This window comes from Lygodium microphyllum, chromosome 1 (assembly GCF_053477565.2).
Source record: "Lygodium microphyllum isolate KBCC chromosome 1, Lygodium_microphyllum_v1.1.10, whole genome shotgun sequence".
Lineage (NCBI taxonomy): Eukaryota > Viridiplantae > Streptophyta > Polypodiopsida > Schizaeales > Lygodiaceae > Lygodium > Lygodium microphyllum.
In genome coordinates this window covers 121,708,508-121,852,686 of record NC_141135.1, presented here as the reverse complement: position 1 = coordinate 121,852,686, position 144,179 = coordinate 121,708,508, and positions in this window count along the sequence as shown.

Genomic DNA, 144,179 nt, shown 5'->3' with positions numbered 1-144,179 from the left:
AGTGTGGTGGACAATGGGTTCATCTATTGGATTCAAGGAATAGGGGATGGAGTGGGTATTACCGAAAGTTGTGATAAGTCATGTGTTCCACCTAGCATGGTATTAAAAGGACAGCCTATCAAAACCTTGATTGATAGTATCTACAGTGACGTGTCCAATGTGGGTCACTACACATCATATTTTAGTGAGCGAGCTATACTTACCTCGTGGAATACAGAAGTGGCTACTTTGAATGATCATGCATTGCAACTGATGCTAGGGGAGGTCAGGCAGTATTATAGTACAAATTTGATTGCAGAGACTGACGACTCATTTTTGTACTCTGTTGAGTATTTAAATACATTGGACTTGGAGGTGGATTTCCTCCTCATTCATTGTTGTTGAAGATAAATGCACCTATTATTCTTCTTAGAAACCTAAACCTAAGAAGGGGTATGTGTAATGGTACGAGGTTGATATGTAGAGCTTTCAAATTTAGGAAAGTGATAGATGCTCAAATAATAACAGGGGTAAATATGGGCGAACGGGTTTTTATTCCTCGGATTACTTTTATTTTGAATGCTACACAACTGCCATTTACTATGAAAGAAAGATAGTTTCCCATCCGGTTAGCATTCGCTATGACAATCAACAAGTCACAGGGGCAGACTTTGTCCATTGTTGGGCTTTATCTAAAGGTACTAGTATTTACACATGGTCAGATGTATGTTGCATTTTCAAGGGTAAAATCTTCGCATGGTGTGAAAGTCCTATTGGGTGAAAAGGATGGGGATATGACCACAAACATTGTATACAAGGATGTTCTTCGAAAGGTGTAGTAATGTGCATTGCTTTCTTTGTGGAGATGTAGTTACTGATGACCATGTAGGGACACTAGTTTTGCATATATGTGAATTGCTCTTTGTGCCCTGTTTGGTTAGCATATACTCTCTTGGAAGTAAATTATTTTTCATATTTCACTATTTATTTAACTTTTGTAGATGCCTACCCTAGAGTGGCACTATTACCCAGATTTTGACTATCAAAAGGAGCTACAGTGCACATTGCGCACAGTAGAGCTCCTGATGATATCATAAGAAGGACACTGGCAAGGGTCATTGAGCGTTTATATGATGATGTTAATATTGACATCAAGCTCCCAGTTTTTATTGAAGTTGTACATTGTGGATACACATAATATTTTCGGGTGCATATGTACGAGGTTGACCATAAGAAGATATTTCAATGCTCTCATACTAATAAGATACCGATGCATTGGTTCAAGGATTTGGGTTGTTTTGTGACACTGCATCAACGTTTGTCAATACCTACGGAATGGTTCACAAATGTTTGACCAGGTATTATTATTGTTGGGATGAAATGATCTTTGTTAGTTGTTCCACATATTTATATTGCGATTTTTGTTCCAATGCAAGTGGTAAAGAGAGAGGTAGGACTATTGCATCACCCATGTGATTACCAATGGAAACGGTGGGATCGTTCCCTACTTCGCCTTCGCATGTTTTGCTCAAGGAGGAAGATTTTGTTTATGATTCCTCAAAGAAGAGGAAGCTTTCTTTCTATTAGGCATCTTGGAGACATTGTCTTTTTTTGTTGGCATCGACCATTTGCCTATGGTACTTGGCATCGACCATTTGCATATGGTACTTGGAAACACTCGAGTGCCTTATACTTGGCTTTTGTGGCTTCATTTTAACTAGGTCTCTTATAGAAATTCTTTTTGTGGTGCTTGGTCTTTGTCTCAATTATGACCCGTTTCAGTGTAACGTTGTTGTTCCACGTACTTATATTGTGATTTTTGTTCCAATGTAGGTGGTAAAGAGAGAGATAGGACTATTGCATCGCCCATGCGATTACCAATGGAAACTATGGGATCATTCTCTGCTTCGCCTTCGCATGTTTTTCTCAAGGAGGAATATTTTGTTAATGATTACTCAAAGAAGAGGAAGCTTTCCTTCTATTAGGCATCTTGGAGACATTGTCTTTTTTTGTTGGCATTGGCCATTTGCCTATGGTGTTTGGAAACACTCGCGTGCCTTATACTTGGCCTTTGTGGCTTCATTCTGACCAGGTCTCTTATAAAAATTCTTTTTGTGGTACTTGGTCTTTGTCTTGATTATGACCCGTTTTAGTATAACATTGTTGTTTCTAAGTATTGCACAAAGCAAGCATGTGATTGCTTACATTGATGTCAAGAGGAAAGTTTGTAAGTATGGTGCATGGAAGAGATTATTTCTATGTCTGGCATTTTGTGTTACAAATTTTATAACCTACTTTTAGTTTTAAGTTTGGTGTGTGTGTGTGTGAGAGACAGAGAGAGAGGGTACTTAAAGAGAATTGGAGAGAGAGAGAGAGATAAAACATCTTGGATATGGAGAGGGAAAATAGGAGAAATGGATTATTGAGCGAAGTTGTCGTGTGATAGCACGACAACTTCACATGCCACTTTGCGGCAGCTTCACGAGCGTGAAGCTGTCGCGAAGTAGCCTAACGTTCCGCGCACATGGAACTCTAGTACTACATTATTATTTTTACTATTTGCTTGAAGATCTTTTGAACCTCCATTTTATTCTCAAGTCTATCTCTCTTATCTATATTATATTATTATTTTCAGTATTGGTTCGAAGATCTCCCAAACCTCCATTTTATTCATGGGGCCATTTTAATTGACATGCTTGAGGCTTGATGATACTTTAATGTATGAGTCTCTCCCTCTATGTGTATATGTGTGTGTGTGTGTGCGCGCGCTAGCCATGAGACCAGGCATTGTGGACCTGCACTTGCATCTGTAGGCTTTTTAGAATCTTTGCCCCTCCTACCATGAGTAGGCTCTCTTGACTTAAGGTGATGACTCATCTCTCTATCCCCTAGAGAAAGGCGCTCATGATAAGATAGATGTCATTTACAATCAAACGTGCCATTGCCTGACCTATCCTCCAGCCTTCTACCATTGTTAGATGCATCGTTTGCAAATGTGTGATTTTCCCTATAGCGATGATCCTCCCTTGCACTTCTCTATCAACAATCCCATCTTTCATCTTCTCACCATTTCACAAGGCTGCGATTCCTCCCAAAGCAAGAGCCAAAAGTTAGCACAAATAAGAATAGCTTGTCCCATTCTTTCTCATCCTTTTTATATAGGTCTTTAGAGTTAGGGTTTCCTCACCCCCCTTGGGCATTCCAGCCCTCTTTTTGGCCAAGTGACCAAGTGACTCATCGCTTTTCCTTGCATGCAACTAGAGCTATTGATTTATATGCCTTTAGCTCAAGTACTACACATTTGTTAATATAATTTACATGCTCTACAAGGGAATGGGATGATAGAAATGGCGATTTGCTATGCAAAATAGTGGAAGGCTAAAAGTATCACTATCAGCGTTCCAAATTTGCATTTGTGACGCTAATAGCGATGTCACTCAAAGAAAAAAAGTGCCAAAAACCCAAGCATGGCATTTATCGAAAACATTTTCGATAGAGAGTGAAAGAGAGAGTGAGAGAGGTTGTTGCTTTGAGAGAGAGAGAGAGAGAGAGAGAGAGAGAGAGAGAGAGAGAGAGAGAGAGAGAGAGAGAGAGAGAGAGAGAGAGAGAGAGAGAGAGAGAGAGAGAGAGAGAGAGAGAGAGAGAGAAATAGGGGAACAATGAGAGAACGAGAGAGAAGGATGATAGAAAAATAAAGGGAGAGGGGGAATAGAGAGATAAAGAGAGGTAGGGAGAGAGGGTCTTTCAATATCCTTTTTTGTAAGTTTTTTATTTTTTATTTTTTATTTTGATTGTAACGAGATGCGTTGAGCGAGTGGGGAAAGAAGAGAGAAATAGAGAGAAGAATGAGAGAAATGAAGAAAGAGATGGAGAGAAATAAAAAATGGGAGATAAAGGGGGTAAACACACACACACACACACACACACACACATAGAGAGAGAGAGAGAGAGAGAGAGAGAGAGAGAGAGAGAGAGAGAGAGAGAGAGAGAGAGAGAGAGAGAGAGAGAGAGAGAGAGAGAGAGAGAGAGAGAGAGAGAGAGAGAGGTGGGGAGAGAAATAAATAGGGAGATAGATAAAGATAATGAGAGAGGGAAAGAAAAGGAATAGAGAGAAGTACAGAGATTGGGAGAGAGAGAGAAACAATGAGTGAGAGAGAGGAGGGAGAGAGAAACAAAGAAATATTAAGGGAGGTAAACAAAGAAAGAGAAAGAGAGAGAGAAAGAGGGGTGGGGGGAGAAATAATAAGGGGGATAGATAAAGATAGAGAGAGGGGTAGAGAAAAGGAATGAACAAAGAGAGATGGAGGAAGGCAAACAAAGAAAGGGAAAGAGGGAGAGAAAGAGGGGTAGGTAGAGAAATAGTGAGGGGGATAGATAAAAATCGATAAAGGTAAAGAGAAGGGGAGAGAAAAGGAATGAAGAGAAGTAGAGAGACGAGGAAGAGAGGAAAACAATATGAGAGAGAGGGGGGGGGGGGGGGAGAGAAACAAAGAGAGACGAAGGGAGGTAAACAAAGAAAGGGAAAGGGAGAAAGAAAGAAGGGTAGGGAGAAAAATAAAGAGGGGAAAGAAAAGGAATGGAGGAAAATATAAGAACAGAGAGCGAGAAAGATAAATAGAGACTAAAATGGAGGAAGATCATCAATGAGAGAAACAAAAACATATTGTTTGCTGTAACATAGACCAAATGGACAATGATGATGGTTGTGACATCCAAGATCACGAGGTGTATCTTAATCAACGTGTCCCATGTCCTTGCACTTAGTGTGAGTTGTCAATTAGATGAAAGTGTCAGTTATCTATAGACCACGTGTGACACTTTTGCAAGTTTCCATCAGAGATCATTGACCAGAAAATCTTAGATTTTGAGCAAATGGTAAGAAAAGTGTGTATCAATCATGCTTTACATTTTCAAAGTAATTGAATATCATATATAATAATATTATATGTACCTTGGAAATGTCTATAGAGAGGTGATGCTCCATCCTAATGAATGCACCTATTAAAGTCCGTCAGAAGAGTTCGTGGATGTGCAATGGATGGAGTGCTTGAATCGATACACCCATTGGAGGGCATACCGTAGACTACGCCCTTGATACCAAAGGAGACAGTGGACCATTTGGACCTTTCTTCAATCTTGGAGCGTGAGATGGAGGCAATGATCAATGCATTACTGCCCATGGATGTCACCACAAGGATCTCACTTAAAGACATTGCTTGCACTCCTAAATGTGTAGGCAAAGTATGGGTGGAGCGATGAGAGTATGCCCAAGTTGTTCAGGTACATTCTACGCTCTATTGATTTTTGAATTTATTATAAATTTTTTTTTGTGCTCTTCAAAGATGCTTCCTTTTTTTAATTGCTAAAATATCACATATTATCACCTGGAATCACGATGCCTAAGTTTCGTGATGATGCACGATTAGTATTATAAAAGCTTGGCATGGACTATAACATCATCCGTGCATGTGTTAATGATTGTGCTGTTTCGAGGAGACTACAGGACTATTGAGACATGTTCAAAGTGTGGTGCTTACAAGTATCGACAAGACTTGAAAGGAAAAATTGTCTCTCAGAAGGTTCTCAAACACTTTTCACTTATATTGTGTATACATCATATGTTTCGTATGTTAGGTGTAGCATGGCAAGCTTGACAACATGGCATGCGTAAAATAGATCCATAGATGGAGTCTGATGAATATTAGCAAACTCATGTGCATAGAGCCACATTGACTCCACCTTTCCAAGCATTGAACAAGAACCAAGGAGTCTTTGGCTTGGTCTCACTATGGATGGCGTGAATTCATTCGGTCTCTGCTCAACTTCTTAGAGTGTGTGGCTTGTAGTCCTTGTAAACTACAATATCTTGCCATGACTTTCTATGAAGAAAGAACACTTGATCCTTAGCTTGCTCATTCTTGGGCACTAAAAAGTCAAGAACATAGACATCTACCTCCGTCCATTAGTTGATGAGCTCAAGACTTTGTGGGAGGAGGGGATTGTTTGTGGAAGACATAAGCAAGCATTGTGGTCGATGGTCCTCTAATATATGAGACATTCTCATGTGGACCATGCATGACTTTTTGGGATTCGGGGAGTGCTTAGGTAAGTGGGTTTCCATTCTCATTGTTGATATCTAATATAGCTTGTTCAAGTTTGTGTTGACTAGATAGGGATATTGTGATAAGTCTGGTTACCTCAGGTTATCATGCATATCCATTGTGTGGGCCATAGTTAGACTCCTGAAGGTCACAGATCATGAAGAAGATGGTATATCAGGGACACTCTGCTTTCTTGCCGAAGGGTCATGAACTGAGGGAAGGTTTCCTTGGATGACCTCTAGCACGAATGAATATCCAAAGCTGGTATGAGTTGAAAATGGTCTACAAGGAGTCACATCCAAGCAGAATGTGATAGTTCTCAATTTTCTATGAGTTGCCATATTGGACTCACTTATAGATTAACATTTGTTGGATCCCATGTATATTTTTAAGAATGTGGGCAACTTAATATGGAACCAGATCACATGAAAGTGTGACATTGTAGGGGTAAGAATGTATTTGAAGGAGGTAGGCAAGATGGAGGCGTTATTGAGCTCTAATGGTCGCTTCTTGCAACTACCTCACGCTCCTTGAGTCCTGTCCAAACTAAAGGAGAGCGCATGGTAAAGCAAATTATCAAGTCTATCCGCACCCTGACAAGTATGATGCATTCCATCAAGTCTACTTTTTCTAAAGATAACCAACTATTAGGGCCGAAATCCCATGATTGTCACAAGATATGCCATGTTTATCATGACCTTGATAGCAAGTAACCTCAATATTTCACTATTTTGTGTCTATTTGATGTTCCTAATGCTTCAAATTTTTGACAATTCGTACTATTAATCGTGATTGTGGGGTGCCTTACTCCAAAAATGCACTCAGTAATTTATAAGTTATCAAATTTAATGCAATGGATCTCATAGAAGGAGATCAATACATCCTCTATTGAATTTGCAAGGCGGGGAGCAATGGAGACAATCTATCTCTTTGAGAAGTACCTGCCCACAAGCATGTTCATGATACAAACTCACCTCTTGGTACATCTTGTGGATGAAGTGGAGATTGTGGAAAAACCGTCCATATGCTATGGATGTTCTTCTTAGAGTGCTTCATGAAAACCCTGAAAGGCTTTATGAGACAACCAGCTCGGTTAGAAGGTAGCATGGCCAAAGGTTTGGCTAGTGTCAAAGTCATTAGTGCATATTTCAAAGCGACTACTGACAATAGATTCAGATAACAATATGTAGTGGACATTGAAGAATGATGATAGACTGACTAGAGATGTGGTGATCGGAAAGGGGATAGAAAAAAGAATGGATGGTGCCATGGAGGAGAAAGTGAATTGTTTTTGTATGTTGCATCATGCATCCATGGAGAAGTGGCTTGCTAGGTACGAGTTGGACAAAAGAGAGTGGGAGGGAGTGTAATTAGAATTTCAACATAGTATACTCCATTGAATAGTTTAATATCTCGAGGCATAGAGGAGATGTCATGGTTTATGTCTATGCAGTGGTTGCATGAAGCTTTGATCATCATCGTAGCTTCGCAGGAAGGCGTAGAGATTTCTATTGTGAGGAGTAGGAACTCTTGAGGGGATGTAGTCCGAAGGTGACTTCATGCTTTCTTTACTATCATATCTAGATTTTATGCACAACAACTAATCTAACCATTTTAGTGTACAATAAAAATCTACATCATAGCGTAGTCACACATGGGGCATTTAGATTTGAGCGCATTGATAAAATGCGCTTCACAAAATGGATTGTGGTGTCATGGCAAAGTTCAAGCAAGAGAGCTTATGGTGGGTCACTAATTTGAATACTATTGTAGATGAGATGAATTATTTTGGCAACTTGTAAAGTATTATCTCAATGGATTATCACAGCTTTCTCCACGATCATATTCAATATATAGTGTCTTAAAGTGGTATTGGAAGGAGCTGCAGCAACTGTTCCGAGATCTATCTGGATTTCTAGAGATAGATTTCAAGAAAACATGGACGGATCTACATGATATGTTTGTCTTGTTAGGTCATTTGTGAACAGGTGCATGACCTTTTTATTAAAATTTTCACAACACGAAATAGTCACAAATGTTGATTCACTCTTATATGCGATATTGAACATGTAATCTCCTATCCAAATCCATGATAACCTCGATATAGTGGTATATTGTGTCGATATAGTGGTATATTATATGCCATAGATTTGGTTGTATTTGCGTTCGCTTGCTCAATTCATTGATAATTCACTTTTAAGAGTGCTTTAGTATATGCATTTTGATTAGCATCATTTTTTGCAAAGTTATGTTGTTGTGCTTTATCTAAATCCTTATATTGATTATGCTAATATCATTTTTTGTCAATGTAGATTACCTTTGATGATATCCAAAGAGAAAGATGAGTTGAGGGATGATCAATGAGGAGCTGCAAGAGATCTTCACATGTACATCTTTAGATCAAATGGCTTACTTTAGAGATATGACAGACCAGGAGTTGTCGCAAATATCCTTAGGTTGTTTTAATGCTTTAATCTTTAGCACGGTCCAATGCTTTAATCTCCAGGTGGGGTCGATGCTCTAGACTGGCTCCGAATGGAGGGAGTGATTCTAAGTGGTGTTGTAGAGATATAGATGTTGTGAGCCCATGATCGATTCCAAAGAAGGTTGCTACTCCTTGCTCTCATAGGATTTTTAGAGAGGATGGCTCTTTAGGTGGGTGTTGTGGAGGCACCAATGCAATGTCTTCATCTTGCTGTGGTCTGGTGGACACTTGTCATCTCTAGGATTTATTACACATGTAGGGATATCTACTCCCGTGACTTCAAGTTTCACTCAATTGTCTACAGAGGTGGCACCCCTATGGGTGCTACTTTGAGAGATATTACCCCTATAGGTACGCTAGATGTATAGGAAACTTCTGGTTATACCCAAGAGCATGGTTGTAGGTGGTAGAGGCCACACCTTAGATATAGCCCAGTAGGATATAGATACCTCATAGATAACAAAATATGTACTATGATCATGATTTATGAGGGGAGGAGGGTGATATCTCGCATGAGAGAGTTGTGTCAATAAGTATGTAGGCCCAATGTTATGGACCATTCGAATAATATACTAGAGGGGAGCAAGGAGTATGTAGTAGCATCTTTGTATGAGAAGTTTCTGGTACCTACGACGATAGAGAGGTTTTCCACTAGGTGGATGATGGAGTGTATGCATGCACATATATCATATAGACGATTAGACACATGCAAGGCAATCAAAAGTGGCATCTCAAAGCCCAAGTGGTTGGACATAAAGGATTGGCAGAGACTCGGAGAGGAAGCCATAAACTCTCCAAGATTATGGCAGCAGTAAAAGCAGGAGGCAACAAGGGCACGATTGGAGGCAGGGGTCGTACATCATCTAGGGAGTAGTAGCCACATGACTTATTTGGAGGACTTTGTAAGTTTTCTTTTGGTTCTTCTTGCTTTCTTATTTGGAATATCACTTGTACTAACAATCTTATTTCTAACAATGCTATTATGTTTTCTTTGTAGCACTCAATCACACAAACAACAATCCTACAGGTTTTGAGACTCAATATGTAGAGAGACACGATCTCACTATAATTATTGATAGATTGTATATACACGTGGTGAGTCATTAGTTTTTTTTGTGATGCATTATATATGGCATACTAATGTTTGGTTATTTATTTTTTGCAGAGTCTGTTCGTGCTTGGATTTATGGAGTGCATATCTTTTCCTTTTTTCATATTACGATTCATGCAAACCCATTTCATGTAGCATTCCTCGGATATATTTATCATCCTTTGTATTGATCCGGGTTTTTTACAAATCGGATTTCTACCACAAAATTTGGCCAAAGCCCCTATCAAGAGTCTTACCATATTACTTTTGGTTTACTCTTCAAGCACTAGGTTTGCTATATTGCTTCTCGATTATGATAACTCTAGCAAATGAGTGGAGCAAGTTCTTAGGAGGGATGTCAATGTAAAGGGTAAAAGAGATGGTTATCTTAGTGAAGATGGAAATGGATTACACCTAGGAGTTGAGTGAGTACATAGATTTTTCCAAGGACTAGCCTCCAACTACACATGGGTTTCGCTTGCATTACTAAGATTTGGAATCTATTACCATCATTAGAGGACACCTCACCCTAGTACACAAGTCAATATCTACATCATGGTGTCATTTGGATCTTACACAAAAGCTTACAAGCATGGACCCCTTCTGTCACATGCTTATATATATATAAGAAATTAAAGTCAAAGTGGCTTTTGAAATCTGCTTTTTATAATCTCAATAACTCCCAAGGAAAAGCAAATTTCAAGAAAATTTATATGTCACTCAATTGGTTTTGACCTAGTCTACAAAGTTGCAGAAGAAACTTTTTTCAGATTCTTCACCGATTTGAAGTTACAAAGGTACAGACTGCTGGCTACATGCAATTTTCTTCTCTCTTTCATCACATTAACTTTCCATTTTATTATTTTTATAAATATATTATAATAATGTACTTTGGGCATCCACCTCTTGTAATCTAGCTCTCTTTCTCTATTTTTTTCTACCATCGCCCTTGGCTTCTTGCATGATGACCAAGGTGGAGACTTGTCCCATCCACTATTCTCCATATTTTCAAAGATGCCATACATCATCTAGGATTATGTTAATCAAGAAGATTAGCTTAATCTAATCCCTCATGGAGGCTATATAAGGAGCCCATAGAGATGTAAAGAGAAAAATGACAAGCACATGAGAGCACTCTAGAATACACTCATCCTAGTCCATCTCTTTGAGGTAAGCTATGAGTGAGTCTCTTTTATTATGTAGTATAATGGCAAGCTTCCTTTACCTCTTCTCCTCTTCTCTCTCTCTCTCTCTCTCTCTCTCTCTCTCTTATATCCTAATATGGTGTCTAGTCCATATGTTCTTTCTCGTGAAGTTGTGGCTTGGCTCTTTTCATTCTCTTTGAGAAAAGGGATGTTCTAGCCCATCCCTTTGGCTAGGTGGTGCCCCTCTTTAGTTCTCTTAGTGAGGATTGGAGGCTGGGTGGATAAGAGGTAACCCATTCATCTTTTCAGCCCTCAGTATAAAACCGCACTTTGTGATATTTACATATAGATTTCCATGTTTATTTTGGATTCTCCTCTCCATGGTTCTATGTAATTTTATGAGTTGTCATCACTAGTCTTGTACTTATTTTATGAGTTATCAATCTTGTGATTTTAAGTAGTTTTTGCACTTTGTCTTGATGATGATTGCGTATTCTTGCTTTGTAGAATATTATTCAGTACATGGTGCTATGGGTGGTAGGGCAGCTTGTTGTCCTACCACCAATTTTTTTTCTCTGTAAAACTCTCCCTATTTGCATTGCTAATTTACTACATGAATTGCTATCCCAGTCGGTATATGTGTCGCCATTTGCATCGCTCTCTACATTGCCATTAATGTCGCTTTTGCGATGCAAATAGTGATGAATTTGTAGAGACACTTAAACTGGCACTTTTAGTGACGACATTGGTAAATTTTTAATGAATATTTGCATTGCTTTAAATATCGGCATGTGACTTGTATCTTGTATTGATGGGAGGCAACTCAAATCTCTTTACATTGTTCAAGATAATGATAAAACTGAGAGATTCAAAAGAAGGTTGTGGTCCTTTCAAGCTTCTTCTTTCTTCATGTCTTCACATGAGAGAGAGAGAGAGAGAGAGAGAGAGAGAGAGAGAGAGAGAGAGAGAGAGAGAGAGAGAGAGAGAGAGAGAGAGAGAGAGAGAGAGAGAGAGAGAGAGAGAGAGAGAGAGAGAGAGAGAGAGAGAGAGAGAGAGAGAGAGAGAGAGAGAGAGAGAGAGAGAGAGAGAGAGAGAGAGAGAGAGAGAGAGAGAGAGAGAGAGAGAGAGAGAGAGAGAGAGAGAGAGAGAGAGAGAGCAGTCATATATTGAAATCTATTGTAGCCATGATCTTTGTTAAAGGCGACAACAATTAGTGGCATTCAAAGTCAGAGTTGCCAAAAAACAATGTATTAAGGAGCCGATGGTGGGTGCAGATATGATAAAGGCTACCTAGCACAATACATGTGCAAAGAGAATATCCTACTGTAGGCAATAGCCTATATAAAGGAAGGGAGCGAATCGTTGTTGTTTGAGCTTACGCATAGCCATAGAGGTTAATAAACAAGGGGCCCTCTTACTCCATGCCATATCCTTCCTAAGTCTTTCTACTAAGTCTTATTTGACTAGCATCTTCGTCATGACACTCTCTAATAGTAGGGCTTATATTGTATTGTCCCCCATTCCTTCTTATAGTCATTTAGTTCCCTTTTGGTTTCCAAATAATTGTGTTGAGACCATTTGGTCCTTGATTGATGTATTGATTCCAACTTCAACAATATAAATATTGGATTGAGTCTTGAGTACATTTGTTGTTTGATATCTGTGCTATGAATATGTATCACTCTGCAACCCAAGCGCATAATGTTGAAGTGATGTCAATGTCTACTTGTCTTGGCTCTAAGTATGTCTGTTGTCATTCTTGTGGTAGATGTGCTTGGACACTGATTACACATGGCGACCATGATTTTATTTTTATTTTTATTTTTTATATATTTTTTGAATTACAAAGGGAGCACATTAAGTGGCATCCTATTCATGAGCAGGAGTCAACAAGTTGCATGGAGGCTTAAGAGATTTGCTTAGGAAGGCCCTACTTTGCATTTACCCCTTCAAGTTAACTTGTACATTGAGGGGAGTAGATGAAAAAAATAGGTGGTTACACCTAGTGAATCTACTCACTCATGTCTTCTAATTGACTCATACAAAATGATGGCAAGAGAGTGACTTTCATCATGAGATGGACCATTGCACAACTATCTATTCCTGTAATAATATAAAAAAAGAGGGGCATCAACAATTTCTCTTCCTCTTAGACAATAGGATTTTGTTTTAGTAGTATTCGCAAAAGATGGAGATAGTTACAAGTGGTTGTAGAGGGAGCTCATGCTCAATCGCCAAGACCCACAGATCGCTTATTGTTTCAAGTATTTCAAGCGAGCTCTAATGGCTATCTCTCACCTAGCCAATGCGCCGTCGATCCTACGAGTGTAGTGAGCTTACCTTGATGCCGAAATGAGTTGCCTCCTCTCTTGCACATGTAGGTAGCTCCACAATCCTAGATGCTAGCTCAAGTATCCTCAAGCCTCCTCCGTTTCCAAGCTCCATCCACCATAGCCATGCGCACGAGAAAAGAGAAGAGAAGAGAAGAGAAGAAGAGAAGAGGAGATGGTGAAGAGCTTCACCCTCTTGATCCCTCACTCCCACACACTCACTCCCTCACACTCTCACACTCCCTCTATCAAGAGCACAAACAAGCAAGGAGAAGAGAAGAAGAGAAGAAGAAGAGAACTCTTGTTAGCCACACACCAAAGAACGAGTTCTCATTCACTTTTTGAACTTTATATACAAAACCCTAAATTCCCATGGATACCCATCCCTTTTTACATAACTGGCCATTGTGGAAAGGCCCCTTTTTCTAATTCCCTCTTCTTACTTCATGCCCTTAACCTATACCTGTCTATTCTTTTACAAATGGCACAGGAGGGAGCCTGGCGCTTTTTTACAAGAGTTTTTAGATTTTGTTGAGATGCCTTTTATTTAAAATTGCGCTTTTTGCCTTAGGTTAGCTTTAGGGGCCGCCTCTAGGCCTTTGCTCTTTTTCCATCTTTTTTTCACTTTTTTCTTCATTTTTCCGCCATCTCGCATTGGGGTTAACATTACCCCCCTCCGAGATGGGTGCCAGTCCTATGGCACTTCTGGCTGTTGTTGGGGGATGGTAGGTAGTTGGCAAATTGTTCGGGTCTTTTCGAGCTGAAATGCAACTACCGACTCTTTTTCTGCCACCAACTCAGCCACAACTATCTTCCTTTCCTCCTTAGCCTTCTCCAATTGAGAGAGCAGCTCGGTGATGTACTCGTCATAATTAGCTGGTGGCGTCATTGTTGTGTGGATGGGAGTGGTCGAGGCCTCCACTTTCTAGCACTTCGGATCCTGCCTTGACTCGGCATTCATGGCTGGCCTTTTCTGCCCTATGGCTGTGGTCTTGGTGCTTTTCCCTTGGGCCAATTCTTTGTTAATAAAGTATTGCATCCACGCCATGAAGTTTGAGACATCTGTGCTGGTGGGGATGCTCGGGGTGAGGGTTGTTGCTTCAGTGGGAGGCACCAGGAGGGTCGGAATAGGGTGGATGGGAGCCTTGCCTTTGCCCTCAGTGACAGCTGGCGGTACGATTTCTGGCACTTACGTGCTGGAACTGGACCCCTCCTCTCTGGGCGGGCTCATAGCCCCTAGCTGCCTTGCTTTACTGTTTGATTGACCGATGTGTAGCTTGGGCCAAGTCTTCCTCCTCCTTCCTCCTTAGCTTTTCCTCTTCTTTCAACAGCTCTTCTCTCCCTCTCTTTCTCTATTTTCCTAGACTCTTCTTCCAATCTATCTCCTTCCTATTTTTTCTTCTTCTCCCTCTCTTCGGCCTCCTTGAGGGATTCCCTCTTTGGCCTCTCTAAATCCTCTTTCTCTTTTTTTCGGCCTTCATTCTGCTTCTTCTTTTGTGTCATCTTTTTAACAGGTTTCTTTGCTGTCTTATTGCTCATCTGTTTCTTTTGTTCTTCCCCTTCTTCTTCACTCTCTGTTTTGTCACTGGATACCTCTTTGTCCTGGTGAGGGGGTGATCTCTCGGGTGTTTCTCCTTCTCCTTCCTCTACATCCTGAGCCTTTTTTACCGCCTCCTGAGTGAGGGCAGTCAAAAAGCTTATGTAGCCAATGACTGAGGCTTTGAATGTGGCCTTCTTTCTTTTTGTGGTCTTGGATGCTGGGGAATCCTCACCTGCTGGTTCACTACCCAAAGATAGTGCTTTTGTCGCTTGGTGAATGGTCTTACGTACATAGCCATTCTAGTTGACTTCATCCAAGGTGCAACTGCCACATTCTCCAGCATAGGCACGCTGATTCGATGCATCAAGGAGTTGTAGTGCTGTGGTTGGAGAAGAGCACATGCACTAGCTTTGCTTGTAGATGGGCTTCCACATCAGGAATGTCCTGGATGCTGATGCTGTCATTGGTCACCACTTCTTCCCTCTTCATCTTAAGCATGGCATAAACATCTTTCTTATGCTTTTTCTCTACCTTTGGCTCCAACCCCAACGCTTTCTCCACCAAGGCTGGGTTTGAGTGTACCTGCACATGCTTGGCCTTTTCTCCCCTTCCCACCATCACAATGTTGCACTCCTGGTCTGGGTTGTACATCCTGAGGAACTCCGCACACTTTGTGTGATCAGGCTCTTGTGCAAAGTTCTCAAGGTACTTTGTGAGGTTGCACTGTTCGACAACTCTCTTGGTTGTTTCCTCCTTGGCCACCACACCTTTTATGTTATGGATGGTTTGAAATTTGAGCTAGTTGTAGACACAATTTTCTAGGGTGATGTGATATTGCATCCTTTCCTCCTCCGTGAACGGGAGTTGGTAGGCACGGTCTTGCTGCGACATCTTTCATTCCTGTCATGAACCCAAGTTTTCATTAGTGCTTTCAAAATAATAATTTGCTGGAAAAGAAAGACTCTATGTGTTTATTGAATGAAAGCATTAAAATCCAATGTAGATTCTTTCCTTCATATCTGACTTTTTTTTTTCCCTTTATTTCAAAGTTCTCGTGCCATTTTCCCTACCTCACTTTTTTTTTGACGTGTTTATGCATTTGCTTGATTTTCCTTGGTTTTGGTTTGATTCACCTTACCCCCCTCCCCTTCCAGCTTGAGAATAATCCTTCTAGGATTGAAAGTTAGGAGGTCAAGGGCATTCTGCAATGTGGTCTACGATTTACCTGCATAGGAGCCAAGTGTAGAAATTGGGATTGTACTCTAATTGAGCTTCGTGGTCTATATCAAAGGGTCGACTGCCTACGTGTGTGATGTATGTGAGAATATTTGTTAGGAAGTCACCGGAATTGACACGGCTAGCAATATGCAACTCTTCCTCAATCACTAGGCGATCGAGATAGGGGTCTCCTTTGATGTGCTCTAACATGGGTTGGCCATGAAGAGTGGTTAACACTCTATACAAGGTTGGCGTGACATAAGTGGGGTTGTCTCTACTGTTTTGATTGTGCTTGTGCGGCACTGCTCAGCGTTGGTCATTATTTGGAATCTTTCAACTTCCCATTGCAATGGAAGAGTGTACCAGTGCCTTAAGAACGGGGATTCAGTATCGACAAGTTTTGATAATTCTACAGAAGTGGTTCGTTTATCATAGGACATGATGAGGCGATGTTTGATGGCCCGCTCTTTGGATATCTCGCTGGTGAGCAATTCAGTAGCGGAGTTAGAGGCTTTTGCGAATGGAAATTCAAACGTCTCCCAAGAAGAAGGCATCATTCGAACTTCATTTGCAAAGGGTTCTTGCAGTACGCCTAAATCCAAGTGATCATAGCTCAGAGTTAATGACATGAAAGTGGCATCGAGTCGTCTAATGCAATCAACCATATCCTCCTCTGTGTCCTCAGCCAGATTGGTGACTAGTGTTAAGAATGATTTTGGCTCATAAGGGGGTCGAAGGTCTATTGGCAGTTGGGGTTTGATAGAACTAGAGCCTTTGACAACAATTAGCTGCGGTTGCAGGTATTTTTGAGATTACGGTTGGACCTCTTGAATTAGGGCTGGGGTAGTAACAGTGACGTTTGACGGACTATTGCCTTTGGTATGGATCAGGGAAATCTGAGCGGCTCTATCGGGTGTTGATTCATGTGACAGTGTTTGTCATTTGGGCCAATAGGCTTGTTCAACTTTCTTGGGCATATGTGCGGATGAGCTTGATGGATATGGGTCTTGAAAGCGATATGGCTTCTGGCTTTGAGGTTTTATGGGGCTTGGTGTGATCAAACTTGAGGGTGGTGTGTGAGTAGTGCCTCCGACCGTGCGGGCCTTAGGGATCCATATCCAGGCATTTTCCTCATAGTAGCCTTGCGTATGCAAGAGGGCTTTAGGGACCCATCTTGGCTTGATCATGCATTGATTTCTATAACTGTGCCTTGGCCTCCTAGGTTTAGAGTTTTGGTGTTATGAGGACCTGAGCGTTGACTCCTAGGCAGGGGTTGCGGTTACTTGGGCCTCCATTGAAGCCTAGGCTGTTGGACCTTGGCCTTTGCTGCAATGAGCGGCGATTCTAGAGATTCAGTGGTGGGTGGTGTCTGAGCACTACCCCCCTCCTTAGAATTGGCTGTTAACATTTCTACTAGTGGTCTTGTGGACTTTGACGAGGTTGCATAGCCCTTGCTAAAGGCTGTAACAATGCAAACGTTGCCTATGGCAAGGTGGATACACTGCGATTCATAATCAACATCGTAGTGAGTTTGCTTCATTTCAAGTGCGACATTTGCGGGAAGTTTGGCCATTTAGCAGGCACCTGTTGGAGCAAGATCAGTTTTCTCCAGCAAGGCAGTCGGCAACCATGGCCTGTTAATCATCGTGTGGGCAAGGAAACAATTTTCAGTAGGATGATGGGCCGAAACAAATACTCCAAAGGGGTAAGGCTATTGTTGAAGAACTACCAGGAGGCAATGGGGTGAGCCTCATTGAGGCTATGTAGGTTAATGGCACTGAAGCTTCTAGCCTACGTGCTATAACAAGAGGCCAAAAAAATAGAGAAGGCGACAAAGATAATGTAAAACCTGTCGATGAAAACCCTAGGTAAGATGATAAAGGAATGCAAGTTCTAAATCCTGATGAGGAAGGGGGACCTCTGAAGCCCGTAGAGAGTAAGATTGATGCCAAGAGAGATAAAGAGGTGTCGAGAAAGAAGGTGAGAGCTAAAAAAGAGGCAATAAAGCCGGTGCATCGTCCTAAAGAGCGGATTGTTTGGCATGAGAAGCAAGCTTTAGCAAATTATCACGAATTTGATTTAGCTAGCTCCCTTTGCAATGTTAAACCAGACGTGAATCTCTAATCAAGCTATCACCAGGGGTATGCAAATAATTTAAAAGATCTTGCATACGGGTTATATCATAGAATCCTTGGGAATAGCGCGGGTAGGGGATGATTGGTTTGAACATGCCAAAAAGTACTACCCAAGGGTTGCAGCCTATGTTGATGGGATTTTAGTGGATAATGCTATCGTCGACACAAGATACTCGGTTAATATTATGAGTTCTAAATTGATGGAGAGGTTGGGTCTTGCAATTCAGAAAGTTGTCTCCACAATCCTTAGAATGGTTGACGATAATCTGAGACAGCCGGAGGGCTGCATTACTAAAGTCCACGTGACAATTGCCAACGTAGAATGCATGTTTGACTTTAGGGTAATTCGATTTGTAGGGCTCCGAGTTACCAAGTATTGCTTGGTCAACCTTGGATTTTGCAAGCAGACTGTCAAGTAGATATACCCGCTGGTGGATTGATATTTGGCAGAGGTGCTAGACGTGTGGTAGTCGATACATATCCTAAATCACCTCAAAGTGAGTGAGCTCCCATGCCTTCTACAGAGTTAGAGACAATGGAAGATGTGTCTGCAAGTGAGATGTTGTCAACTGACGAATCCAAAGAGGGATCGATCACAGAAGATGTCTATCAAGTAACGCTGAACAAGCCATTAAAAGCTCAAGATAGAATAAGGAACACAGATGTTATCAAGCTAGACCTTGGTATGCTAGATGATGAGCAGCTAATAAAGCTAGGGTCCATGCTTAGTGCGGAGGAACAAGAGGATTATGTCACTATGATCCAAGAGTTCCGTGATATTTGTGCTTGGAGTTACGATGAACTTAGGGGCTTTCCTCCCAGCCTCATTGTCCATACAATTCAATTGAAGGAAAGAAGTCGTCATGTGCGACAGAAAGTTAGGCGTATGCCGTTTGAGTTGTGGGATGGGCTGTTTGAGGAGTTATAGAAATTACGAAAAGTGGGTTTGATCTTCTCTGTGCAGCACACTGAATGGTGTTCACTAGTTGGAAGAAGAAAAATAATCAAATTCGGCTATGTGTGGACTTTCGAGAGTTGAATAAGCAAACAGCTAAGTATTACTACCCACTACCCTTTATTATCGACCAGATTCTAGACCAATTGGCAGGTACGGAGAATTATTCATTCATGGACTATTTTGCAGGCTATAATCAGATGGCGATTGTAGAAGAGGATAAGCTCAAAATGACGTTCATAACAGTCTTCGGGACCTTTGCGTATCATGTGATGGCATTTGGTCTATGCAATGCACCTGATTCTTGGCAACAAATTGTCGATAAGACCTTTGGTGACATTTCCCCTGAGGAGCTGAATGTATTTATTGACAATTTAGGGGCAGCCACCATGAGAGGAAGACAATTGATTATTTAAAAAAAATATTTTGAGCGATGCAGACAATTTTGCATAGCTCTCAATACGAGAAAGTGTGTTTTTGGCACCGCCCTAGCAACGATTTCGTGCGTGCATCTTCAGCGTTTGGGAACACATAGAAGATCATTGGTACATTGTCAGACTCGATAGAAACGGCAACCCTGCACTTGCTGAGAAGTGCATATGAGCGGCCCCCATATGGGCTTAATTTGGCATTGGTGGGCTGTAGTGGTGGTTTGCCCAGTTGGGTCCAATGATCGTGAGTTAAGATATTGAAGTCTACTCCCTCATTGATCAAGGCATTGAAAGCGCATGTTCGCTTGGCAGTGATCGTGATGTGTAGGTATGCAGGTTCTACGACTTTCTCATTCTCATCTTCCATTTCAGTGATTGTGGCTACTCATACTTTGACTGGGGGTTCTAACATTGGTGACTCATATAGAGGATGCATGGGAGGGTAGTACTTCTTCACACGACTGCCATTGAAGAAGCCTATGCCCTCGCCGTCTAGAGTTTCGAGCTCAACGTTGCTAGTTTGGCTGATTGCACAAACTTTGAAAGGTCCAAGACCTCTGAACTTCATTTTTTGCTTATGCTCCTTAACTGAGTACAAGTCTCCCTGTTCAAAATCGTGCTGCTTGACGTACTTGTCAAACCAGCTCTTGCGTCATGTGAGTATGTGAGTGGCTAGAAGACGAGTTTTTGAGAGGTATTCGAGCTCAACCAGGCATTGCATCCATGCTTCCTTTCCTTCCCATCGTTCCTGAAGTGCTATTCTTAGGCTAGGAACAAAGAACTCTACAGGGAGAATTGCTTCAGTTCCGTAGGTCAACCTAAAGGGAGTCTGGTTGACATCCATTTTATAATCTATACGGTAAGCCCATAAGGCTGCCATCAACTTGTTATCCCAGTCGTTGCATGAAGGAGAGACTACTTTGGTCAGGAAATTTACAAGAATCTTATTCGTGGACTCCACCTGGCCATTTGCTTGAGGGTAGTATGGAGAGGATTTTTGATGGATAATTAGAAAGGTGGATAGAAGATGCGATATCACTTCATTGATGAAGTGTGTACCTTGGCCACTGACTAGTTGGATGGGGCAGCAAAATCATAAAATCACCTACTCCCACAAGAACTTGGCAGTCGTTCTAGCATTGTTCTTTCGTGTCGCTCTTGCTTCTGCCCATTTCGTTAGGTAGTTTGTGGCCACAATGATGTATTTGGCTTGTGAATACTGTGCAGCTGGGCTGATGGGTCCTATGAAGTCAATTTTTCATTTTTCAAAGGGTTGTCATGCAATGGTTGAGGTCAACTCCATTTGATCCTTGCGAATTGGGACCTTTGTCCATTGACACTTGCCATAATGCTTAACGAATCGTGCTGCATCACAAAACAACATTGGCCACCATAGTTGAGACTGCAGCACCTTGCGGGCTGTCGCGTCTCCACCAAAGTGGCCACCATAGTTGAGATTGCAGCACCTTGCCGGTTGTCGCGTCTCCGCTAAAGTGCCCACCAGCGATTCCACCGTGCGCCTCTGAGAGCACATCGTGCATCTCATCCTCACACATGCATCTATGCATCAGTCCATCTTGCCCTAGTCGATATAGCTAGCCTGCTTTCAATTGGTAGGGTCGGATCTTGAGAATGAGTCGCATAAGTCTTGCCTTTTCTATAGGTCACTAAGGCAATCTGTGCTCAAGCACTTGGACTATGCCATCCGCCCAATATGGCGTTAGATCAACCTTAAATAAATCTCTCTCACTAGAAAGGTTAAAGAGATGGGCGTCTGGCAATTCATCGACAATCCCTTCTCCAGTGGTCTCTCCCATGGGGATGCGTGACATATGGTCCGCCATGTAATGCTGTTTTCCTTTCCATACGACCATGGAGAAGTCGAACTCCAAAAGCAGAAGGAGCCACTGAGCTATGCGTCCTGTAGCACAAGGTTTATTCACTAGATATAGCAAGGCTTGATGGTCCATAAAGAAGGTAAAGGGTGTAGCCAATAGATAATGCTGGAATTTCTTCATAGCAAACACCATGGCCAAGCCCTCTCTCTCTATCATCAAGTAATTCATTTCTATCTCAGTGAGTAGTCTACTAGCAAAGCTCACTGGGTAGTCCAGGTTGTGTTTGCCACGTTGGCACAACATTTCCCCCACAGCAAATTTTGAGGCATCGATATGCACGTGGAAGGTAATGGTCCAATCTGGGGCTTGTAGAATCAGTGTTGTGGTTAGAGCCTTATTCAAATCTTCACATGCTCGTTGGCATGCTTCAATCCATTCAAAGACAATCAACAACTTGTATAAAGGTTTGGCAATCAATGTGTAATTCAACACAAACCACCGATAGTATCTCATATGGCCTAAGAAGCATTGAACTCCCTTATAGTTGATTGTGGACGGACGATCAACAATAACCGTGACTTTTGAGAAGTTAGTGGCAATGCCATTCTTTGACACCACGTGCCCTAGGATGCATCCATGTTTCACCCAAAACTGGCACTTAAGGGGTTCAAGGAGAGACGATATAGGCGACACCGCTCAAAGACTGCTCAGAGTTTGTCTAAGTGTTCTCTCTAGGTTGAGTGAACACACAAGTCATCTACAAATACTTCCAAATCTTTGCAAAGCATATCTTTAAAGATGATGCACATGAGGTGTTGGAAGGTGGCGGGGGCATTAGTCAACCCGAAGGGCATGACTATGTAAGCAAAGACACCCCACTCAGTGGCGAAGGCAGTCTTATGCCTGTCAACAAGATGCACTTGCACCTGATTGTATCCTGAGAAGCCGTCCAAAAAACTATCGGCTTCCTTACCAGTCACTCTTTCAAGTATGTGCTCGGTGTACAGAATGGATAGGGTATGGTCGCAGCTTGATTGACGTAGCATCTGGCGTCATGGGTATGTTATGAGTCACTACACTCGGATCTACCCCCTTAAGCTCTTTTAAGGATCAAGCGAATACATCTATGTACTCTCTCAAGAGAGTGACAAGACCCATTTCCTCTTCCTCAATCAAGTCATCGGCAATGAAGACTGGTCGGGGTGTCTCCCCTTCTTGGGCTAGGTTCACGTCCTTGACCTTGGCTAGTCCCTCGATCAGTTCACTTGTTTGCCCTTGACATTTGGCACCCAACATGATCACTACCCCATCCCCTTTTTTGAATTTCGTAAATCTTTTAGGAAGATACTGTAGTTTTCTCTGTTCGTCCATTCGTGTGTCCCTGGGTTGTTTTATCCTTTCCTCTTTCAATCCTCTGCGCCGCAAGTGAACAGGTAGGTCTCCCTTGGTGCTTAGAGTTGAATTCCCCGTCTTTGCTAGAAGAGGTGGTCTCCTCTGATGGTCACAACTTAGATGGTGACTCTGTCTTAAGCACTGGCGTCCTACCAGATTGGGCTAGGCCTATTTGATCAAAATCTATGGCTCCTACGTGTTCCAGCCATGCACAATCACAATCGATGCACATGACCCCTTGCTCTATCCTGAAGGCACTCTTTTTCTGCGGCTTGGAGTCTGTCCATATTTGTTCTATTTCCCGTTCCTCAGTGTCGTATTCTACGGTATCCATCTCACCCTCACTTTTTTCCACTGAAAGATTGGCAGTCTTTGTATTCGTCATTGGAGTCCTCGTTGTTAGTAGACTGCTCATCGTCTCCTAGGTCTTGGTATGTCTCTTGTCTTTGATCAGGGATTAGGGCCCAGTTGTACATGAGGTTCAAGTCATGCACCCTAGTCCATTGCCACTTGGATCCATCTAAGAGATCCTAGAGTGGTTTGAAGTTTTCTGCTGGATTATTTGGAGTCCTCGTTGTTAGTAGACTGCTCATCGTCTCCTAGGTCTTGGTATGTCTCTTGTCTTTGATCAGGGATTAGGGCCCAGTTGTACATGAGGTTCAAGTCATGCACCCTAGTCCATTGCCACTTGGATCCATCTAAGAGATCCTAGAGTGGTTTGAAGTTTTCTGCTGGATTATCGGCTAGCTTGCCCGTTAAATATTCTAGAATCTCCTGGAGTTCCCTCTTGTTATTTGGCACTTGGAAGGTGACATATTTAGGTCTCCCCTGAAGGGTTCTTGCCATCATGCAAATTGGTACGGAGGGTGCACCTTTAGACTTACCAATTGTCTTGATGGCTTGCTCATATGCCTCATGATTTGAGAATGGCAGGTTGATTGTAGCAAGGACATGCATCCAATCTCGCTCGTCCCCTCTGGGCATGGAATATACTTTGTCAAGGGTCCATAGGACTTCTTGACTTGAGCGTTCCCTTCAAGCATTGCGGAGATGGCATCCAAGTCGATTGGTGAGGTCTTCCAGGTGTCCATCTCTACCCTCACGGTGTCCATTCTATTGCCAAGGAAGATTAAGCCATTACCCCAATCTTCGATGACTCTGGCATTCTGCATCCAGGGTCGGCCTAATAGGATATCGTAGTCCACACCCTTCATGACTATAAAGTCAACTGAGAACTGGACACCTGCGATTTTCACTGGCTAGTTTTTTAGCACCCCGAATGGTTTCACTCTCATACCATTTGCTAGTGTGACATTGAACTTAGCAGTCTCAACAGGTGGGTTTCCCCAAGTCTGAAGCACTGCGTGGCTAAGAACACTAGCCCCATCTCCCGTGTCTATGATCCCCTTTCTCATTGTGTCACCTAGGGCTAGGACTGATAAGACTGCATGCATCTTGATGCCCTCCCAGAAGGCATTAACATGCAAGGACTTTGGCACAGAGTGCAGCGTCAGAGTCGGTATTTGTGTCTTTGCATCATAGTCGTGCACATCAGCATCTTGCTCTCATGATCCTTCAACCCACTGTTTCAAGTCTTGCCCCAGACTTAGCATTATACAGGTGGTCACCAGTGTGGTAATAAGGAGGTCGTTGGCTGCTCGTCTCTCTCCTAATCCACATTGTCTTGGCCAATGGCCATGATTGATTTGTGGGCCTGCAGCATCAAGACTTGGCCTAAGTGATACTGCTTGTGGTACGGTCACATCCCCTGACTTTGGTCGAGGGGGTAAGACTGGCGTGCTTATGCTAGAGAGATCATCGATCTTGTCCTCTAGGATGGGCTCAACGTTCTTTAGGTGCTCTTGGGCCTCTTGTGGTACGGTCACATCCCCTGACTTTGGTCGAGGGGGTAAGACTGGCGTGCTTATGCTAGAGAGATCATCGACCTTGTCCTCTAGGATGGGCTCAACGTTCTTTAGGTGCTCTTGGGCCTCTTTCACCCATTCCTTCACTTTCTCTATGGCCTTTAGTTTGTGCCTCGGATGCGGGTATTCCCCTACCTTAGCACTTCTCTTTTCGGCCTTCTTAGGGTCTGAAGTTTCTGCCTCTGCATCAGTGACCTTCTTTCCAGCATGCAAAGTAGTAGCACTCTCAGTTTTCAGTGCAACCTTAGCTTCAGGCCTCTTCTTTCTCCACCTACAGATCTTCTTCCCTATCGTTATTCCATTGAGGTTGCTAGGCTGTGGCAGTGATATGCCGGCCTGCTTCGTCTGGGCACGAGTCATGACCCACAATGGGATAGGTATGGCCTCCCCATTGAGGTTCTCGACACCAAAAAGATCCAATTGGATAGATGGCACGTTGGCTGAACTCGAAGATGGTTTTCGCTTTGGGCAGTCGGTGAAAAGATGAGTGATCCCACACTAAACTCACCTTAGGTCAGCTTTATCTCTATTCTGTTGCTCCCTCTTAGGGCAGCGTGATGAGACATGCCCTAGGTGACCACAAGTCCAACAGATGATTGGATTCTGCGTCATATGCCCTCCTAGGCCTCTTCCTAATGCCATCACCGATATTGGTCGATAGTCCATAAGGACTGCGTTTCCCTCGTCGTCGTGCAAGACGTAAGGGTATACGTAAGTCTCTTCCTCATTCGGCTCTTCCACATAGTGGACTAGAGCATCACTCGATGGATGGGTCACGTAGGGACCAAGTAGTGTAGGTATGCCTATAGGGTTTATGTCCATCCTAAGAACAACTGGCTTAATGTCCCTTTAAAAGAATGGCTGCGACCTATTCGCTAGGTAGGGTTGGCCATATGGTTGTGAGTACAGAAGTCTTCTTGGTAATCTACAATGCACGGCGTCGTGACCGAACCTACCACAGTTAGCGCAAGGTCTTGACCTAGGGTCTTGATACTCGGCTGGCAAGTGGTTTCTGCCATAGTACACGCATTGGACATGTGGGTGTGTTGGTCATCTCAACATGTCTTGCAGCTTGGCTATCTCCATGTTTACATTAGCCAAGTCTTGGTTTGTCTCGGTGGCTTTCCCCTTATCTTGGGTGGTTGGGCCTGATCATTTGCTAGAGGTTGAAGCTCTCTTTGAGTTCCGCGAGTTGGTTTCTTCTGAGTTTAAGCTCCTGGAGCTTCTCTCTTTCACTGGTCATCAACTCTGATGGCTTTCTCAAAAACCCTAGCTAGCGCGTCTCTCTGCAAGCTTGAGTTAATGCCAGTCTTATACAATTCCTCATTTCGAATTCTGCTGATGAATACAATTGACACTACTCTTTTAGTTGGTCATTCGCCCATAGGGATGGTCTTGAAGAGACCCCTCACGTGGGTCACGTAATCACGAATGTTCTCCTTCTCCTTTTGCTTGACATTCATTAGTTGCACCAGCAGATTGTCGGAGTATCCAGGCTCGGCAAATCTCTTGATGAAGAGATTCTTGAGGCCGTTGAAGTTGGTTCACTCTGCGGCATCTAAACTCGTATACCAAGTCCTACCCTTATCACCTAGGTAGAGCCCGAACGCATGAGAGCACTGAGTCAGATCGGTGAGGCCGTTGGCTTCGCATACTTGGTCGAATTTCTCTAGAAAATTGTATGGATAGTCTTGGGGCTAGTACTTGTCGAGTTGCTTTGTAATGATTGGGATTTTGGATTGGCTCTTGGAGCCTTGGTTTACTCCTAATCATGCTAGCAGTGATGTTGCTAGTGTTGTGGCACTTTGCTTTGCTGCCGTGTTGTCTAACAGTCGCTTCATGAGAAGCTCGCTCTCAGTGTTAAGTCTCCTTCCAGGGCTCTCTCGTGATCAGTTTGGTTTCTACTGGCTAGGTTCATCAGCACCCGCTGCACCTCATGCAATTCTGTACTTTGCCTTTGGCTCCTAGCCTGCTGGTCTCTGTTGTACTCTACTATGCTTTGCAGTGCCTTGTGGGCTAGCTTCCTCTCCTCTTCTAAGTCTGTGATGATGGCATCTGCTGTCCTGCTGCGGTGCTCACACCGGACGTGCGCATCGTAGCTACTAACCAGTTGTGCTGAATCGCCTTTGGGAAGACTCCTAAGTCGAGTTCCTTGTTTGGCCTGCGGTTTAGGTTTTCTTCTGCCATCGTCGTGTTCTCCTGCTCCACCAAGCTATCAATAAGGTTGAGTAAGTTTGTCAAATCCACCTCTTTGGCGCCGCTTGCTTGGTCCTACTCCGTGTGTCAATAGTCTGTCTATGTCTTTGGGTCTTCTCCTATTGGAAGGTTCCTTGAGTTGTTTATCTGAGTGAGTTCCTTGACTTATTAAATACAATAGCTCCTCGACTTATTAAATACAATCCTCAATTTATCTCCTCTCAATGTGTGTGTTCCTTTCTATGCACTTGTGCTCAATCAGACTTTCAGTTTTTCCTCAAGTGTACCTCAAGTGTGGAAATTCAAGGTGAGTGCGGCAAACAATATCTAAGCGTCTTACGCACTCTCGCTTCGTTTTGGGCCTGATAGGCTTGTCGATCAATTCTCTGGCCATCTTGACATGGTTTTGGGTTTTCCTGCTACGTTGCCTTGCTCGTTCTTGGTCTAGTCAGGGTTTATGGCTCAGCGGGTTGTCTCTAGGGCTCTAGGTCTCGCGATAGCCTATGCAAGCTGCTAAGCGGCTGAGCCTTACGATTTTGCCTATTCCTTGTGCCAGAATTGAGTTCTCAGCGCCAGGAGGACTCGTGATAGGTTGTGCGATTGAGCTCTAGCTGGGTCTGGTCAAAATTTTGGAAAATTTGGAAAAGTCCACACTCGGCCCAACTTGTCTGAATTGCAGGGGCCAAGTGGGTGACTCGAATGGGCCGAGGCGCATAGGCCGAATGGATGACTTGGATAGGGTGGACTCGGACGCCGGGCCAAAAAGGTCCACTCGGATGGGGTCACTTGGACGGGATGAGGGAGTCTACTCGGACGGGCTGAGGCACATGGGCCGAGGGCCGAATCAGGTTTGTTTGAGGGCCCAGTTTTGCATGGAATTGGGTCGATTTGACAGGCCGAGGGCCGAGTGGGATGGTTGACTGAGGCCGAGTTTGTAAGTGGGGCTGAGTGATGTCACTCGGACGGGCCGAGCAGGGTTTTGGGTTGAGTCGGCCGAAAGACAAAGGGTGAAGGGCCGATTCTCGGACTCGGCCTAGAAATCGGCCACTCAGATGGGCGAGTTGCGCGCGACGAGGCAACGCCGAGGCGATTTTGATCGAAACTGACTATTTAGCTAATCATTTCACACACAACCTTCCAGATCACAACTAGGGTGCAAGGGGAAGTGATTGATATACTTAAAGTGATCGGTAGGCTCTCTGACGACAAGATTGAATCGATTCTTCACGGGCTCTCTCTCTCTCTCACTCTCTCACTTACTCACTGCAAGGGTTGCAAATGAGCTCTCCCTTGGCCTCTTGGCTCTTAAACCCCTTCATGGGTAAGGTTTGGACACTCCCAATCACTGACTTGTCGACATTAAGCATCCCAAGCAATCTTTTTGCCATTTTTTGCATGATTTGTGCCCTGTTTTGCCCTATTTTGCAACGGTAAACCCTACCCTTTTTTGATTCGATTCCCTAATCCTAACCTATGCTAAATGCAACAAGGATCAAAGGCAAAAAAATGAAATGATTTCTCCATGTTTTCCAATCATCAAACAAAAAAAATAACCCAAAATACTTACTTTCTTTGAAGATAAAAAAACCCAACTTTCTACCTATCTCAAGCTCCGGTTCGAGGATGAATCCCTTAATTCGATGCTCGACATGAGGCGTGCAAGTGCTCAAGCTTGAATCCGTTGGTCTCGGCAACAACGGAACCAAAATGTAGAGGGAGCTCATGCTCAATCACCCCAATATGCATAGACCGCTTATTGTTTCAAGTGTTTCAAGTGAGATCTAATGGCTATCTCTCACCTAGCCAACTTGCCATCGATCCTAGGAGTGTAGTGAGCTTACCTTGATGCCGAAATGAGTTGCCTCCTCTCTCACACACGCCAGTAGCTCCACGATTGTAGATGCTTCCTCAAGCCTCCTCCATTTCCAAGCTCCATCCACCATAGCCGCATGCACGAGAAAAGAGAAGAGAAGAGAAGAGAAGCAGAGAAGATGAAATGGTGAAGAGCTTCACTCTCTTGATCCCTCACTCCCACACACTCACTCCCTCACTCCCTCACACTCTCACACTCCCTCTCTCAAGAGCACACACAAGCAAGGAGAAGAGAAGAAGAGAAGAAGAAGAGAACTCTTGTTAGCCACACACCAAAGAATGAGCCCTCATTCACTTTTTGAACTTTATATACAAAACCCTAAATTTCCATGGGCACCCATATCTTTTTACATAACCGGCCCCATTTTCTAATTCCCTCTTCTTGCTTCATGCCCTTAACCTATACCTGTCTATTCCTTTACAAATGGCACAGGAGGGAGCCTGGTGCTCTTTTACAAGAGTTTTTAGAGGCGCCTTTCATTTAAAATTGCACTTTTTGCCCTAGGTTAGCTTTAGGGGCTGCCTCTACGCCTTTGCTCTTTTTCCATCTTTTTTTTGCTTTTTCCTTCATTTTTCTGCCATCTCGCATTTGGGTTAACAGTGGTAATAAAAGTGAGATTTGGACATGAGAAGAAGTCTTTGACGAAAACTACTATTGATGGTGGATGAAGATCCCTTTCAATGAAAGTCAGGCATTCTTTAGGGGTCGAGGCATTCACATTGTATATCAAAGGGAAGTCATACCCACCATGCATCTCCCAGTTGAAGTCAACTCCAATCCTCCTTAGGTAGGATGTGTAGGTAAGATCATCCCTCTTGTATAGTAAGGTGCTATAGAAATCCATCTAGGTCTCTAAGTTAGAGTCCCAAATGTTTCTGCACCACTTAGGTTGAGCCTCATATCCTTCCAATCTATCTGGGGTACCTCCACTATCTTATCTTCCCAATAATTTGTAGACTCCTGCTGCCACCTCATGGGATGTCTCATTCTTTCCTCTAGCCATCTGCTTCCCAACCTTGCTAAGAGCTTTATTATGTCCTTCACCACCCTCAGAGATAATACCCTATCCATCGTTCGAAGAAAGATGAAGGCGAATTCAAATGGGTGACCACAGTTTTTCCACTGCTCCCACACTACAAGATCGTGGCCCCAGTTTATAGGGTCGTACTTCTCTCCTTGAGGGATGGCCACATGTGAAACTTGTAGTGGCTTGGCTTGGAGATTCTTATGGGCTAGTTCCACCTGCTCTCTTTGTTTTTGCCTCATATTTACCATCCTTTTGAGTGGTATGACTTTCTCCCCTTGCTCTTCTGGTTGTTCTTGTGGTTGCAGAGGGGAGACTTAGTTCATGCAGTTGTTCTTCCTCTTCCTGGTCACACTCAAAATCTGACTCTTCTTCATGGATCAGCTCTTGTGGAAGCGGCTGCATTCGCTGCTTTAGCTCCCCAAACCCTAGTAAATCGAGTTCTTACATGGTTAATCTAGCTAAGATAAGATGGGTTCAATGCTCCTCCACTCCTAAGCTAGTGTTAGGTTTGGGTGCTTGGCATGGAGTCCATGTTGCAATGATCTGCTTGCTAACTCTAATTTTCTTTTTACTTCCTTGAGGTCTCTTCTTCTCTTGACTATGTTACATTCAATAGTGTGCTTAAAAAGCTCTTTATTGCTCCAGCGTCCCTGTCTCTATAGCCACGGTTTTGGTCTCTGCCACATGAGGTATTCACTCTCTAAATAGGCCAGTTGATAAGCTAAGTCTTTGACTCTATCCTCATTCTTGGCTACCCATTTTGCTGCTTTCTCTTTCATTTACTCTAGCTCTTGATTCTAGAACCACGACAATACATGTATTTGTTCTTTTTCATGGTTTTAGTGCTTTACTTGCTTCCTTACTATTGCTTGTTCATGGAGAGCTACTTGAAGCTAGTTATGAAGCTCTACCAGCTTGTTTGTGGCCTCTTCATCTTTTTGTGTTTTTTTCGCATGCAGTTCATTCCTTGCCTCCTCTCTTTGCCTCTTCAACTCCTCATTTTCTAGCTCTAGGAATTTGTTTTCCTTAGAGTTATGCACATTTCTTCTAGGGCTATACGGTTGTCTTTTTCTTCATCATATAAATATTTTAAGCGTTCTTCTCCTTGACTTGCCTTTAAGGCCTCTTTTAATGCAATCATCTCCCTGTTTATGATGGTCATCACCCTCATTTTTTCTACCTTGTATATGTTGCAAATGCATTCTTTTATTTTTCTAGCTTTGCAAGCACGAACTTTTTCTCCTCAATCATCTTGTCAAGTTGGCTCTAAATTTCTTTTACCAACCCATCATATTCTTCAGTGTTGCACGTGACTAAAGGACTAAAGTAGTCGACACTTCCAAATGGGATAACTTTAGCGTGTGATTCGGAATTGGTTGCTCTACTACTAGTCTTTTCATCCTACAAGAAGGGGGGCTCCTTTGTTAGGTGCAGACACAATTTCTTGCACTTTGCTCACTAAATGCTGCATCCAAGCCATGATACTACTTTCATTGATTGCCTTTCCCTTGCCTTCCACCCCATTGATCTTTATATTACCTCTTTTGCCATAGCACTTGTGCTTGACACATCTTCCTGAGTGGGGCTCATCATTGCTAATTCTTGAGATTGGGAGGGTTACTCCAGTGATTTCCTAAAGGTCAATGCTATTGAGAATTGTAAAGATGAGTGGGTTGCCTCTTATCCACCCAATCTCCAATCCTCACTAAGAGAGCTAAAGAGGGGCACCATCTAGCCAAAGGGAGGATGGGCTAGGACATCCCTTTCCTCAAAGAGAATGGAAAGAACTAAAAACACAACTTGATGAGAGAGAATTTGTAGCCCATCTTAATGGAAATGAAGATGATGGAAGGTCAAGAGAGGTGATGGCTCCTTAATTCTCCCATAAAGATATATATAACATGAGAAAATAAGGATTTCCCACCAATAGAGCATATGGCAAGTCTTATTTAATAAGTTCAAGTATGAATGTAGAGGGAGAATTAGAAGAGAGTACATATGATTTAGACACCATATTAGAATATGAGAGAGAGAGAGAGAGAGAGAGAGAGAGAGAGAGAGAGAGAGAGAGAGAGAGAGAGAGAGAGAAGAGGAGAAGAGGTAGAGGAAGCTTGCCATTATGCTACATAATAAAAGAGACTCACTCATAGCTTATCTTAAAGAGATGGACTAGCATGAGGGTATTCTAGAGTGCTCTCATGTGCTTTTCATTGTGTTTGTTTACATCTCCATGGGATCCTTATATAGCCTCAATGAGGGATTAGATTAAGCTACTCTTTCAGATTAACATAATCCTAGATAATGTATGGTATCTTTGAAAATATAGAGAATAGAGGATGGGACAAGTCCCCACCTTGGTCATCATGCAAGAAGCCAAGGGTGGTGGTAGAAAAAATAGAGCAAAAGAGCTAGATTACAAGAGGTGGATGCCCAAAGCACATTATTGTAATATATTTACGAGAAGGATAAAATGGGAAGCTGATGTGGTGAAAGAGAGAAGAAAATTGCATGTAGCCAGCAGTCTGTGCCTTCGTAACTTCAAATCGGTGAAGAATCTGAAAAAAGTTTCTTATACAACTTTGTAGAGCAGGTTGAAATCAATCAGGCTACGTGGAAATTTTCTTAATTTTTTTTTTCATTTGGGATTTATTGAAATGATAAAAAACGGCTTCCAAAAGTTACTTTGACTTTAGTTCCTCTCTCACACACACACACACACACACACACACATATAAGCATGTGGCAGAGGGAGTCTATGCTTGTAAGATTTTGTGTAAGATCCAAATGACACCATGATGTGGATATTGACTTGTGTACCAGGGTGAGGTGTCCTCTAATGATGGTGATAGATTCCAAATCTTGGTGATGTAGGTGGAACCCACATGTAGTTGGAGGCTAGTCCTTTGAAAAAATCTATGAACTCACTCAACCCTTAGGTGTAATCCATTTCCATCTTCACTAAGATAACCCATCTCTTTTACCCTTTACATTGACATCCCTGCTAAGAACTTGTTCCCCCACTTGCTAGAGTTATCATAATTGAGAAGCAATAGTGTAGCATACCTAGTGCTTGAAGAGTAAACCCAAAGTGATATGGTAAGGCTCTTGATAGGGGTTTTGGCCAAATTTTGTGGTAGAAATCCGGTTTATAAAAAACCTGGATCACTATCTGTTCCTCCTCTTATTACCTCAATCACTCCTCCTCCTCCTTATTTCTTTATGCACTCCTCTTTAAGCCCCTTAGATTCCTCTTCCACCCTCTGCAATTCTCTATTTTCTTCAAAGGTGAACCGGGTTCTCTTGATGGGGATTTTCAATGTGATCTTCCTTCTCCCACCTTGGCTTGACAGCTCTGAGCCTTGCTTCTCCTCTCGCTGACTATCCTTTTACTCAAGTTTCCTTGCTAACTATTGAGTGGGTTGGTTAGCCTCCTTCTCATTAGCAACTCATTCTATTTTGTCCTACTGATCCCTATTGAATTCATCCTCCCCTCGCTTTTCTGTTGAGAATGAAATTATGGCCCTCTTGGATTGGTGATGGTTCTGAGGTTTTCTCCACTACTTCTCTTTTTACTTCCCCCAGGGCTTCCTGGATTATGGCCATTAATACCTCTACAAAACTTATGGTTGATGCCTTGGAAGCTTGTTTTTCCTTTTTGACTCTGCTGTGGTAGCCAGAGACTCCCCCTATGCTGCCCTTGGCCCTATTGCTAGCACCTTTGCTGATACCTAGATTATTTTCTAGTCATAAGCATTCTAGTTTAGCTCATCCAATGCATTTGCTGTAAGGCTCTGTAGCAATGACACTTCTATTCTATTCATGAGGTCATTGTATCTTTGGCTTGAGAAGAGGGTATGGATCATTTTTGCTTGTAGTTGGATGGTGGAATTAGGAATGTTAGCCAAGCTAATTCCATCATTTGTGTAGAATTTCTTTTTGTCCATCCCCAGCATCCCATAGACGTCCCTCTTCAACCTCTTCTCCGGCTTGTCCACACTAGTCCTAGAGCCTTCTCTACAATTTCTAGACTAAGTGCAACTTCCACCGTTCTGGTGGTATCTCCTTGACTGATTGTTACTGTGGTGCTATTCCTCTGGGCATCAAAGGTCCTTAGGAACTCAATGCATTTGTTGTGGTCGATGTCATGCCCCACCTTCTCCACATACTTGGGCAAGATATTTGTGGATTCTATCTAAGTATGGATGTAGCATGATATTTGTGGGAGCTTGTAGTTGGATGGTGGAATTAGGAATGTTAGCCAAGCTAATTCCATCATTTGTGTAGACTTTCTTTTTGTCCATCCCCAGCATCCCATAGACGTCCCTCTTCAACCTCTTCTCCGGCTTGTCCACCACTAGTCCTAGAGCCTTCTCCACAATTTCTAGACTAAGTGCAACTTCCACCGTTTTGGTGGTATCCCCCTTACTGATTGTTACTGTGGTGCTATTCCTCTAGGTATCAAAGGTCCTTAGAAACTCAATGCATTTGTTGTGGTCGATGTCATGCCCCACCTTCTCCACATACTTGGGCAAGATATTTGTGGATTCTATCTAAGTATGGATGTAGCATGATATTTGTGGGAGCTTGAAAGGGAAGTAGAACCCAGGAGGAAGAAGCTTGGCGGTGAGAGCTATGGCAGATGGAGAGCAAGAGCAAGAGAGAGAGAGAAGCTCAAAGTGGAAACTCTAACAACCACAATGTGTGGTCGGGCCTTCCTTTATTCAAACTGTCACTAAAAGAATAAAGAATAAGTGACTGTGATGGGCGCCCGCCACCTGCAATGTGCAGTGGCGGGTACTATCAGTGTAGTAATACACGGGCGGCTAGGCGGAGGCGCCTTTACTCCCAACAACCTCCCACTTAAAGGTGAATCTACCCTAGTGAGAGAGAAAAGAAAAGAAAAGACAATACAACATGTACACATGTACAACAAGATGAGGAAAAATACGCCATCTCATCAAACGCCCATCAATCTCCTGAGGAAGGCAAAGCGCTTTGTAGGGAGGCTCTTCGTGAGCAAGTCTACAGGATTATGCTCAATCAAAATCTTGACAAGGTCAACAAGCCTATCCTCAATGACCTCGCAAATGAAGTGATACCTCACCTCAATATATTTCGTATTCGCATGGAAAACCGGGATTCTTGGCCAACTGAATGGCACTCATAGAATCCAAATGCAGTGTAGGCATAGGATCTGTCATACCAAGGTTTGCAATCAAATGGCCTAATTAGATAGCCTCCTTGCAAGCCTCTGTGACTGCAATTTACTCGGTCTTTGTAGTAGAAAGAGACGTACACTTCTGTGCCTTGGACATCCAAGAGATAGCCCCTCCAACATAAGTGAAAACATAGCCAGAAGTGGAATTCCTACTATCTGCATGTCTTGCATAATCAAAGTTAGTGTACCCCACGACTCCTGTATCTTGGCTGCCCTAGCAAATACACATATCTACTGTGCCCTTCTGGTACCTCATGATACCCTTCACGGCATCCAATGTTTCTTGCCAGGTGTAGCCATATAGCATACCATAACCCCAACTATAAAAGAAATATCTAGACAGGTGGCTATCATGGCATACATAAAATTGTCCACGGCTGATGCATAGGGAATCTTGGCCATCTCGGCCCTTTGCTCATCTGTCTATGGACAATCGACCTGTGAAGCCTTCACATGAGAAGGTAATGGATAGGAAATAGGCTTAACATTCTACTTACAAAAGCATTCAAGGACTTTATGAATGCACTCCCTCTGTGATAGATAGAGTAGACTATGAGATATGTCACCCGTAATGCATATACCAAGTATATGAGAGGCCCATTCCAAATCTTTCATCTCAAAGCTCTTCTTGAAATGAGCCTTAAGAGCATCTAGCTCCTCATGAGCTCCCCCTACTAAAAGCATGTCATCCACATAGAGTACAAGCACGGATCCATAGCACTATAGCTATAGGCCTGTGACTGTATGAATGCATCAAACTTATGGTACCATTCCCTAGGTGCTTGCTTCAAGCCATATTGACTCCTCTTTAGCTTGCACATTAGGTGTTCTCTACCAGGGTCTGCAAAGCCCTTAGGTTGCTCCATGTAAATCTCATCATGCAAGTCCCCATGTAAAAAAGTCGTCTTAACATCCATCTGGTACAAGTCCAGGTCAAGCTGTGCAACCAAAGCCAAGACTAAGCGTAGGGTGGTCATCTTGACCATAGGAGAAAAGACTTCATCAAAGTCAACATCATGCTCCTACTTAAAGCCCTTAGCAACCAATCGAGCCTTGTATGCTGGTTTGGGGTGTCTAGGGGTACTTTTCAGCTTGTACATCCACTTTCATGGCAAAGCCTTCTTACCCTGAGGCAAGGAAACCAAATCCCAAGTCCGATTCTTATGCAATGAGTCAAGCTTGGACTGCATAGCTCTCTTCCAAGAGTGACAATCACCCCTGTGCATAGCCTCATCATAAGTGAGAGGCTCTCCTGCATCTGTAACCAGTACATAATCCATAGAGGGCGCAAAATGGTCAGGAGGTTGTCTATCTCTAATAAAACACCTCAGCCCAAGCTCTGCTACCTGACCAACACCTGTGTAACATCAGCATGTCTAACATCTGGGCCATAAGCTTCAGGTGATACTGCACGTTGTCTAGCTAGCCATGGAGCGAGCTGTACGAGAGTAGGTGGCTCCTCTTGAAAGATAACTTTGCATACCTCAACCACTTTCTTAGGTTGCATGTGCATTTTATCGTTATGAAAGATGACATCATGGATGTGGATCACTTTTCGCATCTGCAGATCCCATAGATGGTAATCCATCTCTCCTGCATCTCCATAGCCAGTGAAAATTCATTTGACACCTTTAGGATCCAGCTTATTGTGTTTATCCTTGGGCACATGACATAATGCCTCACATCCAAAGACACGCAAATGATCATAAGAGGGGGGCTTGCTTGCCCATACCTCCTCTGCAACCTGAAAGTCAATGCCACTGCTAGGTGACCTGTTAATGAGATGCACTATAGTAGTAACTGCCTCACCCCAAAAGTGCTGCGGTAAGCCAGCTTGGCTTGTGAAATACATGGGATCTAGAGCATGGTAGATGCGGAAGCTATGGAGGTTGAAAGAGGAAAAAGAAACTCATGAAGACATTGAACCTGACTAGGACATATTATTACACAAGTGAATTAGGTTCCAAGATTGAGACTTGGACTCATAAACACAATCTTGGTATTGACAGTGACATGACACTTTGCTGGAAAGAAAAGAGTACTATCATTGCATTAGAAAAAGAGTGCAAGTACAATGCTTTATAGGAATTGAGTGGTGGTACTTTCTCCTACTATGCATATGGGATTCTAGTCCTAAGCCCTCACTGCTTCTCATAAAGGGACTAAAGTAGGTGTGATTGCAAATATCTCAACACCCCTCCTCAATCACAACCAAAAATACAAAGTGTGTAGAGGCTTTAGTGAAAGCAACACCTGCAAAGTGTAGGCACACCATAAACATGGCAAAAACACCAAAGGCTGTCGCAAAAAAGGCTAAGTGTGGGTACCGCAAACATGATGGACATCCAAAGGCTGTAGCAGGGACCTCACAAAGTGTACAGAGGATGTAGTACAAGGATAACTGAGGAGTTTACAAGTTTATGTTTGAGGCATTAGGGCTAGGAAATACAAAACTAAAAAAGTCTATCTGAATAGAAGGACTGATGTGGTTTGTCCTTCTCCTGGTGGTCTTCTTCTTCTTCTTCTTTTTCTTCCTTTGCTCCATTTTCTTCTTCTTCTTTGATTGCAACTACTAGATAGGCCTTTTGGGACCTCTTTCTGGCGTGGCAGAACTTCTCGGTGTGTTCGGTCCTTTTGCAGAAGTCACAGAAGAGCTAATCCTTCTTGCCTTTGTACCTGTTGCCAACATATAATGCATGCTCATCTCTAGAGGTACTTGGTTCTTCCTTAGTTTTTAGCTTCTTTTCCTCTTCTAACAATGATGCTTGGATATCAACAAGTTTAGGATTTGGCATGTTGATTAAAGTTGTTGATACATTATTATATTAATGAGGCAAACTCTTAAGTAGAACACCGATGCAAACATCTTCTTCCATTTTAATGTTGATTCCTGCAAGTTGGGTTAGAAGTCCTTCCATGTAATTTAGATGTGTGGCAAGTGATGTGCTGGACTTCATTTCAAGCCTGAAAAACTCAATTAGGAGACGATACTTTGATGATTTAGACTGTGCACCGAACAAGGTGTCAAGTCTCTTCCATGTATCCTATGAGGTCTCATAGTTATCCACATGGTGGATATAGCTGTCATCTAGCTCCAGTCTGATAATGGCGTGAGCCTTATCATCGTTCTTTTGCCAAGTGATAGCAAGATCCGCATCAGGAGGCTTCTTTTCTTTTCCATTGGTAATGGCCCAGAGGCCCTTCTTCATCAGGATCAATTTGATGTGGGACCCGACTCCTTTGAAATGGGCAGTTGGAGAATCTTTGCCCATGTTTGACTTGAGAGACTAGTAGCAAATTAGCTTCAAATGACTGAGAATAACCAGGAATGAGTTGATTTTTGTATGTGTCAAAAGACACAAGCAATGGCAGTGAAGTATCAAAAGATACTAGTTTGAAATTTGATGTTTGTTGCTTGAGTTTGACTTGATGATCTTCAAAAACTCTTCACATTTTTCCCTTCTTGCTGATTTGATGGTTGAATACTTGCTGAAAATTTTAGATTAGAGTGCCCTTGGCTTGGTTTAAGTGGCAAGAGAGAGAAAATGAAGGAAAAATGAGCTTAAAGGTAACTGGCTATGACTGTCCTATCAAAACAGGGACCAGCAATTGGTAAATGAGCTCCCACACGCTCCACAGGTTGAATTTGCTCAAACCCTTTAGATGGAGAACCCTCACTAATGGGTCTAACTCCCCCTAAGAGGGTTTGTACTCATTATGCTCGAGTTGAGAGATCTAAGCCTTCAAAGTGGTCGCTGTCAAAACTGTACCCAGATTTGGGAAAATGTAAATGCTGGGCATGGTCTGCATCAATCTCCTTGTTTTTTGTGCCAAGAAGTTGTGCCTTGACTTGAAGAACAACTCTCGAGAAGAAATCTTGAAGAGATATGGCTGCTCCAACAGAGGTAGGTAAGTGCTGTCCACAGACACAGTTATGGCAGCAACTCTGAAAAGAGGCAATGTTGAAGCTATAGTTGCCCAATCTCAATGATTGAGGTACCAAGAAGGAGCTTTGGAAGTAGAGAAACACTTCTCCAAAAGGAAGTTCAAAGAGATTTGGCTTGTGGAGAGAGATATAAAAGCTTCAGGGTGCTGCTGTCTATGGCTGCCATGGAAGCTTCATTGAAGGTAGGAATGCAAATGAAGTTGGAGATAGGGTCTAGTACTCAAACTGAGCTAAGAAGAGATGGAAAGGAGATGAGAGGAGTGAAAGGAGAGTTGGGCTATGCTCAATTGAGCTCTGATACCATGTGAAATATGCAGGATCTAGAGCATGGCAGATGCGGAAGCTATGGAGGTTGAAAGAGGAAAAAGAAACTCATGAAGACATTGACCCTGACTAGGACAAATTATTACACAAGTGAATTAGGTTCCAAGATTGAGACTTGGACTCATAAACACAATCTTGTGTATTGACAGTGACATGACACTTTACTGGAAAGAAAAGAGTACGATCATTGCATTAGAAAAAGAGTGCAAGTACAATGCTTTATAGGAATTGAGTGGTGGTACTTTCTCCTACTGTGCATATGGGATTCTAGTCCTAAGCCCTCACTGCTTCTCACAAAGGGACTAAAGTAGGTGTGATTGCAAATATCTCAACATGGCTAAGCATGCTACATACCCTTTCCTGAATGGTCCTATTCATGCGTTCATGCTTAACACCCCACTCATCACAAAACTGCTCAAAAGCATGTGATACATGCTCACCCCCATTATCTGACCTTAGGCATTTTGGCCTATTCCTAGACTGGTTCTCTGTTAATGCAAGGCAACACTGAAATGTGTCTAAGACATCAGATTTTCTCTTTATGGGATAAGCCCAAACCTTACATGAGTAATCATCTATGAAAGTAACAAAATACTTTGCCCCACCTAGTGACTGACAGGGCATGGGCCCACATACATTTGAGTGCACAAGAGCCAAGGGCTCACCCATGCATTTCTTACCAAACTTTTTATGCATATTCCTAGTCTACCTGCCATACAAACAATGATCACAAGAATCAAAATGCAAAGAGTCAAAAGGTGGAAGATACTACAAAGCATTGAGCATTTTCATTCCTTTAAGGGATATATGCCCCAAACGAGCATGCCAGACTTGGCACCTCTTGCAAGCACAAGCTTGCCACCACGAGTAATCTTCTATATAGATTCTCCAAAAGACACAGAATACCCTACATTATCAAGTTGTCTAGCTGACATAAGGCTGTGAGTCAATGTAGGTACATGGTATACATCATGCAAAACAAAAGAACTGCTAGAAGGAAACTATAGCCTGACATCTCCAATGCCCACAATGTCAAGAGACTTGTCATCACCAAGACACACGGAACTAGAGATGGTATGATAGGTATGAAACCAATCTTTACAGGTGTCACATGAAATGACGCACCCGAATCCAAAAGCCAGCACTGTGCATATATAGAATGTGTCTTAGAAGCCTATAAGGCATCGGATGAAGAAGTTGCAAGTATGTAATCCTCATTTGAATCAGTGGCCTACATGACATTAACCTCTTCTATCTTCACACTGGACTTTGCAGGTACAATACTGTGCTCAGAAGACTTTTTCTACACTTTCTCTTTTCCCTTTTCCTTGCGCTTATCATCGTGCATCTTATTGCACTACAGCCTAATATGTCATGCTTTCCCACAATAATGATAGGTAAGATCAAACTTCCATCCACAAGACTTACTGCGACCACATGGCTTTGACGTGGACTTCTGAGAGTCCTTGCCCTTATGATCATTATCATGCATGCTATGTCTGCCACCTCTAATGGTCAATGCATGTGAAGAGCGGGAAGCATCATTGTTTTTCCTATTGATTTCCTTAGTCAATAAAGCACTCTCAACATCGTTGATTTTCAGCCCATCAAGCTTGTTCATGCATATGGCAGTACGGAAGAGATCCCATGATTCAGGCAAGGTGCTAAGTAGAAACAACGGGTGCAAGTTGTCTTTGAACTCAATACCCTGTGATAATAGATTATTCATGATAGCATGAAACTGGCTGAAATGAGATGATAGGGATGTCCCCTCCTTCATGCAAATGTCCATTAACTGCTTCAGCCAATACATCTGTGACACAAGACTCTACTGCACGTAAAGCTCCTGAATCTTCTCCCATAAGTCCCATGCACTCTGATTCTCATCTTCAACAACATTATGATGGACCTCTTTTGAGAGTGACAAGATAATGGTAGACTTGCATAGCTCATCAACTTCCATCCAAATATTAGCATCCATATCCTCAGGTTTAGCACCCTTGAAATGCAATGGTTTAATCTGCAACTTCTGCACCAAAACCTGCCATATCTGGGACTTCCAATACCCATAGTTGATACCATCCAACTTGGCAATGTTAAAGAGAGCTGTTCTTTCAGATGACCAGCCATACTGTCCCAAATCAAAGCAAAAAATGCAAAATTGCAGGTTGCTGTAATTAGCAAAAAATGCACTAAAACCATTGCTAAAATTGACTGAAAGAGTGCATATCACCAAGAGAACCACCTATCCACCAAATATGACCAAGATAACATCAAAAGTAAGCATTACCCTCATAAAAGTGCTCAAAATTTGTAGAATTTAGCTTGCTGGAATAAATTACAGCTGTATGTAAAATTGTCCCAAAGTGAAGCAATCATTGATACATATGTCAGTGCAACTTCCAGGTAGCAAGATATATCCAACAGTGAGTGTCAAGGGGTAAGAAGGTACCAAGAACTATCAAACCAATAACCTGTCAGGCAAGATACATCTCAAAGGTCTAGAAGTCATGCATGTAATGGGTCTCAAGTAAGAGAAGAGACTAAGCACAAGCACAACTAATAGAGCAAGATGCTCAATGCATAACCATCCAAGATGCATACAAAACTAACAAACCTGTGACAAAGATAGGTGCCTGCCCCAATAGGCGTATCAAATTAGCACACTATAGACTAATTGCAGACATAAAGCTCTCAAGAGAGCAAATGCATGTAACTGTCCCACAAGCTCAAGCTCAAGTGTAAGTAAAACTCTATGTACATTTGAATATGCCAAGAGGCTCCCATTGGAAGTAAAGTCAGATGCAAAGAGACCAAGCAACACTCAAATACATCGAGTTTATAGCATTAGACATTCCAAATCCCAGTAGGGTACATCCGGAACATAAATCCCAAGCTATCTCATACCTGTAAAGCATAAGTTTGAAAGCATTCAAATAACATGTAATTGACAACCAAATGTAATTCCCAGTAGGTCCAAAATGCTAAAATATATCCAAAGGTGAAGCTACAAGTGGCTGTCATGCATGAGCAAACCAAGTGGCAGCCATATCTGACTGAAGTATAAATGCAAGAGGCCTAAATGTCAATCAGTGAGACAATAGGCATAAACAGGTCCAAAGCATGCCAACTCAATCCAAATGCCAGTGAATGACAACCAAGATGGAGCCTAATCCAAGCTCAAAAGCATTCCGAAACAAAAAAAAAGCATTTGACAATCTCCAAATATATCGGTATGATCATTCAAATCGTCGGTAAGCACCCCATATCCAAGAACCAATGCATACACCAAGTAAATGAGCTTCAGCCCACTGTATTATAGCAACATATTCACTGTCAAATGAAACTCAATCGGTGCCCAAACCTGCTCCAAATCAGTCCCAAAGCATATACATAGCATCCCATAACATCCGAGCATCATTGGGCATCCATAGGCATCAAACAGGCAATGCCAAGAAGCATCAAACATCAAATGTCAAGTGCTACCCTATTTTTGATAGTCTTGGGACTATGTATATAGCAATGGGCTGAAGGTGGAAGCACTCGTATTGATTGTTGGGAGCCAAGAACAAATGCCGAGGAGCTCGAAGATGATCGGGAAGCTTGTAAACAATGCTGGGAAGCCAGGGAAGGAGCTGGAAATGCCAGAAGTGGATTAGCTTAGTCCCCTAAAAATGGGCTACATTTTGCACTGGTTGCTTCTGGGGGCTGGGGAGTCATCAACAGTCCTATTGAGCACTTGGCAATGATCAGGGGGCTCCAATACAGCCATGTAAGGTGCCAAATGAAGGCCGAGAAGATCGAAGAGGAGGCAGGAGATCAAAACACACCTGCAAATGAAGGTGGCATGGCTGCCATTGAAGCTCTAGTTGAAGCTCTTCAAATCCAAGCTGAAGAGAATTCTGGGCAAGCTCCAATGCCTTTGCTCTGATACCAATTGAAAGCGAAGTAGAACCCAGGAGGAAGAAGCTTGGTGGTGAGAGCTATGGTGGATGGAGAGCAAGAGCAAGAGAGAGAGAGAAGCTCAAAGTGGGAACTCCAACAACCACAATGTGTGACCGGGCCTTCCTTTATTCAAACTGTCACTAAAAGAATAAAGAATAAGTGACTGTGATGGGCACCTGCCACTTGCAGTGTGCAGTGGCGGGTACTATCACCAGTGTAGTAAAGTGTAGTAATATACAGGCAGCTAGGTGGAGGTGCCTTTACCCCCAACAGAGCTCTCGCTCAATCGCTAAGATTCACAGACCACTTATTGCTTCAAGTGTTTCAATCCAAGTGCAATGGCTACCTTTCACATAATTGTGTGCTCTCTCCACCACTAGAAGAAAGAGGGGGTGTTAGAGACGCAATAAAAAATGATGCATCGCTTATGCGAAGCCCATTTTTTAAAATTTTAATTTTTGATGTGTGTCGCTTAAGCGATGTTCGAAGTGTTGTATAAGCGACGTGATGTTACATCACAAATGAAGTTTCTCGATCAATGTGTAATTGTGACACATTAATTGACATTTGTAATATGGATGCCCTTGATTAAGCGATGGCATCGCTTAAACAACGCTCTAAATTTTAATTTTAATTTTAAGCAATGTGTAATTCCTAGCCCGAGAGAGAGAGAGAGAGAGAGAGAGAGAGAGAGAGAGAGAGAGAGAGAGAGAGAGAGAGAGAGAGAGAGAGAGAGAGAGAGAGAGAGAGAGAGAGAGAGAGAGAGAGAGAGAGAGAGAGAGAGAGAGAGAGAGAGAGAGAGAGAGAGAGAGAGAGAGAGAGAGAGAGAGAGAGAGAGAGAGAGAGAGAGAGAGAGAGAGAGAGAGAGAGAGAGAGAGATCTTCTTGCTCTGACCATGCCCCATGTCGCATCGGCACCTTAGAGACATTCTAGGTAAGCGTCTTCTCACAAGGACATTGCAACATACTATGGTCGAACACCCTAGGACCCATCACCTGATACCAATTAGAGAGAGAGAGAGAGAGAGAGAGAGAGAGAGAGAGAGAGAGAGAGAGAGAGAGAGAGAGAGAGAGAGAGAGAGAGAGAGAGAGAGAGAGAGAGAGAGAGAGAGAGAGAGAGAGAGAGAGAGAGAGAGAGAGTGTGTGTGTGTGTGTGTGATAAGATAAGATCTATTAACGTCTCTAAAAGGCCAAAATGGGCTATGAGACCATGACCAATACAATTGGTATCATCATCTCTCATCAAAGAAGAAGAGTTAGAGATAAAAGTGTAAGTCTACATGGTGGATTGGGACGAGAGGTGTGAGAAATATGGAGAATTGAAAAAGCTAAAAAAAGGTTGAAAAAACTAAGATTGCAAAAATTAAAAGAGTGTAAAGTATCTTCTCCTTGGTCTATGGAATCCCCCAAGACTTTGCAAACTACCTCTGACTACATCAGCGCACCAATCTGCATCTGTGATGAGCAATTGTGATGCGAATGTGACGCATATGGGCATGCTTATGTCATTGAGTAGGTACTCTAGGGCATCATGCTCTACGTAATTTTGTAGCTCTGTCAACTGTGATGCCACCTGATGATGTCCCTCGATGATGCCTATCAGTAGAGGAGATGTAGTGTTTGGGGTGGCAGGGCAGCTGGGGGGTCAGCTACACTAAAAAAGTCTGTAACTGCTCTTTGGAGGGGTGGATGAGGCTGGGGTCACCTCCTATACCATAACAATACTACTCTATGCCCATGGAGCTCTAATAAGAAAAGACCCAAACATCTTTGGTCCTCATAGTCCATCACCCATCTTAGTGGTCCAAAGCCCTCCTAAAAGAGGCAATGATAGCGGCCTCGGATATCATAGTATACAGTACATCTGCAGATGTAGTGCTCCCCCATTTCTAGCTCCCATCCACAAAGTTGGCACATCCTCTCATTGGCTGCAATATGGCTCCATTGACCTATCTCAATCAGCCAACTGATGTGATGAGGTGCGAATCTGACCAATAGCTGATGTGATGAGGTGCAAGTCCATGGGAGAGTTGAGTGTCCATGTATCTCGGCCTCACTATGAAACCATCATGAGAGAGTTGTAAGAAGTGGCATTGGTATTGTGCCTTTTTTCGTGCCTAATGGAAAGGGGGACTTGGACCAAGTCCTTTCTATCTCCACTTTAGTGATATTTGCTCTGATCACGCTATTCAGCTTTGCATGACTGAGACTCAAAGTAGGGCAATCAAGGCTGTAATCGAATGGTGGCAATCTATATGTACTCATGCCATGTAAGTTCAGCCATGTGCTCATATGTGCATACCAACACTATCCATCTCCCTCTGTTGCAAGCTGTCTTGAAGACTCTAGAGGGTATCAATCTTTAGGGGGTTGCCATATCCTCTAGAGGAAAGTAATTGCTTGGAATAACGCCTCAACTTACCATGGGTGCAATACCCAATTTTGCATAGTCCAAACAGTAGAGGAGAGAGGGGACAACCTTGCTTTACATCAACCATGCTAGACACTTAGTTTGTTGTTCCTCTAGGCACTCATACTCTCCCTATTACAGTTTCATACAATGCATAAATACACCCCTGCATATCCTTTGGGACCCCAATGGCTCGCAACCTTTGCATGAGTCTTGCATGTGGTATAGTATTAAAAGGCCTACGAAAATCCACAAAGCAACAATTGATTTTGTCTCCATGATCATCTCTCCTCAATCAAGGCACTCACTATGAATATTGTCAAGAATCGCGTGGTGGGGGGACTTGCTCAAGATGCTGTGCCGAACACACACAGAATGCACAAGGAGAAGCTCACTAAAGAGACAAGAAGAGAGATGGAGGCCAAAACGTTTTCTTGCTGGTTTCTTCTTCTCCTTCCACACACTTTACAATGTACACAAAGTATAGATAAGATACAACATAAAGGAAAGTGGCCTACTAAGTCAAACAATGCATAACCGACTACACTAGTCGACTGGCGCTATAACTATGCCAGCTATAAATAGGTGTAACAACCTTAATATAATAAGTAATGAGTCAGTGGCCATGTGAGAGTCATAATGACCACCAACATGCTAAGTGTAGACATGTGGACCCATCTAACCAGGCGGTCCATCATCAATGTCCGCATGTGTTGAGCTTGTCATCTCAACACTCCCCCTCAAGCTCAACTGCATCTCTGCAACTCCAAGTAAGCTTCGAAACTTTTGAAGCTTCTCTATACCCAATGCCTTCGTGAAGATGCCAGCTATCTGATCTTGTGTGCTGACATACACCAAGTCAATCTCACTTGCTAGTACCTTCTCTCTCACAAAGTGGTAGTGTACCTCAATATGTTTTGTCCTGGCATGGAACACAGGGTTCCTAGCCAACTGTATACTGCTCATGTTGTCACAATAAATGACAACTAGACCTTCCACCTAGACATCTAAATCAGCCAATAACTTTTGCAGCCATACTACCTCACATGTTGCTACAACAACACCTCTATACTCAGCCTCTGTACTTGATAAAGCAACTATAGGTTGCTTTTTGCTGCTCCAAGTAACTGCTGCACTACCAAGAGAGAACATGTATCCACTAGTAGATCTTCTATCAGACATACTACCAGCCCAATCTACATCTGTGTATCCAGACACCTGTACATCTATACCTGCCTCATAGAAAAGTCCATAATGTAATGTGGACTTCACATATCTCAATATGTGTCTGACTACATCCAAATGTGGCTTTCTAGGTACTTGTATAAACTGACTCACAAGACGCTCAATTTTGGCCTTGTAATGGTCATGTAGATCAACTCCCCACTATCCTCTTGAACATAGTAGAGTCTTCTATCTCATCCCCAACATCAGCACTCAACTTTACATTCTGCTCCAACGGGACTAAAAGTGATTTGCATGCTGTCATACCATACTTGGACAACATATCCAAGCCATACTGTCTTTGGGACAGCCATATACCATCATCACATCTGATCACCTCAATGCCAAGGAAGTACCTTAGCTCACCTAAATCTTTCATCTCAAACTTCTTCTTCAAAAAATCCTTGACTTCAGCAATCCCATTATTACTATCACTTGTAATAATCAAGTCATCCACATAGATGACTATGATGACCAAACCTGCATCTCCCTTTCTCACATAAAGTGAGTGATCAGCATCAGAAACATAAAAGCCAATATTGACAAGATACTCTTTGATCTTGTCAGACCATGCTCTAGAAGCTTGCTTGAGCCCATAGAGCACCTTCTTCAACCTGCACACATATGTGGGATGCTCTAAATCTTCATAACTTGCTGGTTGATCCATATACACTTCTTCCTGCAAATCACCATGCAAGAAGGCATTCTTCACATCCATTATGCTGCCAAAGCAATCACACATCTGACAATTGCTATCCTAGCAATTGGACTGAAGATTTCTTCATAATCTATGCCATATGTCTGTGCATAGCCTTTTGCAACCAGCCTAGCTTTGTACCTACTAATAGAACCATATGCATTGTGCTAATCTTATAAATCCACTTACATCCAATAGCTTTCTTGCCCTTTGGTAATGATACTAAATCCCAAGTCTTATTGGCCTCTAATGCAGCCATCTCCTCATCCATTGCTGCATCCCAATAAGTATGACCAACAACATCCCCAAAACAAGTGGGCTCAACATCCTCAACTAGTTTCACCATATAAGCATAATGATGAGCTGCATAACCTTCAAAACCAAATCTTTTAACAGGGTATCTGACCCTGCTAGATCTGCATACCACCGGATCACTCAATGGAGCCTTTACATTATTATGAGCTCTCTGTACACTTGGTGTCCTGACAAAAGGAATACCAAGCTCATCATCTAAGCTCTCTGAGACACTAGAGTCTCCATCAAGAACTGCATCAATGCTATTTGACACTTTATTCTTTCCTTTATCTTTACCTGTAGTGCTACTAGATGCACCCGAAGATGTAGAGCTACTCCATAGTCTTCCAGACCAAGGACTACCAGATGATGTCTCTGGTCCACTAAGAGTCCGTGATTCTTGCTTTTCAGCCTGCACATGAGTGTCATGATCATCATCATCATCCAGTGTATTACCACTAGATGTATATCAACTGCTCATTTCATCAAAGATGACATCCCTGATCACTCTGAACTTACATGTGACAGGGTTATAACAGTGATACCCTTTGTGCTCTAAAGAGTATCCAATAAAGACACACCTTTCAGCCTTTGGATCCAGTTTCTTCCGTATCTCATCTGGCACATGAACATATGCAACATAGCCAAATACCTTCAAGTGCGATACATCAGGCTTCTTGCCAGTAAAGCATTCTTCAGGGGTCATACCATGAACTGCAGCTGTGGGAGTTCTGTTCATAATATAAACAGCAGTATGAACAGCCTCAGACAAAAAATGCTTAGGCATATTCTTTTCAGCCATCAAGGCACGTGCAACTTCTGCAATATGCATGTTTTTCCTTTTTGCAATCCCATTTTGTTGTGGGATATACCTACATGTGAACTGTCTCTTTATCCCATGAGACCTCAGAAAATCACTGAACTCATTCGAGAGGTACTCTTCCCCTCCATCTGACCTCAAGCACTTTACTTTCAAGCCTGTTTCTCTTTCAACTGCAACCTTGAAAGTTCTAAAGTGCTCAAATGCTTCACTCTTTTCATTCATAAAATATACCCACAGCTTTCTAGAACAATCATCAATGAATGTGACAAAGTATGAACTGCCTCCAAGAGATATATTTTGTGTAGGCCCCCAAATGTCTGTATGCACAATATCAATGATATTTCTGCTTACATTTCTGTCATGTGAAAAGGGTTGTCTATCCTGCTTACCAAATTGACATGCTTCACATACCTTATGAAATTTTGCAACTCTAAATGTAGGCAACCCTTTGGACTGCATTAATTCAGCCTTTGTACATTTGCATGTCCAATGTGTTTGTGCCAAATTTCAATATATGCAACAACACCTTTTCCTTTAGTATACATAGTAGCATTCATAGTAGGAATTCCAGTATCGAGAGTAATAAACATACGTCCAACTCTACTTCCCTTTGCTACTAACCTGCACTTGTCATTGAAGTCTTCTACAAAGCAACCCTTTGCATTAAATCTGACTTTAGCCCTTGCTCTACCATTTGATAGACTGACACCAAGTTCTTTGTAATAGATGGCACATGTAATACATCTGAAAGACTCTTTGTCTTACCATCATGCAAGGACAAGGGAAATTTTCCAATGGGTGAAATTGGGTGGCATGAATCATCACTCGTCTACACATAATCTACATTTTGCAAATCCTGCATCTCTCCAAACCAATCTGCATGGCTGGTCATATGATTGAATGCACCTGAATCAACATACCAAACATCATCATGTGTTTCCTTTCCTATAACAGCATTCAACATATGCTGCATAACAAATAGACGTTCATTTTTGTCTTCATTCTGTCGTGAAGACGATGCATAGTTTCCTTGCTGTAACTTACTACTGCGAATATAATCTTTCTTAGCATAACATTGGGCTGCAATATGACCTGTTTTGCCACAGTAGTGACACACAATACCGGAGTTGTTAGAACCTCTGTTCTGCCATCCACCTCTTCCTCTAAAGCTCCCCCTGCCTCTAAAGTTACCACGACCTCCTAAAACCTACATATCGCCAAATTGCTGATTCAATCTGTTTTGCTGGTTGTCACTACCACATCCTGTACCACGGCCTCTTGAAGACATCCCCTTCCTGAACTAGAGTAGAAAGCTTGGACCTATTCACCACTTCTTTCAGATGTCTCACTCTGCATGTTGATCTCTTCACTGATCATAAGGGAGACCAACTCATCGAAATCTGGAAATGGCTTTCTGACATATACGGAAGTTACAAAAGACTTCCAAGCCTTTCATTATTAAGTCCACCTAAGGTAGACGACACCAAATCATCATCATCGGGCATTGTATCAATCACTGCCAATGCATCTGCAATGCTCCTTACCTTTAGTGCATACTCATTGATAGACATCTTTCCTTTCTTCAATGTATTCAACTCTTGCTTGAGTTGAATCTTTCGTGCCTTTGTATTTACGGAAAACATACTTTCAAGTATGGTCCAAGCTGCATATGAATTCTCTGCATTTCTAATATGTCCCAGCATATTATTGTCAATTACTGCAGACAGCCAATACATGACCTTCTTGTCTTTTGCACTCCATTCCTTCTGTGCCTTTGTCTCTTCTGCAGTTGGAGGATCACTCACCTCCGGCTCCTTTTCTTCACCTGAAACAAACTCGTAAAGGCCTTTTCCAATAAGAAAGTTCGTGACACGGAACTTCCGTGAAGGGTAGTTGTTCTTGTCAAGCTTCTCAATGATGGGGCTTCCACTGTTCTCTGCCATTATCACAAAACTAATACCCAACAGCAAGCAAATCTTCTACAACCCTCGACCTATAGTGCACAGCAATACACGAGACAGCCTTTTTCACTGTCTGCTCAACAATACATGCAATCTGCAACCTGTTTGCAGATAAACCTTATGTTTGCTTCTTGCAAACACCTCAAGAATTATAGATTCGCAATCTGTAACCTGCGCATCCACTTTCGGTCAAAACAGCCGAAATCACAGTGTACCCTGAAACTGCTGTCGGCAACCTTGCGGCTCTAAAACGGGGCCTGAAACGGCCTCAGATGCCCAAAATAACTGCGGGAAAAGCCCTAAAGGGCTCAACTGCAGAATACACAGCACTCTTTGCGGACACCAAATCTCATTGCAATCTGAGATTTTTGCTCTGCCCTACTTTTGGTGCCTCCATAGGCACTATCCAAGAGAAAGAGTGGAAGGATGGGAGAGCTTCTTACCCGTGGCTTGCTTGCTCGAACCTTGCTTCTTCTCTTTCACTGTTTTTTGCTTCTTCTCCTTCACTGTGCATTTTCGTTCACTGTTTGTTGCTGAACATTTTCTACTTTCTTTTGAGATCCCTCTACCACATTCATCCATGTGTACATGTCTTTTTTTAAACTTTCCACCTCTTTCTTTAATTCTAATGCATCTAGCATTGTTGTTTGTGCATCCATCATTGACTTGCATGTCCCTATTTCATTATTACATGACTCTAACTGCCTTTTGAGTTTAGCAATCTCCATGTCCTTGGCTTCTATGCATGCATTTTTATCAGCTTTCAATGCATCCATATCTGCTTTCCAAGCATCCCTTTCCATGTTCAAGTTATCTATCATATCCATTTGCAAGTGAGCCTTGATTTCTTTAGATTTTTCATTGTCCCAACTATTAGAGCACGATTTTCCATTTGTTTCTACAACAACACTTAGTTCTTTCCTAAATGTCTATGCAATTTCTTCATACATATCTTTTTGCTTTGTATCCATGTCATTCATGGCTTTTTGTTGCATGTTGCCACACACCCTCATGCACACTTTCAGGTTTGCATCCATTTTAGCATTCAATTCCTTTCCCCATGTTTCACGCATTGCATTCATGTCACTTGATACCTTGTCAATCATTGGCATACATATTGCTACAATCTTAGCTCTTATGAGGGCTTTCATGTCATCCAAACCATTTGTTACAATCAACCTTTGCATCTTTGTCCATGGCTTGGTGCTTGTGGGAGTGGCATTTTCATGGGCTCCTTCAGTTTTGTCTGTAGTAGAACTTTTGGTCCTTAGTGGGTGTCTTGTACTGCCCTTTTGATGTAGTGCCTCTTGTGGTTAGCCCAATTGGTTGTGTGTCAAGTTCGGTCTCATGTCCATTGGTTCTTGCATTTGTACCTTACACAGCCCCACATTGACCCTGCAGACTCCTAAATGACTGCCAATACATCTCCTTGTGGAGGGACCCGACCTTGCAGGACAGCGGCTATCCCCCTATGCAAAAATATACATACATACATATATGTGTGTGTGTGTGTGTGTGTGCATATATATATCTACACACACACACACACACACACACACACACACACACACACACACACACACACACACACACACACACACACACACACACACACACACACACACACACACACACACACACACACACACACACACACACACACACACACACACACACACACACACACACACACACACACACACACACACACACACACACACACACACACACACACACACACACACACACACACACACATTCATATCCACCTAAAAGTGAGTTGATAAATTATTGTCATATCCGCCTGAAAGTGAACACGAATACCTGGAATAGGATCGTGTCCTCATTGCCACATGACGTGTTACTTTTTTTTTGCTTATATTGATGTGTTAATTTTTTTTTTGTTTTTGAAAATAGGTTGTCTACATATATGGGTTCTTCCAGGAATGGTTTGTTGATCGCTTTGAGGACTATCTTGCAGGCGAGTAGCATCCCCAGAGAGTAGATAGTAGAGGATTGGCTAGATTATGCGCGCCTCCCTGACGCGGAGCTGGAGGCAATGATGGTTTGCCTCTAACAGATTTTGAGGCCAATTCCCCCTGATGAGGGCTCTTCTTGAGAGCCACATGTAGGACGAGGTGCAGGAGGAGCATACACATGTCGATCACCTCTTACGTAGGGAATAAAGTGTTTTTTTAATATAATAAGTTTAGGGGCCAAATTCTATAATGTCTCTGCTTGCAAAATTAAGCGCCCCTCCCTTTTGATTGAAATAATCGAAAATTTTTTTCCCCTCCCCTTGATGTCTCGCTGACAAAGTGGCGAGGGAGGGAGGAAAAGGACGATGAGGGGAAGGAGGAGTTGACGATGAATACAAAGGAGAGAATCAACGATGACGAAGGCCATGGGTCTACTCCTGCCGCCATGCAGGATAGGTGGAGGAGATCCCACCACCACTCCCACATCCTCTACACATTTTCTTCCTCTCCCCCTAACTCTTTCTTCCCCCCCCCACCCATAATAACCCCCTCCCCCCCATTATATAAACCCCCCAAATCGTAATGGAAAGACATATGAAGCCTTAGAGGAGGGGCCAGGACGATGCAGGGAAGAAGAGGGAGAGAGAGAGGAGAAGCAGAGAGAGGGAGAGAGAGAGAAGAAGCATAGAGAGGGGGAGAGAGAGGAGAAGAAGAAGAATAAGAAGAGGGAGAGAGAGAGAGGAGGAGGAGGAGAAGAAGATGAAGAAGAAGAAGAAGAAGAAGAAGAGGGAGAGAGAGAGAGAGGAGAAGAAGAGGAGGAGAAGAATAAGAAAAGGAAGAGAGGGGAAGAGAGAGAGGAGAGAAGAAGAGGAGGAAGAAGAAGAGGGAGAGAGGGAGGATAAGGAGAGAGAGAGAGAGAGAGAGAGAGAGAGAGAGAGAGAGAGAGAGAGAGAGAGAGAGAGAGAGAGAGAGAGAGAGAGAGAGAGAGAGAGAGAGAGAGAGAGAGAGAGAGAGAGAGAGAGAGAGAGAGAGAGAGAGAGAGAGAGAGAGAGAGAGAGAGAGAGAGAGAGAGAGAGAGAGAGAGAGAGAGAGAGAGAGAGAGTCTTAGGGTTCTCCTTCCTTTCCCCTCCTTAGAGGGTGATCACATGTGTTTACCTCCCCCCCCCACCCCCTTATCGGCAAGCCTAACCCCTCTTGTTGCGGTAGAAGGAAGTCACCCTGCACGCCATCTCTCCAATGAGAGAAGGGGAGAAAGAGATTTACAAGCCAAAGTATGGCCCCAAAATGGAGGATGACACACACCAATGGAAATCCCGCGTCACACGGACTGATGGCAGTGGTGCCATCAGTCCGGGTGATACGGTCAATTCAAATGCAATGTTGGGTATGGTTAAGCCATCATTGAATACCTAAGTACGAATTGCCATCTTCCCTATTCATGAGTCATAGGCCATATCACTTCGGTATGCGCATGAATTCATGTAAAGGAGTAGCTTTAACTTATTCCTATTATTATAAATTGGCATTCCAATTGTTCCTTTTAACCCAACTTGATTGCATACGGCATATTTGCTCTGATAGCGCAATTACAAGGAGGAACTAGACAAGGGTTATGAACGGTATAGTCGCTAAAAGAATGACATTAGAAGATTGTCCATACAAGTGCTAGGTTAAAGCATAGTCAAGGGCTACAACTATCATAATTGCCAAATGAATATGAAATTACGAATTAGGAATAGAAGGTTCTAGTTTAAAGTTTGTATACCTCAAAAGTACTTAGCCTAAGAGACCAAACATTAAGAAAAACTAGATTCTAGCTCAATGCAAGGCTTGTCGGAGTCTAGTTATCTGAAATCATCTCACAATTATCTTATCAAGTATTTACACATTAGGTCTATAACATGTTGATATATGGGAATAATTTCTTGTTACTTCATGGCTTGACTAAGGCTCTTAGTACAAGAAATTAATCATAAGGATTGAAACTGAGATGTCTTAAGACCCGTCTGTTAACTACAACTTTTGTCAATCCAATTCAGGGTTGGATTATCGATCAATGTAAGTGACCTATAGAACTTATGTCGCTAACAATGTTTTGAACCCTTAACCTATGCCTTACCCGAGGGAAGGAAGTGTTAAGAAACATTTTACATAGTATCGCCCTTTGATCCCAAGGGGGGAGAGAAAATGTGTTAAGGAAATGTTATCACATCTATTCTTGCAATGTTTGGAAAGGAATACCATTGGTCTATTGGTTAATCAAATAGGACGCTAAATGCTTTTGTATTAAATTGATTGTTGGGATGTGATTTGGGATGAGTATTCCAAGTGTTTGTGTTTGATGGTAAATGCATGGCAGGGGTCAAAAATGACAAGTTGCCATGGGGAATAAAGAAATGTTCTCTTGGAAGATGACATTAAACTGATTGCTTTGATTGTGCTTGACTCTTAATTGGATTAATTGAGGAAGGATATTTTGCGCGGGTGGATCATCTCCAAGGTCACGCCAGGTTTCAACCAGAGAGGACACTGCTTGATTCACAGGCCGAAGGTTGAGTGGTGAAAAGGCCATGCACAGAAACTATCTCACTCCTAGATCACTTGGGGTTAGTGGAGCTCTGGACACCCCTTATGGTGTTCGGATTTTGGGACGCGGAGTTGGAGACTGTAGTGAGCCCAACATCTAGGGCGTTGGAAGATCCTATTCTAGATAAAGGATGGAAATTATGGTGCCATGTGATTTGGACCGGGTACTTTTGTTGGATAGAAGGGGATATATAATTCTCATATATGGGCAGGAGACAAAGATTAACTTGAGATAAGGAACTTGTTTGGACTTGTTTGTCAAAATATTGCTAACTTTGTATTCGCGTTTGTGTCATAAATTATGGAAACGGACCATGTTCCCTAAAAGGCTTAATTAAGGAAGCTGGTTTTCAATGTTGAACATAAATGTGGTAGGACCTAATTAGAAAACTAAAGCTATCAAGGAAAGCAGGTGGGCAGAACCCTGATGGGTTTGTCCTACGGCAGGGTGGTCCCAAAGAACTTGGCAGCTTCTCACAAGGTTTTACAATCGTTCCGACTTCTAGGTAATAATAAGTTAGAACCCGATTCATGCCGTTTTAGGGGACCCGAATGGGATTATGCCTTACGGGCAGAGAGGTTGAGCAGTGCATCCCTCTCGTTTCCCATTGTCTTTGAACCAAGTGCAGTATGGATTTGCTTCAGATTGGGTATCTCTATGTAAAGTAGGATGTCCAAAACCCGATGCTAGAATGTTGTCAGGAGACCTTGACCCCTAGGAACCCAGATTTTAGGTCGATCCTAGTGGGTTCGGCTGCGAACGTTTCGTTGCGAGGTGGACTTGGGAAACCCTATGTGGCAAACCTTGGAACATTCCATGGGAGTGCTAGGCAACGACGCTTAGATTTGTTTCTTGATGGACCGCTAAAACATGCCTGGACATGGGCTTGCTACAGTAATTCTAACTTATTGATGCTACTAGGACTCTACTTCCAAACACTACCTAGCCCCATTGGGTGATGGCATTGTGACTCAGCAAGAGATTGAGACATGGTTAGTATTTACCGCAGCACAGAGGAGCGGGAAAATGGAGCAGAGGAGCGAAAAAATGGAAAAAGGAGATAACTGAAAGGGCATAGGACAAAGGAAGAAAAAGGTGCCCCGGATGGAAGTCAGACCCTGAAAAATTTGAATGATGACCTCTCCAGAAGGCCTCAATGTCGCCTTGAGAAAAGAAAAGAGTAAAAGCGCACCATTAATTGTGAAAGCGCTCCCGAATCCTTGTAAAAGAGTGCCAAACTCACTGCTGTGCAAATTGTATGCACTAGTTGGGAATGGGATAAGTTAGAATGATGGGAAATAGGAAAAGAGGGCCTAGTAGCTAATGGCTGGCCATGTAAAAAAGTGGGGATGACTGCCCAAAAAGTAGGGCATGTATATAAAGTTCAAAAGTGAATGAGAAGATCATTCTTGTGTGTGGCCAAAGCTTCTTCTTCTTCTTCTCTTATTTCTTGCCTTCTTGCTTGTGCTTGAGTGAGGGATTGAGGGAGTGTGAGGGAGTGAGTGTGTGAGAGTGAGGGATCGTGGAGAAGAAGCTCCCCATCTTCTCTCTTCATCTTCTCATCTTCTCTTCTCTTCTCTTTTCTCGCGCGGCCATGGAGGATGGAGCTTGATGGAGAGGTCTTGAGGTTGCTTGAGCTTGCCGCAAGGATCATGGAGCTACCGGAGTGCAAGAGAGAGGAGGGAACTCGATCAAGAATCAAGGTAAGCTCACTACACCTGTAAGGTAGGCATTGCGGGTCGGCTATGTGAGAGGTAGCCATGGCCGCTCGGCTTGAAATGCTTGATCAATAAGTGGTCGGTAGGTCTCGGGGTAGAGCTTCGTAGCTCCCCTTAATTTTGGTTCCGTCATTGGGACCGATGGAATCGAGCCTCGAGCGCCATGCGCATCGAATCGAGCATAGAAGTAGGGTTTGCAGGCCCAACCGGTGCTCGAGATAGTTAGGAGATTTAGGAGGTCTTAATCCTTGGAGCAAGTACGTATTTTGATTTGTTATTGAATATTAGAGTAGGACCATCCATCTCCATCTTTGTTTTTGATTTTTGTTGCATTAGGTTAAGATTAGGATAGGAAAAAGAAGGAAAACAGAAAGGGGTTCTGCTGCTGCTGGAAACAAGGAAATAGGGGCACAAATTCAAATTTTTGGTTGGAAGAGTGTGAGGGATTAGCTTTTGAGGTTACATCAGGCTGGGATGGGGCAATAAGAGGCCTAGGGAACCAGGAAATACCACATTTGACATTCTGCTTTGTGAGAGAGAGTGAGCTTGAGAACCAGGGAGAGAGAGAGAGAGCTGCAGGGAGATCCTTGGAGTGCCGTTCAATGTGAGCACCACAGTGATTCCAAGTATGTTTGGCATTTCTTTGTAGTGTTTTGCACCTATCTGGAAGGCACTGGATGATTCCATGGAGTAGGCGCTGAGCTTGAGTCATTGCACGCAACCCGCGGCCTGTCGTCTCTGCGCAGTCGGACCAAGTTGTCTGGGTTCGATTCCTAGAATTGGACCACCCGATTTCTAGAGTCGGACCGTCCGACTGTGAGAATTAGTCCGTCCGACTGTAAGAATCGGACCACCCCGTCCGATCCGATTCCAGCAGTTGGACCCAGTGCCAAAATTGGACCACGTGTCCTAGTCTCAAAATCGGACCAACTGCAAGGATTGGACCACTTTTCCTAGTGTGAGAATCGGACCATTGGTCCTAGCGCCACAATCGGACCACTTGTCCTATTGCAGGAGTCGGACCCCCTTGTCCGACTAGGAAAATCAGACCAAATTAGAAATCAGACTGTCCAATTTTCATAGTCGGACCACCCTGTCTGAGTCTCAAAATCAGACTAGCCCGTTCGATTCTAAGAATCGGAGCACTTCACCAGAACTTAAAATAGAGGGTTTTTGAACCTGCCTGACAGTCCTGGCCACCCTGTTCACATCTCTGACCCCCCTGGAAACCCAATTTAGCCCTTAGAAGCCAAAGACCAGATAGGATAACCGAGGATTCACCCCAAACAACTAGACACCGAGCAGACCGAATTTAGAACTTGACTTGACTTTCGGTAACCAACCAGCCAACCCTGAAGCAGAATAGAGAACGCATCATGGACTTTTAGTAAGACCTTAGATAAGCCAAAACCTGCGCTTAGAGCCATATCAGGCTACGAACGTGAGGGGAAGAGTGGAGTTTGCATTGAGTATTTCCTGCATCTGCACCTGACTTTTGATTTTATTACCAAAGGTGCACTACAAGAAAAGAAAAAGCCTGTTTTTGCACTAAGCACTAGAAAGCACGAAGCACAAGTTGTGAATAAGATTGACAACTGCTTTCAATAACAAGGAACTCATCAGGAGATATAATAACATCAAGGAACCCACTATTGGGAGAAGATCCCAAAACATAGTTGGGTGCGTGAGAGCCCCATTAGTAGGACCTTAAGAGGACACGAAGATCCAAAAGGTGGCAACATAGAGGATCAGACACTACCGGAGCTACTCAAATTGATCGACGACCTTGTGGAGCTGGAAGTGGGAGCAATGTCAGGATCACGAGGTGGACAAGGAGAGGACCGACTGGACTTGGGAGAATTCCTAGTCTTAGTGTAGGAGCTGGAAGTGGGAGCAATGTCAGGATCACGAGGTGGACCGACTGGACTTGGGAGAATTCCTAGTCTTAGTGTAGGAGTTAGTCAATGAGTAGGACTTGTTGAATAGGATGGTAGTTCAAGGTAGACCAGAAGAGAAAGTGGTAGAAAGCCTAGAAGAGGAAAGAAAGGCGATTAGAAAGGTGCTAGAGGGCATAATTTCCTATAACCACGAGCAAAAGGTTAGGAAACTCCAACAAGATGTAGACATGTACGAGGCTTGGCATGTGCTAGCCTTGGCCGGTGCAGCCAAAGTAGGGCCAAATGCAGAGAGAGAATGAGCAGCAAAGGTTGACTTATCGTTGAGTGAACTTGTAGCCAAGCGGCTCATGGACAATACGTTCATTGAGCAGACCGCAACAGCCTTAGCCACTGCATTACTCTCGGGATTAGGGGTCATGCAAGGGGCAAAGGGGCAATCTAGAATCCCTATTGTAGCAAAGCAGCTAGACAAGTATGAACCTAGCAATGACCCATATAGCTTTGTGGAGCAATTTGAACAAGTTTGTGAAGCAAACGGTCTCACGGACGTTGCACAACGCTCTCAAGCTTTCGATCTGTGCTTAGGTGATAAGAGGAGAATTTGGTACACTAGTCTAGATGCAGCTGAGCGCATGAACTTTGCCCATCTTAAGGACCTATTTATCAAGAGATTCTCTGAGGCAAGGTACTCTGACAATCTCATTGTCTGGTTGATGAATGTTAGTTACAGGGCAAAGGAAGATGTAAGGGACTATGTCACTCATGTGCGTAGCCTCTTCAAGAGGATCATTGCAAATGAGCGACCTAACGAGAAGGCTGTGTCTACCGTATTTATAAATGGAATTTGAAGCGAGGAGCTCTACAAGGCTTTGGCTAGTAACCCCACTCTACACCGAGACGTGTTAGCTAGAGTCTTTGAAGAGGCAATAAGGGTGGACGATTAGCTTAGGGAGCAAAGCATGAGGAATGCCAGTCGGGACAATACAAGTCAGAGAGCTCCAGAGCGGTCAACAATTTCAGGAGAGAGAGAGAACTCTAGCATACAGGATAAGGGAAAGAGTGTTGACCAAGACCGAAAGCTGGTTGAGGTGAGAATGGAGCTTGCATGATTGCAAGAACAAATGAGGAAACCTGTGCAGTCGCATGTGCAGTGTATACACTGTGGCGGTAACCACCTCCCAGCTGAGTGCCAAGATCCTAGATCTAGGCCGTGCTCGAACTGCGGTAGGTTAGGTCATGACGCATTACATTGCAGACTGCCAAGGAGATTCCCATATGCGCAGCAATACAACCCTCCATACTTAGGCAACAGGCCACCTAACCTCTTTGGCAGGGGAGCCCAGTTGGCGCTTCCAGCACCAAATGACGCAAGACCGGCCATTCTTAGGCTAGAGATGAACCCAACAGGCATACCCAGACCACCAGGGCCCTATGTAACCCATCCACTGAGTGACGCTCCTGTTCACTATGTGGAAGAACGTAGTGAAGAGGAGACCTACGTGAACCCATATATATCCTATGGTGAGGAAGGCAATCGACCAATACCGGTGATGGCGCTAGGTAGAGGCTTTGGAGGACCAAGCCAAGATCCAATCTCATGCTGTACTTGTGGTCATCCAAGCCATATTTCATCACGCTTCCCGAAAAGGGAACATGCAAACAAGGACAAAGCTGACCTTTGATGCACCGAATGTGGAATCACACACCTATTTCATGACTGTCCTAGATGGAAGCCATCAATTAGTTCTGCCAACATGCCCTCTGTACCCTTGGGGCTGTTTGGTGTGGAGACCTTTGACAGTGAGGGTACGCCCATCCCACTACATGTCATGACACGAGCACATACAAAACATGCATGCATCTCATTGCCTAGGCCAAGTAACTTGGATGCAGCCTCGTTGGGAAAGAAAAGCCGGAGGTGAAGGAGAAAGAGAATAGACGCAAAGATTATCCTGAAGATTGAGGAAGCTACAATGCTAGTGACAGGAAAGAGGGTCACTGATGCAGAGGTAGAGACCTCAGCTCTTAAGACAACAGAACTAGGGAGTGCCAAGGTAGGGGAATACCCCCATCCCAAATGGCAACTCGAGGCTATAGATAAAGTCAAGGAGTGGGTCAAGGCTACCCAAGAACACCTTAAGGACGTAGAGCCCATATTGGAAGACCAAATTAAAGATCTCTCTAGTGTGAGTACACCTGTTTCACCGTCGCGACCTCAATCGGGGAACGAACCCACACCACATGAGATGCCACAGAGGCAAGACTAGGAAGAAGTATGTCACCAAGCTAACCAAGACATATGGCCAAAGAGTGCTGACCAAGGAGGAAGGCAACCACCCAGCAACCTCCTCACCACTTTAGTAACCACGCCAATAACCTTGAGCCTAGGAGATCTGCTTCGGAAGCACCCATGAGATGCCACAGAGGCAAGACTAGGAAGAAGTATGTCACCAAGCTAACCAAGACATATGGCCAAAGAGTGCTGACCAAGGAGGAAGGCAACCACCCAGCAACCTCCTCACCACTTTAGTAACCACGCCAATAACCTTGAGCCTAGGAGATCTGCTTCGGAAGCACCCTTCCTTATGGCAAGGATTAAAGCACTAGGTGGAGGGAAAAGAGGAGCACACTGCCGTTGACTTGCAAGAGCAGGACGTAGTCATACAAATTCCAAGCCTAACACTACACTTAGTTCCAAGGTCACTGCACGTTAATGCTTTCTAGGAAGGCACTGAGATGCATGCAGTCTTACCTATCTTAGCCTTGGGGGATGTAACATGAAAAGGAATCGTAGACACAGGCGCTGGTGCGAGTGTCTTGAGCCATGCAATTCTATAGGCCTAAGGAAACCCACCCGTGGAAACGGCTAGGTTCAATGTCACATTGGCCAATGGAATGAAGGTCCGACCATTCGGGGTCCTAAAGAGCTGGCCAATAAAGGTCACAGGGGTGCAATTTTCCATGAACTTCATTGTCATGAAGGGAGTGGACTATGACATACTGCTAGGCCAACCTTGGATGAGGGACGCTTGAGTTATTGAAGATTGGGGTAACAATCTCATCTTCTTGGGGAATAGGATAGAAGCGGTAAGGGTTGAGATGGATACCTGGAAGACTACCCCAGCTAACCTTGATGCTATCTCAACCATGCTAAAAGGTGATGCACATGCAAGTTGTTGAGATGACAATCTCAACACATGCGGACATTGATGATGGACCGCTTGGTTAGATGGGTCCACACGTCTACACTTAGCATGTCGGTGGTCATTATGACTCTCACATGGCCACACTGACTCATTACTTATTATATTCAGGTTGTTACACCTATTTACAGCTGGCATAGTTATAGCGCTAGTCGACTAGTCGGTTATGCATTGTTTGACTTAGTAGGCTACTTTTCTTTATATTGTATCTTATCTATACTTTGTGTACATTGTAAAAGAGTGGAAGAAGAAGAAGAAGAAACCAGCAAGAAAACGTTTTGGCCTCCATCTCTCTTCTTGTCTCTTGAGTGAGCTTCTCCTTGTGCATTCTGTGTGTGTTCGACGCAGCATCTTGAGCAAGTCCCCCCACCACGTGATTCTTGACATGGTATCAGAGCCGCGCCACTGAGAGAGGCCGATTTCAAAGGCTGAAGTGAAGGAGAAGAAGCAAGGTTTGAGCAAGCAAGCCACGAGTAAGAAGCAGTTATTTTGGGCATCTGAGGCCGTTTCACGCCTCGTTTTAGAGCCGCAAGATTGCGGACAACAATTTCAGGATACATTGTGATTTTGTTTGTTTTGACCGAAAGTGGGTGCACAGGTTACAGATTGCGAATCTATAATTCTTGAGGTGTTTGCAAGAAGCAAACATAAGGTTTATCTGCAAACAGGTTGCAGATTGCATGTATTGTTGAGCAGACAGTGAAAAAGGCTGTCTCGTGTATTGCTGTGCACTATAGGTCGAGGGTTGTAGAAGATTTGCTTGCTGTTGGGTATTAGTTTTGTGATAATGGCAGAGAACAGTGGAAGCCCCATCATTGAGAAGCTTGACAAGAACAACTACCCTTCACGGAAGTTCCGTGTCACGAACTTTCTTATTGGAAAAGGCCTTTACGAGTTTGTTTCAGGTGAAGAAAAGGAGCCAGAGGTGAGTGATCCTCCAACTGCAGAAGAGACAAAGGCACAGAAGGAATGGAGTGCAAAAGACAAGAAGGTCATGTATTGGCTGTCTGCAGTAATTGACAATAATATGCTGGGACATATTAGAAATGCAGAGAATTCATATGCAGCTTGGACCATACTTGAAAGTATGTTTTCCGTAAATACAAAGGCACGAAAGATTCAACTCAAGCAAGAGTTGAATACTTTGAAGAAAGAGAAGATGTCTATCAATGAGTATGCACTGAAGGTAAGGATCATTGCAGATGTATTGGCAGTGATTGATGCAATGCCCGATGATGATGATTTGGTGTCGTCTACCTTGGGTGGACTTCACAATGAAAAGGCTTGGAAGTCTTTTGTAACTTCCGTATATGTCAGAAAGCCATTTCCAGATTTCGATGAGTTGGTCTCCCTTATGATCATTGAAGAGATCAACATGCAGAGTGAGACATCTAAAAGAAGTGGTGAACAGGTCCAAGCTTTCTACTCCATTTCAGGAAGGGGATGTCTTCAAGAGGCCGTGGTACAGGATGTGGTAGTGACAACTAGCAAAACAGATTGAATCAGCAATTTGGCGATATGCAGGTTTCAGGAGGTCTTTGGTAGCTTTAGAGGCAGGGGGAGCTTTAGAGGAAGAGGTGGATGGCAGAACAAAGTTTCTAACAACTCCGGTATTGTGTGTTACTACTGTGGCAAAACAGGTCATATTGCAGCCCAATGTTATGCTAAGAAAGATGATATTTGCAGTGGTAAGTTGTAGCAAGGAAACTATGCATCGTCTTCATGACAGAATGAAGACAAAAATGAACGTCTGTTTGTTATGCAGCATATGGTGAATGCTGTTACAGGAAAGGGAACACATGATGATGTTTGGTATGTTGATTCAGGTGCATCCAATCATATGACTAGCCATGCAGAATGGTTTTGAGAGATGCAGGATTTGCAAAATGTAGGTTATGTGCAGACGGGTGATGATTCATGCCAATCAATTTCACACATTGGAAAAGTTCCCTTGTCCTTGCATGATGGTAAGACAAAGAGTCTTTTAGATGTATTATATGTGCCATCTATTATAAAGAACTTGGTGTCAGTTGGTCAAATGGTAGAGCAAGGGCTGCAAGTCAGATTTAATGCAAAGGGCTGCTTTGTAGAAGACTTCAATGACAAGTGCAGGTTGGTAGCAAAGGGAAGTAGAGTTGGACGTATGTTTACTCTGGATATTGGAATTCCTACTATGAATGCTGCTATGTATGCTAAAGAAAAAGGTGTTGTTGCAGATATTGAAATTTGACACAAATGCATTGGACATGCAAATGTACAAAGGCTGAAATTAATGCAGTCCAAAGGGTTGGTTACAGGTTTGTCTACATTTAGAGTTGCATAATTTCATAAGGTATGCGAAGCATGTCAGTTTGGTAAGCATGCAAAACAACCTTTCCACATGACAGAGATGTAAGGAGAAATATCCTTGATGTTGTGCATACAAATATTTGGGGGCCTACACAAAATGTATCTCTTGGAGGCAGTTCATACTTTGTCACATTCATTGATGATTGTTCTAGAAAGCTGTGGGTATATTTTATGAAGGAAAAGAGTGAAGCGTTTGAGCACTTTAGAACTTTCAAGGCTGCAGTTGAAAGAGAAGAAGGCTTGAAAGTAAAGTGCTTGAGGTCAGATGGAGGGGGAGAGTACCTCTCGAATGAGTTTAGTGGTTTTCTGAGGTCTCATGGGATAAAGAGATAGTTCACATGCAGATATACCCCACAGCAAAATGGGGTTACAGAAAGGAAAAACAGGCATATTGTAGAAGTTGCACGCGCCTTGATGGCTGAAAAGAATATGCCTAAGCATTTTTGGTCTGAGGCTGTTTATACTGCTATTTATATTATGAATAGAACTTCCATGGCTGCAGTTCATGGGATGACTCCTGAAGAATGCTTTACTGGCAATAAGCTTGATGTATCACACTTGAAGGTGTTTGGTTGTGTTGCATACGTTCATGTGCCAGATGAGATACAGAAGAAGCTTGATCCAAAGGCAGAAAAATGTGTTTTTATTGGATACTCTTTAGAGCAGAAAGGGTATCGCTGTTATAACCCTGTCACATGTAAGTTCAGAGTGAGCAGGGATGTTATCTTTGATGAAATGAGTAGTTGGTATGCATCTAGTGGTGATGCATTGGATGATGATGATGATCATGACACTCATGTGTAGGCTGAAAAGCAAGAATCACAGACTCTTAGTGGACCAGAGACATCATCTGGTAGTCCTTGGTCTGGGAGACTAAGGAGTACCTCTACATCTTTAGGTGCATCTAGTAGCACTACAGGTAAAGACAAAGGAAAGATGGCATTGATGCAGTTCTTGATGGAGACTCCAGTGGTTCAGAGAGCTTGGATGATGAGCTTGGTATTCCTTCTGTCAGGACACTAGGTGTACAGAGAGCTCATAGTAATGTAAAGGCTCCATTGAGTGATCCGATGGTATGCAGATCTAGCAAGGTCAGATACCTTGTTAAAAGATTTGGTTTTGAAGGTTATGCAGCTCACCATTATGCTTATATGGTGAAACTAGTTGAGGATGTTGAGCCCACATGTTTTGAGGAGGCTGTTGGTCATGCTCATTGGGATGTAGCAATGGATGAGGAGATGGCTGCATTAGAGGCCAATAAGACTTGGGATCTAGTATCATTGCCGAAGGGCAAGAAAGCTATTGGATGTAAGTGGGTTTATAAGATTAAGCACAATGCAGATGGTTCTATTAGTAGGTACAAAGCTAGGTTGGTTGCAAAAGGCTATGCCCAGACATATGGCATAGATTATGATGAAACCTTCAGTCCAGTTGCTAGGATGGCAATTGTTAGATGTGTGATTGCTTTGGCAGCAGCCAAAGGTTGGAGGTTGCAGCAAATGGATGTGAAGAATGCCTTCTTGCATGGTGATTTGCAGGAAGAAGTGTATATGGATCAGCCAGCAGGTTATGAAGATTTAGAGCATCCCATGTATGTGTGCAGGTTGAAGAAGGCGCTCTATGGGCTCAAGCAAGCACCTAGAGCATGGTCTGACAAGATCAGAGAGCATCTTGTCAATATTGGCTTTTATGTTTTTGATGCTGATCACTCACTTTATGTGAGAAAGGGAGATGCACGTTTGGTCATCATAGTCATCTATGTGGATGACTTGATTATTACAGATGATAGTGATAGTGGGATTGCTGAAGTCAAGGATTTTTTGAAGAAGAAGTTTGAGATGAAGGATTTAGGTGAGCTAAGGTACTTCCTTGGCATTGAGGTGATCAGATGTGATGATGGTATATGGCTATCCCAAAGACAATATGGCTTGGATATGTTGTCCAAGTATGGTATGACAGCATGTAAACCACTTTCAGTCCTGTTGGAGCAGAATGTAAAGTTGAGTGCTGATGTTGGGGATGAGATAGAAGACCCTACTATGTTCAGGAGAATATTGGGGAGTTTGATCTACATGACCATTACAAGGCTAGACTTGAGCGTCTTGTGAGTCAGTTTGTGCAAGTACCTAGAAAGCCACATTTGGATGCAGTCATACACATATTGAGATATGTGAAGTCCACACTACATTATGGACTTTTCTATGAGGCAGGTACAGATGTACAGGTGTACAGGTGTTTGGATACATAGATGCAGATTAGGCTAGTAGTATGTCTGATAGAAGATCTACCAACGGATACATGTTCTCTCTTGGTAGTGCAGCAGTTGCTTGGAGCAGCAAAAAGCAATCTACAGTTGCTTTGTCGAGTATAGAGGCTGAGTATAGAGGTGCTGCTGTTGTAGCATGTGAGATAGTATGGCTACAAAAGTTAATGGCCGATTTGGATGTGCAGGTGGAAGGTCTAGTTGTTGTTTATTGTGACAACATGAGTAGTATACAGTTGGCTAGGAACCCTGTGTTCCATGCTAGGACAAAACATATTGAGGTACACTACCACTTTGTGAGAGAGAAGGTACTAGCAGGTCAGATTGACTTGGTGTATGTTAGCCACACAGGATCAGATAGCTGACATCCTCATGAAGGCATTAGATATAGAGAAGCTTCAAAAGTTTCAAAGCTTACTTGGAGTTGCAGAGATGCAGTTGAGCTTGAGGGGGAGTGTTGAGATGACAAGCTCAACACATACGGACATTGATGATGGACCGCCTGGTTAGATGGGTCCACACATCTACACTTAGCACGTCGGTGGTCATTATGACTCTCACATGGCCACTGACTCATTACTTATTATATTCAAGTTGTTACACCTATTTACAGCTGGCATAGTTATAGTGCCAGTTGACTAATGTAGTCGGTTATGCATTGTTTGACTTAGTAGGCAACTTTCCTTTATGTTGTATCTTATCTATACTTTGTGTACATTGTAAAAGAGTGGAAGAAGAAGAAGAAACCAGCAAGAAAACGTTTTGGCCTCCATCTCTCTTCTTGTATCTTGAGTGAGCTTCTCCTTGTGCATTCTGTGTGTGTTCGGCGCAGCATCTTGAGCAAGTCCCCCCACCACGCGATTCTTGACACAAGCAAACCCTATGAGTCATTGACCAAGTATATCCCTTGCCCTGAGGATGAGCGGGATTGGATGCACGTCTTGGCAACCATTGACCTACCGTTCTCAGATGAGTAAGAGCTATATAGGCAATCTACTAAATCCCCAAGCATGCCAGCAGCAAGGGAGCCCATCATGCCACTCTGCATGATGGCAAGAAGCTCAGATGAGGAAGAGCTATATAGGCAAGTTACTAAATCCCCAAGCATGCTAGCAAGGGAGCCCATTGTGCTGCTCTGCATGATGGCAGGAAGCTCTCATAACCCAGGGAAACCGGTCTCTTTCCATATCCCCACCAACCAGCTTGAGGTTCAGGAAATCGTAGAGTACCTGACCGATAACCTAAAGAGCAACATGGCTGCCAATTCTAAAACCCCTAAGTGATCTTTTGGCTAAGCTTGAGTGGCAATGGACCAAAATTCACGATCTGAACCTATTATACAATTGGGCTTTAGTCACTGACGAAAATGAGATTGGAGAGGAAAGCTTGGGGGATGACGAGCAGTCAGAGGGGCAAGACTCTGATGATGAGGGGCAAGACTCTCATGATGAGGAGTACGAGGACTGCCCCTCTACTAGAGACGAGAGTGAAGAAGAGTTAGACACGATAGAATATGACACTAAAGGGAGAACGATCGAATAGATCAAGGTAGACTCTAGGCCTAGAAGGGAAAGGGCAGGCTGGAATGAAAGAGGAGTCATGCGGATGGAGTGCGATAGATCCTGGTTGGAGCACATAGGAGCCATGGATTATGAGCAGGCAGGAGTGGTGCAACCGTTGGTAGTTCCAATGCTTAAGATGGATACACCTACTGACCCAGCTGGCCGCCAACCCTATCAAGGGGTTCTAAATAACCATGATGGGAATGTGGACCGAACTCGCCATGAGAGGTCTCCCTGTGGATTAGTTTGTGATCATAGGAGGATTCTTGGGTGCCAAAGGGGGATTTGGCTGTAAATCCCTAGCCTCCGGGTCCCACTCAAACGATCTACGTGACACTCGAGAGATGGATTCTCGAGGCCCCTATTACTAGTGCAAGGGCGAAATCTTCCAAGAAAAATGAAACAACATCCTTAAAGATTGCGGATCGTATAGTGGACAAAAACTTGTACTTCAGATGGATTCTCAATATAATAATTGCTTTTCCTTGAAAAAACTTGTCTGATACTATTTTCATGTAAGTGCATAAGATTACGTGAAGGAACGTGTACCTAACAGGACTAATCAAATGAAGTTGTTTGTATATGTCTTCATTAATGTGCTCTTAGGTAATTTAAAAAAATAAAAATGTTCATATCGCCAAGGAAAGCGGGTGGGTGCAAAATCCCTTACGGATATACCCAATTGTTGGGTGGTCTCGGTGAGTCAGGAGGCTTCTCAAAAAGTCAATAAAGACATTGACCTTTGGAGGGGAGCTACGGAGCTCTACCCCGAGACCTACGGACCACTTATTGATCAAGCATTTCAAGCCGAGCAACCATGGCTACCTCTCACATAGCCGACGTGCAATGCCTACCTTACAAGTGTAGTGAGCATACCTTGATTCTCCATCGAGTTCCCTCCTCTCTCTTGCACTCCGGTAGCTCCACGATCCTTGTGGCAAGCTCAAGCAACCTCAAGACCTCTCCGTCAAGCTCCATCCTCCATAGCCGTGCTAGAAAAGAGAAGAGAAGAGAAGAAGAGAAGATGAAGAGAGAAGATGGGGAACTTCTTCTCCACAATTCCTCACTCTCACACACTCACTCCCTCACACTCCCTCAATCCTCACTCAAGCACAAGCAAGAAGACAAGAAACAAGAGAAAAAGAAGAAGAAGCTTTGGCCACATACAAGAATGAGCTTCTCATTCACTTTTCAACTTTATATACAAAACCCTAAATCCCTTTTGGGCGGTCATCCCCTTATCCCCTTTTTTACATGGTCGGCCATGGCCTAGGCCCTTTTTCCCATTGTCCTTCTATCTTCTTAGCTTCCTTTCCACCGCTCGTCTACATTTACAAATTGCACGGGTGAGAGCCCGGTGCTCTTTTTACAAGGATTTAGGAGTGCCCTCATATTTAATGGCAGGCTTTTACTCTTTTCTTTTCTCGAGGCAACATTGAAGCCTTTTAGAGAGGTCGTCATTCAAATTTTCAGGGTCTGACCTCCATCCGGGGCGCCTTTTCCTTCCTTTGTCCTGTGCCTTCTCGGTTATCTCCTTCTTCCATTTTTCCCACATTTCTGCTCCATTTTTCGATCCTCTGTGCTGTGGTAAACATTACCCCGCTCCTAATTGAGTGCTAGTCCCATGGCACTGGGGTGGGGAGCAGTAGGGTAGTTGGGGTTGCTGCTAAGTGGAATTGGTGGGTAGATGACCACAATAAAAAAGGTGTTGTTGTGAATGAGAGATGATGGAGTTTTGATTCCTAACGATTGGGAGAGATTCCGGCATGCTTTGATATTCATGAAGATGCTTGGTATTTATCACACAGTTGTAACTTCCCTTCTACGATGACTGTCAAAACCGGGGCTCTGTAATCATTTGGAGAACATGTGGTTCCAAGATCTATGCCAATGGTGGGTCCATTACTGAGTTACGATCATAGCCTGCAAGAGAAAGTTGTGCACTCCCTAAGGGGTGTGTCTGTCTTACGGTGTGGTGTAAGTGCATGTGCAGTGGAACTGGGACATGGGTCTAACCTTGGGTAGGCCCTCGGTAATGTCCCACACTTAAGGACCCAGTTCATGTGTTGTTGGAGGTGCAGTGTAGAACTTAGGGTGACAGGTCTGGAAGTCTCACCCTTGATGTGCCCTAAGCGTGAAGTGGGGGGAGGGGCTAGGGGTGAACCCTAGGTGTAGTGAGCAGAGTGAGCCCTCGTGCTACTTTTTTTTTTTTGGAGAATTGCATACAAAGAAGGCGTTCTGGCTAATGCCTATCACCTTTAGCCGAAGCACGGGGTGGTCACAAGCATTGGGATAGAAATGTGCGGTTCTGTAGGTATTCTTTAATAGCAGCCCGGGCCTTCAGAAGTGTGGATGAAAAGAAGGGACGATTACACCTCATGAAGCGGGTATCATTCATATTCTCTAAGATTTCTAGGCAAAAGGAGGGAAGCAGGATTGCCCTTATCATTAATCTAGTCATAGCCCTACTATCTATCCCTAGGTTGATGTCAAAAAAGAGGGGGCGGGGGGGGAGGTGGGATTCCTTGGCTGTAGGTCTCTACATTAATAGGAATTTGATAAGCCTAAGATAATTACAGGTGGTTAGGAAGGCTAGATCCGGGCAAGAAGAAAAATCCGTGAGGAAGCGGTTGATGGATGGGAGGAGATCCTCTACTCTAAAAACTAGGCATTCTTCGGAACTCCGGACATTTATGTTATATATTCTAGGAAAGTCAAAATCCACATGAATAGTGCGGTCATAATCAACTCCATGCCTACGGGGGTAGGGCATGTAGATGGGGTCGTTGCATTCTTCAGGAAATGAGCTGCAAAATGTGGTATATGCGTCAAAATTGGCATCCCAAATCCTCCTCCACCACTTCGGTTGTGCCTCGTAGCCTTGGACGGTTTTGGGAACCCTGTTTACCTTGTTCTGCCAATAATCTGCAGGCTCTTGCCTTCACCTGGTTATTATAAGGCTCCTCTCTTCTATCTATTTGTTTGCCAGATCGTTGGCCAGGTCCTTGATCTGGGCTAGAATGCCTAGAGGCAACGCACGGTCCAGTGAGCGTGGATTATCAAATGAAAGCTCAAATGGTCTCATCTGGAACTCCCGATCATGCTATATGATCAGTTCCTGAGGCCAATCGATAGGGTTGGGATCCCCTCGTAGTGGCACCGGCTCTTCGGGGAATTGTCTGGGCAGTGACCATGCTCTGCGTTGTGCTTCCTCTGCTAGTTCCTACCTTCTTCTTTTGGCTTCCACAATCCGCTCAGGCATGTGGGCATCTTCAGGCTCTTTAGGCGGGAGGTCTGGTAGAGGCGGACTGGGCGTTCTTCATTGTTCTTCTTCAGCATCTTGCTCCAAGTCCGGACCCTCTTCGGCATTCTGCTCGGCCACTACTAGGGCCAATTATGGTGGTGGTGATTGTTGCTCATGTTCTTTGAACCCTAGTTCCTTAAGCTCAACAGTGGAGAGGCCGGGACGATGTAGGTAGTGAAATTGTTGCTCTTTTGTGAGTCTTGTGCTGGTGGGAAGCTCCCGTTCTTGAAGGCCATATCTTAGCACTCGGGTAGTCAGCTCCAGCTTCCTTCTTACCTTCTCCACTGAATCATTGCCCTCTACTTGGGTGACATGTAGTAATGTGAGAAAGGCTTGCCTTTGTGCATTGGCGCATACATTGGCTGCTTCTGCCCTAGATTCGGCAAGCACTCTCTCGCACTTAGCCACCGCCAAGCGTTCTGTTAATTGCCTAACCCTTTCAAAGTTGTTCTTTTCCCACTCGTTGGCTCTCTCTTCCATCTTCCTTCTTCCCTCTTCTAGCTCACTTGCCAATGTGGTTACCACCTGCTGCTATTCATTTGTTAAGACCCAGAGTTGGTGCCACTCCCTAGATTTTCAAGCCAGCTGTTCTTTAGCTATTTCTTTCACTTGATTTGCAATGCTGAATCTTTGTTCTACCTCAACAATTAGTGTTGACTTTTCTTGTGCTAGCTGCTCATGGCTCTAGATCTCCGCAAGGTGCAATCTTCGTTGTGTGAAAGCCATGGCCATGAGGGCGTGAAGAGATGTGTAAATGCAATCTTTACACGAAAGGTTAAATTGAATCCAAAAACAACCCCAAACGCAGAATCAGAATCATGTTCCTGGCAAGGGGACAAGAGAAGAAGTTTCTTCTCAAACAAATCAAACCACCAGAATTTGATGGGAAAGGGAGGACTGTTGAAGCCAATGCTAAAATATGGATTGAATCCATGGAGGATTACTTCAGTGCAGAAGGAACAACACCTCCAAACCAGGCTATGATTGCCAAGCTCAAACTCACCAGTGAAGCTAGACTCTGGTGGAAGGAGTGGTGTAAAAATCAAGCAGTCCACGGAAAGCATGGAAACTTGGGATAAGCTGAAAGAAGTAGTGCAAGGAAGGTACATGCCACCTACATACAGAACTCAGAAGATGAATGAGTTCTTTAAGTTGAAATAGTTGGGTCTATCTTTGGAGGCATACTACTCAAAATTTGTCTCCTTATTAAAATACGCCCTGACAATGAGTATTTCCTAGCAAGTCTATAAGTTCTATGATAGGCTAAATCCACCAATGAATACTTGATTGGAATCAATGCGTCCTTCGAATTTACAAGATGCATTGATAAGAGCGGGACCCATTTCCCAAGAAGTCCATCCAAAATCTAGGAATAATAGACCTTGGTCTCACAAAGACCAAAATCTAGGGATGTCGAAAGCTCAATTTAAAAGGGCACAAGGAGAGAGTCAAGGCCAATGGAAAAAGCCAAAGGCAAATGCAGTTAGTGACTTTGTCTCCACACAAAGAAACGACTAGAATTTGCGATGTTTTTACTGTAAGGAACCTAGGCACATCAAAAGAGAGTGTCCCGAACTTGGCGAAGATCGTTGTCAAGGAAAATTCAGTGGGCACCAAGGCTACCCATGACTGTGGTTGTGCAACAATGGGAAATGCAAAAACTTCCAATGTCACCATTAAGGAAATCAATGATGAAGAAGACCCATCCATGGAAGTTGTGATTGAGAGGGAATTAGTTCATGCTACTCTCCATAAAAAGGGGCTAAATCGCCAATTTTCGATGATCCAAACTCCATCACATTACCAATGTAGGAAATTAAAAACCCTGATTGACTGTAGCAGCACTCATTCTTTCATTTCACCAACTTGTGCAAGAAGATTAGGAATAGCCACTATAGTTACACCTCCTTTACTTGTCAAATTAGCAAATGGGCAAGAAATTACTTGCACTAGACAAACTGCTAAGGTGGAGTCCCTACTCGAAAAAGAGCCCACATCTGTTAAGTTTAGGGTAATGAATCTAGGGGTCCATGAGTGCCTACTCAGGATGGATTGTGGCTAGTCCCCAATGATGCTCACATCCATTGTGGAAAGGGCAAAGTTTCCTATTGGAATCCTAAAGGTGAGGTAGTTACAGTTCAAGGAGAAGCCGGTAAAGCAAAGATCCAGCTAACCAAGGCAACATGAATAGCTCAAGGGATAAGGAAATGATTACTCGTCTATCTAATCAAGGTAAACAAGCTAGAACAGGTAGAGGACTCCAATGAAGAACCGTCATGGTTAAAAGAGTACATGGATGTATGTTGAGAGTGAAAAAAGACTAAATTTTTGATTAATTTTTGTTGTTTTTGAGGTCTAAATGGTTGATTTTTTATGGATTTTGAGTGATGTTTGGTTGTTTCGAAAGTGTTTGAGAATGTTTTGGATGATATTGATTATGTTTTGGAAGCTCATGATAATTCTTAGTGGAAATATGAAGCTCCGTGATGTTCTGATAGGTTCTGGTTGAGGTTTTGATTTGTTCTGATACCTTCTGTATAGCTTCTATTTTGTTCTGATTTTCTTCTATATGAAGCATGGATTAATGATTGATAAAGGTTAAGATGTTTTTAAAGATTATTGAGTAGTTTTTGATAGTATAGAATGGTTTTAGTATGAGTTATAAGGATCTACTGTTCTCTGATGACCTTCTGTAACCCTCTGTAGACCTTCTGTAGAGGCTCTATCTTTGCTATGTTCCTGTTTTGTTCTGTTCTGTAGATCTTCTGTAAGTGTTCTATAGAATGTATGTGTGACTTTGGAAAAGTTTTCTAAATTTTGGAAAGGATGAATCTAAGTTCAAAAGAGCTAAAACAAATGGAAGAAGCAGTTGCTAAAGACTGAAGAGAAGACTAAAGTGAAGTGATAGTAGTGAGCTATGAAGAGACATTGTAGTGGCTTTGGTGCCCTTTCATACCTCCCATACCTCTTGGTGCATCCATGACCTAAGAAGGATTATTAAGTGCCATTCTTGAGTATTTTAGTGAGGAGATGATGTACTATTGATAGAGAGAGAGAGAGAGAGAGAGAGAGAGAGAGAGAGAGAGAGAGAGAGAGAGAGATAGCCAATTCTATCAAAACAATGTATTTACTATGAGAGATTGAGAGAAGAGAACTATGAAGACATTGAAGATGAATACTATGTGATTGATTTCCATTAAAAAGTGGTGTATTCCTTTGTTTTTCTGTTTGTTATGATGGATTCTGTGAAGATGTTGAAGATTATGGTTGATTCTATCAAATTCGTGGGAGATATTTACTATGATGCTGCGTGAAGATTTGTTGTTTTCCTTATTTTGGTCATCAAAGTAATGAAATGAAAGCTTGTTGATATTACAAGATAGATTTTCTTGCAGTAGAAACCCCTTTTCCTTGGTGTTCCCTTTAGGAGCTCCATGTTTTTGGTGCGCAGCCAGGGAAACTTGCCATCAATAAGCATCAGAAGAGGCTGAAAATGAAGGAAATGGCATTGCCAAGAAGATGAGAAGCCAATGGATGTTTGCAAAGTTCACTCTTCCACTGAAGAGTTGGAGATTCTTATTGCCAGAGCCACTTTCCACAAGAAGTTCATCACACAATGGCAGAAACATATTACCATCATGATGCAAGCTCTATCTGGTGGACTATTTCCTCTTCTAGTTGAAGCAGTAGAAACTTGCATCTTGGTGGCAAATTGTTTGGGAACAAACTGAAGGGTAGAAACAAAGAGAATGATCATCCATGGAAGATTTGGCATTCATTGAGAAGTTTCCAAACATCATCAAGTGGGAGATCGTGAAGAAGCTTCAGAAGTCATGGTCAATGGAAGTTCACGAAAATAAGAAGGAAAAGAGTTGGAATTTGTTCGTGGATACTCAACAGCAAGATACGTGGGATGCTTGGTGTTCTGAAAACCTTATGTTTGTCCAATTAGCAACCCACTGGAAGCTGGTAGATAGAGTGTTTTTCATAATATATACTGTTGAAACCCTCAGAATCTGGCATTATTATAATGATGGCACAACAACGATCCTAATAAGAAGAATGAGTTTTCATACTTTCAGAATGGAATATCTCCCCCTCTCTAGTGGTTTGAAGGCCGAATTCAGAGATGTTGAAAAGAAGGAAGTAGAAGAGATGTTGGCCAGAGAATCCAGAGACTGAAGCCCCTCATTGATTCTATTCTGTTGAGTACATACCAACTGGTTGGAGCCAACCCCTTAACGAATGACGCAATCAAGAGGCAAGCATTAAAACGAGTCCAAAGGTACGTGAGAAGAGAGAAGGCAAGAATAAAGGCTGATGATGGGACCTAAAATGGGCCGGCACTGGCTCATGCACTAGCCGGACCTCTATCATGTGCTCAACAATCCCACGGCCTCGCGGCCAGGAGCGTTGATGACACACACATCATACATTGCCTTTCTAAACATCTTGCGTTCATATCACGTCTTGTAGTCCAACTCTAACCCAATTAACACTCATCAGAGGGAGTCCCAACACATTGCCAAATAGCACGAAGTACAAACATAGGAGGTCCTCCCATGGCTGACTGCCGCTACCTCACTGCAGCTCTCCTACATCTTGGGGATTGACCCCTCGATGCGTCGCTCAACATATATAACACATACGAACACAAACTTCTCTCTTTTATGATTCGTGTATTTCCAGGAGATATACCATGCTTCCTCACTTTACTTTTCCCTTAGACCCAACGCCTACCTACAGCTTGGGATATCCTGTCTCTCACTCAACGTTGGTCATGTTCCTCTAGAAAGCAATTGCCATGCATCCAGGAGGTATTGTATGATACCTTTAAGTTTCTTTATGATTTATGCAAGTTGTGAATGTCCACGTGCCAAAACAATTAAGAAAATCAGCATTTGTGCACATGTGGAAAACATTTCTTTCAATGATTTTGACTATCGCTCGTATGCGGCGTTGCATGAACCTAGCACCTAGAAACCCTCGTGCTACTAGGTTCTTAATTTTTAATTATCGACCAATCTAAATGGTATGCATAGAAGCCATCAAGATTTTCATTATTTCATTCAGCATTCAAACACCTCTTATACACTCTACCCCCTCACTCGTTTAGGTTGTGCATTATTGATCGGTTTAGGGTTCATTTCCATGTTTTTTGTTGTATGAAAAGCAATAAAAACTCACTGAAACATAAAGGTAGGGCTGAACTGAGGCTAAACCTCATACTTCAGACCTCCCATACATCCATAAACATGAATCTTATTTTTCCTTAATTTTCGGCACTCAAAATCCATTTTCCCTCATTTTTTCCCCATTTTTCCTATTTTTCTTGTATTTTTTTTGCAATATTAAATGACTAAAAGTAAAAAATGAGTTGCGGGCTGTGGCCCTTAGGTTCATCTGCAGTAAAAACAAAAATTTAGTTGGTGTGTCATATTTTCCATTTATATATCAAAAACACCCAAATTTCCCATATTTCGCGTGTTTTACGGGTTTTACACCATTAATTTCAATCACAACACTTATGATTTTCTGAGCATAAACTAATCAAACTCATAGCAAACAACATTATAATGCATAATCATCCCATAGGAACAAATACCCATGAAGCAAATTGCATAAAACATCAATTTCCTTTGTAAAAATGAGATTATCGTTCTTTGCGGGTTGCAGGTTTTTATTTGCCATGTCTCGGGACTGATTTCCAGCAGCCATTAATGCTCATGACAGTCCACAATCAGCAATCTTCATTCCTCTTGAACCACGGAGCAATCTGGTCTTCATTGGACAAGCATCCATCATCCATTCTTCTTCTTCTTCTTCACCACATGAATCTGCCCTTAGAAGAGAGAGAGGGAGGAGAGAGAAAGACTAGATTTCAATCTCTGCATTCAGGCCACCATTGGAGGAGTGAAGACAGGCGATATGATCAGCAGAGAGAGGGAAGATTGGGGGTATGATCGGTTAGTGTGATTGTTTGTAGCCTCCATGTTGGATCTCCCATGATGATGGCACAAATTTCGGCGCCTGTCAGCGTGTTCTCTCTCCATAATTTGGTCATCCTCATTTTCATCTTCCTTTCATGTGACATTTAAAGTTGGGCTCTCAAAGGTCGTGCCCACTTTGGCCAAAAATAAGTCCACCCCTTCGCATCTTGACCGGTTCTTGGCTCCTTCCCCGTCCGGACTTCGAATTGAGCTCTGAAAAATCTTGGGCATCCGGCTTGGCATCCCACATTGGCGAGTAACTCTTGTCAGCCCGCACGATAGTCTGAAAAATTATGAAAAATCAACAAGTGTTGCTCGGGCGCCTTTAAAGCACTTTGGCGCTTAAAATCATCCTAGATCGTGCCGCCGCCTTTGACGTTGAATATTTTTCCCTTGATATTCGTAATTTTTGGCTATTTTTAAGCACTTCTCAGCACCAAAATTCCACTCTCATTGGCGACCACGGGATAGGGCAACTCAGCCCGTTGAATCCCACAATAGATCTGCACAAAACAACCAAAGAAAGCATCAAGCTGATACAAAATAGATACATACTAAACACAACACAACGCTCTCCCTACCCCCTGATAGAACCAAGGCATGACATCCACAAGGAGTAGGCCCATCATAATCTAATAGAGGATCCGAAGCTAATCACTGGCCCACTGCTCCAACATGGCCAAACTAAAAAGGACTATCAAAGAGGATGCCCTAAGTGGTGGTTTGAACTACCCACCTAACTAAGGACAACACAACTAGGAACTCCTACTAGGGGAGGATTCCTATAACCTGATCAAGAAGTATTTTCTTATAACACATTTTTTCTTTTAGGGTTTTATTCTATTGACATATGCGGGTATGTAAAAAGGAGGGAGCTGAGCGTAGTGACCCAAGGAGAACAGGGCATCAGCCTCAGGTCCTGTCTCGGTACCCAAGAACCTACCAAGCCCTCGCTAGGCGACACTTAATCCTTTTTTGACACTCACTTTTATTTTCGCTCCAACCTTCCTTACTTTTTTTTTTCAGCAAGATGCCATCCCTAGGAAAACAAGGCATTGGCCCCGTGGGTCTGACTCATCCCTAGGAACCTACCAGGCCTTCGCTAGGCAATGATCAACTGCTTATAAGATTTTTTTCATTTTCTATTATAGGGGTTAGAACCCCTTTTTACACACCTTTGTATAGATATATATATTTGTCTTTAGGATATTCAAGGTTTCTTTTCCTTTAGCATCTTTATTTTGTCTTCAGCAGGCTTCTCTAACGGCATCGCAACTAACAAGAACTCCTAGAATGGCTGCCTAGCAGGCTAGCAGAATAGGGTCACTAGGACTCCCTACTAAAACAGGTCTTTCAATGCTCAACAATGTCTTTACAGGAGGCAACAACTACTCAGACCTCCCTCAAACATACTGAACCTAAACATGGGACTTCATGCCTTGGACGCCGGTTCCCAACGAAAAACCCCTTAACAAGTACACAAACACATATAGTATGAAAACCACAGTACTCATAAAGGAAAGATATCACCTGGATAGGGCCACAAGAAGCTTCCACGCAACAAAAGGCTCCTTCCAAGCTCTTCTTCCGAATGCGTCGAGCACAAAACTAAACCAAGAAACCATTAACCGCACCTGTACTAAACAGACAACTGGCCCTATTGGCCTAATGAAATAAAGCACTTCACTACAAAACTTAATCGACCCTCGTGGCCTAATGAAATAGAACACTAAAACCTCGCAAACTGGCCCGCTTGGCCTAACGAGATCAAACAAAGTAGCACCTATACATCCTTCCCTGGAAGAGCATAGATATACAATAACAGGTGCCCTCCACGGAGGAAAAACAGGCTCATAACCCTAAACTAAATGCATAAGGTTATGACCCATCCCTTCTGCATATATAGCAAGAGGCATGCGCATAATATGTTGTCTAATCAACCTATGGGTCCCAGATAATAACGGTAGATTGGTCTCGGCTACTCTTTGCATTACCCATATCAACCATTGTTTGCCATATATCGCATGCTCTGATAACATCCCCCACAAGCGACTGGGTCCTGTTTCATCATTGATAACAATATCTAGACTAGGACCACAATTAAAGAAGAGGTCTTCTTCATAAGCAAGATTTGCCAATGAATCCGCAAACTGATTTCAGTAACGTGGAATTAGCTGAAAATACACTCTCTCAAACTCCTCAAGTAGGGGGTCATAGCAGTCCGATGATACATACAAAGAATGGGATTATGCACTGTGTATGTCCCATCTAGTTGATTCAGGATCAACTGGGAATCCTTTTTTACTAACAACTGATGAATACCACCTTGTTTGGCAATATACAATCCCATAATCAAGGCTTTATACTCTGCCATATTGTTAGTGAATCCTACCCCGAGATAAGCAGCTAACTTCATCGCAACTCTACGTTGGTGATCTCGAATTACTACTCCAACACTCCCTTTTTTATTAGGGCCCCTGGACACTCTGTCAAAATATAATGTGTACGTCCATAATGGGTTTACACAACCGGCCATCACGAACTCCTCTATTTGTAATTATGGTAATCAAAGTTTAACATATTGAGAGGATGAACTGACGGCTCCATCCCACCTTCTTCATTGAACTCAACAGGGATACTTGTCAATAGTAGCAAACAGTGATGGCAGAAGATTTTAATCTCCCACACAAAGGTTCCGTCTTCTTGCTCAATCACTTTATATCCTTTGCTCCACCAGATGAGTTTCCCCTGATGGTATCTCTACTCCAGATATGGGTGCTCCAAATAAGGGATTAACCGACCCATCAACTGACTTTAAGCTCTTTTCCGCAAGTCTCAAATCATCCCCAGCACGGACCTGCAATGCATTTCTTTTGTATTAGCATACTTAGAAATAATAAGGTTTAATCTTATTAAGATTAATCTTATTGTTAAACTCTACTCCCTGTAGATCAGATAATAGGGCTGTAGACCTATTCTTCCCTAACTTGACAATCTTGTAGGGCCCATCCCATTTAGGTTCCAATTTCCCTGGGAATAGCTCCCTACGCGCATTGTAATACAAAACCAGTTGTCCTTTCTTAAAGATATACTTCTTCGCTTTTAGGTCATGCAACTGTTTCATGCGACGTTTAGCCACCTCTTGATGTAATAGGCTTTGCAACTTAATTTCATCTAGATGTGCTAAAGTCGTGAATTGCTCTAATAGGGCGTCCTCATTACCCAAAGAATGGTTTATTGTGAATCTAATGGTTGGCAACTCAATTTCTAAGGGTAAAACACACTCTTCACCATAAACTAGTTTGAACGGCGTGTGGCCAGTGGCTCGCTTGAACGTGGTATTATATGCCCATACTGCCACATACAGCTTCTTGTCCCAATCTCGTTTCTTTTCAGAGACTATCTTAGACAAGATACCCACAAGCTGTTTATTAGTACTTTCAACTTGTCCATTTGCTTGCGGATTATAAGGAGTCATTTTATTGTGCTTGATTTGCCAAGCCTGAGTCAAGCTTTTGATCACCTTATTCAGGAAATGGTTCCACGGTTCGACACTAATTCTTTCGGGGGACCAAAATGGCATATTATCTGCTCTAAACAGAAACTAGCAGTTTCTTTAGCATCATCTTTCCTTGTTGCACGTGCTTCTGACCACTTTGTGAAGTAGTCAGTTGCTACAATAATATACCTCTTTTGTGCAGTCTACGACGGAGTAATAGGACCCACAAAGTCTATTCCCCACTTCTCAAATGGAAGTATCGCCATAATAGGGGTGAGTGGTCTTTTTCAATTCTCTCGACTATCATGTTGTTGACAAATATCTCATCTCTGAACATACGCGAACGCATCCTGGAAGATGGCAGGCCACCAATAACCTGCTCGTAAAGCCTTTTGTGCTGTAAGACGTCTAGCAAAATGGCCTCCGCAAGCGGAATCATGGCACTCTTCCAAAATGAATGGCACCTCGTCAGGCATCACACATCGGCGATAGATGTCATCAACCCCTTGCCGATATAGTGTACCTGTGATCAAGGCAAACTTTAATGCTTGCTGCTTAATTTTTCTTCTCTAAGCTTTAGATAGTTTGGATCCAGCCTCTCCTGTCGATAAATAATGTGTTATTGCAGCATACCAGGAGGGAATAGACGTCGTATCTATCTTAAATAACGACTCCAGTCACTACCTTCAGCCACCCCACAGATTCTTTCGGCTCCCCAAATTCCACGAGACATTCCACAATACCATGTAACCTTGGTGGCTTACTCCTGATCTCATAATCAAACTCCTGCAAAGTGATTAACCACTTCGCTAGACTATCAGGCGGCTGTAGCTTATTCATCAATAATCGAAGCCCCTCCGCCTTCGTATAAAGCACAACTTTCTCATAGAGGATATAATACCTGAATTTCTTGGTCCCAAAGACCATCGCAAGCTACAACTTCTCCATATAGATATAATTGATCTCTAAAATGCCCAATTTTCGACTAGCAAACGCTATCGGATGATACCACTTTTCCTCCCAAATTTGGGCTAAACAGCAGCTGATACTATGCATGGTGGCGCTGAAAATATATAGAACACCTCACCTCTTTTAGGTGCTTTTAAAACGGGAGCTTTTACTAGCTCCTGCTTCACATCCTCGAAAGCTACCTTACAAGGGTCACCCCATACAAACAAACAACTAAAGGACGATAGATTTGTAATCGGCAACGTTCTTTCTACCAAGGCGTTTATGAATCTACGGTAATAACCAACCGAAGACAGAAAGCTATGAACTTCTTTCAGAGTGCGTGGTGGACCCATGGCAACTATGACTTTGACCTTCTCGAGATCTGTCACAATTCCTACCGAACTGACCACATGGCCCAGCAAGAGCCCATAAGCTACGCCAAAAACACACTTCCGTGGGTTAAGAGCGATACAAAATTGTCTCAGCGCTCAAAGCACTTTCTTAAAATGATCAACTGCCTTTCTCTCACAGTGGCGGCCCCTAAGTCATCAATAAACACCTTCAACTCTTCAGGGGATATGTCACCGAATGTCTTATCTGCTGTTCGTTGCCACGAACCAGGCGCATTGCATAAACCAAAGGCCATCACATGGTACGCAAAAGTACCAAAGACAGTAATAAAAGTTGTTTTCAACTTGTCCTCTTCTGCAATTGCCATCTGGTTATATCCTGCAAAGCAATCCATAAATGAATATATCTCCCTACGTGCTAATTGATCCAAAATCTGGTCAATAAATGGCAACGGGTAGTAATCCTTAACTGTCTGCTTATTCAGCTCTCTAAAATCCACACATAATCGGATTTGATTATTTTTCTTCTTTCTGATCACAACTGGCGAACACCATTCCATGTGTTGCATAGGAAAAATCAAACTTTTGTAACTCTTCAAACAGCATGTCCCTCAGTTCGAAAGCCATACGCCTTACTTTCTGTCATACAAGGTGGCTTCCTTCCTTCAACGGAATTATATGAACGGCGAAACTAGGAGGAATGCCTCTAAGTTCATCATAACTCCAGGAAAAAATATCGCGGAACTCTTGGATCAGAGAGACGTACTCCTCGCATTCTTGGACACTGTGCATGGACCCTAATTTGATTGGTCACGACTCATCAAGCGTACCAAGGTCTAGCTCAATAACATCTGCATCTCTTATACGATCTTGGGCCTCTATCGGCTCGTTCAGAGTGATCTGATAGTTGTCTTCCGTGGTGGATCCCTCTTTGGACTCATCACTCGATGATGTCTCACTGGCGGATAAATCCCCTAATGTCTCCAATTCTATAGAAGATAGAGGAGCTCTCTCACTCTGCGGCGGGGACTCAGGATATGCATCAATCACCATGCGCTGAGCACCTCTGCCAAATATTAGCCGATCGGTGGGTATATCCACTTGGCAGTCCGCTTGCAAGATCCAAGGTCGTCCAAGCAATACTTGGTAACTTGGACGCCCTGCAAAACGAATCACCCTAAAGTCCAATAGGCATTCTACATTGGCAACAGTGACATGGACCTTAGTAATGCAGCCTTCCGGCTGTCTCAAACTATCATCCGCCATTCTGAGAATTGTGGAGGTATCTTTCTGGATCGCAAGACCCAACCTTTCCATCAGTTCAGAGCTCATAATGTTAACAGATGATCCTGTGTCAACAATGGCATAATCTACTAATATCCCATCGACATAGGCTACAACCCTTGGGCAATGCTTCTCAGCATGCTCGAACCAGTCATCACCAACTTGTGCAATACCCAAAGGTTCTACGATATACCCGGTACGCAGGATCTTTCTAAATTCCTTGCGTACTCCTAGGGAAAGCTTAATAAGCTGTAGAAGGTTCACATCCGGCTTGATTTCGCAAAGAGAGCTCGCCAAATCAAATTCATGATAGTTCAGTAGAGTTCGCTTTTCACGCCAAACCATCCGCTCTTTAGGTCGTTGAACTGGCTTTATTCCCTCTTTTTTAACTTTCACCTTCTTCCTCGGTGGTTCCTTATCCTTCTTAACATCAGCTTTACTCTCCACGGGCTTCAGAGGTCCCCCTTCCATGGCAGGATCTAGAACTTGCGTTCCTTTGTCGCCCTGTTTAGGGTTTCCGTCGCGATCCTTGTCGGCCTCTCTACCCTTTTGACCTCTTGTAAGGACAGCTCACAGATTAGAGGTTTTAGCATCATTAACATGCATAGCCTCAATCAAACTAACCCCACTACCACTAGGCAACTCCTCCACTGTAGTCTTTGGTCGTTGGAGTATTTGTTTAGGCTCGTTGTCTCGCTGGGAATCATTTCCTTGCACAAATGATTAACAGGTCCTGGTTGCCGACTACCTCGCTGGAGGGAACTAATGTTACTCCAGCAAGTGGCTGCTAAATGGCCGGATTTTCCACAAATATCGCACTTGACATTTGGGCAATTTTGTGGATAATGTTGCCCACCACACCATTTGCAGCTAAACCTCGAAGGTGCACCCTCATCTGGGTATCTACTTCCTATCAAATTTTGTTGTTTTTTAAGAAAGTTGACATCAACGGCTATTTGTCGATACTACTCCGTAATCATGTCGGTATAATGCTTCATCATGTCCTTAGCCTCGCCAAGAACATTGGAAGCGCTCAACTCGTAGCCTTGATCATTACCCTGTCATTCCATTGGCCTAACAATTTGATTAGGCACTGGTTGTTGAACCACATGCATGGTATTAGGATTAACTGCCTGGCCTCCACCATTTGGAGCCATTTGACTACCCGTAGGCATCGACATGCTAGGGGGAGCTGGTAATAAAGGCACATTCTGCATCATGTTCCCTCTCCCATTAGGATTAGCTATCGCTATGCCTTGGCTACCACTGCTATTGGCCATCGCCATATTATTTCCCAATGTTAGACCTATATTCGGATTGGCACGAGAGGCATAGGTTGCTTGTAGTCAGGATTCCACTTCTTGTGCTCGTGTAATGGCAGTATCTATATCCCCCAAAGGGACACTACTCAACTGCAACTGGATATTAAAGTCCAAACCATAGAGAAAATATTGCAATTGGGCAGCTGGGGGGATAGGAATAGAGGTGTCCAACTTACGGAAAACCTCTTTTAATTTCTTTGCATAAGCACAAATATCCTCGTGTGGTTCTTGGCGGGTCACGTTGAGTACATGCAACCAATATTGCCCACCCCTTTAAGGGGCAAACTACCTTCGAAAAGCTCCATAAAATGAATCAATATTCAATATGGTTCCGGCTTCTAAACCATGATACCATATGGCAGCTCTTCCTTTAAGAGTCATGTTGAAGAACATCATAAAATGCCCTTCTTCTTGGATGCGACAGTTAAACATCGGCTTTTGAAACTCCCTGATATGGAGTTCCGCATCTTCCTCAACTAACCCATTAAAAATGGGTAGCGGCTAACCTAGAGCCAGCAAATCCGTCGTTCCTGCAGGAATTGCAATGGGCTGCACCATGACAGAAATTGGATTTGCACTAGGAATAGGGGACGGTGGGGTTACCCCTCCTACACTTGATGTAGACTGCCTTATGGAAGGAAGGGGAGTACTAGAGCTTCCACCTTCTTCTAACTTACTGCTTATGGCACCAAGACCACTAGATCCACTCCCTCGTGAGGGTTTAGCACCGCTACGCTTAGGGGAATACCTCCTAAGAATTTCAGCACGCCACCTAGCTCTTTCGTCTCTCTCTTGCTTTTGGATTTTGGCTAGACAATGCTTATCGATGAATAACGGGTCAATCTCAGTATCCTTTGGCATAAACTGCTAACTGGTCCCTAGACAACCAGGATTCGATGACCACCACTTCTAAGCGGCTCCCGGCAAATGCACCATTGATGGGACCTAAAATGGGCCGACACTGGCTCATGCACTAGCCAGACCTCTATCATGCGCTCAACAACCCCACGGCCTCGCGGCCAGGAGTGTTGATGACACACACATCATACATTGCCTTCCTAAACATCTTGCATTCGTATCACATCTCGTAGTCCAAATATAACCCAATTAACACTCCTCAGAGGGAGTCCCAACACATTGCCAAATAGCACGAAGTACAAACATAGGAGGTCCTCCCACGGCTGACTGCCGCTACCTCACTGCGACTCTCCTACATCTTAGGGATTGGCCCCTCAATGCGTCGCTCAACATATATAACACATACGAACACAAACTTCTCTCTTTTATGATTTGCATATTTCTATGAGATATACCATGCTTCCTCACTTTACTTTTTCCTTAGTCCCAACGCCTACCTACAGCTTGGGATATCCTGTCTCTCACTCAACGTTGGTCATGTTCCTCTAGAAAGCAATTGCCATGCATCCAGGAGATATTATATGATACCTTTAAGTTTCTTTATGATTTATGCAAGTTGTGAGTGTCCACGTGTCAAAACAATTAAGAAAATCAGCATTTGTGCACATGTGAAAAACATTTCTTTCAATGATTTTGACTATCGCTCGTATGCGGCGTTGCATGAACCTAGCACCGAGAAACCCTCGTGCTACTAGGTTCTTAATTTTTAATTATCGACCAACCTAAATGGTATGCATAGAAGCCAGCAAGCTTTTCATAATTTCATTCAGCATTTAAATACCTCTTATACACTCTACCCCCTCACCCATTTAGGTTGTGCATTATTGATCGGTTTAGGATTCATTTCCATGTTTTTTGTTGTATGAAAAGCAATAAAAACTCACTGAAACATAAAGGTAGGGCTGAACTGAGGCTAAACCTCATACTTCAGACCCCCCATACATCCACAAACATGAATCTTATTTTTCCTTAATTTCCGGTACTCAAAATCCATTTTTTCCTCATTTTTTCATATTTTCCCTATTTTTCTTGTATTTTTTCGCAATATTAAATGATTGAAAGTACAAAATGAGTTGCGGGCTGTGGCCCTTAGGTTCATTTGCAGCAAAAACACAAATTTAGTTGGTGTGTCTTATTATATTTTCCATTTATATATCAAAAACATCCAATTTTCCCATATTTCGCATGTTTTACGGGTTTTACACCATTAATTTCAATCACAACACTTATGATTTTTTGATTTTCTGAGCATAAACTAATTAAACTCATAGCAAACAACATTTTAATGCATAATCGTCCCATAAGAACAAATACTCATGAAGCAAATTGCATAAAACATCAATTTCCTTTGTAAAAATGAGATTACCGTACTTTGCGGGTTTTGGGTTTTTATTTGCCATGTCTGGAGACTGATTTCCAGCAGCCATTAATGCTCATGACAGTCCACAATCAGCAATCTTCATTCCTCTTGAACCACGAAGCAATCCGGTCTTCATTGGACAAGCATCCGTCATCCATTCTTCTTCTTCTTCTTCACCACATGAATCTGCCCTTAGAAGAGAGAGATGGAGGAGAGAGAAAGACTAGATTTCAATCTCTGCATTCAGGCCACCATTGGAGGAGCGAAGACAAGCAATATGATTAGCAGAGAGAGGGAAGATTGGGGGTATGATCGGTTAGTATGATTGTTTGCAGCCTCCATGTTGGATCTCCCATGATGATGGCGCAAATTTTGGCGCCTATCAGCGTGTTCTCTCTCCACGATTTGGTCATCCTCATTTTCATCTTCCTTTCATGTGACATTTAAAGTTGGGCTCCCAAAGGTCGTGTCCACTTTGGCAAAAAATAAGTCCACCCCTTCGCATCTTGACCGGTTCTTGGCTCCTTCCCCGTCCGGACTCCGAATTGAGCTCTAAAAAATCCTGGGCGTCCGGCTTGGCATCCCGCATTAGCCAGTAACTCTTGTCAACCCACACGACAGTCTGAAAATTTATGAAAAATCAACAAGTGTCATTCGGGCGCCTTTAAAGCACTTTGGCGCTTAAAATCGTCCTAGATCGAGCCATCGGCTTCGATGTTGAATATTTTTCCCTTGATATTCGTAATTTTTGGCTATTTTTAAGCACTTCTCAGCACCAAAATTCCTCTCTCAGCTGAGAACGAGCTTGCAGCAAAAGCTTCCTTTGACACCTCAAAAGCACTCTTTACAGAAGTCCCCATGGGGACTCAAGGTCCCCTTCCTAGTCAGATTCGTCGTAGAAATATTAATGATAGGCCAGCAAATGTAGTCTCATTGCCAATTTTCAAGGGAGAGTACAATGAAGACCCCGATCTTCATGTAGCAGAATTTATGGTAGCATGGTGGCTGACAATGCCAGAACCCCTAAGCATTGGTTAGCAATATTCCCCGCCACTTTCAAGGGTGTGGCATTTCAATGGTATGAGAGACAAGAAGCATGAACTTTTGGCACATGGGACGACCTGAAATTGACCTTCCTTACTAAATTCAAGTGTGAAGATTTTGAAGAGCATATGCGAGAGGAGTTCATGAACCTAAGTCAGTCCTTGGAGAAAGATAAGAAGCTTATGTCTCACGAATGGAATCCATCCTAAAGAGATGGACTAACCATCATTTGGATGAAGGTATCCAAAAAGGAGTGTTCCTCAGAGGCCTACAACCAGAAGTTTGCAAGTTTGTAGAATTGAGAAGACCAGTCAATCTACAAGTTGCGGTGGAAGGTGCAAGATTGTATGATGAAGTTGTTGAAGCAAGGCTGTCAATGAGTCCAGGAAGAGGAGTCTTACTTTCTCCTATGTCAGGAATGGTATACCCACCAAATGCAGTCCCAGTGACAGTTCCCTACCCCTATCCCCAAATGCAAATAGTGCCGCAGTATAGTGCACCTAATCCACAGTGGTCACCATAGACGATAGTACCTCAAATTATCGTTCAACTACAATAATAATGGCATCAAATAGTTCCTCCAATGGTGACTCAACAATAGTGGAACCCTACCAACTAGAATCAACAACCTCAAGTCTCAACAGGAGCTCTGAATGAATCAAAACTAGAACAGAGGACCCTCTGGATCAACCAAACTAATGCATGCAGTAATTACAGAAGCTTCCTAAAACCCTACTACAAGTACTCTAGGAGGTGAAAATCTGAAGGACTACTTATCCAACTCATTTGCAAGTATCAAGAAAGAGCTTATGGATGTGATTACAAAGTAGCTACAGAGCTGAAGGTGAATACTGCCAATATATCCACTCCTACGAGGGCTGGGAGAGATGTGATGCATTCTAATACATGACGAGGAAAGTGCCATCAAGTGGGACATTTAGCCACTAAATATACCAAAAAACCAACCATTCCTGGAGCTTTCTGTTCCTACTGTTTGTGGAAGAACCATACAGAGGATATCTGCTCTCTGAAAGAGATACATAAACGAAGACAGAAAGATGAAAACACAAGATTCAACTTGCTAGAATCCAAAATGACAACGCAGGAAATTGGACCAAAGCCTAGGGATTTTGGTCCTAATTTCGGTCCAAGGAGGTTTCCCTCTCAAAGTTACAGAGGACGACAATCTAGCAGTGGTCAATGATCCGAGATGGAATGTTACAGATGTGGAGAAAAGGGTCAGATCTCCACCCTAGAAGATTTGTGGATTACAAGCCCTTATGCATCAGATGCAAAGGAGAAGGCCACACTGCAAAGGACTATCCAAGTCCATCCCCTTTAAAGGCCAATGCCATTGATACCCAGCATAAGGCACCAGAGCATGCCTCCAATTTGGTAGAGTTGGAAGTTGCCGCTATCACGCGAACCAAGAAGAAGGAACCGGTCGTCGAGAAAGAGAACAACTCCCTTGCCAAGATTGTGAAGTTCAATCTGCCAACAGAGGGATAGAGCAATACAGGACAGAACAGTACAGTACAGAGCATCGCAGTGCCACAGAGAGTCACAGAGACAGTCCCAGAAACAGGATCAGAGGTCTAGGAGATAGACGATACATAAGCACCTCCAAAAACAAAGGAAGTGCCGATGCTACCATTGCTAGAAGAAAAAGGAAATATGAAAATGGGTGTAGCCCCATTCTCCAATAGACTGGAGAAGCCTATAGATCCGATCAATGAGTATGACTTGGTAAAATACCTAGACACTTTTAAACCAAATGGCTAACCCCTTCCTAGATCCTAGAATCCCAAAGATTAGTGTATGGATGGAAGGATGCTTTATTTCAGATGCATTGATTGATGGAGGCTCATCAGTAAACATAATGATGGATGTGACAATGAAGGATCTAGGTTTGCAAGGAATTCAACCTACCCAGTGGCTTATCAGATTGGCAGATCAAAGCAGAATTAAATCATTGGGCATCCTCCCATACATAAAAACAACCCTTGCAGGAAGAGACTATTGGGCTGAAATATTTGGTGGTCAAACCAAATTCTTATGGGACCTCATACCTCTGCTATTGGGAAGTCCTTGGCTTTTTGAAGCAAGAGTCAGGACGGACTGGTTCAAAGGCACCCTAACCCTAGGCAGAGGACCCAGCAAAGTGGTGTTGAAATTGTATGGATCGCAAAAAGGCAATGGATCCACATCCATCGAAGTCATAAGAGACTCCTCCAATGAAGTAACAGATGGTACATCAGGAGACAAAGAGGCTATTAAATAGATCTTTCCCAAGAAAACAGAGGCACAGTCCCTAACAATGGGCACTGTAAGGCAAGTACCAAAGGAAGCCAAGTCTTTGTCCATAGGAGAATACCTCCTGCCTCAACTAGAATTGACTTTTGAAATTACCTCTGATAGTGAAATAGAAGCATGGATGTACTGTTCTCCCTGTTACGTGTCAGTCACAGAGTCAGAAGTAGAGACAAAAGTAGAGACAGAGCTAGAGACAGAAGCAGAAGCAGAAGCAGACGCAGAGGTGGAGGATCTGTTCTTCTTCTATAGAGCCTCTATAGAAGCAAAGACAGAGCCTCTGAGGAAGAAAACAAAGCAGGTTATGAAAGTGCAGATGAAGAAGTTTCTTTGATAGTGGACGATATTGTTGATGTCCCTATAGAGACCTCAAAGGCCGAAGATCTTGGGGTGTTGGATGGAATGACCATGGTTCCATTTGGATTGACCAATGGACCACAAAGTATACAGAATAATCTGCATAAGCAATGGATCAAAGGAATAAAAAATAAGTTCACTAGGGGCTCTTGTCACCCTAACCAGACATTCTAGAGAAAAGATGATGCTGATGTCCCTTTTCAACAGAAGCCAAAGCCATCAGAGTCATGGCTTCTAAAAGGTCCATGCTATGTGACATTCCTGGACGCATCCTCTAAAGATGAATCCTTAAGTCTAGAAGAAATCACCACTCACACAGAAGAAAAAAAAGCTCTGATAGCCTTCTAGTAATCTCAATAGACAAATGAGTCATCTGTTTAGAAGGAGGACACTGGTTCTAGTGGAACATTAGACGATGACACTACTCCCTTGAAAGAGTTAGATCTCTATCTAGAAGCAATCAGTGGGACATTTATCCGTGTGAAGTGGAAGGTGAAAGGCAAGTGACATTCTTAGATACTGACGGTACTGAACATCACTTGAAAGTGGGTCTCAATCTTCCAGAAGAAGAACTAGTACTCCTATGGCGAGACCTATTGAAGGAGAACTTAGACGTGTTTGCTTGGTCGTACAAAGATCTAAAGGGGATTGATCCCACAGTATGTCAACATCACATTGACCTAGAGCCTAATGCCAAACCTGTGAGGCAGAGACAAAGGCGTATGAATCCTAATTATTCTGCTTTGGTGAAGGATGAATTATTGAAGCTTCTTGAAGCCGACTTCATATATCCCATGGCTAACAGTAAATGGGTTTCGCCCATTGTGGTTGTACCCAAGAAGAATAGGAAATTTCGAATATATTGGACTTTTGTAAGCTGAACTTGAAGACAAAGAAGGATTATTTCCCTATCCCTTTCACAGACCAACTATTAGACATGGTGGCAGGCCATGAGCTCTATTCCCTCTTGGATGGATTCAACGGATATAACCAAGTCCAAATCGTAGAAGAGGACCAATCCAAAACAACCTTCACCACAAAATGGGGGAGCTATGCCTATAGAGTGATGCGGTTTGGGCTCTGTAATGCTCCTGCCACCTTCCAACGAGTAATGATGGCTACCTTCTAGAATCATCTACATGATTTCATTGAGGTGTATCTTGATGACTTCTATGTCTATAGCTTAATACGTGAGCATTGGGGACACCTAGAGCAATGTTTTGACAGATGCCAAGAGTATGGGATTTCTCTCAACCCCGACAAATGTATTTTTGGCATCTCATCAGGAGTTATTTTGGGCCATATTGTCTTTGCACAAGGGATTGCAACAGACTCGGCAAAGATTGAGAAGATTGTAGCCTTGACAGCACAAAAAAACCTCAAGCAACTAAGAGGATTTCTTGGCCATGTGGGTTACTACAGAAGATTTATTGCACATTTTGCAACCAAGGCAGCCTCTTTGCACAAGCTCCTAAGGAAAGATGCGAATTTCCTTTGGACTGATGACTATGAAGAAGCCTTTAATACCCTAAAGCAGTGCCTTATCTAAGCACCTATCTTGAAGCCTCCTGACTGGATGAAGGAGTTCCATGTGCACACAGATGCATCAGTTGAAGGGCTAGGTGTTGTCCTATGTCAAAAAGGCCCTTCTAAATTAGATCAACTAATATATTATGCAAGCTGAAAGGTCAGTGATAGAGAGTGGAATTACACAGTGATAGAGCTTGAGTGCTTAGCAATGGTGTTTGCACTGGAGAAGTTTCGACACTATCTATTATCAATGCATTTCAAGTTTTACGTGGATCATGAAGCCCTGTCCTTCCTGATGAACAAAGCAGATGTCAAAGGACGACTGATGAGATGGTTGCTCTTATTCTAGGAGTTCAATTTTGAAGTGGTCACTAAGCCTGGCTATTCCCATATCCTAGCCGATCATCAATCACGGATCCTTTAAACTACAGAAGAGGAGCAAGATAATCCAGACCTTCCTGATGCTTCCTTGTTTCTAGTCAAAATAGTTACTCCCTAGTATGCAGACATAGCCAACCTCCTAGCAACTCAACAGTATCCTCCTGGCATCTCAAGCCATGAGAAGAAGAAGCTTCTATTAGAATCAGCTCCCTACACCTTGCTAGGCGGTGCACTGTATAAGAGAGGCAAAGATGAAGTATTGCGAAGATGTGTTGCAGGAGACGAAATCGGCATAGTATCAAAAGCATGCCATGAAGAACCATGTCGTGGACACTTCACAGGAGAAGCAACAGCCAGGAAGGCTCTATTGGCGGGATACTAGTGGCCGACTCTCCACAAGGATGCATATGACTACTGCACGAGATGTGATGCTTGTCAGTGATGAATGGGGAAACCCACCAAAACAAGTGCCATGCCACTGCAACCTATTCTTCCCCTAAAGCCGTTTGAGAAGTGGGGGATCGATTTCATGGATCCCATTGATCCACCCACCAGACAGAAGCAGAATAGATACATCTTAGTATGTACGGATTATGTCACAAAGTGGTGTGAAGTTAAAGCTCTAAAGCGAAACAATGGTAATAGCGTAGCCCTGTTCATGTACGAGTATATTATCACCCATTTTGGCAGTCCCCTTGAGTTGGTAAGTGACATAGGTATTCATTTCCTTAACAAGATCATGGAAGAGTTGACGGAACTGTATAAGATTCACCATCGCAAGTTCACTCCTTACTACCCTAGAGCCAACAGCCAAGTTGAAGTCACCAACTGCATCCTCTGCTCGATCTTGACAAGAACAATTGCTGCACATCGTCATGACTGGGATGATCGACTTACAGAGACCCTCTGGGTGTACAGAACCTCCCATAAGGCTACTATGGGACAAACCCCTTTTTAGCTAGTGTATGGTATTGAGGTCGTATTCCTTGTTGAACTAGAATTGCCCTCTTTGCAAGTGGCAGTTAAAGAATGCTTGGGAGATGATGAGTCACTGCAACGCCGCTTCCTGCACTTGGAATGTTTAGATGAGATTCAACAGATGGCCCTGCAGTGCATGGAAACCACTCAAGCGTGATGCAAGGCCTATCATGACAATTTCATCAAGCACAAGGAGTTCAAAGAAGGTGATCTTGTCCTAGCCTATGATTCGAGATTTGGCAAGTTTCCTGGCAAGCTTCAACAATGGTGGATGGGCCCGTATAAGGTACTTTCTGTGAACCCTAATGGCTCTGTTCAGGTGTAGACCCCGTTGATGCCTCTAATGATCCTTTTGTGATCAATGACTATCATATGAAGAAGTACTTCCCTCCTTGGGGATCTTGATAATCACAGTCGACCTACCCTCTCCCTTTTGGGCATCACACTGTCCTTCTCCTTATGCTTTTGATAGCGCTTATGATCTTCCTCATGAGGCGGTCTCGTTCTGCTAGCCCTTCATAGATACCTCTCAGCCCTACCTTGTTCCTGACACATGGTATTTCTACCATTCTCTTTATTAATGAAAGAAAATAATAATAATAATAATAACAAACAAAACAAACAAACTGTTATGGGAGAAAAGGAAGAAATTCCTTGTCATAGCAGGCCTCGTTCCAAGAAAAGGTGGAAACACCCTTGGGCGGGAAGCTGACTGTGAAAAAGGTGGTAACACCCCGCAGTTCAGGATAGCTGATTCATCAGCAGAACCTTTGTGCAAGCAAGTTGAAGCCACCTCCCTTGGTGCACTGTCTCTGCAATATCATTCCGTCTGCCCTCCTTAACAAATGACCTTTTATACAAATCATTGAAGTACCAGATCCTAACAGGATGGGGACATGAGTATGGGTTGCCCTCTGTATCTATTTACAGAGTGTGAGACAGAGGGTGGGGTGAGTGACTAGTCTTTCCCTTCAAATCAAATGAGAGGGGAGATGTGTGAACGGAGTGTTGCATGCACGGGTTGGGCCTCTCAATACACAATGCATGATCTGTTCCTGTGCACTGCACCATAAGGCTCCCTGGCCTTCCTTCTTGCACGCGGGATGCACAGTTATACCATCAATGCGCACAAGGCATACAACCTCTGCACAAGTGACAGTGAGGATTACATCAATGGGTTTCAAGAACGGGTTGCCCTCCTGTATCTATTGACAGCGCGTGAGATAGAGGGGGGGTTGAGTGTGACTGGTGTTTCTTCAATCAATTATTGAGAGGTGAGGATTGAGGGACTTTATGACACTTGGAGTCAAGTACGTTCTTGTTTACCTATGCACCCACGGGATGGGTCTCTGCCATCGTCACAGGACATACCACCTTGTTCTGTACACTGCACTACAAGGCTCCCTGGCTTTTCTACTTGCACCTATGCCAGACGGGCTGGATGCACTAATGCACCATCAACTGTGCACCCTAGCATACTCCCTTTGCACCATTCCCTTGTCGATTCCTAAACCGAGTGTGAGATCTGTGTTTCCATCAATATTCACTCGCGTGATGTAAGTTATGGGACAAGTGACTATTCTCTCATCCCATCTGAGTGCTCGTGAGTTAAGTGACTATCCTTCGTCAAAACGACACCTAGCCCGACAAGCTTTATCAACCAGCTACCTCCCTGGGTGCTGCTACATGGTCCTTGCCATGCTGGTTGAATGTTGGAGTGAGCCATGGTACCTCTTGCAACAGTCGACTCCAACCCTTCTGTAGTAGTGACGATGCCTTCAACCATACACGAACCGAGCCAAGTTTTTCTAGCCCTATCATTATGATTGCAAGTGTATGTTATGTGTTAAGTGTGGGGACGCCAGAGTCCAGTCGGTTGACGAGTCCTAGGTTATGTTGATGCATCTAACCCTGTCCATTAAGGTTTTAAGTGTGGGGACACGTCCATGCGTGTCTATGATGCTACATATGTCTCACGTTAATCATGCATGTATGCCATGACATGATTTTACCCTGATGGGGTCCCTTCCCCACCCACCCGTCCACTTTCACCCCACTCCTGGGGCCGTTCCTCCTCTCTTTCCCTTTCTTACTTGGTTTGACGGTTTTCCATGTGAACACACCCTACGTTCACCGAAATCTATATCCGCCCTTATCACCTTGTTCGTCCCTTTGAATGGTACACGTTTCCTTTTTCCAACCCCCTGTTCTGATCACCGGGTCAACAATTATTAATTTTTATAGAATTTCTCGTAACTTTGACGTGTTTCCATGTGAACGTGCCTTTATTGCTTCGACACAACAATCTAACATGACAACCCTGACCTCCATCTTCCCCCTGACATTTTTCCTTTTTGCTCCCTTCCCTTCTGATGCACGGTTCATCTGATCTTAATTTTGGCGCGTTTTTGGGCCATTTTCGTGCATATTTTTCACATTTTTTCATGTGAACATTCCCTATTTTCATCGGAATTCCAGTTTCCTTTGATCACTGTCTCTTGCCATCCTTTCCCCACATGTTTTCTTTTTTCTCTCCCCTATTCCGCCAGTCGAATTTTTAGTTATTAAATTTTCCATGTGTTTTCAAGTGTCTTTTTTGTGTTTTTTGCCTGTGAACCCCTCCTACTTTCCCCGGAGCTGCATGTTGATGTGACAGCCCTGTGAATCCCCTTCCTACGGCCATTTTCTCTTTTTACTACCCTTCATTTCGCCGCTCGATTCTTTTCGTATTAATTTTTGAGCCCATTTTTGGGTTTTTCCCATGTCAACGTGTCCTCTCTCAGTCAAAACCGTGTTTTGACATGATAGGGCTATCGGGCACGTTATTTTGCATATTTTTCCTTCTTTTCGCCCTACGTTCCGGCAAGCAGATTTTCCAATATTAATCCCCGTATGTATTTTTGGAGTCGTTTTTTGTGTTTTTCCCATGTGAACACCCTAATTTCGCCCTGGCACCTGAGTCACATTTTCCATCAACTTTCCCTCGTCTCCATGCACATTTTTCCTCTTACGATCTTTCGATTCGATGTACCGTTTGGGTTTTAGTAATTATGTCTTCCTCTCAACGTGTGACCGCATCTCTCATGTCGCACGTGAACGCGCCTGTTTTCGGTTTTAAGCACCTTGAGATGCCTCGTGGCGTATGTGCCTCACGTGTTGCCATTCTAGCCCCGCCTGATCCCACTGATGCAAAAACAAATTTTACTCCCACCTCACGCATGCGCGCAGGACGAAGGTGAGCTCACCTTTTCATGGATTTATAAATAAAAAAACAAAACAAAAAAACAAAAACAAAAACAAAAAAAATTAACCCCTTAAAAAAAAGAAAAAAAACAACAAACAATAACAACAACAACAAAAATATAAAAACCCACACACACAAACCCACCAAAAAAAAAACACACAAAAAAACAACCAACAAAATACAAAAAAAATAAAAAAAACAAACCAAAACACAAAAACAAAAAAAACACAACAAAAAACAAAAACAAACAACAAAAACGAGAACCTTTTAAACCAAAAACAAAAAACCCAAAAAAAAAACCCAGCAAAAAGCACATCACAAAAAAATAAAAACAAAGAAGAAGAAACAAAGAAAAAAACAATAATTGAAAAAAAAAACCCCCACTTACCAACCGTCATTCACCTGCAGCTCCTCCCGTCGGTGCACCTTCTCCCTCCCTCTCCTTCACACCTCCCCTTCCTCTTCACGCCTCCTCTCCCTCCTCCCGCAACGCTCCCTCCCTCCCCCTCCTTCATTGCGCCTCCTCTCCCTCCTCCTCCCGTAGCGCTCCCTCCTTCTCCTTCACGGAGCGCTCCTCCTCCCGCAATGCTCCCTCCCCCTCCTTCGCTATGCCTCCTCTCCCTCCTCCTCTCGCAGCGCTCCCTCTCTCTCCTTCACGCTTACCCTCCCTCCCCTCCTTTACGCTTGCTAGGCCACCTCCCACGCCCGCCTGGTCGCTAAGCCAACCCCCCATGCCTGCGTGGTCTTTGGGCCACCCCCCCCCCCCCCCCCCCCAACTTTGGCCCCCTTCCCCTACCCTTGCCCCCTTCTCTACTTTTGAACCCCCTCCCTACGCCCTTTTTCCACCCCCTACCTAAGCCCCTTAAACCCAAAACCCATGTTACGCCCCCCTTCGCGTGTCGTGGTCTACTTTTTGGTGCGACTTGCGGGTCTTTCTCGTGCTTAGTCATGCGCCGTGGCACTTGGTTGTGGTGTTGGTGGTTGTTGCAGCTGTTCACGCGCGAGGGCGCACATTCAGACTTGTCCATGCGGTGGTGCATGCTCATTTGTTTACACGTAGCCCGTGTACTTATTTTTAAATTTCAAAACCCGCTTAAAAATCGAGAAAACACCTAAAAACCTAAAAATTCCTTTAAAAATCATCTAAAAATTCAATTAAAAAACAAAAAATAGCTGAAAAATCTTTTACCAAATTGGAAAATCTTTTGGTTTATTTTCCTAGTTGAAATGCAAAAAATAAATTGCATATAAATTACAAATATTAAAAATCCTTCAAAATCCATTGAAAATTGAATAAAATTTATTAAAATTTAATCAAAATAAAAAATTCAAAAAATTCCACCAACTCATTTGAATATTTTTGGAATGTTCCATATGCCGAAAATGCTTTACCAAACTGTCCAACTTTTATTTTAAGGTAAACATCCTAAATTAAATATCTAAATTCATGGAAAAATCATTTTCAATTTTGAAAATAAGCTGAAAAATACTAGATAACTCCAGAAACATTGTTGAAACTTGATGGTCTAGTTTTTATTCATGGTGGCCTGTTGAAATCTCACCATAAAAATTTACAATATATTCATGTGTCTTATTTATTCCATTTTAATCATATTTAAAAAACAAACAAAATAATAATAATAATAATAATAAATAAACTAACAATACAATCAACAAAAACAAAAACAAAATAAATTGTACACACCAAATAAATATACTTCCACTACCCTTGCCTTGACGTGTCATATCATTTTCAGTTCGTGGTTTTTTTTTCTTTTTGGACTGCTGACTTGCATCTTAGGATTGAGACGTGCACATTCCATTTCATTGCATACATGCATATCCACTTCCAAGTATTTTTCTTTTTTCCTTCCTATTTTTTATTTTTCGATATCCCAAAATTCACGATTAGTTTTTAAAATAAATCCTAAACACCACCATGGCACGTGCGCTCGCGCCAAACACGCCTTTTTCTAATAAATTAAAATTAACCCACCGCTCACTTTGCGTGCGCTACGTGCGCTTCAGAGGCACCTTAATTTTAAATAAAAATGACCCAACCATCACAAAAATACACGCGCGGAAAAAGAAGAGCGCTTCAGACACATTAAATTTTTAATCAATGAATATGCATTTAGAGACTTGAGTCTAGATATCGAAGTCCGAGATTCATTAAAAGTACCGTTCTACATTAATAAATTGTAATTAACAATTAAAAAATGAATTATCGTTTTCTTATTAAGGTTTACAACCTAATAAAATTTTACCCATTGTTAATAATTTATTAAAATGAACCCTTCACTAAAATCATTCCCCTCAATACACTTTTTTCCCCTTTGCAATAAATACGCTTCGTGGAATGAACACGTGCAGTAGTTCAAGCTGTCATTGCTTATACTGAAGTTTTGGTTATGTCCTTAGAGGGTTATTGAGGTATTATGGTTTGATTGTGTGATATGATTACGAGTGCGGTCTGTAGTTTTCTTTTCCGCCTGATACGGGGTCTCGAGTGCATGTTTGTTGCATATCATGAAGCTTTCGGTCACATATGTGTAGGGGTCATGGAAATATTTTCTAGGATGTGGATTGTTTGGGGTGGCCAGTCGATTAGTCACGTCTGTGTGTGCTTATTCTGATCGATTTCTTTTTTATAGATATTCTGTTGTCTTGCAGGCATTCGCTGTGATTGTCTGTGTGTGGTGTGTGTGTGTGTGTGTGTGTGTATTCCATCTGAATGGTGCCTCAAGCTCCTCTTCCTGATCAGTATGTCCCACTGATCAATAGGGATTATTCTTCCCTACTGACTTTTGAGCCTATTGCGAAAGCTAGCCTTGTATCTTTTGTGGCTACTCCACTCCCTCTGATTCTAGACAATCCAGCCCTTTGTGATGAGTTTCTCACGTCATATAGTAAGAAATCGGGCTTGGTTCGTGGTACTTCCATGGTCCTGACACCTAGAGGGTTAGGGAAGGCTTTGTCTCTTCAAGAGAACCCTTTGTCACAGCCAAATAGTTATTCACAAAACTAAAGAGGTCCTTGATGTTAAGAAGGCGATTAACACTTCAGGAGTATCTTTCTCAATGATCATTGATCCTCTTTGGAAGCTAGTCTGTCAATTTCTCTAGGACAGGTTAATGCCTGCCAAGACACCATCTCACTATTTGTCCAAAGAGCTCTTCACAGCCTCCATGATGGTTTTAAAAGGGGTTGCCATTGATTGGAGTACTTACCTTCTTACGAAGATGGACCAGCATTTTGTCAAAGTGACTAGAGGAAATGTTACTAATGTAACCTATGGTTCATATTTATATGCTTTCTTGACATATTCAGGACTTAAGAAGGGTGTTTTACCTCCTTCTCCATCTAATCCAATCCCTCCTCCTCCACCTTCTTCAGAAGATTCAAAACCCATTGACATAAAGGATATTGACACCCCTCCTGCGTTGGTCATTCAGCGAAAGCGCTTGAAGCGTGTAGCATAGAAAATTCCACCAATGTTTCCTTCAGTGTTAGTTCCTACTACCTCTGGAAGTGACCTCCCTGCCTACCTCACATGCAACAACTTATTCAGGGCACATCGAGAGGGTTCTTTGGAAATATCAGTTCCTTCATTGAACAGCTTAGTATTAGGGGATGCCATTCCTTTCCTTTGTAATGACATCTAGAGTTCTATTGAACTCTCAGTGACAGCTTGTGTTCAATAGTTATATGCTTCTTTCTATGATGAATTGATGCAATCCAAAGACCAGATGCATAAGGCAACCATAGAGTTAGCCTCTGCTAAAGACACTCTTTTCGATCTGTTTAAGCAGATGGAGCAGCAGACACAAATGATTGAGACCCAGAGAGAAGAAATATCTTCTTTGAAAATTCAGTTAGCAGAAGCTCAGTCAGAGGTCACTAGAGTTTCGGAAGAGAAAGAGAAAATGTCCAAAGAAGCTCAAGAGTTTAAGACTCTTCTGGATACAAAACTATCAACTTTGCAGATTGCTCATAATACAGTGGAAACCCAAGCTTCCCAAATTAAACAGTTGAAGGACCAACTAGCGCAGTCACGGTCCATCCCTCCAAGTCCGAGTGTCCCCATGATTCCTTCTATATCTCAGCAGGAATTGGCAGTTCTCCAGAGACAAATCACGTTATGTCCTTTGTTTCAAGCTAAAGTGGAAAGATTGCAGTCCAGGATGGATTTACTATGATCTACATTTGAGCAATTTCAGGAGTATGTTCCTCCCGACCATTCCTTTTTTTTTCCACTATCAGCTACTACAGAAGTTGGCCTTCTATATTAAGCTTTCAATGATGGATCTCCCTCTTCCAGAGGATGGTTGGAGTGGATCTTGGTCTTCAAATTTGCTAATAGTTGTCTGTATGGTCTTTGAAGATTCTGTGACGATGGATACCATGTTGTTGTCTTACATGTATCTACGAGGTGATATGTTAATTTCACATGATGTAGATCTGGCTTGGTATGTAGGGGATGTGGTCTTACAAGCTGCCTTGTATGTCAACCATTTGGAGTCGAGGATAGATGAAATGTTCCAGTGCTATTCTTCTAAAGTGGCTACTTGCCATGACACTTTCTGGCATTCCATGGTTGATTCTATAGTCCTGAACCAACGACAGAATGCAACTTCTCCTCATGTGCAGACCACTAACCAACTGAGGGTGGATCTTTTAGCTTATATTTCCAAGAACCATCCATTTGATTCATCCTTCTTTGATGCCTACCATCGACAATTTGTTTTAGGTCCCTCTATTCCTAGCTTATTGTATTATCAAAAAATGGCCCATCTCTATGATGCTTATTTTTTCCTTTATCAATCCAACTCAACAACCATCTTACCTCTCCTTTTCCAACCTCAGGGTTTTCCTCAAATTCCAATCTTTACCTATTGTTCTTTCATTGAAGATCGAGTATTTTCCCCTTCTTCACCTTGTCCTTCCCCATCTATCCACATATCTTCTACTTTTCCTGCTTATTAATTAACACCTTTCTTAACTAATTCACTTTCCGACGAACTTATCACCTATATCTAGGAAAGAATACTACTAAAAGAAAACATCATTATTCATTAACACATCTTATAAACAATAGAAAGTCATAACAAATTTGTAAAGGATATAAGAGGTTTCTCAGCTTTGCATCGTAGGCTTGCCATCCACCATCACCGAAGTTCGGTGATAAGTTCGGAAAGTGAATCAGTTGGGGTTGTGGTGGAGTGATTGTTGAAGATACTAAAGAAGATCGAATTGAGTTCTTTACTGAACTTACATTCTTCACGAGGATGCTTCCTTTCTAAGTGTGGGGATATGTTGAGAGTGGTAAAAGACTAAATTTTTGACTGATTTTTGTTGTTTTTGAGGTCTGAATGGTTGATTTTTTTAAGATTTTGAGTGATGTTTGGTTTTTTTGGAAGTGTTTGAGAATGTTTTGGATGATATTGATTATGTTTTGGAAGATCATGATAATTCTTAGTGGAATTATGAAGCTCTGTGATGTTCTGATTGGTTTTGATACCTTCTGTATAGCTTCTGTTTTGTTCTGATTTTCTTCTGTATGAAGCATGGATTAATGATTGATGAAGGTTAAGATATTTTTAAAGCTTATTGATTATTTTTTGATAGTTTGGAATGGTTTTAGTATGAGTTATAAGGATCTATTGTTCTCTGATGACCTTCTGTAACCCTCCGTAGACCTTCTATAGAGGCTCTGTCTTTGCTTTGTTCCTGTTTTGTTCTGTTCTGTAACTCTTCTATAAGTGTTCTATAGAATGTATGTGTGACTTTGGGAAAGTTTTCTAACTTTTGGAAAGGATGAATCTAAGTTCAAAAGAGCTAAAACAAATGGAATAAGCAACTGCTGAAGACTGAAGAGAAGACTAAAGTGAAGTGATAGTAGTGAGCTATGAAGAGACATTGTAGTGGCTCTGGTGCCCTTTCATACCTCCCATACCTCTTGATAGGTGCATCCATGACCTAAGAAGGATTATTAAGTGCCATTCTTGAGTATTTTAGTGAGGAGATGATATACTATTGATAGAGAGAGAGAGAGAGAGAGAGAGAGAGAGAGAGAGAGAGAGAGAGAGAGAGAGAGAGAGAGAGAGAGAGAAAGTCAGAGATAGCCAATTCTATCAAAACAATGTATTTGCTATGAGAGATTGAGAGAAGAGAACTATGAAGACATTGAAGATGAATACTATGTGATTGATTTCCATTAAAAAGTGGTGTATTCCTTTATGTTTCTGTTTGTTATGATGGATTCTGTGAAGATCTTGAAGATTATGGTTGATTCTATCAAATCTGTGGGAGATATTTACTATGATGCTGTATGAAAATATGTTGGTTTCCTTGTTTTGGTCATCAAAAGAATGAAATAAAAGCTTGTTGATGTTACAATATATATTTTCTTGCAATAGAAACCCCTTTTCTTTGGTGTTCCTCTTGGGGCTCCAATGTATTCCCAGAAGAATTGACAGAATTACCATTTCCTAGGAATGTTGACCATGAGATCAAGTTGACGCCAGGTGTTGCACCAATTGCAAAAAGGCCCTACACGATGTCCATTTCTAAAGCTACTGAGTTAAAAGAACTCAAATAGCTATTGGACCAAGGGTATATACACCCTAGCAGTTCTCCTTAGGGGGCTCCAATCTTGTTCTGGAATAAGAAGGATGGAACACTTCGCCTTTGCATCTATAAAGGCCTGAACTAAGTAACCATTAAAAATAAATATCCTATCCCAAGGATAGACGAGTTACTTGATCGATTGCAGGGAGAAAAAAGATTAGGGTACTACCAGATCCGCATCAAGGATGAGGATATTCCTAAGATGGCATTCAATACTAGATATGGTCATTTTGAATTCACTGTAATATCCTTTGGATTAACTAATGCCCTTGCCACATTTAATAAGCTAATGTAGGACATTTTTAGACCATATCTTGATGATTTTGTACTTGTCTTCTTTGATGACACCTTGGTTTATTCCAAGGAAGAGGAGGATTATGAACCCCAAGTTTGCATTATCCTTGAGACCATGAGGACACACAAGCTCTATTCTAAGAAGAAAAAGTGTGCCTTCGTCAAGAGACATATCAAATATCTTGGGTTTATTGTGTCAGAAGAGGGAATCTCTATAGACCCTACCAAGGTTAAGGATGTCCAAGAGTAGTATCCACCAACCATTGTCAAAGAAGTGCATAGTTTTCCTAGCCTAACAAGATAGTACAAGATCTTCATTAAGGACTATGCCTTAATTGCAGCACCCCTTACAAATCTACTAAAAAATCAAGTTGCCATAGTGTGGGCTCCCACCGAACAATCAAGTTTTGATAAACTCAAGCATAGCTTAGTGACAACACCAATTTTGAAACTCCTTGACTTGAGCAAGAATTCAAAGTTGTCACAAATGCTAGCTTAGATTTTACTAAATAAAATAATATTTTTGCTGATTGCACATGGTATACTTACATTTTTTTAGGTGCAACCTTGAAGATTGGGAGCACCAAGAAAGTGTGCATTCAAGCATCATATGGCACCTATCTAACCAATAATTCAACACAATTTATGGGGGATATACAATGTGTTTTTAGTAAATCATCGTTGACTAGGTGTGGTTGGGAGAGTTATGTGTTTTCAACATAGGATAGTGTGGCATTTCAACAAAATTTTAGCCTGTTTTGAGGTTGAAAAACAAGGATATTTTGAACCTATAGTACAAATTTAGTATTGATCATTGTATAGTATCAATTCATGGTAGGACTAATTACATTGTATTAGTATAGTCTACAATATATAGTTTATATTTAATCATCGATTAAGATAAATGGCAACATCGTAGGATTAGAGAAATTTGGAGCAAAGAGTGCATCTTAAGGGGCATGGTAGATCAGAGAGAGCATATTTGATTTTGTTCATTAGTGCTATGCGTTCTTGCTTACTAATAATTTGTCTAGGGTTTATGGCTAGGGTTAAAGCTTATTCTTCCTTTTCTTCTTGAAATTCATTAATAAAAACCTCAAATGGGAGTCAAGACATTCGCCTAAATCCAAGGGAGAAACAAGACAACATAACATAATCACACTTGCATTAATGGGATTTTGAGATTACTTTTCAATCTTTTAGCATTTAAAGAGAGAGAGCATGCTCCATCAATGAGGATAAGGCTTCCATTTTACGAAAATTAATTTGGAATAAGTTTTAGTTTTTTTAAAAAATTTAGTTTTGTTAAATTAGCTAGAGTAATTGTCACTTTCTAGTAGCAAAATCAATTCTATTGAAATGGGTTATAGTGATTGTCACTTTCTAGTAATAATGTTTTGCCATTACATTTTAGCCCTTTCTCCTATCATGGGAAAAAAAGGTGGTGGAACTCTCTCCTTGTTTGAAATCTTTCAATGATCATTTCCTTCTCTCTTCCCTCCACTCCATACCCTTTTAGAGTTCCTCTTTGTTTTCTCTTTAATCCATTGCACGTCTCTATTCTCCATCTTTCTACTACATGGAGGTATCTTCTTGATACAGAAGACTTATAGCTTCCATTAAGTCTATAGTTTCTTACAATATACTTGATGATCAAGATAGGTGGGTTCCCTTGACCATCAAAAATGGAAGTTGGATAATAGTGCAACAAAGAAGTGAAAGAGATCATTGAGATCCAACCCTTTCTTATCATGCTAAAAAGGTAGGATAATGGATTTTAGGCTTGTTGGCTCCAAGAAGATAATCAAAGAAGTGCATATTAGCATGTTTTCATGCATAAAAGCTAATATTTATAATCTCCCTTTGTATTGACCCAATTGCTAGTGTATTTTGGTTACATTTACTTTCTGATATGAATGAAGGTCCGTGTTTTTTATTCATCATCCAACTAATAAGATCCTTTGATGTTAATAGACTTGTATCCATCAAGCATTGAGGAGAAGCAACTAGTGAAACTTGTAGTAGATGTACTAGATATCATCCATCCATTCATTAGTGAGAAGCTTTATATGGGGAGGACCAAAGCAACATTAGCTAAGTGGGACATCTTCTTTTATGGCCATTTTTACAAACCATTGTAATGTTCCCATTACTTAGTTTATTTTAATGTACATATACATTCCAAAGAAAATTGATTTATGTTGCACAAATTTTTTTAAAAAAACTAGCTCTAATTATGAAACTGACTCTCATTATGAAGATAATTATTATTTTTAATGAGGTATTATATGCTAATTCATGGAAGAAAGACTTGGGAGACCCTCCCAAGACTAGCTTATTAAAACTATATTTGTAGTATAGAACTACAAAAAGAACTAGCCTAGTGGATAGTCACTTGGTAGTTAAGTGTACTTAGGTGATGACACTGCTGGGATGGATGACCTCCCGGGAAGATTTTCCTGCAAGCTAGTTGGAGCTTCTCGCACATAGCCAAGGGCGCCAACGAAGCCTTCATAGCCCATTGCCTAGTATGCAAAGGCCAAGATGCCAAGGTCTATGCCTTGGTTGCCACCTTAGTGACAACATCCCATGCGGTGCTCACCCATAGATTTGTAAATTTTTATATTCGCACTACAAAAATAGAGCTCCCTCTTTGACATCATCAATTATGTCATCAGAAGTGCTAAAATAAAGTGTTCTCTCTTTATTATTGATGATGTCATTGAAAAACGCTAAAAAGCAAGTGTCCTCTCTATTACCCCCTTGCAAAACTATAAATTGAGGGCTTGGGGATGACCAAGAAGGGGAACAAGAGAAATCTTGACAAGAATGAGATGCTGATCAAGAAGGAGGAGACTCTATTCCGCGAGACGAAGAGACATCATTCCATTCAACCCAAGGAAGGGGATACGTAGAAGGTCTCTCATCCTCTTCTATTCTAATATGAGAAGAGAAGACACTGAAGAACTTTATTCTATTCTATCAATCCGGTTAGAAGTCATACCTCTACTCTCGTCCCTATTCCATCTACTAGAGAGAGAGAAGTATTGCTCTCCACGATGCAAGAAGAACCATCCGTAAGGCCTACATCATTGAATCCCACAATAACCATCATCATAATTAAGAGTCTTACACCCTTGCCAACCAGTATTATTGTCGTGTTCTTCTTCTTCTACAAATCATAATTCCGTTATGGCCCCCAAGGAAAAGAATTCAAAAGTGGAAATCGCGAATGAACCTAGTAATGTGGAAGCAACAGTTGGAGTTGCGAGCACCGGAGTCACTAACAGAGTCACATGCGCGGATAACAACCCCTTACCAATCGTGATACCACATGTTTTTCAAAAAAAAATTATATCAAAATTCAATAGAAATAAGATAAGTCTCTTAAGAAATACTGCGATCTTAGAGTATTCGCTTGGTAAATTATTAGAACATCTTATAGGCTAGAAACTGCTAGGAAAACTACGAAATTCTAGAACTCAAGAGAAATCATGAGGAAATTTTCAACACGGATTTATTAAAAATGAACCTCGAAGAAATTAGTTAAGGATATAGTTTAATCTAGAAGCTTTGATAGAAGATTTTAAGACCGAAAATATCTCTAAGTTAAAGAAACCGACTTAAGGCCAAGAAACTTGGTTACAAGAATAAACCTTAAACTGGGAAGTTAGATACCCCAAAATCTAGATACCCTAGGGGAAGAGCTCACTGCGTGAATTTCAAAGGTTGATTGCTACAAGATTAATCATCACTTGAAAGTTGCACGATTGATTGAAGTCATAACTGCTTGAAGACATCAATCTTGTTTGTGATTTTCTAGATTAGATCTTGATTGAATTAAGTATTGGAAGAGATATAAATTGAGGAGCCCTATACCTCTTTCAAGGATAGGTGTTGAATCCCCATACCAAGAGGGGATTTTTTTGCCACCGCAGAAGCATGGACCGCCGATTCTAATGGCAAGAGGTCTCCCAGCAAGGATCATATTAAGTAGGAGGTGATTAAGGTGCCAGGAGGTCTCCCAGCAAGGATCATATTAAGTAGGAGGTGGTTAAGGTGCTAGGGGGGCTAGTAAGGTGGTTAAGGTGCCAGGGGGACTAGTAAATCCTTTACGCACCTAGGAACTACTTGGTCCCCTGTATGGCCCGAGTTCTACTTGGGACACCTAAAAATGCTAGCTATAGGTGGATTTGATCTTGGTGACATGTAGATGCACCGGATAAGGCAACATGTGAAATTGTAATTTTTCTCATGTATGGGCACGAGAACACACATTATGGAACAATGAATTTGCTTTATTTTGATTATATGTCCGTGAATAGATTACGCGAATGAACAACTGTGAGTAAAATGATTCTTTTTAATTAATGAGCCTATTTTTTTATGTTTCATGTGATGTGGTAGGTAATTAGATAACTAAGAACTTCCATAGAGGAAAGTGGGTGGATGGATTTCCAACAAATCCAGTCCTATGGTAGAGTGGTCTCATTTTGCCGAGAGGTTTTCCCAAAAACAAATGCTAGGAAGAATTTCTAATAAGGGCCGATTCGCTGACTTACCTAGGGTTTTGGTCTCAGAACCTGAACTGTAAATTATCTTAGGAGAAAGGTATGGCGGTTGTGCTAGAGCACTGTGAGGGATTTCATAAATCCTTAGTCTGCTACTGGAAAAAAGCGTTGTACTCCATGAACCAAGGGTAATGGCAGTCACTCCTTTCGGACAAGAAGCCTCTCGAAGGACACCTCCAGATGTGAGCTAGTTGTTGATAGGTGACTATTAGGTCAATTAGGAACCTTCAGGTTGGTCCTCTGTGGGTAACGGCAAGACGCTTTTCTTGTGGGATAGACCTAGGGTTAACTAGCCACGGACAAAATCCAATAATTTTGGTTAGAGTACGAATAGCAACAACTGGAAGGTAAACTTTGGGCAACTACTAAAACATTATCCGTCACATAATCAAGGGTGGGTACATTACAAGCACCTTCCTTTAATGAGTAATGGGGAACCTTGTCCAACTTTCCCCTTCCATATTTCAAGAGTAGAGAGTGGCCATTTCTAGATTCAAAGATAAACGAGTTCACAAGTGCAAAAATGCCTAAAGCCCAACACTTCAAGAAAACGAAGCAAAACATCTAGTTTTATGACCATAGCCATTTTTGTGGACGTCTTCTTCAACACCCAAGTCTAGAGCTCAAGAACCATGTTCCTAGTAAAGTTTCAAGATACACTGATATATCCTAAAGTTTATGGATACAATCTAGGATACAAAGGTAAGAGATGGAATCATTTGCAAGTTGCAAATTCTAGATTCTATTGTCTACAATTATATGATTGCCACTCAAAACTTCATCATTACATTTTATACAAAAGATGGCACCATTTTGGAAAAAGTTGGTGCCATCACACCAAAACATGAGGTAGTTTCTAGAAATTCAATACAAGATATTGATGTTTGGCTGGACTGTGAACTTTTGATCACTATGAAGCTAGAGCCAATGAGCACATTACAAAAATTGAGAGTAAACTTGCACAATGAAGACATCCAACTTCTTACTTCATTTACCTTCTATGTTCATGACAAAAAGGTACATTATTACTTGCTTTACTTATTTTGCTTTACATTCACGTATGTTGGGAGTGAAAGCCCACCTGTACCAAGCCATATACATTTACCTTGTACTTACTACCCACATACATATACACTACATGTGGTGACTACCCATCACTGTTACCTTATTCTTTATTTTTACTATGATAATAGAATAAGGGAAGACACATCACAAATTGTGACTATTGGAGTTTCCATATACGCTCTTGCTCCAACCTCCATAATTCTTGTTTGTTTCTTCCACTTGTGCTCTCATTCGTTTTCTCAACACTTTCACCTTTCAACTAGTATCAAAGTGTCTCAGCATCATCTCCCAAATCAAAGTCTCTCAAAATAGCCCACCCCCTTCTCTCATAGAATGATGCATAAAAACAGCCACTAAGAGGAGAGAGAGGGAGGAGAGAGAAATACTAGATTCTGAGATTTCAACCTAGGTAGCCATTTCACATGATGAAGTAGGCGATGGAGAGCAAAAAATTAGAGGATTTCATGGCATTGATCAGCTTTTGCACTTGTTATCAACCCCCCAACACCCTCTTTCTAAAGTCGTCATGGAGGAAAAAAAATGGATCCCTACACAATTAATTTTTGGGCCTTTTGCCCCCCTAAGGCTCAAAGGTCATGTCTTTCTATATCTTGGCCATTATTTGGCACTTGAGATGTCCAACCTCCCACTTCTTCTCCATCCAGCGAGACTGATTCAGAATCTGGAAAATCCTATGCGTCCCACTTAAGGTCCTAAATGGATAAGAAGCCATTTAACTTCAATCCAGCAACAGTAAAAAATTTATGAAAATTTCCAATCACTGTAACAACAGTCAAATTTTACATTCCCATCATCCACAATCACTTAAAATCGTCAAAAACTGTGTCTTTCGCTTTCGTCGGGCTTTAAATTCCACGTTAAATTTACATTATACCACACCTTTTTGGTGTGTTCTGAGCATTTAAATTCTTATTTCATTGCTGACCACGGGATAGGATGACTCAACCTATCCAATCCACGAGCTGATCTACAGAAACAATAGAAGCAAAAAGCATCAAGCTGCCACAAAACAAAATACACACTAAAGCACAAACACAGCTCTCACCCTACCCCCAAACAAGATTAAGGCATGAAACCTACAAGGGATAGGCCCAGTATAATTTGAAAAAATTCCAAAGTGAGTCACTAACCAAGTGCTCCAACACAGACTGGATAGAAAGAACTATCAAAGAAGTCATCCTAGGTGGTGGCATGAACTACCTACCCAACTTAGGACAACTGGACCAAGAACTCCTACTAGGCAAGGACTCCTATAGCATGGTTAGCATATATATTTATTTTATGATATTTTTATTCAATTTTCCATACTTGGGTGTGTAAAAAAGAGGGAGCTGAGCATAGTCACCCAAGGAGAACAGGGCATCGGCCTTAGGTCCTGACTCGGTACCCAAGAACCTACCAAGCCCTTGCAAGGTGACACTTAAATCTTAGTTTCTTCCACTCACTTTTATTTTCGCTCCAACCTTAGTATTTTTCTAGCTAGATGCCACCCCTAGGAAGACAAGCCATATAATTCGTCCTTAGGAACCTACCTAGCCCTTGCAAGGTGATGATCAACTACTCTTAAGATTTTTTTCTTTTTTTTCTATTCTATTTGAGGGGTTAGAACCCCTTTTTACACACCTCTATATTTTTATATTTTAAAAATTTTCTCTTCTATTATTTTGGCAAGATTCTCTAAATACCTCACTACTAACAAAAGCTCATAGAAACAGGTGCTCAATAGGCTAGTAGAATAGGGGTCGCTAGGACTACCTTTTAAAACAGTTCTTTGAATGCCTGACAATGTCTTGATAGGAGGTGGACAATCACTCAAATCTCCCTCTCAAACACACCTAACCTAACCCTAGGACTTCATAACTTGATTTCCGGTCCCCAATAAAAGAAAAATCTCCCACAAGTACATAAACACATATAGCATAGAGAGAAAGTACTCATAAAGGAAAAGTATCACCTGGACTTGGCCACAAGAATCTTCTGTGCAACAAAAGGCTCCCCCAGGCTCCAGTGAATCTGTATAGCATAGCACTAAAACAAAGCCTTTAATCACACCTGCACTAGACAAACACACGCCCCTCTTGGCTTAATGAAATATAGCACTTCACTGCAAAATAACTAGTCCTCTTAGCCTAACGAAATAATTCATGTAATGCCATTCAACGATGTACTGCTGAAACAAACTCTTGGTCCGTCCCGATATAACTCTACTAAAGCATAAGCCCACAACCAAGGTTGAGGGGCTCCTTCAACTACCCTACACTAAGAGCATCAGGTTATTGGATAACCCCCTACATAAATAGCAAGAGGTGTTTGACAAACATGATGACAAATGATCCTATGCATCCATGACAAAATAGGAAGATGATCAACCACCACCTAACTCATAATCCATACTAGGCAATGATAGCCAAAATAGGATGTGTCAGCAAGAAATCCCCAAAGTATCCTTGAACTGATATTAGGAGGCAACTGTAAGAGCGGCCTAAGACCACAAGTGAAAAAGATATCCTCAACAAAAGCATAGTTGGCTAGGGAATCTGCAAAGCTATTCCATTGTCAGGGAATAAGCGAGCAAGTTACTACCTCAAAAATATGCATCATATCCAAGGCTGCACGATGGTACATCCATAGAATAGGATCCTTGACACTATAAGTCTCATTCAATTGATTGATCACTAGCTACGAGCCACCTTTTACCAATAACATATGGATACCAGCACATCATGGGCTATATTCAGACCCATAATTAAGGCCTTGTATTCTACCATATCATTCGTAAAAGCAATGCCAAGATATACTCCCATTTTCATAACAACTCTATGTATAGTATCTTAGCCATGTTGGCCCTCTCATGATCTAATTGGGGACAATCTGTTTGGTTGACCTTTATATGTGAGGTAATGGGCAATGGATATTAAGAATGCCTTCTTGCATGGTGATTTGCAAGAAGAGGTGTATATGGAGCAACCATCAGGTTATGAGGATTTAGAGCATCCCACATGTGTGTGTAGGTTAAACAATGTGCTCTATAAGCTGAAACAAGTGCCTAGAGCATGGTCTGAATAGATTAGAGAGTATCTTGTTAACATTTTCTTTTATGTTTCAATTGAAAATCACTCATTTTATGTGACAAAGGGGGATGCAAGTTTGGTTGTCATAGACATCTATGTGGATGACTTGATTATTATAGGTAATAGTGACAGTAGGACTGCCCATATCAAGAACCTTTTGAAGAAAAAGTTTGAGATGAAGGATTTTGGTGGGCTGAGATACTTTCTTGGTATTGAGGTGATTAGAGATATGCAAATGATATATGGCTATCCCAAAGATAGTATGTCTTGGATATGTTATCCAAGTATGGTATGATGGCATGTAAAGCCTCTTTCAATGCCATTGGAGCAAAATGTAAAGGTGAATGATGATGTTGAGGATGAGAGAGAATAACCCACTATGTTCATGAAGATAGTAGGGAGTTTGATTTACATGATCATCACAAGAAAGCTATGCTATTGAACTTGTGAGTTAGTTTATGTAGGTACATTGGAAGTCTCATTTGGATGCAATCAAACTTATATTAAAGTATGTAAAATTTACCTTGCATAATGGACTTCTTCATGAGACAGGTCAAGGCATGCAGGTGTTTGGGTACATAGATGCAAATTGGGCTAGTAGTAGGTTTGATAGAAGATCTGCCAATTAGTTTCATGTTTTCCCTTGGTAGTGTAGCATTTACTTGGAGCAACAAAAAGAAACCAACTGTTTCTTTATCGAGTACACATGCTAGGTATAAAGGTGTTGCTATTGTAGCATGTGAGGTAGTATGGCTACAAAAGTTATGGAGTGATTTGGATGTGCAGGGAGATGGTTGAGTTGTCATTCACCATGACAACATGAGTATTATATAATTAGCTAGAAACCTAGTGTTCCATGCTAAGACAAAACATATTGAAGTGCATTACCATTTTGTGAGAGAGAATGTACTTGTAGGAGACATTGACTTGGTATGTATCAACATATAAGATCAGATAGCTGACATTTTCACCAAGGCATTGGATGTAGAAAAGCTTCAAATTTTTCAAAGCTTACTTGGAGTTGCAAAGATGTAGTTGAGCTTGATGGGGAGTATTGAGATGGCAAGCTCAACACGTTTGGATATTGATAATACACTACCTGGTTAGATGGGTCTCGACATTTACACTCAGCACACCGATGGTCATTACGATCCTCATATGGCCATTAACTTATCACATGTCATATTTGGCTTGTTACACATACCTAGAGCTGGCATAGTTATAGTGCCAATTGATTAGTATAGTTAGTTATATGTTGTTTGACTTATTAGGTCACTTTTCTTTATATTGTACCTTATCTATACTTTGTGTACATTGTATTGTATGAGAATGAAGAAAGTAAAACCAATATGAAAACATTTTAGCTTCATTTCTCTTCTTGTATTCTTGAATGAGCTTTCTCTTATGTGTATGGTGTGTGTTTGATGTAGTAGCTCAAGCAAGTCCCCCCACCATGTGATTCATGACACATCAAATAAATAACAAGCCATAGTCACAGCTTTGGCCACATAGTGTATAGTGGCAATTTCTAGCTATTCAAGGGCCTAGCATACAACTATAGCGACCTCTAGTTGACTTAACTACCTAGTCAAGAGCAGCATCAATTTGCTATACAAAAACATGGTGTTCCTACAATAGCTGACCAATGATATCAATAGCAATATTAGTAGTACTATCAATAGTACAAACACTATTAATAGTACCATCAATATAAACGATACTGCCAAAAATATAGATTCAGTAATAGCAAATGCCAAGTGCAACATCACAATGATATATTCAAAATCCTCAACCATTTCCCATGAAGAAACACATTGTCCAACCACAACCCCATATGCTATCCCATCAGCCTTATAGCACAATAACCAATCCCCAACCTTGCCAACCATATCCTCAGCTTCAATAGCCTATCGACTCTGGTTGCGATTGTAGCCCAATCATCATCCTCAGTAACTCCTTACTGAATAGTCTCGCCCATAATATCCTCACTTTCCATGCATACATTATTCTTTTCATGAAGATCCAATTGGATCTTCATCCATCTATAGAGGGAGCTACTTTTGTGCATAACACTCAAACTTCAAGGTTCTTTTTAGGGAAAAATAAGAGAATGAGGAAGTTGAAGTGATATAGACAGAGATGGCATGTCTTGTTCTTGGTATGGTACTATAGTTAGCTGTCCATTCTTCATTCTACATTGTTCTCACATTAAATATCATCATACAGTATCATTCCAAGTTAGCACCCTATTGCCTCACATCAGCTACTATCTCTACCACTCTAGATACTAGTGACTTGTTTGGTTGCTACTACATCATTATCTACATCATCATCATGATTGCTCCAAACATCACAATGTAGCTATTGCTACATAGATAGCCATCATCACCATGGATTTTTGATTCCATATCTCAAAGTGTTGTTACTTGGCCAAAACATAGGTTTGTTACTTCAACTCATCTTACTATTGATCCAACTTGTCTCATAGCATAATGCATGAAAATGAAAATATTTGCTTTGCATGCCATCTCCTCATGCTCTTGTTACCTTCCTCCCTAAGGGAGAGCTCTATTACTTCAACTCATCTTGCTATTGCTCTAGCCTATCTCACAACATCCTGCCATCAAAATGTAGCTTTTTTTTGTGTGCCATCTCTCAGCTCATATTCCTACTATTCCAATCTATCTCATAGAATCCTTAGAGATGTTACATGTCCAAATTAGAGCTCCACTAATTCAACTCATCTTGTTATTCCAGCTTATCTTAGAGTGCCCTACCATTATAATGCAATTGTTTGTTGTGTACCATCTCTCACACTATTGTTATGGCCCAAAACAAATATTTCTTGCTTTAGCTGATCTTACTCCTGCTTCAGCTTGTCTCATAGCATCCTACTATCAAAATGCAAATGTTTTTCTATGTGAAGTATATATTTTCTATCACCTTAACATCAACACCATATTTAGAGATGTTCCTAAGTAGTTATAGGTCACTATGTGGCTATTGGCTTCAAAGTCTTCATGTGAGAGGTAGATTATGAAAGCCAAGATTGACTAAATTTACTAAAGAGGAAGGTTGCAAGTAGGCTACAAGTACATATATAAAGAGATTGGATAAGGGCTTAAGCTACAATGTGACCCACTATAAAAATGACAATAGGTAGCTAAATCTCAAGAGAGACAATGGAATATGTAGGCCACTTGGAAGACTTCTAAGGCAAGGCCAATAAGGTCACATGGATAACTATATAAGTATTTGTTTTGTGGGGGCTACTATGAATAGAAGCATCAAGCTATTTTTTACAAAGCACATTTATCTTCCACTTTTTGAGCATGATGATGGGGGCTTGAAGTGGGAGGTCTTGCAAGGAATTCAAGGGCTTGGTGAGGGAAGGGGGCTAGTTATTCCAACACCTTTAGGCTACCAATTTGTGTGAAGAAAGGAGAGATCATGGGCTCAAGGTGGAGCTACTCTGGATATTCATACATTGTGAAGGGATCACTTTGTTAAATAGATTTTATGAGTGTACCCTTGGCACAATGTCAAGAGCCACCTGTATAAAAAATTCTATTGGAGTACAAACTTGTCTACAATACAAAATTTTCTTTTTATCTTCAAGAGCATGAGGTCGATTGAGGCTATAGTAGTCTTGAAAGGTAGCCATTCATTTTAGAAAGGAAACCTCTACACTTATTTTTGGGGGTTGTGGTGGTTCAACAAAATCACATGTGTGAGATTTTCTGAATGTAATTGTTCAAAACTATGGGTAGACTATAGCCATTTCAATATAGTTGTTGGGATGAAGTCATGACTTATCATTGTTAAGAAGCCACATGTAATTATTAGGAGAATGGTCATATCTTGAGAAGGTCATGGTGATCAAGTGAGAACAATTGTTTTTTGTAGGGAAATCTCATTATTCTAGGCTAGGATCATAATAGTTAGATTGCATTATAATCCTATTGCCTTCCTATTGAAATCATGTTGTATGATATATGCTAGAATCTTTGAGATTTTTTAATGCATTTATGATTATTTCTACTTCTATCTTTGAGATGCAGACTGAGTAGCATGTTGAAGTCTCGCATGTAAGAGTCAATTGCATCATAATCATGTTGTCATCCTATTGATGTCCTCTTTATGAGGTATGTAGAATTGCCATTATGCTTAGTAGTTTTTCATCATACAAAAGGAGGCCAAGAATCGAGAATATTTTCTTGCTCCCTTACTCATAGCTTGTGTTGAACTTGCTCACCACAATGAATTGTATATTGTTATACAGATGGTTGGAGAGATAAATAGGCTAGCTTCTCCACAAAATGGAACCATAGGTAAACTCACTATTAACAAGTTTGTTAATGCTTTCAATTTCATTTGTGGATTGAGTACGAAGGATTGTATAACTCAGCACCAAGCTTAAATTGGATCGAGAACATTGTAACTCCCTCAAACTTGCACATGACACATGCCCAATGTGTGCACATTCAATAAGTGACAAATCTTGATTCCTTGAAGAAGGTGAGAAGAGCAACTTATTTGTTTAATCTTAAATTTGCACAAAATCTTCCATCTACAAACATACTAAGCAATCCTTCTCTCATTGTAGATCCAATCTGTCATCATGCTATTATTAATAGTGGGGTATCCTTTTAGTCATTTTTGCACTAGGTTCTTTTTAAACTAGCAAATACATTTTTTGAGAAACTTAAAGTCCCTTCTTCATTTACTTGTATAGGTTGACATTGAGCATTCTATAGAGATGGCAAAAGTCATGTTTCAACTATTGATATACTAGTGAGGGAGAAATTTGTAGATCTCCTACTATTTGGTATTATGGTTTCACCTTACTATTTGTTCTATTTTCCAAAATAGACATATTTGGTTGATTTGTTGATGTATTGTGATTAATGTTTGTGGTTAGAAAGGTATTTGTTGGATTTTCAAAGAAAGTTGTAACATCTATCTTGCAAACCTCACAAATTTTTTGTTTCTTACCCATAAGAAAACACATAAAACAATACTCAAGGTTTTATTATTTTCATGATACTAGTACAAAATTATGTCAATTGACTTTTAAATTTTAAAGATATACGTAAGTCCTAATATCTAAGTTGAAATTTAATAAAGCATTATTAATATGTTATTCTAGCTATGAAATTAGATGCAAGAAAATTGTTGCTTGCAACTTAATCAAGACTAAACAAGGATTCAAGCTTTCTAATGCAAACTACTTAAAGAACTAATGCATACACACATACATATAGCTGCACATTTAGAAAATCTTTGCTTGATGAACATACTAGTTTCATGATCCATCATTCCAAAATGATACCTATCAAACCAATATCCCATATACTCAAGTAGCCATGAGTAGTATTGTAGCATGATTCACATCATGGAAGGAAATATTTATATGAAGGTTGACTCCATCTCTCAAAAGGCATGCATATCTAAGTCTATATCCATATGATGATTCCAAAAAATAACTCTTTTATCTCATAAAGAGAAGCCATGCTTGATGGATCTTCATTCATCATTTTAATTGCAACAATATGAAACAAATGCCCAATTGTTTGAGGTAGTGGAAAAACTACTTTTTTAATGTCAAAGTATTTTAAGGCATCCTCATAAGAGTGAAAAATCTCTCTCAATATCCATTGAAGTATGTAAACGTCTATTTGTGGAGTATAATATCCCTTCAATGCGATGTCTTACAATTCTAGAGCTAGCCACTTGCTTTCTGCATGATCTACTTTGCATTGATTTAGTTTCTTGCATAAATCTCATTATCATCATTAGAATCTCTAGGTAGGTTTATAAGTGCCTTTCTTTGCTCTGATAAATCCAAAGCTCTACCCCCATCAATTATTTCCATATAACAAACATCCCAACAAAATCTGGAACAATATTACTATAGAACTTACATGGTACAATGGATAGAATCTGAGCAAGGGGGGTATAGAATACATATAGCAAATATGAGAAGCACAAAAACTGCTTTAATTTCAAATGAACTGATACAAAGATGGATTTGTCCATCTATACACTTCCATTGTGAAGCTTAGATGGTAATCCAGGCAAAGAGCTTAAGGCTAGTTGGAAGAACTTTGATTGGGTGAAAGATAGATTGATGATGGCTTTGGAGGGGTCTTCCTTTTATAGCCTAGGAAGGTAGTCTAGTTGGCATGTCCGACTATATTATGAAGCTTCCCTAGTTGACCAAGGAATATACCCTTTATTATTAGGTCAAGGGTGCTATCTCTAGACCCTTATCAAGGGGGCTATTTTCCCCCTAAGACCCCCTAGGCCAAGGGCTGCTTTCACGGCCTCCAAACCCCAAAATAAGGGTCCCTAATGACTCCCACACCTCACAACTCGATGCATTGTGCCTTGAGTTTCTAGCATCATAATTACTCTATCTAATGTATAGGCTAATTCCACAAAGGTCACCTTTTTGCCATCATGTCACATAGACCTCATTTGACATACAAGTCAAGACCCAACCAATGTATATGCTCACACATGGCTTCTCCTCATAATGGGAGCCTTACAACTTAAAGCACCATGGATCATTGGTGGCACCTTACAAGGGTGGGGCATTGAGCATATCCAACAATCACTAGGGTTAAAATCTGTGTCCATCTACTTTTCTTTATCTAAATGACACATTTCCAAAATCAATGCATGTATAATGGACAAGACACATTCACAAAAATATGTCAATTTGCACTATTTGATCACTTGTTAACTAAGTCTCTTCATCATGCTACCTTTTTTTATTGCAAGGATTGAAAAACCTTGTGAGCCATCCACAAGAGAAAGGAAGCCGAGTAATAAAGTCCAATATATTCCCTCCATTAAAGTATGGAGTGATGGTCCATAAACACTCTTCCACAATAGCTAAAATGACATATGCCAACACTTGATGTCTAATCAGCATCACAACCTCCCTATGTTGCTCAAGAGAAAAGAAGATCCAAAGCTTAAAAAGGAAGAGGATGCTCATTCATACACCATGCACATGAATTACATATATGTCCATGGTGATGAGTCTCACAAAGCAGGTCTACTCTCACTCATTTAGTGTTGGCATACATGTTACCTCATCTTATGCAAAACTAAACACTTTCTTTTCCTAATTCTCTAGTTGGGTGGAAACCCCTCATCCAAACCTTTCAGATCTACTCGTAGTAGAGAAATTGAACAAGCCTTTTGGTAAGAGTAGGTGATGGATTAATGAGGCTACCTAAAAATTGTTGCCCCCTCAAGAAATTCCACATGTTAGTCTCTTCATTACTCATGTGCATGGGATGTTAGAGGAGAGAGAGGGGGGCAAGGTCTTTTAAAACTCATGCATGTGTAGTAAGTATCCCATGATAGAAAAAAAAGAGAGAAATGCAATCACATGTGGTTAAGAGCTTGTTAACATGACACCATTATTTTGATTCTCTTATACTACACTATTTAGTGCAATCAATTTTTCATATTCTACAATTTCTAGAAAACTAGAATATTAGGTCAAAAAAATAGCAACCATAGGTAAGCCTTTGCAAAATAACATTAATGTTTTCATAATTTACTTTTTCTTTAGGAATGAATGCAATTAAGTGAAGAGATTTACATTAATTTATTCACCCTAAGGTCCAACACCAACATGTTAGATATCACTTGAGGCATTGATCTAGGACAAAAACAACAACTATGGGATTGGTTCAACATGCAAATTAGGCTTTCCCATGAGAAGTGAGGTGTTATTTACAAGTGGGACAACCAAGCTTATGGCTATAATGCTTGCTTCAAGTTTCCACCTATTGTAAATATATCAATTTCTCATGCTAGAGCTCTCAATTGTGGACAAGGGGGAGGAGAGTGGACCTGTCAATTTGAGAGATGAAGAGGTTAACAAGGAACAATGTGTTATAAAAAATGTGATGAATCCTAATGATTTTTAGTATAATGATATATATAATAAACTTGAGACTTCAATGACTATGTCCTTGTTAATCCTCAAACGAACGAAGGTGGAAATTTCGAAAAAGCTAAAGCAGAAGACAAAGGCCAAGGCAAAATGAAACCGAAGACAAAGACACACAAGGAGAAAAGTCCTAAATAAGGGAAAAAGGCGCACAAAGAAAAGCGCAAGTCAATACTTTTGTAAAAGATTGCAAGTGCATCATGGTTTAATTCAAGGAGCGTCGGCTCTCACCCGTGCAATTTGTAAATGTAGATAGGTGGTGGAAATGAAGCTAGGAGGATAGAAGGACAATGGAAAAAAGGGCCTAGGCCACGGTCGGCCATGTAAAAGAGGGGATAAGGGGATGACCACCCAAAAGGGATTTAGGGTTTTGTATATAAAGTTCAAAAGTGAATGAGAAGCTCATTCTTGTGTGTGGCCAAAAGTAGGTCTCCTCTTCTTCTTCTTCTTCTTCTTCTTCTTCTTCTTCTTGCTTGCTTGAGCTTGTGCTTGAGAGAGGGAGTGTGAGAGTGTGAGGGAGTGAGTGTGTGAGGGTGAGGGACCGAGGAGGAGAAGCTCTCCATCTTCTCATCTCTTCTTCTCTTCTCTTCTATTCTCTTGTCTTGCTCACGGAGATGGAGCTTGGAGCATGGAGCTTGAGGATGGAGCTTGCTTGAAGCTTGTACTTGGATCATGGAGCTACCGGAGTGTGCGGGAGAGGAGGTAACTCGATCGGCATGAAGGTAAGCTCACTACATCCATAGATATGGATGGCATGTCGGCTATGTGAGAGGTAGCCATTAGTGCTCAGCTTGGAATGCTTGAAAAAATAAGTGGTCCGTGGGTTTTAGCTGTTGAGCAAAAGCTCCCACACTTTGGTTCCATTGCTGGGACCAACGGATTCAAGCCTTGAGCACTTGCACGCTTTGAATCGAGCATTGAAGTAGGGTTTTCCCCGAACTGGTGCTTGAGGTAGATAGATAGGAAGCGAGGGAGTTTGAAGAGATATTCGATCTCCTTAGCAAGTAGGTTTTTGTTGTTTTGGGCTTGGAAAAGCATGATGGGGTAGTGTAGGTATTTTTCTTATAATTTTTTCTTGCATTTAGGAAGGATAAGAGCAAAACTTGGAGCAAACAATAGGGTTTTCTATTGCTATATAACAGGCTGAAACAGGGAAAAGAAGGGCAAGAAATGAAATTTTGGGTTAAATGTTAGTAAGGGAGGCAATGTTGAGGTGAGTGTAGGCCTAGACAGGGTGATAAGGGGCCAAGAGTGGCAAGAAAGGCCACATTGTGCATTACGGGGTTTCAAGAGAGCAGGAGAGAATAAGAAAGTTTCGTTGAGTGGATCCGCTTCGATCTTGTCATCCGGGAGATATTTGCCCAGCCCAGGTAATTCTACATCTTCCCCTACATGAGTAGGTTGGATCTGGAGCTGTTTGACCAGGGGGAAGGCCTCCAACACTCGGCGCGGTGAATTTCGTAAAGTCTGACAAAAAAACATGCCGCGCTTGGCGTGTCCAAGTGACGGCGATTTTGGGCCGAGTCCCAAAATTGGCCCTCGGACCGCTCGACCATTCAGCCCTCAGCCCACTACCACTCGGACCCACTTGACTCGGCCCACGTGACTCGGCCCTCGGCCCACTCGGCCACTTGACCCTCAAACCATTCGGCCCACTACACTCGGACGCCTTTCACTTGCCCGTTCGAGTGAAGTATTTGGACCAACTTCGAAATTCCGACTCGGCCCACTACAACTCGGCCCTCGACCACTTGGCCCTCAGACGACCAAACTCGGACTGGCCGAATTTGACATTCGGACCAATTACTATTGTTTTCTTCATTGCTTCTTTCTGTAACAATAGTTTTCTTCATTGCTTCTTTCTGTAACAATAGTTTTCTTATCTAAATGAAGCAATGAAGAAAACTATTGTTACAGAAAGAAAAGGCAGAATTTCAATTTAGAGAAAGGCGATATCTAGATGATATTTCACTTTTAGAGTTGTGTTTAGAGGAATAGAGGTCGGAATTTAGTAGTGGGGAGTTACAAATGAAACAAGCCTTACCTATAGATAAGAACTAGTGAGACGAATATGAAAAGACTAATTGGTTTTGGGAAAAATATGTCTAAGTGTCTTTTTGAACCAGAAACTCGAGGGAAAAATCCTACGGGTGCTCCTTGGTTGTATCATCCCTTTAAGCGCTTCAATGGAACTACGCAGAAGATGTATCATTATTTTAAGGGACCACTAGTTGGTTATCGATGAGTTCAATTAAATCCGCTAAGATCAATATGCAAAATATGCCAGAGGTTGTATTACCTCATCCCAAAGAAAGGGTGATGGATTTTACTATCTATGGGGATGGAAATGAACCACGGCTTAGATTGTTTGAACCTGCGGCACCTAGGGATTTTGTAGAACTTAAACAACTCATACATTATCTGGGTTGTCGAATTCAAGGTGAGGAAAATGAGGATTAGCATTCATTAATTCTTAAGCTTAAGGGTAGCCAATAGTCTTGGAGTTTAGATGATCAAGAATGTTTAGAAAAGAACAATCAAATCTTATGTCAATACTGTCGTAAGTTACATGATCAATATCCATGTGATCAAGAGCACATTTTTTAGATGGTAGGTTCTATAAATACCATGTTCACGACAAAATATAATATAAATTTGAAGCCTATTTTGCATGGCTTGAGTAAAGGACGAGGAATTCATACTGATAAGCTATTTCCAGATCTATTGGATGTCCATATGATAGAAATGACTGAGGGTATTCAGAATGATCTCGCTATTGTTTCTTATACGGCTGTTCCCTTGGTACATTCTGTGAATGCAAGGGAAGAAGAACTAGAATCGAGTGCCAATAATAGTTTACTTGAAAATGTATCGATGGAGATATCTGAGGATGTACCTACAATCAACCCTCGAAAAATAGCCTCTTTGTTTCTTGAAGAGTCCGAAGTGGAAGTAGTTAAAATAGAAATGGCCGAAGGGAAATATTTGAATCTAGGGGCTCAATTGGAATCCCAAGATCAAGAAAGGTTTGAGGAGGTATTACGAGCACATGTTGGGGAATTTGCTTGGCCTTACACTGGCCTTAAAGGTATTAAAGTTGAACTTTGTCAGCATTATATTGATTTAGAACCAAGTACAAAACCTGTATGTCAATGCCAACGACGAACAAATCCTATGTATACAAAACTGGTCAAAACTAAAATTACTAAACTTTTAGATACGGGATTTATTTATCCTGTTGCATATAGTGAATGGGTTTCTCCTATTGTGATAGTACCTAAGAAGAACAATAAGAAGATTCGCATTTGTGTTGATTATAGAAAGCTGAATAGCAAAACACGTAAATATCATTTTCCTTTGCCATTTACAGATCGGGAACTTAATAAAGTTATAGGCTATGAGCTATATTCTTTCATGGATGGGTTTAGTGGCTACAATCAAGTGTTGATCATCCTAAAAATCAATCCAAAACTACTTTTACTACTGAATGGGGTACATTCACTTATAAAGTAATGCCTTTTGGTTTGTGCAATGCACCTGCGACATTTCAAAGAGTTATGATTGCGACCTACCAAGATTTTCTTCGACAATGGATGGAAGTCTTTCTAGATGATTTTTGTGTCTATGGGACGACAAAAGAAATGCCCAATCAATTGGCACAAGTGTTTGAACATAGTGACGAAGTAGGTATCTCCTTGAACCGTGATAAATGTGTTTTTGGAGTGCCAAAAGGAATGTTGTTGGGACATATCATTTCTAAAGAAGGCATTGCTATGGATCGAGCTAAATTTCTAAGATTTTTGCACTTCCACCTTCAACAAACCTTAAGCAATTGTGTGGATTTTTGGGGCATCTAAATTATTATCAACGGTTCATTTCTAATTTCACAAAAGTGGCCTCACCTTTGACAAATTTGCTACGAAAGGATACTCCTTTTAATTGGGTTGATGCTTGTCAAGAAGCATTTTGAATTTCTTAAGCAAAAGTTAATTGAAGGACCAGTATTGGCACCCTCGGATTGGACAAAATAATTCCATATTCATGTCAATGCATCTATGTATGTTGTAGGAGCTATTTTATGCCAAGTAGATGATAATAAAGTGGATCATCCAATTTATTATGCAAGCCATAATTTAAGTGATGTGAAAAGAAATTATACTACCACTGAGAAAGAATGCTTATCAATGGTATTTGCAGTGAAAAATTTTCATCATTATTTATTAGGAAATAAATTTACCATTTATATGGATCATGAGGCGTTAAAGTATTTGCTTAATAAAGTAGAGCTTTCGAAACGTGTAATTCGTTGGATGTTGTTGCTTCAAGAGTTTGATTTTCAAATTGTTACTCGTCCTAGTAGAACAAATGTTCTAGCAAATCATCTTTCACGATTATTAACATATGATAAGGAAGAAGGTATGGAGGATGATTTACCAAATGCATCACTTTTTACTGTGGAAACACAAGTTCCACGGAATGTTGATATCGCAAATTTTCTTCGTACCACTCGTTATCCACCTGGTGTTGATAAATGATGAAAGCAACAAATTTTAATGTAAGCACGCTCCTATGGATTATTAGGGGGTTACCTTTATAAATTCTTTCCACACGAGGGTATATATCGATGATGTGTAAGGGAAGATGAAGTTCCAGTGGTTCTTAAGGCATTGCATGATAAAGAGATCTAATCATTATATCTTGGTTTGTACCGACTATATTACCAAGTGGGTAGAAGCAAAATTGCTTAAGTTGAATAAAGCCATTAATGTGGCTAAATTTATGTATGAGCATATATATCATTACCCGTTTTGGTTGCCCACTGGAATTAGTAAGTGACCGAGGTTCCCATTTCTTGAATGGTCTTATTAGCGAGTTAATGGAAATATACAAAATTAAGCATTGCAAATCAACACCTTATTATCCCTAAGCTAACAGGCAAGTTGAAGTAACCAATCGCATTATTTGCGGGACTTTAACTAAAATGGTTGCTTCTCACCTAAGAGATTGGGATGAACGCCTGTATGAGGCATTATGGGCCTATAGAACCACTTATAAAGTGACAGTGCAAAATACACCTTTCAACTTAGTTTATGGAACTAATGCTATTTTTCCAATTGAATAAGAACTGCCTACTCTACAAATCGCCCTCTTGTTACAATTAGGTGAGGCTGAATCATTGAAGCAAAGAATTTTATAATTGATGAGGTTAGATGAGGAAAGATTGTTAGCTTTACAGAGCTTAGAAGCAATGCAGAAACATCGTAAAGCTTGGCATGATCAAAATATCAAAATAGGAGAGTTTAAAGAAGACGATTTAGTTTTATTATACGATTTTCACTACTACAAATTTCCTAGAAAGCTTTAAAAAAATTGGTTAGGACCTTTTAAGGTTGTTAAAGTTTATGATAATGGTTCTCTTGATGTGCAAGATATTAATGTTGAAAATGAGATTTTTAGAGTTAATGGCCTCCACCTTAAACATTTTGTGACTTAATTTAGTTAGGTATAGTTAGGTAAGTGGTTAGAATGACCCCTTAACTAATCTAGATTTTGATTTCTTTTCTCTTTCAAGGGTTTTTAATGGGATGCAGGTATGGCTTTTCTGTGGATGGATGCGCTTTATCCTCGTCTTGATGCTGATAGTTCTGATCATATTCATGTTGGGCCTTATAGTATTCCACATTTTCAGATGCATGAAAGGTTATTATATGCATCAAGAGGAGAGGCCTATTGTGGTTCTTCTTTTGTGATCATTTTTTGTTTGCAATACCATCCACCATTTGGTTTTAGACAGTGTCAACGACATCTTTTCGTGCATGCTCGGCTTCTGTGTTGGCAGTGTCACACATATTTTCAACGCTATGGTACCACTGCCATACAGAATGCTATAGGCTTACACTTATCAGTGCCACGATTATAATAGTGTATTCTCGCATGAGCATGGTGTTGTTCAATCTAGGGTGGATAGAGTGCGGCAAGAATTTTCCCGATATCAAGCTTTTGTTTACCGTTTTACTCCATCATATCCCGATGATCAAGTGAATTGTCCTTGTTGGGCTTATATCCGTTGGTATATGGATGTGACTGAGGGCTACTCTTTAGGATGTTTACCAGTGGCACATATGCCCTATTATGATGATGCAGTTGTAGTTCCGCTCCATGATGTGATGGAGGTTATTAGCGATGCACCTGATAGCCGGTCTATGACCTCTGATGTGTCTACGTTGGAGGCTATTTATGAGCATGGTTTCATTGATATGCTTGACTTAGATAGTGTGGATGATTTTGGATTAGGGTTAAAGTTTGCAATAGAAGATCTTAGGGAGTTTGAAGATTTTAGTTTAGATATTTTGTTTTCTTAGAGTCTTTTGGGGTTTACTTTATTCTACATATTTTAAAAAAAACAAACAGTATAAATAATCCTTTTTTTTAAAAACACTTTTGGTTTGTTTGATGCCTTTACATTTTAGGTTTTAGTGCATTTTAGTTTAGTTAGACTTCACATGGTTAGGTAGTTAACAACAAGCACGGTTGGGATACTCCTTCAGTGCTGGGAGCTCATTACAAGGTAGTTTGACTAGATGGCTGATTTTCAAAGGAGTTTCACTCTTTATTGATCTAACATATTAATAGGTTACTGGTTAGTGGTTGAGTTTTGTGCAGGTTTGATGATTGTTGCAATTTGCGAACCACTACGTGCTTATCTTCGCAATTATCTTGGAGTTGCAATATCCATGTACATAATAGGTTGTTTTATATCTAATTTATCTATTTTTATTTGTTTGAAATATGAGAATGTTAAAAATATAACTTGATTGAAATCATTTAGAGTTTTCCAAACCTAACTACCTATAGAAGAAACACAAAACTCAATTTTTAAAACACAAATACACTTAAAGAAATATATAACCAATTCAGTCTATATGAGAGTCCACCCACATGGAATGGGGCTTTAACACTAGAGAGTGATTGAAAGGTGGTGACGTATATGCATGACATACTAAATTTCATTGTATGGAAGTTTGATTAGGAATCCAATAGAGTTTTTTCCTATCTTTTTGTCGCTTTTCTAGCGATATCTGGGGGTAGCTGAATAACAAGGTTCTCTCCACAAAATTTTGATTAGGAGTAGCATGGACGAGAGATGCTTAGCTAATGAGTATATTTGCTTATCATTTGACTAACCAGAGTGACTAGTATTATGGGCTAGATTAGATTCTTCGAGCAAAGTTGTTGAGCTAACATGTTTGACCGTTCAATTAGGTGATGCATTTTTAGCCTTCTAGTTGATCCTTTATTTTTTTTTTAAATACTTAAATTCAAATCCAAATAATAAAAGTTTGAAAGAGTTTATATATTTATTCTTTGGAAGGCAAGAAAAGAAAAGATAATAAAGAAGAAGAAAAAAAAATGCCCTGAGATTGCAGGGTTAAAGGGAAAAAAAAACCCATCAAAAGAATATAAACATCGCCTCTAAGATCCTGGTAGGCTATAGGGATTTTCTTGACGGGTGCTCTGCATCCGATGCCTTGCATCTCTTTAGGGTGGGACCTTTTGGGAAGGAGAATCAATGTATATACTCTTTTGGCATTAAAGGAAAGCCATTATTATTTTTTTAAAACAAATAAACAAAACTATGGACCGTTGGAAGTTAGGGACCATTGACTTGTTGTTCTATAGAACATGGAGGGTTAGCAATTAAACCATAGGAGTCCTATTTGGTGTCATAATGTTAGCTTACTTTGTTTGGGTTCTTTTTTAGGCATGGACCTTATCCATGAGATTATTTTGGAAGCAATATTCCTAGTAGGATAGTAGTGTGGCATTTTCTTGCCTATAGGGATTATTGTTGTTTAGTGGCTCTAGAAATCTTCTTAGTTGGTATATTCTATGCACTAGATGAAGCCATGTTATACATTTAAGTGGGGAGAGTAATTAAGGGAATGTTAGTATGCACAAGTTTTTACACAACTTGATTGAATATTTGCTTTGCTGGATTTATAATATGACACTAGTGAATATTTTCCTATCTTTTCAGTGTCTACTAGTTTTCTATGTGCGGTTTTGCAGTTCTTGTAGCTGTGCTCACGAGGATGCTTCGCAATTAAGTGAGGGAGAGTATATTTTTCTTTTGAATTTGTGTAGCAATGCTCGTGGTAGCTGCATTCATGATGCTAGATGTTCGTGATGTAGCTGTGCTCGTGAGGACACTTCAAAATTAAGTGGGGGAGAAATGACAACACCTAGACACAATGCCTACTATTGCAAAAAAGAAAAAAGCAAAATAGTACACAATTGGCACATTGTTACCAACTTTTTACATTAATTTCATGTAGATGCAGTGCTCGCTATTGTTGTTTTTAGAGACCATGTCTCTACAATCTGCTGGCCAGGAGATGTTGATACAAGGAAGTTCTTGTATGAGAGAAAGGATCAAAGATTTGGATAGAAGGCCTTAATCCTAGCCAATCTAACCATGCTTTGAATACCAATTATAACTAACACCCAACCTTGAGTGCTTGAGGGTTCAACACATTCTGCAGAGAGGGTGTTGAATGGCATGCATTACTTCTCATGGGGAAACCCGTAGAGACACCACATGTCATAAAATAGTAGATATTGGGCATAGTGTAAGTATAGATAATGATTGTGTTCTCCAAGGCTTGAGTAATGTTTCCATGAAGGGAGTAGAATCTAATTTATTTCTTAGCTACCCATGGGTGCATAATGCTCGACTCATTGGAGATTGGGGCAATAGTCTAGTTTTCCTTGGAAATCAAAAAGAGACAAGCCGTATTGAGATGGAGTCTTGAAAAAAAAACCCTTTTTGACCTTGATTTCATCTTGATTTTATTAAAAGAAGATACCACAAACCCTAAAACCATCCTTGGAAACCCCTTCATTGCCTCTTTTTATGATGGCCCTTGATTGTGTACTGAAGGCTATCCAATTCCTAAAGAGAGATTTATACTAATAAAAATACTAAGTCATGGAGGTCATGTTTCCATGATCACCCAAATGCAAATTTGATAATCTTTGAGGAATTAGTAACTAGCCCCACTTGGCAATGGAAAATTTGCATCAAGTTTTATTCAACTTCCATAGAAATCTTTTCATCTTGCTAATGCACAAGCGAATATAGAAGCTAAAGAGCTTAGTGACTCAGAGGATGATCATTAAAAAGAGAATTCCAATTTGAACTCAATGGATTATGACATTGATGGCTGCACCATTGAGAAAATTTGATTAGACCCCAAGCCATCTCAACCTAAGCCATTGCCCATTGATGTTAGAATTGTAAGGTACACAAGGAAAGGAAAGGAAATGAATTAAAAGGAAATTTGAAAATTAGAGGAAGGAAAGGCCATTGGAGGCTGTGGAAAGAAGGAGAGGTCGTGAAGATGAGGAGGGCGCCATCATAGTGGAAGATGAAGAGAGAGAGAAGGGGAAAAGGCTATGCTTGCTGCTGGAGGAGGATAAGGAAAGAGAAAGGAAGCAAATAGGGGGCAATTGGAGGTGAGGTAGGAAGAGGTGTGAAATGCCAAGAAGGAGGGAGTCACTGATTTTTCCTTTTAAAAAACCACAAAGAGATGGAGAATTCTGATTGCAAATGATCTCATCACCATTGCCTACGCCACCTATTGCCATCCTTCTCATCAATTCCCCCCTCATAAAAAACATCATCTCTCTTTCCCATTCCAAATTGTAGACATGCTGATCTCTGTTTCTTCATGAAGAGAGGTCATTTTTGGATCTCACCAAGATGCCATCAATTGGAGAAGGGGGAGAGGAGAGGGAATTCGTTGAAGAGGAGGAGTCGTGATGAGCAATAGGGTGCCATTTTTGCTATGATAAAGGGTGAGAGAGAGAGAGAGAGAGAGAGCAAACTAAATGAAGAAGAAGGTGCCATATTGAACGCCATCAATTGGTGAAAGGGAGAGGGTTAAGAGTCTTTCCAAGCCATCAAAGCTAGAAGATTGCAAGGAAATTGTAGTAGGAGAAGAGCAAGAGAGAAACATTGAAGCCAATGGCTTGTTGGAATTAATCACCATGTCTTCTCCTCCCACCTCAAGTTTAGAGCTTTAATGTACCCCCTTCTTCTGAAGTGATAGGGTAGGAGAATTCTCTATTGCCTTCGAATCGCTCTAGTTCACTCCTGATTCCGTGAACAAATGATGGAAATATTGCATTACTCTCCTCCCCCCTCTTAGTTGTTAACATGAAACTATGAAGGCTAAGCTCTTAATCTTGAAATTAATCAAGATTAAGTCTTAAAAGAGTTACAAGTGGCTATTCCTATGGGAACAAAGCAATTCGAAAATAAAAACTCAAGGAAGTGGAAAATGATGAGCTCATTATTGGGAATGACTGAATAGACTCCTCTTGGCTGGAGTGCAAAGGACACGACTTCCAAAGATGCAATCACGATTCTCCTACTTCACGTAAGTGCCTTAACTTGTTTAACATAAAAAAGTGATTCCATATAAATATTTCTTTGGTTTTTATTTTTTATAAAATTTCATTGAGCCTCAATTTCAACTCTGGATAGTTTTTAGATTTATGTAGGTCTAATTTTATATTTTAGAAATCAAAAATAGTAAAAAAATCTTTTAAATGGCTTAAAATAATATAGATAATTTTTTATAAAATATTTGGTTGAATAATTATGAGATATACTATTTTTTTAATAAATTATATATTGTTAAAAGTATTTTTAATTTTTTCCAAAATTTTTAGAAGATATTTACCATGTCTTAAAAATAAAAAATAGTTATTTTAGATGAACATTACAATATTTTTTTATAAAAATCATATTTTTAATTCAATAAAAATTTGGATCTTCCATAGAAAACCTGAGAATAGAGTTTTGGAGGCTTTATGAAATGTTCTTTGGGTTAGAGAAAAAGAAAATTAATTTGATGTTATTACTTTGAACATTATTAATATCAAATATGATGTGTCTAACTTTATGCAAATTAAAAGTGTTGACGAGGTATTAAGTTATACAATATTGGACAAGGGAAATGTTTATAAAGAAAATTAGAGTTTATGGGTTTGAGGAATGTTAGTTGATTTGATAATAAAAGGAATTAGATAGAACTATTGGATTTATGCTCTGAAGTTAATTCCCAAAGGGATAAAAATCCTAGGTTTAGTATTTTAGTATCCAGTACAGAGATAGAGACAAAGTGCAAGAATATATCAATTTATTGAGTTCTCGATATTAGATTAGTTGGACTACTATGAACAAGAGTCATAACTATTGAGGAATGCTAGAATAAATCATAGAAATTAGTTATCAATATCACATATTTAGTGCAACAACTCCTAGGAGTTGGCTTGACAACCTGGTTAAAAGTGGCTTGGTCTTTGACCAGTCAATTGTGGTGGTAGTTAAAGGAAACTATTTAATTGGATACTTGGATAATTTAGAAGCTACATGCTCATTGGTTTTGAATATGTCTTTGGCGGTATTTTGGGTTCCATTGCATATTCTACAAAGTTGCTTCCCTTTAGGACTTATTTTGATGTCTTGAGTAGTGGCATAGGGCTATTGTTACAGTGTTTCCCATTTCTTTTTACTTGATGAAGATTTTGATTTATGAGACATTGTGGTTTGATTGAGCTCAGAATTACTGTTAGTTGTTGTTTATCCACCCTTAATGTTTATAATGTATTCATTCATAGATTTCTTGATTGGCATTACTAGGACTTGGAAGTTTTGTCTCTTTGTCTTAAGGAGATGATTTCTTGGAGGTTTCAAATATAACCTTGTCAAGACTCTTAGAGAGGTGCCATTTATACTCATCAAAAGCATCCTCTATTATTTATCCTCATCATAAGCATCTTCTATTGTCCCTTATGAATTATTTTCTTTAGGTTGAATAGCTGGACTAGGATAGTGTTGCTAGATTTCTCATTTTTGGTTAGGTGACAAGGATGTTTTGGTTTTGGGAGACTTTGAATGCATAGAAATTCTAGCACTAGCTTGGGCTATTGCTTGGTAATACTAGGTGGATCTTTTGTCTCCTTCTCTAGACTTCATTTCCAGCTTAAGAAACATCATGAAAGATGTTGTTGTGTCTTCTTCTTCAAGGTTGATGGAATTGGAAACTATATGAAGGGGTTGCATCTTAATGAAGTTAGAGTCATGTGTTTTTGGTCGATAGAGAAGGTTCAAATTTTTTGTTCCTAACTTAATTAGCTTGATATCATTGGTTTTAGTCTTTGACATTGATCTATATGTTGGTATTTTTCTCTTTTCTCATGTTTTGGGCATGGGCAGTGGTCAATAAAGGTGGTTGTGCTATTAGTTTTGGCAACCAAATCTATTGAATTTCCTAGATAGAACCCATGAGCACACAACAATTCTTTGGAGACTAGTCATGGTGTTGTGTTGACTCTCCATTGAAGTTTATGATGGTATTCCCAAGATCTTTACTTCCCTTTATGTGGAAATATTTTTGTTAACTATGGCAAAGACTTAGCTATGGAAAACACCTAAAATGGAATGAAGGATCAATTCAAGTAAAGGTGTAAGGCAAGCTAAGGATCAAGGGATAATGTGTTAGAATTCATTTTGGTTGCATTATTTTAAAAGCATAGCCATCCACAACGGCAACCACAATATATTCTAGTTATTTCTTGTGGTTGCATTATTATTTTTGTAATACTATTCAAGATAAAAGCTTGCTTTCATGCAATTTGTAATATCTCTTGGAGTTAGATAGGAAGAATGGCAACTATATGACATTGTGAATACTAAGCATCTATTCACTGTTGAGAGGATTATCCTAAGATGTATGCATAAACCAAAAGAGGGCTAATCAAAGGCCAAAAATATAGATGGAAACCGTAAACTCAAACCCTTATGTATAAAGACTAAAAAGTGAAAAGTGAATGTATAAAGACTTAAAAGTGAAAAGTGAAGCTCATGCTTGCATGTGCAAACCTTGAGAGAGTCTCTTGCTTCTTGGTTATTATTGCTATCTTTCTTGTGTGGTGGTGGTGGTGGGGGGGATTGAAGGAGAGTGAGGGACCTTGAGGGGAAGCTCTTGTCTATTCTCATGTTCTCCTTCTTCTCCTTCTTGTTCTCCATATCTGTAAGCTTGCACAAATTGACATGAAGGCTAGGAGTGAAGGCCTATCCAAAGGAGCCACACTTAAATCATGGGGCTATAGGAAAGCTTTCAAGTATTGACTACAATGTGGAGGTATGTTAAGAAGATTGCTACATCCATCTCACCAATTAAGCTTTCTTGATTTTGGTGTTGGAAAAGGAGAGAATGGATTTGTGAGGAAGAGACTCCAAAAGTTATGTGAGAGGTATCCATATCCAATTTGGTCACAGCTCTTGAACAAATTGGATTTCTATCTAATGTCCCATAACTGCAATTGAAAGATGCTACATTTTGGTTATGTTGTCGAGGCACAAACAAAATCAACCATTGAAAGATGCTACATTTTGGTTCTATTTGTTGGGATATATACAAAATTGACCATTGCGGCACACAACCTAAAAATGAGAAAAATAGAAATGAATTTTTCTGGGTTCATACCCTTCTCATGAAGATGCTTTTGTTATTCATGAAAATAGTAGTATCTCAATCCTCTCGAATCGTAATCATACCAATTCCAATTCTCCTGCTAATCAAGGATCTTGTTAATGAGGACAATATCATGTTCACCATCCAGCAATGCCAAGAATTTGACATGGAGATGAAGATCTAGGGAATAGGACCCTGATATTTTGATTACAATCAAATCTTGAAAGCCTCATCAATAGGCACCAAGCAATTAGGAAATTGATAGCAAACTATAAATTGACAGATTATGTCAACGGGGACAATGAAGACACCAATGTAGGTCATGAGATGCATGGGTTTTATAAAAAATTAATATCTTGACACCAAATTTAGCACATTTCTCTGAAAATTGGGGTTTGGCCAACACTTGAAGTTTTGACGTAACTCACACTACTACAACTCAAATTGCAAAAGTTGTAAGAATGATAATAACAACCAATTACAGATAATAATGATATTATTTCATTTCAATTGTAGATTTCTGAGCTTGAAAAATCAAGGATTAAAAAATAATTTCTAATGTGTTACACCTGTACTTATCACCAATTAGTTTTTCTTGTTAAATCTAAACATTGCAGACATTATGCTCTAACATCCTTTCAAGCATCAACTTAATGGTAGACTCGTGTTAGACTAGAAAGACATTTAACAATAAGACTTAGCTTTTGTTATATAAAAACTTCTATTGATAGCATATGTATTCTCTAATGTATTGTCTTATATATTATCAAAATATGTAGTCCATGCGAGTTAACCTTCATCAATTCTATAGCCCCAAGATAATGTCCATATGGTTACTCTCCCATTGCAATGGTGTCCCATGTAGGAGGAAGAATAGCATTTATATCATAAAAGCATTCATGTCCAAAAGTACCTCTCATGCAAACTCTTAGAGTAGACTCTACAAAATTTCCACATTCTACAAGGCTCAAAGACCCCCCAATGTTGGAGCACTCAAGCAACAACGTACATTTTCCATCAAAGACAAGGTATCTAGGGAGTGGGACTTCTATAGTTCCAAACCTTGAAAGCTAAATAGGTAGCAGACCACTAGATATCTCATAGCCAACTAGGCCCAATTCATAGCATCCAATGTTCATTTTATGGCTTGGTTAACTCTCGTCAAGAACTACAACAACCTAGAATAGCTCCAACAAGTTTTCCTATGCCTTAAAATTTGGTGACATTTTTGGAGAGGGTAGCAAAATTTGGACTCAACCTAAAGCTAGTGAAAGAGATATTGAGGAAGGATAAAAGATGACACATTGAAGTATAATAGAATACAAAAAACACCCAAAGTGACATAAATATGGGATGATTCAATGATAAATATGGAAGGAGCTCTCTTAGAGGCTATACTTGTGATCAAGAACTTAGGGTCACAGCACAAGTGTTGCATCACTTGCTCACCTACAATAAGAGCATGACCATCCATGTTGGAAGACACTATGATAAGAAAAATAGTCAACCAAGACCTAAATGCACTCTAGGTAGAGCGTGTGATAGAATCCTTAGAAAATGCACATAAAGTTCTCTTGAAGGACCCAACATAGAAGCCCTCCATCGAAGAAGAAATATGCAAAAAGGATTAGTCCATCTCACAATAGTTTGTTGAGATCCTTGCAAAAAAATGAAAATCTTCTAAAGAAAATAAAAATAGGAATCACAATTTTGTGATTCAACAACCTTGCATGGGCTAATGACATAGATAGGGAGCATGAAGGCATAGATCAGTGAGCTCATTAGGGAAAAAGAGACCATGACTATGAACTAAGAAAATAGGCCACACCAAAAAAGTGGCTCCAAACCCAAGTCTTCAAATAAGGGATCTCATAGCTTTTTTATAGGCCAAAAAATAGATATTGGGCTCTTGGCTACCTAACAAGTGTGCATGTGAAGTTTCATCACATTTTGATAAAAGATTATGGATTCATGGTCACATGATGGACCATGCATATAAAGCTACATTAATTGATTTTTTAGGTTTCAATGGGTTAAAATTTCATTCTTCTTCTCATTTTCACATCTTTCTTTTGTTACTTCCTCCATTCTCACATCCCCAACCTCTGTCTCAGCACAACATGGATCCTCCTCTATTGTAGCAGTAGGTGCTCCCCTCGACTACAAAGACTAGGTCCATAGAAGAAAATGAGATGGAGACCAATCAAGGCTGTTGTGCTTTGAGAGATAAGGAAAATCCAACGTGGGTATGACTTCTCATCCTGGTGCATAGATCGGACACCGTATGCGCACGTAGTGAGCGTCAGAAGGTCCCCAAGAACAAAAGAACTCTACTTTTTGCACAAAAAATAATGAAGAAGCTTGCACGACATGAAGCAAGAGACTAATTGGGTGCCCCCATGCCTTGTGTGAGCGCTCCACAAAGCATATACTTTATATATTATTCATCTTCAAGCTCAAAAAATAGCCCAATTTACAATTTGTATGCTTTAGCTTTTGTGTTTGCTTTTATGCCACTAAAGAATTAAAGCTATTGAGCGCCCAAGAAGTCAGACGGTACCCAAATACAATGTCCAATACAAATATTTAAATTGTGCACCCATGCGCATACAAAAATAATAAATAAATATCAAGTGCTTTAGTAAATAAGCGCGAAAAAATATGGACCCCATGCCTAAGATATGCGCCCATCAAAAATTGATGATAATTTGAATACACGCTATCCTCCAATGCTTCCCATTGCCATCGCTGCTTGCTCTACACATCAACTAAAGCATTCACAATTGTTAGAAAAATAATACAATTAAACCAACAAAAGTGAATACCTAGCAGTCTTCAGCTACAAAAATAAATTGGTTAGAAATCAATCCTAACCTTAATTTATTACGAGTGCGCACTTTAAAATCATAAACGTTTATTAATTTAAATATGTATTTTGCAGAATCACCCGCTATGGAATCACCCACTTACACATTATATTAACAAAACACCCGAAAAGGATAGGCGTCCCCATCGACTTTTCGCACAAAGAATCCACCTTGTGTATGAGCCCCAGTAATAAAATTTTACGGAATCCACCGCAAAACCTCATGGAATCCACTGTGGAATATGCCTCCTGGCATCATACCCCGGGGTGGGATAGCAATTGTCCTCGATTGCTATTAGCTCAATGTGGAGCTAACAGTGTGGGGAAAGCACTTAGGTCTCTAGCGTGCATCCATTGGGCCTCTTTAAAAGGATGATTTTTAAACTTAACCAAATATCTAGAATATCTACGGCCAATTCTAGTGGTCATAAAATCAGTATCTATAATAGTTTCAGGCTCGAGGATTTCAGTTTTATCATCTAGCAAAGGAGGGTTTTCATAGACAGGGTGTACAGGTAGTTGTCCTCTAAAAGGTCGTAATAAACTAATATGGAAGGTGTTGTGGATTTTCCAATGTTGTGGTAATTCTAGTTTAAATGCATTGTCATTGATTTTATGTATGATCTTGAATGGTCCATAAAATCTAGGTGCTAATTTGACAACGGGGTGTTTATCTACACTTTGTAATCTGCGTTTTTCAATTCGTAACCAAATATAATCATCAACTTTAAAACTCATAGCCTGTCTTTTCTTGTTTGCTTGTTTTATGTATGATTGCTGGGCTTTGGCAATCATATCTTTAACTTCATCAAAAATAGTAGCATGCATGTTAGCAATATCATCAGCAGTTTGAATTTTGTTTGATAATGATGTAACAGGTGTAGACAATCGATATCCATAAATAACTTCAAATGGTGCTTTCTTTGTAGCTATATGTGGTGTGTTATTATATGCAAATTAAAGTAAATGTAGATATGTATCCCATGTGTATTGTTTTGAGATTGTGTAGGCATGCAAAAGATCTAAAATAGTACTGTTAGTAGCTTCTGTTTGACCATTAGTTTCAGGATGAAATGCAGATGAAAAATCAATCTTTGTTCCTAAGTTAGCAAACAAAGTAATCCAAAAATTATTGCAAAATCTAGAATCACGATTAGAAATAATGACTTTTGGTAAACCATGGTTAGTGAAAAGAGTTTTCAAAAATAAGTGAGCAGCTTGAGATACAGTTAAAGTTTTCTTGCATGGAATAAAATATACTTGTTTGTTAAACTTGTCTATAACAATCCAAATCATATCATGGTTAGCTTTAGTGTTAGGTAGACCAGTGATAAAATCCATTGAAATCTGTTCCCATGGTCGTGATGGAATGGATAATGGCATTAGTAAACCATATTGTTTACCATGGTGTCTTTTAACTCATTGACAAATTAGGCATTCAGATACAAAATTAGATACATCAGTGTCCATATGTGGCCAATAAAATCCTTCAATCAACATACGCAAAGTACAGATAATTCCTCTATAACCTTGATATAAGGGACAATGAATTTCATGCAAAACAAAATATTGAAATGGAACACTCACACATAATCTTTTTTCATAAAACATAAATCCATTAGTGTAAGACAATGAATCAATAGGAATCCAACTATTTGCAACTAGTTTATTCCAATCAGCTTGAAAAGTAGGATCTTGGTCATAAGTATCTTTCATAGGGAGAAGAGAGTCAAATGATATCACAAAAATATTGTGAATAGTCTGTCTTCTACTTAAAGCATCGGCAACAATATTCTCTTTTCCAGGTTGATATTGTATAAGTGGATGAAGACTTTGAAAAAAAAGTAGCCCATTTAATATGTCGGTCAGATATTTGTGGTTGATTAAGGAGATGTCTAATGCTTTGTTGGTCAGTTTTGATCATGAATTTAGATCCCATTAAATAATGTTTCCATTGGCATAAGGCTTGTACTACGGCTAGCAATTCCTTGTCATAGATAGAATATTTAAGTTCAGATGGTTTGAGTTTGCAGCTAGAGTAAGCTATGGGATGAGAACCTTGCATAAGGACTGCTCCTATTCCAGATCCACTAGCATCTGTAACTACTAAAAAGAATGGTCTATTGAAGTCAGGTAATTGTAATACAGGAGCATGAGTTAAAGCATATTTTAGCAAATCAAAGGACTTTTGTTGATTGTCAGACCAATTATACACGATACCCTTCTTTAAGAATTTTGTCAAAGGTAATGCAAGTAATGAGAAATTCCTTACAAATTTTCTGTAAAAGCTAGCAAGACCTAGAAAAGAACGTAATTCATGCACATTTTTGGGTATTGGCCAATTTAAAATTGCTTCTATCTTTTTAGGGTCGACTTTAATACCTTCTGATGAAATAATATGTCCTAGATATTCAATTTCTGCTTGGAAGAATTCACTCTTTTCGAGGTTAGCATATAATTGATTGTCTTTTAATAACTTAAAAACTAAAGACAAATGTTCATAATGCTCATTCTTATTTTTACTGAAAACTAATATGTCATCAAAGAAAACAATGACGCAATGCTGATGTTTCAGAAATATGCGATTCATCATACAACTGAATGTGGCTGGTGCATTAGTTAAACCGAAAGGCATAACTAGAAATTCATAGTGTCCAAATTGTGTTCTAAATGCAGTTTTGAATATATCAGATTTGTCCAATCTTACTTGATGATATCCAGATTTAAGATCTATCTTACTGAATATGGCAGATCCTTGTAACTTATCCATAAGATCATCTACCCTAGAAATCGGATATCTATTCTTAACAGTAATTTTATTTAGGACACGATAATCAATGCACATGCGATGAGTTTTTTTTTTTTTCACTAATAAAACAGGTGCACCAAACAGAGAACTACTAGATCTAATTAATCCTCTGTTAAGCAATTTTTCTATTTGGTTTCTTTCTGTTCAATTTAGTTATGTCTATATGGTGCTTTACATGGTGGTTGTGTTCCAAGAATTAAATCTATCTTATGATCTTCATGACGTGAAGGTGGTAATCTAAGTGGTAAATCAGCAGCAAAACAATCTTGGAATTGGGAAAGAAATTGGGCATGCCTAGGATGCATCTATTTTTCTTTAGCTTGAATTTTATTCACCCATATTAAATAGGATTTGCTACTTTTACGTAATGCACGTTTAGCCTAAGTATGAGTAAGCAATGGAAAATTATTAGAAGCGTCCATACCATGCAATGTGATTTATTTTCCTTGAAAATAAATTTTAATTGAATGCGTAGAATAATCTATATCAGGATTGTATTGATGACGCCAAGGCATTCCTAAGATAATGTCACTAGACTGCAAAGGTACAACTAAGAAATTTCTTCGTTCAATATAATCACCAATTTTAATTTCTAAATTATACACCTCTTGTGTTCCATTATATCTTGTACCTAGGAATGCAGCCTTGATGCGATAATGTGTAGAAACTGTATGTAAATTCAATTCTTTGACTAATTTTGCAAAAATAAAGTCATGTGTGCTCCCATCATCATGTAAAATAGTCTTTTCTTTACCGTGAACGAAACATTTCATTGTTAATAAGGAATGGGGAGTTGGCATACCTGGCAAAGTATTAGAAGTAGTACCAATGTCGTCGTCATCTTCTGTAAAGTCTGGCATTTCCTCACATTCTTCATCTTCTATTGCTCCCAGATAATTGATATGGACGCATGGTTTTTTGGATTGACAATTGGCTACTAGATGTCCAGGTTGATGGCATTTGTAACAAACTATGGGTTTTGCTTTGGATACATTCTTGGTAATGGCAGGAAGTTTAGGAATGTTGGGATTTGACTGAAGAGATGGCTTAGGGTTTGGATTTGTGTTTGATGGCAAAGCAAGTGGTCGTGTCCAAGATTTAGGAATGAAGATGGAAGAAAACGACTTTGATTGAATCTTCGAAAATTTGAATTGAATTGTTTGGAACCAAAGTTACCATTAGTTGGAAATTGTTGTGGTCGCTTGTCTCGTCTGCGAATTTTTGTCTTCAGTGTCATGGGCCAAAGAAATTGCATCTTCAAGGGTTGTTGGTTTGAACATATTGACTTCCACATAAAAATGTCCAAGTAGGCCAGACATAAACTTGCATTTATGAGTTGCTTCAGGTACATCTTTGAGCATTCATAGTTCCAATAGAGCATTCCAAAAACGTTCGGTATATTGTGAAATAGGTTCGCGATCCCTTTGTTGTAGAAGATCCCATTGCTTGATGGCTTTTTCGTGGAATTGGGGAGGAAGGAAATTCTGCAAAAATTTCTTTTGGAAAGTCTCCCAAGTAGTGGGGCAATCAACGCTTTTGCGGACCACAGTCCACCATAAGGATGCTCGATTAACTAAATGGTTAGTGACACATTTAATTTTGTATTTCTCAACATATGTTTCTTCATGGAAATAATCATCAAATTGACTGATAAAAGCAAGAACAGTCTTTCCATCGCGTGATCCATTGAAAGTACAAAATTTGAAGTTTCTTTTACTTATCTTTGTTTCTTTGCGAATAGATTGGGCTTCAAGTGTTGCATCAATGGTACGTCGTATAAGATCTTCAGGTTGCGATCCATCTTGGTCGGTGGTAGATCGTTGCAGATTGGCCAATTGAGCTTGCAAAGCTTGTCGTGCTCTTCATTCCTCTTGTAGCTGCATCATAATCAAATCCAACTTTTTCTCCATTGTTGGTTCAGGTAGATCACCTTCAGCCATAAAATTGTCAATGTTTTGATTAGTCATCCTGCAAAATTCCAAAAGATCTCACACACTCGAAACCTTGTTAGCAGGATGAGCGTAGCTCAAAGGTGGGTTACAAGGCTTGTATTTTTGTTTTTAATTTGTCTTTTGTAGTATTTCTCCTTTACGATTACGAAATTCGATGTCACAACCGTCTTCCAAGAAAGTAATTTTGCTTATAGACTGCGTATAGTCTGCGTATTGATGATTATTTGCTGTAATCTACTTCTGTCAGTTCACAGGTGTAAATAGGGGCTCCGCCTTCGCGCGAGGTGGTAAGAAATTGGAAGCTCTCGATCTCAGATTCGCTCTAATACCACTGGTACACAGATCGGATGCCGTATGCGCGCGTAGTGAGCATCAGAAGGTCCCCAAGAACAAAAGAACTCTACTTTTTGCACAGAAAACAATGAAGAAGCTTGCACGACATGAAGCAAGAGACTAATTGGGTACAATCTCTCCCCATGCCTTATTGTGACCGCTCCACAAAGCATGTATTTTATATATTATTCATCTTCAAGCTCAAAAAATAGCCCAATTTACAATTAGCATGCTTTAGCTTTTGTGTTTGCTTTTGTGCCACTAAAGAATTAAAGCTATTGGGCACCCAAGAAGTCAGGCGGTACCCAAATACAATGTCCAATACAAATATTTAAATCGTGCATCCATACGCATACAAAAATAATAAATAAATATCAAGTACTTTAGTAAATAAGCGCGACAAAATATGGACGCCATGCCTAAGATACGCACCCATCAAAAATTGATGATAATTTGAATACACGCTATCCTCCAATGCTTCCCATTGCCACCGTTGCTTGCTCTACACATCAACTCAATCATTCACAATTGTTAGAAAAATAATACAATTAAACCGACAAAAGTGAATACCTAGCATTCTTCAGTTAGTGCAAAAAAATTATGTATCTTAGGTCCTAAGAGCAAGAGGGAGATCGTTGTAACCAAGAAAAATCATTTTTTAAAGGGGGAGAAGGAGGTGTCAAAAAAAATGCACCCCTCCATCTGGTAAGCAAATTGTGACTCTTGGCCTCTTAACTATGATTAATCAGTAACCTACAACTTATATAGTTCAATTTTGAGCTTTTCACACTTGTGCATAAAAGTGGTTCCAGCGCCTAATTGAAGGGGCAAACGGTCTCGGAATTGTGATCCGACTGGACGGGTGGCATTCTAACATCGAAATCTATCATTTGGTCTCTGTTACATGCTTTTCAACTTCCGAATCTAGTAGATGGTTCATAAAGCCAAATCTTATGACCATTAAATTGGGGGGTCAAACATATTCTAATTGATGAATGGACACTTGTGTTGGATTCCTGGCATCAAAATGCACGTAGAAAAACTCCATCTCCTTGATCTATAACCATTTCATTTTGCACCAAAAATACCTCTTTTATGGGTCTTAGGGTCCTTTTATACTTGAATCATGGCTTTAAAATCTGCTCTCGTTGGCGACCATGGGATAGGTTGACTCACCCCATCGAATCCACGTACTAATTTGCACATACATAAATCATAAAGAGCATCAAGCTGCTATAAGAAAAAAATACACAACCACAGCTCTCACCCTACCCCCTGACAAAATCAAAGCATGAAGTCCATGAGAAATAGGCCAATCATAATTCGACAGAGATCTAGAGCTAGCCATTAACCAACTACTCCAACACAAACTCGTTAAAAAGAACTATCCACCTAGGAGTCATCCTAAGTGGTGGTTTGACTAACCTACCTGACCTAGGGCAACTAGACTAAGAACTGCTACTAGGCGGCGAGGACTCCTATAGCCTGATCTATAAAAAGTCACATAATTTTTCTATTTGATCACATTATTGTCTCTTCAATATTGTATACTCGGACGTATAAGGAGGAAGCTGAGCGTATTGTGACTCGAGAGAAACAAGGGATCGGGGCCTCAGGTCCTATCCTGGTATCCAAGAACCTACCAAACTCTCGTAAGGCAATACTAAATATTTTTCTTCTTTTTCTCACTTTTATTTTCACTCCAACCATCATTATTTACTTTTCGGATAAATGCCACCCCCAAGAAGACAAGGCATCAGTCTCCTGGGTCCCTGACTCATCCTTAGGAACCTAACAGACGTTCGCAAGACAATGATTATCTACTCTTAGAATTTTTCGTTCTTTATTTTCTTATTTTAGGGGTTAGAATCCCTTTTTACACACCTCTCTACTTTACATAGTTTATCCAAATATACTCATTGTTTCTTCCCTTTTATTTTCCAAGATTTCCTATTTTCCTCACAACTAACAAGGATTCCTAGAAACAGCTGCCCTAGCAGACTAGCAGAATAGGGTCACTAGGACTACTCACAAAAATTAGCTCTTAGAGTTGCCTGACAATGTCTTTAAAAGAGGCAGAAAACAACTCAAACCTCCCTAGACACACCGGATCTAACCCTGGGACTTCATCCCTTGAATGTTGGTTCCTCACAAAAAGAAATT